Source organism: Leucopleurus acutus, assembly GCF_964270905.1.
Source record: "Leucopleurus acutus genome assembly, chromosome: 4".
Taxonomy (NCBI): Eukaryota; Metazoa; Chordata; class Mammalia; order Artiodactyla; family Delphinidae; genus Leucopleurus; species Leucopleurus acutus.
The window spans coordinates 5,662,401-5,806,579 of record NC_139146.1 but is presented as its reverse complement, the minus strand read 5'-3'; the positions used below and the strand labels follow the sequence as shown (position 1 = coordinate 5,806,579).

Sequence of the window (144,179 nt, the reverse complement as noted above, 5' to 3'; positions counted from 1 at the left end):
ATGGTACAGACGTCTAAGTATTCTGATTTTCATTACTACTGCACCAGCAGAGTTGGATCTTACATTGTAAAATTTTAGGGTAAATTTTGGTTTAGAATGTGTTCCCATTTTCAAGGATGTCGTTTTCTTAGGCCAAAAACATAGTCTGCAATAACTGTAAGGTTTTTTTGCCCTATATTTTTGTATCTTTGACAATAATACTCTATTTAACCCCTTTTCTCACCCTGTATATTTTCTACCTACCAGAACAAATTTGAGGTGAATGAATAAGCTATCCAATTTAGCAAGCATTTTCTTTTATTTTTTAAGATTTATTATTTACTTATTTTTATTTATTTTTTTTGGCTGTGTCGGGTCTTAGTTGCGGCACACAGGCTGTTCGTTGTGGCGTGCAGGCTTCCCTCTAGCGGGCCTCTCTCTAGTTGTGGTGTGCGGGTTTTCTCTTCCCTAGTTGTGGCGTGCAGGCTCCAGGGCACGTGGGCTCTGTAGTTTGCAGCACAAGGGCTCTCTAGTGGAGGCGCAAAAGCTCAGTAGTTGCGGCACGCGGGCTTAGTTGCCCTGTAGCATGTGGGATCTTAGTTCCCTGACCAGGGATCAAACCCGCGTCCCCTGCATTAGAAGGTGGATTCTTTACCACTGGACCACCAGGGAAGTCTCTGGCAAACATTTTCTTTTTTAAGTTTATTTATGGCTGCATTGGGGCTTCGCTGCTGCATGCAGGCTTTCTCTCATTGTGGCAAGCAAGGGCTACTCTTCGTTGCAGTGCACGGGCTTCTCATTGTGGTGGCTTCTCTCATTGTGAAGCACGGGCTCTAGGCACACAGGCTTCAGTAGTTGTAGCACGCAGGCTCTAGAGTGCAGCCTCAGTAGCTGTGGCACATGGGCTTAGCTGCTCTGCAGCGTGTGGGATCTTCCCAGACCAGGGCTCAAACCTGCAACCCCTGCATTGGCAGGTGGATTCTTAACCACCGCGCCACCAGGGAAGCCCCATTAGCAAGCATTTTCAATCGTTAAAAAGCTGATGTAAAGGTAGCTGAATATAACCCAAGAAAATAGAATGGATCAGTGTAGGATTACCTGAACCGTACATCATCCTAAAGCAGAGGGGTCATCTCTAATCGTTCTTGCACCTCTTCTTCTTGCCTAATACAGGACATGGCATAGAATAGGTTCTCAGAATCGCTGGGTGAAAATGGTTAGAGATGAATATTCTTATCTTGTAAGAATACAGTAAATTTTGTTACCCACCTCTTTCAAATGGCCTCTATGGAAGCAGGAGACCATCCTGCCTCTTGGCACTAAGGCTTGAAAAGTGGATTTGCCAAGGTCAATGTCAATAAGGCCAGTTACAGGATCATCCTTAGTAATCAGATCTGTGCTGAAAATTTAGTTCTATATGTGTGAATTAGAAGTGATCTTATTAGAGTTTTATTTATTTATTTATTTATTATTGTTTTATTTATTTATTTATTTTTGGCTGCATCGGGTCTTACTGCTGCGAGCAGGCTTTCTCTAGTTACGGTGCGCGGGCTTCTCATTGCGGTGGCTTCTCTTGTTGCAGAGCATGGGCTCTAGGCGTGCAGGTTTCAGTAGTTGTGGCTCACGGGCTCTAGAGTGCAGGCTCAGTAGTTGTGGCGCACGGGCTTAGTTGCTCCACGGCATGTAGGATCTTCCCGGACCAGGGCTTGAACCCGTGTCCCCTGCCTTGGCAGGTGGATTCTTAACCACTGCACCACCAGGGAAGTCCCAGAAGTGATCTTATTAGGTTTTTAAAGTGTGAGACCTGACCGCAGTTTAAATCAAAATATCTCTTCAAGGAGGAGTCATGTATACAGGAAGAGCACTGAGGTAGGAGTTGGCTGACAGAACTCTATCTTGACTGGGTCATTCTGAATGAATCTCTTTTAACTCTCTAGGTCTCAGCATGCTCACCTATAAAATGAAACAAGTTGAACCCCCAAATCTTCTATGTGTGTCAGGGTGAAACTTTTTAAGTAGCCTGTTGCCTTTCACCTAGTAAACCAACAATTGTGAGAAATGACCAGAACGGAGGTCTTTAAAATTTACCTTTAATAATTATTTAATAATAACAACAACTGAAATAAAAATGTGATGAAAGGGCGCCTCTTACTTGATTCCTTGCCCACGGCCTTGGCTTTCCTCATCATTTTTTCCTCCTCTGTCTGATGCTGTTAGAACCTGTGGGAGAGTGTGTGAGTGTACTTCTGGTCCCACTTGCACTACCGCGAGGGCTTAGTTTCTTGGATTTCCCCACAAGATTCTATTTGTCTGCCTGTGCTAGCATTTCTGTGATTTTTTTAGTAACTGCTTCTCTAATCCTCCAACATCACCCTTCCAGAACATCACTTCCTCAGCAAGCTCCCACATTTGTCTATAGTCTAATTTCTTCCACAAAACCTAATAAATCTTTTATTCCCATGGAACTTAGAGTGGCTCTGTTCTCCTAACTGAAAGCTGATGGGTACAGTGGCATGACATACCATGGGGACCACCAATTATAGTCTCTGACTTGTTGGCATATGTTCAGTCTCTACCTTCAAATCTCTTTGTCCTCAAGAAGGTACCCCCAAGAGAAAAGGACAGTGAACTTCCCTGAGAACGTGATACATGCAGAATCACTGCATACCTATGTACCTCTTCTTTACCAGGTGGAACACAAGGTCTTAAAGATGCTTCCTGCTAAAAGGAGATCCTCGCCTATTCTGCGAGTATGAGAAGAGAATTCGTATGAAAGAGAAGTGCTTCCGGGCAGTTCTCTGTTTCAGCACCACTCCTAAAACTGTTCCTGAAGGGAAGAAGGTGTCAGGAAAATGGTTATCACGTGAAACTCTTGCCCGTGTCCCCAAGATCTTCACACATTTTAAAATCCATTCATTCTCTCCTCAGAAGACTTAGGGTAAAATGCAGAAAATAATGAGAAACTGAAAAATAGATATGAAGGAAGCATTGAGTTAATGAAAGTCAGTATCAATAGACGTAAAACATACTAAAGAATAAAAGTAAAATCCTATTTTATTGACAAATAGATTTCACATTGTTCAGTGACGCAGAAACCTAATCACTAGTGGAAGTGAGGGAAGGTAAGACCTTCATTACTTTGAAAGTCACTCCGTCTTCTTTGTCCTATTGGTTTTCTAGTCCATTTCTAAGTGCCAATGCCCTATCAGATGCTCAAATGCGAAAACTTGAGTTCAGGTAATTGGCAACACTCAGCTGGACTCCTTTTCATTCCATCTTACATTTCTAAATCATGTTTATTTCATAACTTTAAACTCAAGCCAGATGAAATCCCTTGACAAAAGAACTGAACAAGTCCTGATTGATCTCTTAACCGGATCAATAGAAACTTAACTGAAATGGATTGGGGATTTTATCAAACTTGATATAGTAGAACACTAATGAGATCACTTGCAACTCACACATACAGAACTAAATTTTCAGCACAAATTGATCTGATTATTAAGGATGAATGGTCACCTTTAATAATGGATTAAGGTGGTAAAGAATTATCTTCTTATACAAAAATCCTTTTTTTTCTTTTAAACTACTGGAGATTGCTTTAACTTTTCTTCTTATATTGAACTTTACTTGCTTCTTACACGGTCAGGTTTGAGTTTGGGATTGTTTTAATTTTCAGAATTTGACCTGAAGTTTTCAATTCAGAAATATCTTCTGAGGTATTCTCAAAAAGGAATTTTGTAACAGCCAGAAAAGTCACGGTGATACAAATGTACTGCTCCAGTAAACCACAACATCCCTAAAAGCTGTTTGTAAAATAATGCAAATAGTAGTTAATAAAGCCGTGAGTATGACAGAGGATTGTACATTTGAAGTGTTAGCTTTGTCCATTTTGTGACTATTAATATGATAATCCGGATATACATTTCTTAGAAGATCTGTTACACATTAGAATTTTTAAATATTATTCATAAAACAAATGCATGAAAATTTGATGATCAATCTTCCAGTTGGTTGGGGTAAAGACTTAATATAGTGATGAATAAAGGCCAAAAATTGTCTCTCTCTCCAATCCATTTGAAACATTAGAAGATTCATCCATCCAACATCCATCTCTTCATTTCTACATTCAGTGACTAGCTCCTGCAATGGTGTCAAGTGTTGGCTCAGAACGCTCCCAGCAAGCTTCACTTTTCTTCACCAAAGACAAAGAGTGGTACTATGAAATGCTCAGATCCTAGGAGACTCTGTTGGACACTTTGTTAGTGAATGCATGTGAATGTACCTTTTCCAGATCTTTTCTTCCTGGGATCATAGAATAATGTTCCATGACCTAAACCCCTTGAGAAAATCAGTCAGTCAATCTCTGCCTCTCTCTGTCTGTCTCTCTACTTTTCCTCTATCCCTCCCTTTCTCTTTGGTCTCTCTTCAGGTCTTTAACTCTACTGACTCAAAATCCCTCCATCTTACGTTAGGTAAATAGATCCAAAGGCAGAGAGCTTCTCTATACCTAAGAAAATGTTCAAACACTCAACCAAGGCTTTGTATCTTGTTCCTGCATTCTCCTTTGCTTACTGGTGGGTGTGTTCTAAATTAGAAATTCTTAAACATATTTGTGCTTCAGCAAGGAAAGAACAAGATAGAACATGTGGTCTACTTTTTGCTTCTAGGTTCTTAGAACATAGATGGTTTAGATGGAGAAAATCCATCTAAAACGTTCTCTGTCTTTCTGGTTCAGGAAAACTCACAAGAGTTTTATATTGGAGTAGGGGTCTAAAGCCCTAGAACTTCTGCAGTATCTTTGTCCCTCGGGATGCCTTCTCTGTTCATCTTTGTGCCCAGAAGTGCACACACACACAAAGGTTGATTTGTCTAGTGTAGATCTGGATATAAATCTGTTCCTAAAACTAATACCACCATAAGGGTCACACACATCTTTCAACACTGGGAACTATAAGAAATATAAAAATGAACAAGATATTACAAATGTTCTCAAGTGACATGGAATTATCCCTGATTTCCCTGAAGTCACTCTCCTCATGCAGGACTCTTAATTTTTATGTTGTTTTTGAAAATAAGTTTATTGTATTTTTTTCTAAATGTAAAAGTAATGATGTGCTTATTGTAAAGTAAATATTTGGAAAATATAGAAAACAAAAAACTAAAAGAAATAGAAACTCATATATAGTCCCACAACCCAGAGAAAATCATTAGGCTTTAGAGAGGAACTACTCTGTGTTTAAGTTGAAAAGTTCTGGAGCTGAAGCGCTCAATTGAAAATTTCTTTCTGTTTCTAGACCAAAGCCCAAATAATGGCCACATATCTTGGATATTCAATGCAAGTAAAGGTCACCATTTCAGAAAGAAGAGTGGTCAAGATATCCAAGAGACATAGAATAGTTACCTCAATTTTTATTGAGTTATTAATTGATCCCATCCCCATTCCACTCACCCATCCTACCTGATTATGTTGGAAGGAATTCAAAAGAGAGAGATGGCAAATATAAATGGTCTAAATGAGAAAGAGGATGCTCCCAGCTACCGACAGTACCAGACCACTCCGGCCCTGCACAGAGAAAGCCCCTACCCATTTTCAAGTGGATGATAAGGCCTCTTTGGCTTTGAGCAACACATCTCCTAAAAGCACATTAAGTGGACTATTCCTACCTCTTCTGCAATAAGGAGTCAAGAGGTTCTGTGGGGAGATAGGGTTTGAGCTCCTTTGAGAGACCAAAACCATAGTCTAGGATGTGACATGAGTATGGGTAAGTAAAGTGGAGTAGTGGCAAAAGTTAATTAATGTGAGATAGTGGACAAAATGAGAGCTGAGGGTCATTGCTTGCTGTTAGATCAAATGGTACTACTTCCCTTCTTTGAGTGACCCTCTTGGAGGGATGCTTCGACATCCCCACTCTGCTGAACCTAGACTTGCTTTGGCCAAATAAATGTGTGTGAAGTGGTGTGAGTTAAAGAGATGTAGAGGTTTTAAGAGCCTATTTGTGGTTTGCCATGCCTCTTTTCTCCTTCCAGCTAGAGATGGTTCCATTACCCTAAGTTCTAAAGGAAATACAAGGAACAGAGTCACCGTGAACCGGTGAAGGATATTAACATGAGAAAAATAAACATTTATGGTTATAAGTTAATAGGACTTGTGTGTCGTTGATTACTGTAGTGCACAATAGCCTACTCTGATGAATACATGCCACGCGCCAAAGATTTCACAAACTGATGAGAGATAGATAATAATAGATGCTACCAACAAGAAGGGGTAGAGCAAACACAACTGTAAGAACTGAGCTGCAAAAGAGATTTGTTTTTTTACGTAAGAGTGAAAGGTGAACTCTGGCCGCTGCATAGGCTCAACTTTTTCACTGTGTATTTGAGTCATAGATTAATGTTACTCAACGTAATACTGTGAGCGTTTCTCCTGTTTTAAACATTTTTGGAAAGCAACATTTTTAATGCTTATGTTCTATCCCACTTATTTACTTATTGTGCCATTGCCATTTGTCTCCTATTATATACCATTTCAATGATACTCTAAAAAATATCATCATCTTGATACTCAAGTTTTGAATATGTAATTTTATAACCTCAGTTGACTATGAATTTTACTTATTTAAAATCTTTTTGTACTGTCCCTTGCATTAGACTGTAGCTCCTCATATGCACATATTATGTTTATTATTTTCTCTTAATTTCCCTTGACATTTATTTCAGTAAATGGCACAGAGCTAATACATATAGTAATTATAACTGGCCAACTAACCCAATAGTGCTACGAACATACTTTTCTCTGACTCTTATAGAGATAACTGACAAGATGGTGGAGTGTTTTCTTAACAATAGCTGCTGTATGGGTGATGTAACTGCATAAACATTTATACTTACTTATAGGAAGGCTAACTCTGAGTTTTATTCTACATTTGATACAGATAGCCAGGCTCTCATCAAAGTTCTTTAGAAGACAAATTAAGAAAACTGGCAGAAGCCAGTATTTTAATACATCCAAATCCCTATTTCCCTTCTTATTCAATAACTAAAAGCTATTAAACACAGTAAGATTTTACAAAGTCGAGATCATGACTGATTCAAGTGTGAAATAGAAAAGTCTGTGACTGAAAGAGAAACTAAAGTCTATACAATTAATCATCCGTAGATGACACGTATTCACGCAGAAAATCTAGATAATTCCAGCAGGGAGTGAAGGCAAAGAACTAAGCTTCACCCCAATTATCATGTATGCTATACAATTAGATTCTAAATGCACCAAATGTAATGTGTGTAGATAAGATAGAGTGGGGTGATAGTTGAGAATGATAGCCAAATTTCTGACTTGAGCTATGAGGTAAATGGTGATACCATTCTCTAAGAGAGGGAAATCCAGGTTGAGGGGCTGGGTTGAAGGGGAAATGAAATGTCTCACATCGTCATGAACATGTGGAAAAAATGTGAGGCCAGGGTGTCTGACGTGTCTATATGCATTTATCCATTTGTCAGTTTCGTGGTAATTTCTCATGTTTAGCAACCTGGTTGGCGCAGGTTGGTAAGTATCTACCTGGTATCTAATCCTATTCATTAGCTAGTTACATACAGTTATTTAAACTTACAAGAGAATAGAAAAGCAGTGGAGAAACAGGAAAATGTTTTACCAAGGCAGAAAAGTCGGGAAAAATAAATGCTTACACAATAATATGCTTTAACTCATTTGGAGTAAGTGCTGGCCATTAAATATAGTCAAAACAGTTACCATGCTGAGAATTACAGGGTCTTAAACATGCCTTTAACTGACACTTGACATGTTAGAGTGTAATGGTGGGTGGAGAGAGGAGTATCACAATAAATAATTGAAGATAAATTCTAGGCCTCTCAGCAATGATTTCTTCTGTGTTATTTTCACTTCAACACTGAAAGAAATGACAAAGGCATAAATAGAATGAAAGCCGACTTAATGAAGTCTTTTTTTATACAGTTCAGTAATACTGAATCTAAACCAGTTTCCAGACAAGGCAATTTTGGCACTAGAGCCACATCTCAGGACTGGTTTGCTGGGATCGAAACCGAGCTGCACTTCTAGAATTGTCTTTATTAGAATGAGTCAAAAAGGTTAATATCTTCGTATCATCTACTTTTTGTGTTTTTTCAACTTGATGGTGTCTGCAAAACCCTTTTCAATTCACAAGATTTATTCTCTAGGTAGAAATGTGCTGCAGATTGGTGTCTACTTAGTTACTTCGGAGTTTTGAGTGTAGCAATAAATCTAAATAAACACTATAGACTTTCAAAAGTTAAGGGGCCTCCAGCCCAACCTAGTCTACTTTTAGCTTCTAAGAGCATACTTCTATCTGAACTGCCAGTGATCCAAATTCACATCGTCATTGCAAAAGCAAAGCAAGTCAAAGATTATGCTGTACTGACCTTCCATACCCCAAGAGTTGTCTACGAACAAAAGTTGCTTCAAGAAAGGCAGTTGGCACTGGATATTAATTCATTCGTTCAACCATTTTATTGAGGATCTATTTATTGTCAGACATCATGTTGTACTGATATAATCAAAATACTAACTGCATCTTCCCTCTCTCTCTTTGGGACCTAGATATATGGCTTGAATTGCAAATTTTAAAATACTGGGAAAGTCAAAGCCTTTCTCACAATTGATATGATTCCAGAGCCCTACTTTATCTTGAAATCATCTTTTTCCATACCCATCCATATCTTAAACTTAGCTCCTTTAACAGAAGATACACACACACACACACACACACACACACACACACACACACACACACACATATCTGCCTATTCTCAAGTTTAGTAATGCTATTAAAAATACTGTATACTCCCAAGTATAGAATTATATGGCAGAATGTACAGCCTTCTCCCGTCTCTCTAGCTCCCTGTCTCGCCCCATTAAAACTCTCTCCTCTTCTCCACTCTCCTTCACCTCTCAAGACCTAAGTGGCAGTGCACTCGATGGTCCTACAGATCTGTCTCTTGCTTCAACAGTGTTTAGATGCACCAGACCCAGGGACGCCCCTTGCTTCAGTCTCTGCCCACCCTCCAACCTTTTCTCCAGTCTCAACCTTTAGAATCAGCCACTCATCTACCCTCGGCCACCAGGGCCTGCCAACACCATTTTTTGATCTTAACTCCTGATTACCGATCAACCATGAGCTCCCATATTCATCAGAATTATTTCACTGAGGTGGAGGCTGTCGTCAACCACTTGGTCAACAGGCATCTGCGGGCCCCCTACACCTACCTCTCTCTGGGCTTCTATTTCGACCACGACCATGTGGCTCTTGCCGGCGTGGACCGCTTTTTTTTTCCGCGAAATGGCCGAGGAGTAGCCAGAGGGCGTCCAGCGACTCTTGAAAATGCAAAACCAGCGCGGCGGCTGCGCCCTCTTCCAGGATGTGCAGAAGCAGTCCCAAGATGAGTGGGGCGAAACACAGGGTGCTGTGGAGGTCACCATGCTCATGGCAAAGAACCCGAGCTTGGCCCTTTCGGAGCTGCACGCTGTGGGTTCCGCCTGCAGACCCCGCCTGTGACTTCCGGGAGAGCCGCTTCCTGGAGGAGCAGGTGAAACGTATCAAGAAGATGGCAACCACCTGACCGACCTCCGCAGGCCGGCTGGTCCCCAGGCTGGGCTGGGCGAGCATCACTTGGAAAGACAGCCTCAGGGACAGCTAGGAGCCTCCAAAGCCCAACAGCCTTTGAGGAGCCCCTCTGGTGTCAGGGTTTCTGCCCGAAGCCCCTCTCTGCAGCCACTAGGCAGCTTTCTAACTACCCTGGAGCCCTCTCCCAAGCCTTGGACCAAATGGAAACAATAAAGCTTTTAACAGGAAAAAAAAAAAAAGACCTAAGCAAATTCTTTTCCTAGTTGCATGCCTGACATGTCTGTCTTATTTTATTGAAATGTTCTGACTCAAACCCAAGTCTCTCTCTAGTCTGCGACGTTCTATTGCCCAATAAAATCTCTAATGTTGTTCAGTAGAAGTTTCTGCAGTGAAGGAAATGTTCAATATTCATCTGGTCCATAGAATAGCTACTAGCCATATGTGACTACTGAACATTTTAAGTGTAGCTAATCCAAGTAAGGATCTGAACTTTTATTTAATTTTAATTAATTAAAGTGTAAATAGTCACATATGGCTGGGGGCTACCATCTAGAACCACTCTAGATCACGTAATCTTTGCTAAGCATTCGAGTACCTGCTCAATTATCAGGGCTATATTGGCAACCAGATCATTAACTGTATCTTTACAGACCTCATTTTCTTCACGTTAAATATTCCAATCTCTTAACGAAAAAATGCCAAGGACTGAATTATCAAACCAGACTCACTTGAACCAGAGTTTCAAACTTTAGTAATGATTTTGAGTTTAAACTTAATCCATGGAACAGGCAAAGCAAAGAGAAATCTAGAATCCCTTGTGCAGGTCCCCTGATGCTTTCTTATCACATCAATACCTTCCAGCCCTGATGAATGTATGAGGTCACTAATAATGTATGTGACTACGGTACCTACACAGAGGGGATCTATTTTAATCCTGAAATTCCTTCACTTTATACCAAATAGCTTTCATGACATTTCCTAGAAGGCCATGGCCACATATCCATAGGTTTCATTCCCCGCCCCCCCCCCCCCCCCCCCCGCAATCCACAGACCATCATAAGCGATCATGGACAGACCAGGTGCATCAGCTCAAAGTATTCCATAGATAAAAGACTCTCCCACTACTGAATGCATCAGTGCTTTCCCCAGGAGTTCTGTAATTAGAATGTCTATAAGAAGATTGACTGGGTCAGCTTCGTTCTCTCTTGGAGGCATTTTCCAGGTAAAGGAAGAGAATGCATTGAAGACCTGACGCTTAACCATTTTCTTCCTACTCAAGAAACTGTGTTCACTGATACTCTGTTGAGTCCTAACTTATACGCATCCGACAGTTAGGCGGCTATGGGGAGAATGTATTACTGGTTAAGCATTATCCAAGATTTAGTTCCATATTTGGTCCAAGTTCCACAATCCCAGGGGAGCACTGAAAAATGAAATCTTACTATCAGCTGCAGGTTACCTGGACTATGGAAATCTACAGTTTTGATGTCCAGTATAGAAGCCACTGGCCACATATGGAGTCCTTGAACGTGGCTGGTTCAAATTCAAATGTAAATACAAAATGTGCACCAATTTTTGAAGACTTAGTATCAAAAAAGGAATGTGACACAGAACATTGATAATTTTTATGTTAATTACGTGCTTATATGAAAATATGTTGGATATATTTTGTCAAATAAAACATATTATTAAAATTAAGTCTACTACTTACTTTTACTTTTTTAATGTGACTACAAGAACATTGAAAATTACCTGTGTGGCTTGTCTTTTGTGATTCACATTATGTTTCTATTGGGCAGCACTGTTCTAAAATATTCTATTTCAAAAACCCTTTGCTGGGCTTCCCTGGTGGCGCAGTGGTTGAGAGTCCGCCTGCCGATGCAGGGGACACGGGTTCGTGCCCCGGTCTGGGAGGATCCCACATGCCGCGGAGCGGCTGAGCCCGTGAGCCATGGCCGCTGAGCCTGCGCGTCCGGAGCCTGTGCTCCGCAATGGGAGAGGCCACAACAGTGAGAGGCCCGCGTACTGCAAAAAAAAAAAAAAAAAATCCCTTTGCTAGTTAAAGCTCAAAGCTTCTTCGTGATCTCTTCAAACTCCCAGATATTACATTTCCATGGCACTTTTGCCAAATACCTCCTCTATCCACACTGTCTCTGTTTTGCTCTATGTTAGCTCAGCCCCAAATTCATAACCTTTATCAGTTATTAATTTAAAGGATAGGATTTATAAGTGTAGAAACATGATTGACAATTTATGGACCGGAGTTGCATCTTAAGATCTCCTGCCTTCTCTTTGCTGCCTTTCTTTTTATTCTTCATTCATTCTTCCTTTTCCTCTCCTTTCTTCTCAGGAACAAAACAATCTCTCTCTCTTCCTCCCACAAAGCATCATATTTTATTTAAGCATGGTTTTGAGGTCTCTCTCTTTACCTAAATCCAGGCCAAATTTCTCCTTATGACGAAGTCTAGGGAATACATTTTTCTGCATTTTTTTACACTTGCAATACAAAGATGAAAGCCACTGGGGAGATCCTTAGTGTATTCATAATCTAGAGGGGGATACAGAGAAGTTAAAACAAAAATGAAAATGGAATATGGAAAGAGCCATGATCAAGCTATGTACAAGATGCTGTGAGAACATAGGGAACCGACAACACGAGTTGTTAGTTACACAGATGGATAAACGCAATCACAGCTGTATGGTTTTGGCTACATTCACCCTATGCTCTACCAAGCGACCATGTGACGTCCATCATTCACTCTACCCCAACTTCTCTACTCTAGAGATTTTCATATTTTAAGTACAATTTTATTAAAAAGCCCCTTATTTAAATAAAACCCTATGGAAAAAATGTGAACCTATGACTCAAATAAAAGCACAGTCACTCTGATTTTGGTGAGCAGTGCGGAGTCCTAGTCATTCACTCCTCTCTGCTACTGTGAAATGCAGTAATCCCTAGCGGGACTTTGAGGGGCACAGTCTGCTCTGTTGCCTTGGTTCTTGAAATATTCCCTTTACCAATTTTCTGACAAATCCTCCTTGGTCAACGTTGAGGGCTGCTCTTCCAAACAACCCTAACGGCGGCTCCCTGTGGTTCTCCCCACTCTCAATTTCTCCCCATGTGTTTTCGTCCAACACGGCTTCAACTCTGCTCCCTAAAGGCTGGAAACATCCAAATCTAAACTTCCAACACGGTTTCCATCCATGCTTCAGGTTCACATAGCAACATACCTGCTGGATAGCTAGACGTCTCCTGTTGGCTTGAAGTTCCACAGGCACCCCCATCTCTACGTGCCCCTCACCTCACACCTGAATGATACCCCTCACACCTGAACGGTTTCTCCTCCAGCATACTTCATCACAGTTGATGACACCTCTTTTCTTAAAGTCAGCCTGGTAAACAGCCGGGCATGTTTTACTTTCTCTTTCACTCATCCCACAGCATCTTCGTAAACTACCGAGTCCTCCTAAATATTTTTTCAACATGTCCTGTGTGTGGTAGGCAGAATAACGACCCGTCAAAGATGCTTCCATCCTTATCCCTCAAACCGGTGGATATATCACCTTACGTGGCAAAAGGGACTTTGTAGATGTGATTCAGTTAAGGGTTTGGGGATGAGGCTAATGACACAGGATGGTATTATCTCGGTGAGCCAACCCCAACGTGATCACAGTCATTATAAGAGGGAGACAGGAGAGTCACAGTCAGAGATGTGACGACAAAAACTAGGAAACCAATACATCCCTTATCTCAGTCTCTATGTCCATAGCCCTGGTTTGGTTCTTGTCACGTCTTGTCTAGAACACTGTCACCACCTTTTTATTATGACCCTTCTTACACACTGGTCTAGAATCTAGTCTCTATGCACTATAGGGTTTTGTGAAGGCTGCCCCTTGCTTACCCCCCAAGGAATCATATAAAGATTGCTCACCAAGGCCTATGTGATCCCAAATGACCTGGCCTTTGCCTCCTTCTCTGGCTTTATGCCTTTATACCTGCCACGAACACCACCTGAGGTCCTGTAACAGAGAAGAACAAACCTGACTCCATATTGGACCTGTTCCTTTAGCCCCATCCCTTACACTTGTGCTCTGTAGCCTATGCTTAGTCACGCTGGCTCTGCACGTTTTGTAAAAGAATGTTGCCTAAAGCCTGAAATATACAGGATAGCCCATTCTCAAGGCTCTGATCTTTAAAGGAATAACACTTTTCCATTCATATAGAGATACAAAGCTGCAGAACAGAGAACAACATTTGTCTTGCTGGAGTTTTATAGGAAGCTTGTGACAGGCCCCACATGGATGGCTGCAAGAACAAAGGATTCCTGCAGCAAGAGGTGTGTCACAACCTGCAACGCTCCCTCCCCTTTTACTATAAAAGAAGCCTGCCTGCCAACTCGGGTGAGATGATTCTTTGGGACATTAGTCCACCACCTTCTCGGTCTGCTGGCTTTCCAGATAAAAAGATGGAGAATCCATCTAAGATAGCAAATGTTGTGTAGAACAGACCAGGGTTCTGTTCATGGTATATTTCCAGTTTAAAAGTATAAATTACCTTTGCATTGGTATGTTGCGGATAAGACTCATACTTGGTCAATGAAGGAAAAAGAGTTTATAGGATAAGCAGTGATTTAAAATCCATATTCATATTGGAACTCAAATGAAAGTCTCTGGAATGATCTCCCATTGCCATATTTATCTTACATAGCTGAAAGGTTAATAAGCCCAGCTCAAGGCTTCTTTTCATGCTTCATTTACTATAGAGTTAAATGTAAATTGTGGAGACTATCTCATGATTCCTGTGATATTGGTATTTGAAAATTATACTACCTGGAAACTTCCGATTATTAGGTCAAAAGTTCTGCCAGGCAAGGTGAGAAGTGAGAAAGTTTGTTCTCTGAAATCTAGAAAACAGGACTGAACTCCCTGGAATGAAGCGGAGGATTGCAGTAATCCATGGGTGAGAGGGACTTCTCTTGCTAACATGGTAAACTAACCATCCTTATTCTTCTTTACTTTTTACTCTCTCTTTTACGGATCTCAGACGCATAAATAACTAAGAAATTTGCGGTAACTTACAACACGCATTGACAATTATTTCATTGGTACAAGCATTTCTATCACAGTTCTTCCTCAATATCAATTTAATTTCCTGTAAAATAACCCCCCTTCCATTCTAAAAACCGATTTGAAGGGAACACATTCTTATTGCATGATCGCAGTTAATTTATTCAAAACTATCGTCGCTTAAAAATACTAGTAAGCGGTTTCTCAGTTCAGTCTCTGTCCTGGTTTTGTTGCTGTTGTGCTGTTATTATTGTTACTATTTTCCCCTTACATCTGCATCTCCATGCTTCTTGCCTTCCAAATTTCCCTCTTAGAATGCTTTACCTGTCACCTAAAACTCCTGGCTTGTTTTTGCTCTTCATTACCATGTAGTTCAAAGTATTCTGTAAAATATTTTTACTTAAGAGTTTCTTACAGTCTCTTTTTAATATTACAGATATACAGACTTTTTAAAGCTATCTTTTTATTATTAGATAATAAAAAAATTATTAGATTTATTAAAATAAATCTAATAATAAAATAAAAATAATTTTAAAATTATTAGATTTATTAAAATTTTCTAATTTTATTACATTATTCTCATAATCTCCAAGATATCGGTTCCTTGAGATTTGGTGGGTTTTCACTGAGTCCCAGTAGAAACTCAGTTTTGGTGGATGGTCCATGGATGCGCAAAAATAATATTTGCTTATTAAATATATACATATGTAATTTTATATATAAACATAATTTATATATAATTAAATATAATTATGATTTTCAAACATTCTAAACTTCATGTCTTGTGTCTGTTAAAATTTTCAATTAAAATTCGTAATCCATCCAAATTTCCCTGTCATTCTGTCCACTGCTCACCCCTTCACCCCTACTAAAAACAAGTCCTGAAAGCAAGAAACCAAAAGGAACGTAGAATTGTCAATTAGAAGTAAAATCGTGTTTCACTAGCTACGGCCTTAGGGCAGGATTGTGGAAGTGAGGACTGTAATTTGAGGTGAATTGCCTTACTATTGGCAGGATGTTCCAGTGGTGAGAGAACCTGAACCTGGCGAATTACACTTCCATCCTTAACATCTCCCCACAGCTGGATAAGCCATCGTCAAAGTGAACATCATTATCCCACGGGTACTCCAAAGAACCAGTAATACCCATCATCAGTCCTCCTACCAGTGGAGGTTTCTTCTGCTTTTGCCCAGTAAGCAAAGAAAATTCAATACTTAGGAACAAACTGAAAAGAAAACATTTAGTGGTTGGAGAATAGGAATAATTTTTAAATGCTTTTATGTAAAGATATCTGAAATGTTCCAGGCACTTACCATGTGACTTTTGAACTTTTGATGCTCTGGACTTAATTCCAACTTGCCTCTGTTTCTTCCTAATTTGAGGACCTCCTAAAGTCGCCATGAGGATTAAATGAGATAGTATATAGTTAGTGCTTAGAACAGTGCTAAAGGCCCGTAATATGTATTTGTGAAACATTAGTTATTTTTATCTTATTCCCGCCTACATTTCACTCTTTCTATTCTTTCCAACTTCTTGAATGATTCATGCTTTATAGAACGTGTGTGTGTGTGTGCGCGTGCGCACGCGCGCGTGTGTATCTAGAAGCCTTTTATCGTTATTAAAATCTCCAGGAATTCTGCTTCCTCAAAACCATTCACCCATTCAGTTATGCAGGAACCTGAAAGCCATGACTGGATTCTGCTTGGGGTTAAAATTTGTCACCTGGAATTGTGACTAAAAGATTTGATTCTTCGTCTGAGTTTTTCTCTTGATTGGAAGAGATGTATAAACTCAGGCATTGTGTAACGAAGGCCAGTACAGGGAAGAATAGAAGTATAATAGAGTCACACAGAGACAGAGATAAGAAGTGGAGAGAATGTGGCCTAGCTTCCTGTAGCTTTCCAGTTCCAGACATGTGTTCCTATCTAAGGCCAGATTGCATTCCTGACAAATGGTTCTTCAAGGCATGGCTATATCCACATCCTAGTCCCTCTTGTGCTTCGATTACTTGAACTGGTTTCTGTTACGTGCATCTAAAAGAGTCCTAAATAATATAATACAACACATCACAACCACCTTGTTAAGGCTGAAAATTGTCTTTGATGGCTTCTGGGATCAGAAGGTAAAACAGTAATCATTGTTCAACATCTTTTCATTTACCACATACCTGAAACCACAAATCCCAGAATGGCTGTCAACCTGACCGAAATATGAGAAATAGAGAATGACATCATTGGAAGTGTTCTGAAACTACAATACATCATGCCGTCGTCCAAAACAGACATTCCCCCTAGATCCAGAGTCTTAGTAGGTTTTCCTGTTTAGTTCCCCTGCCTTTTTCCATTTCCTACCTAGCTCATGCAAGCTTACTCCAGGGGGTTACACGCTTCTCCTCTTACACTCTCTCCAGTGGAAATCCATCAAGTTACGTCATCTTCCACTGCCAACTTTATATTTACCCATTTAATCAAAAACTATTTGTCGGGTAATAGACATTTTCCAAGTTCCATGCTTGAGTCAGATTGTGGATAAAAAATAGAAAAGACATGTTTTCTGAACCCATGACGGTGCGTTTCTATGCAGAGTACTCTTTTTTTTTCCCTTAATAAATTTGTTTATTTATTTATTTATCTATTTATTTATTTATTTTGGGGTCTTCGTTGCTGTGTGCAGGCTCTCTCTAGTTGCGGTGAGCAGGGGCTACTCTTTGTTGTGGTGTGCAGGCTTCTCATCGCTTCTTCCGTTGCAGAGCACAGGCTCTAGGCACACGGGCTCCAGTAGTTGTGGCACGCGGGCTCGGTAGTTGTGGCTCGCAGGCTCTAGAGCGCAGGCTCAGTAGTTGTGACGCACGGGCTTAGTGGCTCCGCGGCATGTGGGGTCTTCCCGGACCAGGGCTCGAACCCGTGTCCCCTGCATTGGCAGGTGGATTCTTAACCACTGTGCCACAAGGGAAGCCCCAGAGTTCTCTTAAATGTGATGGGCTGGGCAGAAGGAGCGATGGTTCTTTCCCATAGCTGATATTTACTTCCATGTAGAAGGCACCATGTTAGGGAAACACTCTTAGCCTCATTCTAGAAGAGTAGTGTCTTAATCTTATTGGTGAGTTCGGAAAGAAAAAAAAAACCAACTGTATGTCTTTTCTCTCTTGGGAGCCATCCTGACCTCAGAGGACATTAATTCTGCTGTGCTGCTCCACGTCTTAAGTTTTACAGGGGCAGAGACCCATGCGAAGAGGCCTGAAATGGTACAAGACTGCCTGCGGTGGGGTGAGTAAATCTCTCTAACCCCAGAGGTCAATGTTAGAAAGCCTACTCGCCCATAGCTATGAATCACATTCTCCTATATGAGCTGTATCAGAAATAAAGGCGATATTTTGTTCTCCTATCTGCCTTCCAGTTTCGACTTCTATCTTAATTGATTCATAACTCAAGCAGGGAAGAGAGGTGCTATTTATAAACCTCCACAAGAACATTAACGATGTGTATCTAAATTCTCTCCTCTCACCTGAGCTCTTGACCTATAATCTGATGATCAGGGGATGTGTACAGATGGAATTTTCACGACCTCAACTTTAGCACTTCGCAAATGAAAATGTGCTGTAATCTCCGATCACCTCATAAAAGGAAATCAGATGTTTACCACCAAAAACCTCTGGTCGGTCACATGCCCCTTTATTTATCAGCTCATTCAGGCCTGACACCACAGAGTCACCTATGACTTCTCTTCCTCTTAATCCTCCAGAGTGAGTCAGGCACGATGTCCTGCTGCTTTTTTCCTCCAGAATTTCTCATTCATCTGCCCTTTTATTTCCCGTCCCAATCTAGACTTCTTCACACCTGTTTACTGCACAAGCTTGTCAGCTAGATTTTGCTGAACCCAGATCTTTCCTCATCAACTCTAGCAGAGTTGACAACCTTGCTCAGTTGCCACTTTGACCATATGATTCCCTTCAGAAATGTGTTCAGTGGCTTCTATCTTCAGGTCAAACTCATTTTCCTGATATAAAGGCACTGGCATAAGTGGACATGATACAATCAACTTCTCTGTATCTACCCTCCTCAACTCCACTCAGAATTAGCTCTGTTATGAACCAAAAGCATAGTATGCTTTTAATACATGCCTTCCACCAAATTGCAGACCACACACACTTCATCCAAAATCAACATCTACCGACCCGACCCCCTCCTCCAAATAGTTAAGAACTAATGCGAAGCCCAACACACATTGTCACGGTTAATCACACACTGTATTCAATGATGTGTTCCTGAGGTTAATTATTAGATCATAGATTCTTCTTTATCCAAGCTGAATTACTGTGAGTTCCTTGCACTGAAGAATCAGGGTACACTTCCCATACCATAAAGTTCATTGTTAATCATATAGCAGATACGAAATAAATATTTAATGACTGATGGATGTATAGATATAACAAAGTAATTGTCTTTACCTGAGAGATGGTTTGATCCAAGAGTCAGGAATTTAAGAGTGATCTGATCATCAGAATTTCTACTCTGACCTTTTTGACTTTCTCTGTTGCTTGAGGCAAGGCATTTTAGCTATCTTGAACTCATTTTCTTAATCCAAAAATGGAAGTAAGGCTTGTCACCTCTCTTATTCATAGAGAGTGGTGACGAGTATCCCAGGCAATGCAAAGCACGTGGCTGATACAAGGTTTAATAAAAATGATAAATAACAGCTATTACAAAATTGAACCGTTGTTCAATTCCTTCTGCCCTTTCAGTCCTTTGATTCAATATTCTCTCACTGAAATCTGAGCGCTTTAATTTGAGAAAGCGTTTTACTAAGAATCATAGACTTTCTACATTAACCTTTTGTTATCATTAGGCACGCCTGGATGGTATCAAATTATTCTCTTAAGGAAATCAATATGTCACTATAAGTGCATAGAGAAACACCTGGTAATGGAACTTCAGATTAGAGAGACCTGGGTATGAAAATCTGCTTCAGAGCAAAATGGCAAAATGGATGGTTCCTGATTTCACTCCCCCTCACAGAAAGAGCAAACAGCACTGCCCATAGACAAGACGCCCTTGTGAAGATCCCAGGACGTAGGGGTGAGGTTGAAGCACCCTCCTGGACCGCAGAAATCAAGAAAAGACACATTAGAAGGGTGACCGAGTCTCCCCTCCCTCAGGTCAGTATGCCATCACACCCAGCAGTTCTCCCCTGGCCTACAGTTTCTCCAGGGGGAAAAGGAGAGCCCAGGGCAGACACCCAGCTTCCCCAGCATCCAGGAAGCTTCCCAGGAAACCCACTTAGGTATCTCCTCATGGGAATAACTGGGGGAACAGCTAGAGCTGGAGGAGAGAAGCAGGCTCACAGAAACGAGCGTCTGGATCTCGGCAGACAAATTTCTGCTGGCAGTGATTTTAGCCTGATCTTAGATCTCAGCCAGCAGCTCTGCCCATCTGCAGACCCAAGCCGGTGGCCTGTCTAGCCAGAGAGCTTAGTAGACGTTCTGCCCAGTTTGGGTGCACAGCCAGCGGGCTGTCCCAGTGGCGGAGCCCCTCCTCTAAACCCACCAAGAGAGTGAAAGCTTGCGAGCAGCTCCGTTCAACGGCTAGACATAGCCTCCAGCCCTGCCTGACCCGCAAGCCCAGCCAGAGACGCTGGGCAGCTGTGACGCTCATCCTGGAGCCCAGCTGAGGCAGAGAACCAGGCTGGCAGCCCCAGCTGCAGAGCATAGCTTCCAGCCCCGTCTGCAAGGGAGCCCAAACCAAGACCCCAGGCAGCGTCCAGCCGAGCCCGCAGTACTTGGGGCTGAGCACGGCAAGCTTCCTCCTGCAGGCAGGGGGCCCAGCCCGCAACCCTGCCCAGTCATGGAACACAGTCTGTGGCCTCACCTGGACTGCAGCCCCACCCACCGCCAGGTAAAGCTGGAGACCCTGCTCCACCAGGGATCCCAGACAGAGACGTCGCCTAAGGGTGGAGCTCAACCAGTGGACCGCGCGATCCCAGGCGGCAGCCCAGCCTCAGCGGAGTCCAGCCAGTGGCACCATCCGACTGGGGAGCACAGCCTGATGAACACAGATTCGAAAATTCTCCACAAAATCCTAGCAAACCAAATTCAACGTTTAAAGGATTTACACAATGACCAAGTGGGATTTATTTTGGGGATGTAAAGATGGCACGGTATCTGCGAATCAGTAAGTGCGATTCATCACATGAATAGAATCAAAGATTAAGATCGTATGATCTTCTCAACAGACGCAGCAAAAGCATCTGACAAAACAGAATATCCTTTCATGATCGAAACTCTCAGCAGATTGGGTATAGAAGGAATATACCTCAGCATAATAAAGGTCATACACAGCAAACCCACAGCTGACATCATACGGTGAAAGGTTGGACGCTCTTCCTTCAAGACGAGGAAAAAGACAAGGATGCCCACTCTTACCACTCCTATTCAACATAATACTGGAAGTCCCAGCCAGAGCAGTTAGGCAAGAAAGAGAAATAAAAGGAGTCCAAATCAGAAAGGCAGAAGCAAAATTGTCTTCGTTTACTGATGACATGATCACATATTTAGCAAACTCTAAATTTGCCACCAAAAAACTATTAGACAAATACTCTTTGATCTCACATATGTATTATCTAAAAAGTTGAACTCATAGGAAGGAGATTGGTGGCTACGAGGGGCTAATGGGTGGGGGTACTGGGCAGATGGTCAAAGGGTACACATTTTCTGTTAGAAAATGAATACATTCTGCACATGTAATGTACGACACGGTGACTGTAGTTAACAATACTGTACTGCATACTTGAAATTTGGTAAGAGAATAGATCCTAATGTTGTCACTACAGAAAAAAGTAGTCACTGTGTGAGGTGATGGATGTGTTAACTAACCTTAATGTGGTAATCATGTCACAATACGTACATGTATCAAATCATCCCATTGTACTAAACTTAAACAATATTACTCGTCAGTTACATCTTAAGAAAGCTGGGGGGAAAACTGTATCAAAGAATTCCCCGTTTTCCATGGAAGTGTTCTTTAAATAATCTCAAATAATTTTTCTTACTGTATTTCCTTATTTCCTTAAATGAAATTCTTGTTCTCTTGCTAGAAAAGTCACTTTTCATCCACCGTGAATTATGAAGAGTGGAAAAAAAAAAAAAAAACCACTAAAAGTTCTTCTCTGTGTTTCTACAGAACCAGAAAAAATTTCAAACATCTATATAGTATTGACATTTTTCACATTGACCCACTAGAGTCAGATGAATGATACCCTTATTCATAAGACAATAACTCTGTTAATAATAGGTCATGCAAGGTAGATTTTTGTTTAATGTTTTCATTTGGGCAAAAAATAAATTTAGAAGTTAAGAACAGATTTAAAAATTATAGCACCAGAGGAATATCTCTCTCAAAAAAAAAAAATTACAAACCACCCTAGAGATAGTTGATGAATGTTCAACACTGTAGATCAGATGTTAATCTAACTTGGAAGAGAGAGGGGAAAACATGCTAAGGAGAGACAACAATAAAATTCCCAGAAAAAAGATTTCCCTCGTATGTTGATTACATATTCCTGTAATTACTTCCTCTTTCAATATTAGACACTGAGCCTGTTGCAGTTTACAGATACCTTTGGCAGTGTGAACTAATTAGATAAAATATAGGAATAATATGAAAGTGGTAAAACAAATTATCTTTTACTACTGAAAAATTCTATTTCGAATTTTAGGAGAGGGTAAGATTTGAAATTTTGATAAAGTTCAATGTTCATGTTGTGTGTGAATTTCTTTTTGTCTGTGACATCTCCATTATACTGGGTAAAGACCAAAACTTTGAACATTGCCTAATAAGTCCTCTACAATTGCTCCTCTTTTAAAGTGCATTATAAACTTTGTTCTGTGCTCTAGTTGCACCGGTCTTGCATTTATTTCCTTTAACAAGCCTTGCTTTCTGTGGTTCAGGGTCTTTATCACACAGTCTGCTTCGCCTGTAACACTCCTCATCCCACCTTCCCTTTACCTGGTTAATGAGCACTCATCCTTCAATATCAGTTCATATCACATCCTTAGGAAAGCCTTCCCCAACCTCCTAGACCCGATCACATTGGGGTATACTGCCTTCTAGCACTTGAGATCTACGCTAATTCTTAACAATACAATTGAGCGATCAAGAAAAAGTATCTCTGTCTTCAACTTCGTAAGCACAGGCAATACCAACTGTTCAGTATTGTATTTCTAGCACCCATCTCTTTGCTTGGCATGGGGAGGTTCTTGTGGAATTTTTCTTGAATCAGTAAACAAATAAACTTAGACTTTAATGCCTTGAGTAACAAATTCTTAAAGGAACATGGCAATGTGGGAGTGAGAAGTAAACCTAAGTTTAAGGTGGAATTCAGAACATGAGAAAAATTTTATGGCATATTTAGATTTTAGGAAATGGGATACATAAAAATAATGACGCACTGTTATATAATTACAATGTTAATTACTATGACAAAAGTAAGATTAGTTTCTCTTATTTTTAAGAGAAGTTAGAATAAGAGGAAAATAACTGGTTTGCTCATACCTTTCTTAGGGTTATACTCATTTATACTTATTAATTTAGTTTATTACAGCTAGAGGGGATCTCAATTTTTATAGTAATTTAAGCTGAATTAACACCTTTGAAATCCTGTTTCATATCTCTTTTCAGAGATTAATAAATCTTCAAAGCTAAAAACTTAAAGGGTATGGAATCCTAATTATATTTTTATTTCTAAATTCTTTCAAACATCAAACATTTTAAGATCAGAGTTTTTAGTCAACGTCTGCTGGTGACCAGGTGTTCTTAGGCTTAATACTATAAAAACAATAAAATCGCTATGAAGACCTGACCTTCTAAGTCAGATTCCTAGAAAGTCTGCACATATAATTTTTAGGGCATGTGGAAGCAAAAGCAACAGTACAGTTATCCATGACCTGCCCACCCATCCCAGGATACATCATCATCTCAAATTTTTATAAATTAGACACAGCCTAAAAATTACAGTAGAAAATTATTAGATGTAGTTCAGCTGCAAAAGTCATTGTGAAGCTAAACCAGCATGTTTAAGAGCCTAATGAAAGTTTTAAAAAATTATTAGCCATTACGTATTATCTAATTTTTCCTACACATTTTCGTTACACTTCCAGTCATATTCATTAATTTTAAAATAAGTATATCTACATATCACATGGTTTGTATTTCTTTTCAAAAGTGTTTACATTTAACAGGTGCAAAAGTTACGTTTCCTTTTTTATTGTTCTCCCAAAGTATGTCATCAGGAAAAAGTGCTACTTAATCTCCTGTGTCTACTTCAAAGAGAAGTTTGGTCATCAGAAATATAGATTTTCTTCTGCTCTCCATTTCAGACCATTATTTGTTTTCAAGTTAGTATTATGAAAAAAGATACCTTATCAATAACATAGGAGCCCAAATGCATTTTCATGGGAAGAGATCATAGTAGGTCATTTGCTCATTTCCTCTATTCAAGACCCACCTACCAACATGAACTGGGGATGTAGGAGTGGGGAGAAAGAGGGAACGAACAGGAGAGGAGAGAGTCTGAAACTCTCCAGTTTCCTTATATTCTGAAGGTAAGACATTTCACAGAATTTCACAGAAGCTAACAGATTGCTTAAATTTAAAGGTACTGTAAACTACCTCGGAAAAAAGTTTATCATGAAACCTAATGAATAAAAGTCATTTGTTCATTTACTGAATGTATGAATCTAAAGCACTGAGCGCCTACTATACTTTAGTCAGTAAAAGACAACTAAACATTGGCAAATCCAGGCAGAGAAAGGAATCGAGCATATCGATTACAATGGTGTACAGCGAGTTCTACAAAAGAAGTGCACCCCAGAAGATGGAGATGGTCAGGGCTCAGGTCCTGAACCAGCTTGGGGAAAGTTTTTGGAAGAAGTGACTTTTGAATCTCAAACTTGAATGTTGGGTAGAAGTATGCTACGCTGGGTATAGGAGATAGGAATGGTAGAAGAAAATATAATTCCTGTAGGAATCTGCACTATGTCAAATGAAATGATGGCATATTTTCCTCGTTAGACTACTAAAAAGACATTTACTATTGTGGCAGAGAATATGGAAGTGGTCACTTGTACCTGGAGAAAGAAACGTGGCAGATTATGGAAAGCCCAGTGTGCTATACAGAAGGATGGATTTTATCCACCCAGAAAAAAATATTAATAATTACTAGATGTGAAATCATAGAGGGTTTTTTTTAAACATGTACAAATCTTTTTCTTAAAATAAATTTATTTTATTTATTTAGTTTACTTACTTATTTTTGGCTGCGTTGGGTCTTCGTTGCTGCGCGCGCTTTCTCTAGTTGCGGCGAGCAGGGGCTGCTGCTCTTCATTGCAGTGCAGGGGCTTCTCATTGCGGTGGCTTCTCTTGTTGTGGAGCACGGGCTCTAGGGTGCGCGGGCTCAGTAGTTGTGGTGCACGGGCTTAGGTGCTCCACGGCATGTGGGATCTTCCCGGACCAGGGCTCGAACCCATGTCCCCTGCATTGGCAGGCGGATTCTTAACCACTGCGCCACCAGGGAAGTCCCCATAGAGGGTTTTTACTATATTTGTGTTTCAGAAAGAACATTCTGGGGAAACATGTGAAGGCTGAATTATAGAGAGACAAGAAACGAGACTTTTGTTAAGAGGTGGGAAATAAGAAGACCGAATTAGGACAGGTGAAAAAAGAAAAGAGAAGTTGCTAGATATTTCAGAGCAGAGGACAGATGGATGTAGGCCATGAGGAAGAAGAATGTCTACAGTGTTTGCTAAATCCGCCACCACTTTCAGTTTTTAGTACAGGAAATCGTTGTGAAGTGGGATACTCCAACAAATTCACATAATGAGTGACAGATAAATCCAATCATTAAAACCAAAGCCTTCAATTTAATGGAATGGACACTGCTAAAAAAAAGAACACAAAACAAACAAAAAACAACCAAAAACACAACACGGTTTTTATTAGGTAAACTATCAAATGTTTATTTAACTTCCATGTCAAATGTTTTCTACTAAAAATATGTACAAAAACATATATACAAAGGTTGAAGCAACTAGAAGCATGACAGGTATACATATACATAAATACAACTGAAATTAAATTCAATGCAACATTGAGTGACGTCATATTGCACCAAAATCTATTCCATACAAAAACACGTGCATCAAGAGTTTCCATCAGATGAAATCACACTTATTTCATAGCATCTTACCACTTACACAAATAGCCCGTAAACACCATCTGGCAGTGTGATGGCTGTACCAGAACCCTCCCTGGAGGGAAATCATTAAGCTGTAGAAAAATCCATTTTATGTCACATATCACATGCTGGTATAGGCATCAGTGCCACAGAACCCTAAGAAACAGCACAGTCCACAGATGAAAGTCCCTTTGCACCATTTATATTTTCATAGTTAATTATCTTAGTACTTCTAAGATGGTTGGAATGTAGATACAGAAAAGAAATGTTGCTCTTTAAGAATTTATCGATAGAAGATATTGTGCAAAATTTGTATAAAATAGCACAATCCCATTTACTGAGTTGCATTATCACGATGCTAAGATGAAGAAACCCCACCACGGATGAGGACCGTGTGGGATGTCAGGCCTCCCTCTCCCTCAGCTGAACTTCTTGTTCCTGTATTTTAGAGCAGCCCCGCAAACGCACCCGCCCCTACTCACAATGAATGGTCCAAGGTCATGAGGAACCCATTCCAGATCCAAGTTAATGGATATAGCTGGTCTATAAATGACAATCTAAGCACAGATCAAAGAGACAGCTGCCAGAACAGCCCTTCAGGGGTTAAATTGATTGCATTGGCACATATTATTGAAGCTTATCATAGACTGTGAAAAGCACTGAAATACATTCATATATAGTACCTAGTAATATGTTAATGAACATTACAATACATATGGATTTTTCTGCCCCTTGATAGTTGAAAAAGAAATTATTGCTACCAGGTCAAATTTTAGCACAGAGCTCGCTAAACCCATGTTAATAAAGTCAATACAGATATACAGACAATAAAACAACGTGAATGATTCATCCTGAGATGAATTCTGAGTCAATAACTGAAAACCATGTCTACCAGTACATCACTACCATCTAATTTTCTCTCTGATAAGTAAAAACCAAGCTCTCTGAAACCCAGAGTCAAATCTTTGTCAGAAAATTAGGACAAATTAAGTTCTCGAAGCATTCAGTACAAGAAGCCATTTGTCTTGCCTCTCTGTGACTTGCACTTATTATAAAACTGCAGGTAGTCAACATTTAGCATCAGTGAAACAATTCTATCAATACACGTTTGTTCACCAGTTTGGCGTAAAGAGAAGACACTGCATTACATGGTAATAAGCAATTTTTGTTTGTTTTTTTTTTAAAAACACATCTGATGCTTATGTTCGCAAAGTTCCCCAAATGCTGAAAGGTACCACTGAAAATTCATTACTATTGTGCTGCAATCCATCTACAAAAAGACAGAAATTTGGGGCAAATGTCTGTGTCCACAGTAAGCAAGAGTAAGGTGATATGCCACTCTCTGAACACAGATGGATACTGTCAAAAGATGAACCCTGTTTTCAAGATAAGTATCAATAGTTAAGTTCTAGATTTAAAGCAGTAGTAACAACATTCACAAGGAAAAACCATAAAGTAAAAAATTTCTCCAAAAAGAGGATCAAAATAATCCCAGACTTAAAAAAAAGAAAAAAAAAAAAAAAAAAAAAGAATCCCAGACTACTTAAAATCTTTGCAGGGGTCTTGTGTGCTAACCATAGTTATATATACTGTTTTTGCTCCCAGAGCAATTTAAAAGTGCCCTGTGGTAGTGTCTGAAGTAATTAGCATACACAGTAGTTTAACGTAGATCATTTCTATTCTGTTATAAGCGTACGCTCATTTGAAATAATCTGTGTTTTACTTCTCCAAAGTATTTTTACTTTATATTCCATTAGTCAGTAAGTGGAAATTTGGAATGAAGGAGAAATGCTAGGGAAAAAAAGAATTCAGACATGCTTTAAAATAAGACAGCTCAAACCTCAAACCAGGGAACCACATTGCATCGCCTCCTGGTGCGCTATGAATGTGCTTCAGAGCGTGCGCAGAAGAATATTAATCAGTAGGAATAAGTGGGCTCTAACTTCACAATCCTCAGTTCAGTCAGGCCAATCACAACCCAACCGGTTATACAGCTGTAACAACCAAAGGCCTAATCTGTCTTCCCACAAGACGCTGTACAAAATACCCTGCTGCACAAAGTACTCAAAATACAGTCACTGCTGCAAAAGAGATAACTGTGCATGTCTTTTTTTTTTTTTTTTTTTCCCTCTCCAGTTTTCAACATGGCCTTTAGAGGCTTCAACAAGAGGTAATAAGGATTCGGGAGGCAAGTCTTCTAACCAAGAAATTAATTCATTTGAAAGACATACTTTTAAAAATAAAATCAGTAGTGTATATGTTGAGGGAAAAAAGTATGCTCACTTTCAAAACAGTGCGTCCATCTGTACGGCTGCTAGACACCTAAATGCTCCACAGTTTCTTGAGAGATTATCTATAAAACTGTTAAGGCACTTATTGATACTATAAATGTACCCTTGATCCAAGTAGCCAAAATGCACACGTGTAACAGATAACTGTCTGGAGACTGTAACCATCTTCCACTGACATTTTAAAGCCAAGGGTAACAGAGAGAAGGGGGCAGGGACACACACAAGGGCATAACCGAAGTGGTAGTTTCAGGCTAAGAATATCAAGTAACTGTATAAAATGAAGACTCACTCCTATCTTGAAAATATCATGTCAAAAAAATAAAACATACAGGGAACCATGTGATTAACTCAAAGGAAACAGAGAACCGGTTCAGAAAGATCAAGTTATTATCCTGACGAGATTGTAGGGAAGGGCAATTATCTCACAACATATGGAAAACTGGTGAACTTTCTGTGAGACCATGATGTATGCCTCTGTGAATTTGTTATCAGACCTAAAAATAGACCAAGCATTTCTTTTGAGACTCCAACTAATTTGAAAAATGCGACAAAAAGAAGGATTAACTCCCAAAATTGGCTATTAAAATATCTTTTTAAGTACAGTACTAATAATACCTAGAGGTTACACTTTTAGGTATTATATATATTGAGATAAATTAAAAATACTGTTTATGGGAAAATTAACCTAAAATACATTTATAGGTAATAATTCTTTTACCTATATATATAAATAATGTAAACAGAAGCTGCTAAGATGACTCTATCTACTCTAATTTATATCCACCATGAGCTTCTTGTCAGTCACACAACGCCATGCTTTAATTCATGACTTTGAATGGTTACGAATGTAGCTCTGTAAACATTATCAGCACCAACATACAGCATATCACGTAGGGTGAAATGAAACAAGGTTTTATTTAACTAAAATCAAATTTCTTGACTCCTCTGCATTCAATTTCAAATCTCTATTTCTTTCCAAACTAAGAAAAAGAGATACAATTAAAATCCCATTCATTGTTCTTCTATCATTCAGAATTGACACATAAAATATGTCCAAAGTGAAACTCTCTCCTTATATACCACATATAATATGTACTATGAGAAAGCCACTTAGTTATATAGAGATATTTCAATTAACTCACAACTTTACTACTTAAAAATATATCCTACAAATACCCCAAGCTTATTTCTAATAGATAAAGTAATGGGAGTACTTTGACCTTTCTCACAGGGACAGATGCCGATTTTTTTTAGGGCCAGAAGTATATATAATTTTGCTAACCTTCAAGAAACGTAATACAAAATTCCTAATGAAAAATTAGGTACAGGACCTAGGAAAGGGCATGTCTAAGTAAGGGGCACTGAAGCTTACATTTCATTAGCTTTTAGGGGATTCACAAGGGCATAATCAAAGTCCCTGTGTACAGCAGACAGTTAATTTTTAATATTTCTCTGATTATATTGCATAATAAGTTAGATCAAAATATCGTTCCCTCCAATCACATACTACCTTTCATTTCCTGCTACTCTGACCTTTAGTTTTCCATCTTTTCATAACCCACTCCTCAATTATAAGAAATCAGCTATAGGTCAAAGATGCTCCCTTTCTCAGTTAGCATTACATTCATCTCAAATAGAGATAATAAGTTTCCTGAAGACTGATTCAGTTCAACATAGAATTCTATTGAGTTATGTAATTATACTCATGTTAACCATCTGATGATATATCAAACAGCAACTGGGGAAACAACTGTACCAGACACATAAAACAATGTAGAAACTTGTTTCAACTTGCATATCTTAGTGTTAGAGAAACTGCCGTGAATTGGAAATGTAATTTAATAATCTGTCCTATTTTTGTGCCAGCAGAGGCAGGGGAGATACGGCATAAGCACGTATGCAAATGTGTGCATACACACATCTAACGTTTATGTTTGGCACTGGAGTCAGCCATCTTTTCTAGGGCAAACCTTTAATCTCCTAAAGAAAGATAAGAAGAGGGTCTACTCCTAGCTGACCAAGACACCAGTTATAATAGTCAGTTTTCTTCATTCAATCTTAGAAAAATCTCAGAAAACTAGTCTACTATTTTTTAAAAGGGGTCAAAAACGTTTACTGAAATATTCATAATTATTAAGGAGAATCACTCCATTTCTCCTAGCAAATTGTTTTGGCTTTGGAGGTCTTTACTAGATCTACTAAATTCATATTTAAATACTTGAGAATCTATGTACCAAAAGAGCGGAACATTTGAAAATAGTGTATTAGCCGTCGTAAACTATATTGGCTACTTTTACTTTTTTGTGTTACAATAAACTGATAAAATGTATTTAAACATTTGAATATGCACACTGGTACAAATGTATCACATCTAACAGTTCGATATATGAGAAAAATATATATGAGAAAAAATTTTCCTAAATATATGAGAAAAAACTACTTAGCATAAAAAAATATATACATATAAAAGTGTGTAAGAGAGTTTTCAAACTAGAATCTGCTTGACATAATACCATTCCAAATAAATGTTACGACTATTGAATGGATGATTACAGAAGCCCTGTATCTTGTCATGATGTATCCTAAGGATAAGCAGAAATACAACTTAATCCTCATCGCTTTAAAAAAAAATTACTGGGCTTCCCTGGTGGCGCAGTGGTTGAGAGTCCGCCTGCCGACGTAGGGGACACGGGTTCGCGCCCCGGTCTGGGAAGATCCCACATGCCGCGGAGCGGCTGGGCCCGTGAGCCATGGCCGCTGAGCCTGCGCGTCCGGAGCCTGTGCTCCGCGACGGAAGAGGCCACAGCAGTGAGAGGCCCACGTACCGCAAAAAAAAAAAAAAAATTACTGACTTTCCATCTGGTTAAAATGGTATTACAATGGCATTAGAAATTTAACAATGCAAAAATCATTTTTTAAAATGATGAAAATAATAATGAATATGTAATCTAGTTAGCTTGTATAATGACATATTTAAAGAGAAATTAGAACTAAAACTAAAATAACTAAAATCAGGAGACCTATCTCCCACATTAACCTCAGGAATTAATCAGTAACTATACAAACTTCTCCATGAGACTTTACCATTTTTTTTTTCATTAGGGGAAAAAAACAATTCCAGGAGAGTTTGCTGGTTTAGATTACATGGGCCTAGACTGTAAACAAGAATATAAGGCAAATCTGTTTTCACCGATAGCAACAATTTAGTGGGGACAGATGTAGACAAATGGATATAAGCTGTACAGACTACAGATCAAATTCTGAAAATCCATGGTAAGAGAAAAAGGAAGGAATTTTTATAAATTCACTTAAAGACCCAAACACTATGTTTGGCTGACAAAATTTCAATCTCAGATAGATATTAAATTGAAATTTAATTGAATGAAATTTAATTAACTGAATTAAATTTTGAAATTGAAATTAACGAATTGAAAATTAATTAATTGAAATTGCCTCAAATTATCATCATTTCTACTTTGATCAACTGTCTATGAACTCTATATATCTGCTCTTAATGATCTGAATCAGTGTAATTCTTCCAAAAATTCTTCTTTTCCAATGGACAAAAATTACAGAATGAAAAAATTCTGGCCATGACTATTTACTCTGAGACTTAAGTAAATAATGGTTAACAAATTTCATCATTATATTATTCTTATTTGAAAATTCCACAGTATTTTCTAAACCCAGCATAGTAAATACCTGTCTGAATATATACATTTCATGTACAGTTTCTTTCAGTGAATTTATCAGTTATCTCTTTTACTTTGTCTGGAAATTACTGATAAAGCCTAGAGAGAGAAATGGAAACATTCTTAGAAACAGCAGTTGTAAATCTTATTTAGCAGTGACATTTCTTCCTTAATTTTTATGTAAATATATGTCTTTTCCTAATTGATCTGGACAGTTTTGTCCAAAGAGATATTTTAACAATATAAAATGTATAAAGAAAACGTAAAACTGTCAAAATTCATCATCATGTAAAAACAGCTATGAGATTTTTAAAAAATGTTCAGAAACACTAACAATGTATGTAGAACTGTAGAGTTGGGCATAGTATTTTGGGCATTTTCTTTCTTGGTGATTTCCGTCTCCTGTTGATATTGTAACTTGAAGATTTAAAAATGCACGTATTTAGATGTATTTATCAAAGAGTAAATTATTAGTGAAACACATGATCATGCTTAAGAGGATTTAATACCAAACTGACTTTTGTTCTGCTCTAAGACAGGCGTTACATCCTTTCCTGATCAATTAGGCTGCCATGAAAACAAATGGCACGCAACTACGGAGCTTCCTGATAATGAGTGAAAAAAATCCTAACATAATAAATTCTCAAGCATTTTTTTTACTTAAACATAATTCCTGGATTTGCCTCCTAAACAATAGCCCCTAGAAACTCTTCTTTAATGTATTCATCACAATTAGGCATACCCCTAAGCTTTTTTTCTTTTTCAAAATGCTCTGGGTATAATCCATTAAAACATGTATGATATCTAAGTTGATATCTGTGGGAAGCAATGCAATGCCAATGTAAAATAAATTTCTTTCTTGCCTCTGTCCATAATGATGACATACACTTTTTTTTTTCCCCAGAAGAGTAAAAAACAATTTTCACAGTACAGTTATCTATAGTATATAAAAATTGTTTTTACAAAACCCATATTAAAGAAAACATCTCAGTTTTCAGTCTGAAGGTTCTTAGCCATAAGATATGTTATAGAGAAAGACCACTAAAGTAATTTCCATTCTGTAGTCGTTTTTCCTAACCTCAACAGGTAGGTATCAGGGACTCAATGATCATGTGAACTTATGGTATAATTGCGTATCAGCGTTCTATAACCACATGGAGTAATAACTAAATTTCTTAGAAGATCCATTTTTTGTTTCAGCCCTTTGGGCAGAAACAAAGCCAAGGATGAATTGCCAAGACTTCAAATGCATTAATTTATAATTTATGACAATCTTCTTCTGGTACGACTTCCAGTATTATTTGTAATGTTCTGGTTGTAATGTCTACAAAGAAATAAAGAAGAGAAATTTAAAATGCACAGAAATCAGAAATGCATAAAAACAGCAAAATGCAAATTATTTGGGATTGAATATTGAAAACTCACAACCGCCTATCTCTTTCAAGAATTACTTATTTCATTAGAATCCTATCATGCTCAATTAATTTATTAGTCACCTCTGTAACGTCCCATGATGGCTTCTCAGCAAGAATACATTAATACCGGGGCTTGCCTGGTGGTGCAGTGGTTAAGAATCCGCCTGCCAATGCAGGGGACACGCGTTCGAGCCCTGGTCCGAGAAGATCCCACATGCTGCGAAGCAACTAAGCCTGTGTGCCACAACTACTGAGCCTGCCCTCTAGAGCCCACGAGCCACAGCTACTGAGCCCACGTACTGCAACTACTAAAGCCTGCGTGCCTAGAGCCCGCGCTCTGCAACAAGAGAAGCCACAGCAATGAGAAGCCCGCGCACCGCAACGAAGAGCAGCCCCCGCTCGCCACAACTAGAGAAAGCCTGCATGCAACAACGAAGACTCAATGCAGCCGAAAATAAAAATAAAAAAATAAAATTTATCAAAAAAAAATACATTAGTATTTTGCGTTCAAATAAGGACTTTTATTCCCAAACCAGGAGGCTGAAAATATTTTGAGACGATAGGACCAAGATATAAATAAATGTTCAAAAATATGCTTCATATCGAGTCTAAATTGGTTTGTTGTTTTTGCACCTATGAGAGTACATCCAACTCCTCAGCAAAATCAGAAGAATCAGAATATAATTTCCAGTCTCAAACTTGCAGTGTATTATTGAGCAAAACATTTTATCTCCTAGGGCCTCATTTGCCTCCTCTGTAGAATGGGGGGCACTTGGGAGTGATGTCAGCAAGACGGAGGGCCGGGAGGTCCCCCACCCCCCAAAACAAGCAAACAGAAAAGAAAACCAAGAACAATAAACAGTTACAGATGGAAGAAAACAGCTCAGGGGAAGCTCTAGACAACAAAGAAGCAGCAGCAAAACACCTGGCAGAGCTCAAAAATCAAGGATGGCCACAGACAAAAGCAAAGGAAGCATTTTGTCCCCATCACCCCATCCCCCCGTCGGGAGCTGCTGGGCACCAGGAGGAATCCTCTCAGGAAGGTCACCACATGGGGAGAAGGAGAGCAGAGGGACCACAGCAGGCCTCGCCCACTGTGGATGTCTGCAGCTTTGGGTACAAGAGTCTCTCGGTCTTCAGTGACGCTGACCCTAGCTGGTGGAGCAGCCTGTAGTACCCCCCTCTTCTGGATCTGCTCCCAGAGGCTGGAGGTGTTGCTGAGGTGAGACCTGCCCTCAGGGGTCCCAGTTGTTGCTGTGCCCGCCTCTCACACATCGGGTACCACAGCACATCTCCACAGAGGACACCAGAGCTGCCATGGCTCTTTGCCCACCCCAGTCCCAGGTTGGGGCCTTGCTCCACCATTACCAAGGCAATCTCCCTGACCTGAGCCGTGCCTCCTGGGTCCCAAGTCATGCTTTGGCTGCCCGAATTGGCTGTTGCCCTGTGCCTCACCCCCCTGCCCCATCCCAGGTCAAGACTTTGAAGTGTCATTGCTGAGATGAGTTCTTACTGCCTCCCAGGTCCCAGGTCCTGGCTCTGACTCATCATTGCTAAGGGCAAAGCCACTATCCTGAGTCCCACTCCCACGGCAGGTCTGGTCAAGGCTGAGACCCTCCATTGCTGGGACTGGGCTGCCTCTACCCTGAGCTCCGCCTCCATCCCAGATGGAGGCTCTTGAGCCATCTTTGGCCAGCGGTGTTACCACTGCCCTGAGCCCCGCCCCTCAGATTTCAGGTCAGGACTCTGACCTACGGAGGCTGGGACCAGGCCACCACTGCCCTGAACTTCACCCCCCATCCCAGGTGGCGGCTCTGAACTGTCATTGCCAAGGGCTTGCTGCCACTACCCTGTGCCCAGTTCCCTGAGTCCCAACACACAGCTTTAACAACTACCGGAGTCGTACTATTGCTATCCTGTGAGCGCTCCCAGCGGGCGGTGGGAGGGGTGGGGGCAGAGGTCAGACTTTGACCTACCATTCCCAGGCTGTGCTACCACTGCACTCTGCCTTTTCTGCCCAAGCCACCACTGCACCTTGTCATCCCAGGGCCCTCGCCACTGCCATATTCCCTTTCACCAGCACAAGTCACAGCAGTGAGCCCTTGAGACCCCAGTACCAGTTCCACAGGATATCTGCACATGTCCGTGCCCTAGACACAGTGTGGCTGTGCTCCAGGACCTTGGCACTGTGGTAGTTCCATGTGCGCCTGATCCCCGGACCTCAGTTCCAATGCTGCTCTGAGAACTCTGGGTGTCAGCACATCAGACCAGGCACCAGGAGGGGTGTCCTCAAACAGAGGCTCCTTCCAAGAGCAAAAAAGTAGAGGAGCGCGGGAAGATGTCAGCAGCCTTAGCCTCTGAGGATACCAATAGCCCTACCTGCCACCTATAGGTCCTCTGCAGCCTTAGCCATATAAGAACCCCACAGTCTGGCCAATTTCAGCCTCAACCAGTGGAGTGGCACAGAGACTACATCGCTGTGCCTTCTCGGAAACCAAAGACACTGCATCCCAGTCAGCAGGTGCGCTAACAGCCACCTCCAGGTGAAAGTCTTTCCCTCCTGAAGCCAGTCTGAAAAGACTGGAAGAGGTGACATCATTCTCAAATGCACAGATATCAACACAAACCCATCAGAAACATGAAAAAGCGAGGAAACATGACATCACCAAAGGAATGCAATACCCCTCCATTAACTGCCCCTAAGGAAATAAAGATCTGTGACTGATCTGAGAAAGAATTCAAAATAATGATTGGAAGGGAGCTGAGTGACATGTGAGAGAACACAGACAGATCAATGAACTCTGGAATAGTATATGAACAAAATGAGAAATTCTACAAAGAAATAGGACCCGTTAAAAAAAATCAGAAAATTTGGAGAAGAATACAATGAATGAAATGAAAAATGTAATAGCTTTGACGCGTAGGCTCAATCAGGCACAAGAAAGAATCCTGGAGCTTCAAGACAGACCTCTTGATATTTTCCACTCAGAGGAGAATAAAGAAATTAGAATAAAAAAGAAGAAAGCCTGCACGAACTGTGGAACATGATCAAAAGAAAAATTATCCACATTATGGGAGTCCCAGAAGGAGAAGAGAAGGAGAAAGAGACATACAACTTATTTAAAAATATAATGGCCGAAAACTTTCAAATCTGGGGAGAGATACAGCCATCAAGGTACAAGGAGCTCAAAGATCTCCAAACCGATTCAACCCAAAGAGGTCTTCACTGAGACATTCACTTCACTGAGACATTATAGTCAAGCTCTCAAAAATCAAAGACAAAAAGGGAATCTTGAAAGCAGCAAGACATAAAAGAATCATCACATATGAGGGAATCTTGATAAGGCTATCGGCAAACGTCTCAGCAGAAATCTTACAGACCAGGAGAGAATGGGATGATATATTCAAAACGCTCAGAGGAAAAAAACTACCACCAAGAATACTTCACCCAGAAAAGCTGTCCTATAGAAATGAAGGAGAGAGAAAGACTTTCCCAGGTCGACAACAGCTAAAGGAATTTGTAGTCATTAGACCTGCCCTGCAAGAAATGCTAAAAGGAGTTCTTTAAGCTGAAACAAAAATATGCTAATCAGTAGCATGAAAAGATATGAAAGTATGAAGAAGAGGGAACACTTCCAAACTCATTTTATGAGGCCAGCATTACCCTGATACTAAGTCCAGACAAAGACACTCTAAGAAAAGAATATTACTGACCAATATCCCTGATGAATACAGATGCAAAAATTCTCAACAAAATTTTAGCCACCCAAATTCAACAACACATTAAACGGATCACTCACCATGATCAAGTGGGTTTTATCTCTGGAACGCAAGGATGCATTCAACATAGTACTAAGCCAGAGCAATTAGGCAGAAAAATAAGTGAAATGTATCCATATCAAAAAGGAAGGGCTTCCCTGGTGGCGCAGTGGTAGAGAGTCCGCCTGCCGATGCAGGGGACGCGGGTTCGCGCCCCGGTCCGGGAAGATCCCACATGCCGCAGAGCGGCTGGGCCCGTGAGCCATGGCCGCTGAGCCTGCGCGTCCGGAGCCTGTGCTCCGCAACAGGAGAGGCCACAGCAGTGAGAGGCCCGCGTACCGAAAAAAAAGAAAAAAAAAAGGAAGAAGTAAAACGATCTCTGTTCACAGATGACATGATCTTATATAGAAAATCCCAAAGACCCCTAAAAAACTGTTAGAAATAATAAATAAATTCAGTAAAATTGCAGGATACAAAATCGACACACAGAAATCAGTTGTATTACTATATATTGACAATGAATTATCTGAAAAAGAAATTAGAAAGCAATCTCATTGACAATAGCATCAAACAAATTAAAATACCTAGGAATAAATTTAACCAAGGAGGTGAAAGACCTGTATACTAAAAGCTATAAGACTTTAAGGAAAGAAACTGAAGAAGACACAAACCAATGGAAAGATACCCCATGTTCCTAGACTGAAAGAAGTAATATTGTGAAAATGTTCATATGACCCAAAGTGATCTACAGATTCAATGCAATCCTGATCACAATTCCACTGACATTTTTCACAGAAATAGAAACAAACGATTCTAAAATTTATTTAGAGCCACAGAGTAACCCTAAGAGAGAAGGACAGAGCTGGAGGTACTGTAATACCTGATTTCAAGCTATATTATAAAGTTATAGCAATCAAAACATTATGGGGACTTCCCTGGTGGTCCAGTGGTAAAGAATCCACCTTGCGATGCAGGGGACGTGGGTTCGATCTCTGGTCAGGGAACTAAGATCCCCCATGCAGTGGGGCAACTAAGCCCACACGCCCCCAACTACTGAGCTCGCGCGCCTCAAGGAGAGAGCCCGAGTGCTGCAAACTACAGAGCCCACGCGCTCTGGAGTCTGCGTGCCACAACTAGAGAAGAGAAAACCTGTACGCCACAACTAGAGAGAAGCCTGTGCACAACAATGAAGAGACTGCGTGCCGCAACTAAGACCCAGTGCAGCCAAAAATAAATAAATAAATCTTAAAAAAAAAACCCAGTATGGTATTATCATAAAAACAGGCATACAGATCAGCGGAACAGAATGGAGAGCACAGAGGTAAACTCCCACATATATGGTCAACTAATTTTTGACAAGGGTGCCAAGTACACACCATAGAGAAAGGACAGTTTCCTCCATGAATGGTATTTGGGACAACTAGATATCCATATGCAAAAGAATGAAACTGAACCCCTACCTCATGCCAATCACAAAAATTAACTTGAAACGGATCAAAGATTTCAATGCAAGATCTGAAACTATAAAACTCCTAGAAGAAAACATAGGGGAAAAGATCCTTGATATTGGTCTAGGCAATGATTTCTTGGATAAGCCACCAGAAGCACAGGCAACAAAAAACTAAAATAAATAAGTGTAATTGCATTAAACTAAGGAGCTTCTGCATAGCAAAGGTAACAATCAATAAAATGAAAAGACAGACCTACAGAATGGGAGAAAACATTTGCAAACTATACATCTGACAAGGGACTACTCTCCAAAATATAAAAAGAACTTACAACTCGGTAGCAAAAAAGAAAATAATCCAATTTAAAAATTGGCAAAGGACCTGAATAGATATTTTTCCAAAGAAGGTATACAAATGGCCAAGAGGTATTATGCAAAGGTGTTCAACATCACTAATTATCATGGAAATGAAAATCAAAATCACAATATCACCTTCACCTTAGCAAAAGGATGGCTTTTATCAAAAAGACAAGAGATAACAAATGGTGAGGTGTAGAGGAAAAGGAACCCTTATACACTGTTAACGGGAATGTAAATCAGTATAGCCAGTGTGCAAAACAGTATGGCGGTTCCTCAAAAAATTGAACTACGGTATGATCCAGCAATTCCGCTCCTGGGTATGTACTCAAAGGAATTCAAATCGGTATCTCAAAGGGATGTCTGTACACCCATGTTCACTGCAGCATTATTCACAGTAGCCAAGATAAGGAAATAACTTAAGTGTCCATCAACAGATGAATGGATAAAGAAGATGTGGTATATATATCACAACTGGAATATTATTCAGCCATGAGAAAAAAGGAAATCCTGCATTTGCAACAACATGGGTGGACTTGTAAGACATATGCTAAGTGACATAAGTTAGACAGATAAAGACAATACTGTATGATATCACTTATATGTGGAATCTAAAAAAACTGAACTTGTGAAAGCAGAGAGTGCTTACCATGGGCTGGAGGGTGGGGAAATTAAAGAGATGTTGTTTAAGGGTACAAACGTACAACTAGTAAATATATAAGTTCTGGAGATTATTGTCAACAATACTGTATTATAAAAGTTGTCAAGAGACTATAACTTAACTGTTCTCAACAACAACAAATGATAAAAGATGTTTACCATGATAAAGACATTGTAAAGGTGCTAGCTAATGCTACTGTGTTTTATCTAATGCAATATATAAATATATCAAAATCAACACTTCCTACACCTTAAACTTACACGATGTTATAGGTCCGTTTTTTCTTAATTTAAAAATTAATTAATAAATAAAGAAGAATGAGGGTCTTGGACTAGATCAGTGGTTCTCAAAGTATAATCCCCAGGCCAGCAACATTAGAATCATCTGAGATATCAGAAATACAACTTTGAAGCCTCATCCTAGACCTACTGAATCAGAAACTGAAGGCAGGGCCCATAAATCTGTGATTCTGATAGACGCTAAAGTGCAGGGGTCACTGGGCTAGCTGATTTCTACAGTCATTTTATCTCGACAGTCTTAGAACCCTGTGACTCCACTTTCCTGAGATATTAGCTCTTGTCCACCTCTTATCTCTGTAACTGGTCTCCACAAAACCTCTTCAAACTGTTACTGGTCCTGAAGCCCCTGGTGCCTATTGTCTTGATGGTTTTCAGAGCCACATCATCTCTCATCCAGACAGGCCATCTTTCTCCTCTTTTATGACTTGTCACCTGTAAGAGTCCCTTCCCAGCAATATTTAATGCCACTAAAAAAGGCACGTTTTTTCATCCTTTATTTTCTAACAGTGTTCCCAAGTTGTTTTCCTCAGCACACTGATTTTTATAATATACATTCACTACAAAGGGTCCAGCATCATTCTGGCAAATGATAAACTCTATGTAAACGTTTCTCGAATGAATTCTATTCTGTCCCAGCCCACTCTTGACGTTGAGATGTACATGGAGCACAAGGGAGTGCTCAACAGCAATTGAAGTTCATGTTTACAGAAAAGGGAAATGATAGAATTATCCTAGAAAAATAGACTGTGGAAAAGTAGCTATCAGTCAATAGTAAGGGCGACGTGTCTTTTGCAGGCAGAGATGGAGCTAGGACTAACTGATAGTTTTAAATAACAAGAATTCTACCATGGTCAAATGCAAAGCGGTGGGGTTAAGGTGACATGCTCTGCAGCCCTTCCTCTCCGGAGAAGTCCTGCAGTCGCTACTCGAACTAGTCTCCATAACGACGGCCGTTCTTGAGTGTGTGCGCGCGCACACGCGTGTATGTGACTATTTATGCAGTTGTCTACGGAGATTTTTTTTTTTTTAATGCAGCACCTACTCCTCCATGTCCCAAATGAAAGCCTTTTCCAAAAGTGTGCCTCTGTAATTCTGCAGCCCTCAGCTTTCTTAGACATCTTACTGACCCATGTCACAACACTGCATGGGTTCCAGACAAAGGGAGAACAACTTAAGAGATCCTGTTGCTTCGCTCGTGTGGCATTCTCCTTCCTGAAAGCTCCATTTGGATCTCCTATTCAGTAGCACTTTTGGGGCCAAAGAACCTCTCTCCTCGTTCTGCACACCCAGTAATACCTCCACGCTCAGTCAGCCCTGTGGACAGTCCCTCGTGTGGCTTTCTTATGCCCTCTCTTGGGATCTCGAGATTTAAATAATTTTCATCATGATGGAGGTTTGAGCAGAGTGACTGATTTGGGCTCTGAGTGGCTTTTGGAGTCCTACCAACTTTTCCCACCAGGTCATCTACAGCCATGGGGGTCACAGAGCGGTGCTAAGTGGACCCAAGTAAGCCTCTGAGGAAGCTTCCTGCTTGCCCCCAGAAGCTGCAGAGCATGTGGTCTCCAACTACATCCCTACCCATGTAGGGCCTTTGGCTTTGGGAATAATCAGCCCCCTGACAATATTTCTTTAAATAAAGTCGAGACATTGAGTCTGCATTTGGTGCTTTTAGTTATGTAAGCTATAAGACCAAATAGCAATGGAAATATTTTTAGCTTTGTCTTCCATGTTCAGTCGTTGTTTTGGAAATCCACTGAAACAACTACTGCCCTTGCAAAATGTGATTTACCCAATCATACCTGGTACAAGCGTGGGAACTACAGCCAAAATGGAATAAGCCTATGAAACATTAGCACAAAACCAAGCTTCCCCAGAAATCATAACCACAGTGTCTACGTTTTTCTTTTTTTTTTTTTTTGGAAGAGCCTTCAAAACCTTTTCACGTGCATGGCCCCGTTTGACCCTTACAGTGAAGATGGTTTGGTAAGAAATGCAGGCAAGCTTAACTCACGTAAAACATCGCACCTCAGTCTTCGTGAAGAGTCTGTCAAATGCCTGCGGCAGCTTCCAGTGGAGCATCATACACAAACTGATCGCAACACACCGTATGCAGAACATGCTTTTAGAATTCTGGTTTTGCAAAATCTGTCCACGATGGACAACAGTCATTCTGTGGTGCTGCCCAGTATGATTCTTTATAACTAAAGATTTTGTTTAAATACAGCTGTCCTCCCCAACTCGCCCGGAGCCAGAGGGACCAACTTCCAGTCACCCCACGCACTCCCAGCTGTGACGGGGTTGGACGGATAAACAGAGGCAGCGGAGGAAAACGGCTGCGGGGAGCCCTGGCTGGGGTTTGCCGGCTCCAGCCTCCCCATGAATTAGAGTATGTCAGTGGGGTATCTGTCCCCTCTTCCCTGGGTGAGAAGCTTGTGTTTCTATAAATAAATCGATCCAGATGAATTAAGCACTCCATCACAGATGGGGGAAAAAAGCTCTCTGCACATCCGAGTACTCCCTTAAGAGCACATTTTCTTTTCATCCCAGGAATGCTATCAAATGAAGCGTGGTTCAATGCTGGCATCCTGTGGCCAGAGAAATTCATCAAGTCTCTGAAACTCTCAGCTTCTCGGGTTCCGAACGTTCTCTGGCTATCTCAACTCAGCAGCCTGTCTCCGTTTTCTGAACGCTGTTCGGTGACCCTGTGTTTTTTTAAGGGATGCCCCCCTGGTAAGATGTATTTTGATAAACTATCACTTCACAGGGAGGATCTGTTCAGGTATACTCGGATGAAAATAAGTGACCAGACCAAGGCTAAAGAATGTTCCCCAGCAGAACAATTTGGTGTTAACTCTACACACTGCTCCAAGCAGAGGCTCTCTGGCTCCAAGTTTACACTGAGTTTCTCCCTGACAACAAGGAGGCAATTGGGAGAAGAGGCGAGGTGATGGCTCAGGACTCTGCTGTGTTGCGTGTCTGTGTGTGAGTGTTTTGTTTTGGCCAAAGGCTAGGAAAATACTTGCTATGGCCGCGATAAATATTATGAATTTTCTTTATTTTACTTTAAGAATGCTGCCTAAGTGGAAAATCAAACAAAATTACAGAGGATTGTTGCTTTTCGCAAACTCACTCAAAAGGCAGCTATAAAGATAAAGGGTTACAATGATCGCAGTGTCAAGGCAGAATTGCCACGCTCCCTGGTAAGACTCAATGGCGTTGCTGAGAACCAAATAACCATTATGGGGCTGCTACTTGCTGCTACTTTCACGAATGGCTAACGCTACATTTAGAGTCCTTGGAGATGTGCAAAACGCCACTGGAGACAGAAAACTTCACAACTACATGAGCATGGAAAAACATCAAAGAAGGAGCAGGCATGAAAACCAGTAGTTGATACGTACCGGCAAAGAAATGGAAGAAAATATGCACGTGTTAGCAGAAGGAAAGCATTTTTAGAGTTGGCTGACTGCAAACAGGAAGGACAAAATGCCTACTAAGTGCGCAAGAACAGGAATTTGTTCTTTCATCATGGTCTCTCACACTGTAGTCCAACTCTAGGGCTACCCACTCTTTCTTCCTAAATTCTCATGGTTTTCCATGCATTCAGGGGTTTTAATTGTCTCTAGCCAGGATCTGAGATGGACACAGACCCCCCCCCCCCACAGTGGTGAGTACTAATCTACCCTGAACATTGGTAACGAGCAATCCTAATGGTAAATACTGTTTAACAAGACTTGGATTTGTTTTTCAGCAAAGGCTGTCTATGTATTGCCTACAACAGATAAAACGTAACTAAAAATACTCTACCGAAAACCAGCGTGATCTAACAAGACACAGAGATTAAATACCCTGCTAGGCAATCTGTGTGCCTGTGTAAACCTTGAAGAACCTAACTTTTATAGTAACACTTCCTCTGGGAATAATGTTGCCAGCTAGGAAACAAAATGCAGGTATAAATAATAGTATAAGGTCTAAAGATATCAAACACCCATTAAAAGCTAATAGAGAGTACTAGCAGAAGTCTATTTTACACTTGACCTTAGCCAAAAGGCCGAGAAGCGATACAGAAGTCTATTTTAAATGACCAGCTTCTAAATGAGTTTGTGCAGCACACTAGAGATGCAATATGTACACAGAGTTGTTTGTTTTTTATTTTTAGTAACACTGACATTATTTATTAATAATTTGACCAGAAATCTCCCTGAACTTTTTTACTGGGCTTTAAAAAATTAATGATGGTAAAGTAAGTAAATTAAAATGAATGAAAAGAAAAAAAGTGGATTTTTAAACTCACCAACCTCACCGGCAAGAACCTATCTGCTCCTCTGGATAAAGTTCTCCCTCTCTCTCTTCCCACAGGTACCCAAGCTAAAAAGAGCATGAATTTGAAGTCCAGCATACGTGGGTTCAAATCCCAGCTCAATGGTTTAAAATCTATACACTTAAACTCTCCATCTCCCCGCACCCTGGTTTTCCCATCTGGGTATAGAAATCAACCAGTTCACACGTGGATCTTGTGGAGGATTGAATGAGACGATGATGTGAGGAAAACAGCGTCACTGGCAGAGCCCCTGACAGAGGGCGAGGCTTTTGACAGAGGCTGTTCCTAAGCACCCTTCCTACCTACTGATTTTTTTTTTTTTTTTTTTTTTGGTGGTACGTGGGCCTCTCACCGTTGCGGCCTCTCCCGCTGCGGAACACAGGCTCTGGACGCGCAGGCTCAGCAGCCATGGCTCACGGGCCCAGCCGCTCCGCGGCATGTGGGATCCTCCCGGACCGGGGCACGAACCCGTGTCCCCTGCATCGGCAGGCGGACTCTCAACCACTGCGCCACCAGGGAAGCCCGGAACGCGGAGTCTTAACCACTGGACCACCGGGTGAGGCCCCTCATGATCATTCTTGCTGTTCTTATGACCCTCCATGATTCACCAATAGGGTGGTGTTATAATAATGATATTTAAGCCCTTTGCAGGCTCTACCTAACCCCCCACCAAATCTCATATCACTCATTAAGTAGTATGTTATCATACAGAATCAATAAACTACGATCAAACCCAGGATAGAAACAATTAAGTTAGTAAGGGATTCGGAAGAACAACTAGGTCGTTTACAGAACTGCTGATAAAATTCTCTCTAAAAATTTGTTCTCCTAAGAAGTGATTAAAGCAACTGGAACTCAATAGCCTGAAAGGATTCAGTGGCTCTGCCCTCAACATCCTTCCTGCCTTTTCTTCTACCAGTTCTCATTAGAATACGGTAATGTGTTCAAACTAGCAATTTCCCCACTTATATTTTCACACTTTAATGCATGCATGTTATATAGGTACACATAGATGGGTTTTCTACAACACGGTCTCTCAAAAGGTCCCGAAACTGCTTAAAAGTCTTACCTGACATTCTTCTAAACCACCTGGGTTTCTTGTCCCATATAATAAAGAGATAGTAGGCAGGGACCCCGGTCAGAGTGATGACGAAGCCAATCCCTGTACTAAATGGGTCTGAATAAAGGGAAAGGGCGACCATGAAGAGACACGTGAAGGAAAACAAAGCCGGGATGAATAGCGGCACCTGGAACACAGCACAGAAGAAAATCACTTCAAGAGACAGAAGGTGGATTCAAGATGAGCACATCAGTCATGGGATCAGGTGATACACCTTGATCACGTGACCAAGTGACAGGCACCATCCTACCACACCTTTGCACCAAAATCTCTTGCATGGGGCACAGAGACTATATTAAACACACTCCTTTAAATTAAAAAAAAAACACAAAAAACTTTGGATAGAACAAAATCTAAGGATAAATAAGTGCGTTTCATTAGAGATGTTCTGTTTGAACTATTTTACTAGTTAAGCACTATGTTTTACGAGTTATGTTTTTGATTGTAAAAGATTGGTTCTCTGATAATTATGATTAGAATCCACTTTAATGTACAGCCAAGAGCACGGGCTGCTTGTTACATGTTAAAGCCTTTTCAGTGCATATCGATTTTCTGTTGGAGATTCACAATAAGAACTGACAGGGATAAAACAGGCCAACTCCTATTCAACCACTAATAAAGATGTTGCCGGCATTAGGCAATGAATATAATTAGAAACAAATTCTGACAACATGACGGACAACATGATCGGTGTTATTTCTTAAAAGCAAATACATAGTAAAGACAAATCAGTCCATGAACTTTCAAGGCTAGAGGCATATGCGCCAGCCCTCCCAAAAGGAAACACTTAGCTATGGTAAATGGACATTCTATTAAGTGGTATATTCACACATCTTCACTTTCCCTATGTATTTCACATTTCTACTCCTTCTGGAGTGTACAATGCAGAAAAGGGGCAATAAAACAAGTCATAACATTTAAGAACTCTTAAAATGCCTTTTTGTAAAGCAGCATCCTTTTTGAAGTTTGAATTAGTGATGATTTCATACATATCGGCCTCACCCTGAGTATGGTTGTCCACAACTATTCAGCATAAAAAAAAGAGAAGCAGTCTATATTTTGAACATATCAGGTCATTAGACACATTCATGAAAAATCAATATAACAAACATTGTATATTAATATCCCCACTTTTCAACAATGTGACCTACAAAGTTCGGTACATCACAAACAAGCCGATGAACTATTTTTTCAAGGTAAAATAAATCCCGTATGAAGGCATGACCTGCAAGGGTTAAACATTTTATTCCAGAGGATTCTGCCCCTCTGCCCAAGCTCTTCATCATCAACTTATGACAAAGGGAGGACCGGGCATTAGGAGGAAGATTTATGTAAACCCATCAAGATTGCTGAGGTTACCTTGAAAGGACGATGCATATCTGGGCGTTTGTATCGAAGATAAATCAGCCCGGCAACCGCCAGCCCAATAAAAAGCCACCTGGCAAAACTGAGGAAATTCAAAAGACTGTAGAGGTCCCCAGAGAAGAGCATTACCATCGTCAAAGGGTGCTGGGGGGGTGGGGGAGGGAGAGAAAAAATGCACAGTGAGTTAAAAGAGAACACACGTGATAAGAAGCAATATCATCACTGCACGTTATTATTATCTTTTCCAAACGATTCTTTCTACGGATACACGACCATTGCGCTTAACACCTATAGTCAACTAACCTCCTAGCTATATAGCCAGCTTTTCTACTCTCTCTTTACACACACACGGATGCATTATTTTTAGCTGTTTTTCATTTGAGTTAAGAGAACGTGCTTTCAAAGAGCAAAACACAGGACACTCAATGACTCAAAATTTAAAGACCCAGAGACTGAGATGGTCGGTAAATAACTAACAATAAAAGTCAAAAGCGCATCCAATACACACATTTGCAGAAAGCTCTGCAAATGGTGTCTGATGAGCCCCTGGCTATGCATACACAGGAAAGACAGCCACCTCTGGAGACTGTGTCCTCTCCTGAGTGCAGAACGTTGACCTTTCCCTCCTCCACACTTCCTCTCCCTGGGTGCTTGCCACATGTGACCCTCAAGACCGCAGAAAAGAATGGAGCGCAGAGTTCAGCATAGCAAGTCTCCACAGCTGCACAGACCAAGGACAGCATGACCGATAACGCAGGCTTAAAATGAAAGCCCTCTTCACCAATAATATATTCTGTTCCCACAAAATAATACATTCTGTTCCCCCAAGTGAAGTAAACTTCCAGAATCCACACAGAGTACCCCACCCGCCCACCGGCCTTTACAAAGAAATTTCAAGGAAACATTTTGAAACAAATGAAACCCATGGGGGGTGGAGATGGGGGCACAAAAGTGTTCAGTGCATTCTGTGGTGCGCCTGACAGCAGGAGATTGGGAACAAATGTTACTGGGAAACATTTCTGGGAAATGTTTTTGGGTTTTGGAAACGTTATTGGGAAAAAATAGTAGGTAAAAAGGAATATAACATTGCCAGTGGGGATCCGAGGACTCCTACACCTTACACAGTCTTTCATATCCCGTGTTTCACAGATACTTTTCTCTGCATAAAGAATCGTACAGCTCAAATTTAAGTTTAGGTGCTTCTATTTCCCCCATTTAGGGTTGCTCTCAAAAGTCTCACTTTCAAGCACAGAATCCCTGCACCGTCTAGGATTCTGTCCACTTTTTCTATAACTTTGTATGCATTTCAGGATAAGGGGCCTCGAGACATCTGGGCGTTCTGGGACTGTAGCTTTTAGCCCCACTTTCAATAAGTAGAATTGGGACTTATCACTCGACCTCCTTTTCTGCGAGGCTCTCTGTCGGTGACAGGAGCCCAGGCAATCATTTCCCTTTGATCTCACAGATTTCTACAAAGATGAAAAAGAAGTGACGTGTTATTGCTCCAAAGCATCAAATATGCATCAGATATACTGGATGAAGGGAAGCGATGGAAAATATTCTGCCTCTGCAAATCCACCAGGATACACATAGAGCCACTTTAGCGATGAATGAGAACAGAAAGCACGAGCTGAAGCCAAGTTTGAAATCCTCTTTGCTAAGCTGTTCTTTGAGGTTACATCTAGAGACACACGTTACTATGCATTACCAAAACAATAACAGCTGGCAGAGGAGTGTGCTTGCGGATGTGAATCATGGAGAGAATTTCCGGAAGGTGACCCTCCCGAGATGCAACATAGAATAACCTGACAGGAGAAAAATGTATAATTAATCATCTCCAAGGGAAAAAAATCCAGAAATCGAAGAGAAAACTTGCATCTTCTTCACACCAAATGGTTTGACATTTCTTAGGTGATTACTTCGAATTTTATAAAATCTGCCAAAATGTTACGTTCCTTTGAGGAGAAACGGTAGCAACATCTGACTCAGCATAACTCACCCCACATATAAATAGCTGGTGGTGAATTTCGTTCTACATTTCTAATACTGCCCGTGTGTTAGCAATCCAGTCCAACTCAACACACACACACACACACACACACACACACACACACACACACACACACACACACACACACCATTCACATTTATCTGATTGGGTGTTCATCAAATTAAAACAAAAGGGACTTCTGCATCAAACAAAAGGGATACAGATGGTGGTATGGTGATGCCTGGTGTCTCTTACTTTACTTTTTTGCCTGTCACCTTTAGAGAAACAAAAGATCTTATTGCCAGAAATAAAATGTTGTTGTTAAACTCTGTAGACATAACGTTAAAACAACAACAAAAAACCCCTTCATCCCTGGCTTCAGAGTAGGCTATGAGTAGACAAACAGTGCCCTCTAATGGACAGAATAGAACACGCTGTTGATACTTGGAGAAAGATTTCAATCTTGCGTTTCCCTTTAAAAACAGCAGGTTTAGAGGCACTATTTCTTTTCTTTTTAAACTTATCCTCATCACATCCCATCTCAGACACAGAAACGCATTTCTAGAAATGCTTGAACTCACTCACCTGGAGACAGCAAACACACCACCATTCATGGAACCAAAGCAGGAGAGGGCAACAAAGATTGGAACTGCTACTGAGAAATTTCCCAGGAGCCGCTCAGAAAAAGTCTAGTGAAAGACAGAAGGAAGCAAATTAATGCTCTGGCAGAAAGCGGAATAAAATGAAACAATTTAGGCCAAACTCGCTCTATGACTTTCTGTTTACCTGGTGATCTGTGTGTGTTTTATAACCCTTTTTTGGGGTGAGGGTCAGACTAACCTCTTAGAATAATAATCAAAGGCAGGCGCCATGCCCCTGCTTGTTGCAGAATTATGGGCAATCGTCTAAACAAGCACCTTCCCTCTACTTCCAAAGAGCAAATGATCCATTGATCAAATCTTTATCAACTATGATATCTATTGTCTCTGACTCTGGTAAATAAAAGAAACTCAGTACAGAAGTTCTCCTTTTAGAGCCAGAAATCCTTCTGTATAATACCTTCTCTCTCATCTGGAAAGCCACATTTTTATAGCGAAGTACAAAGGTACACTGAGAAGTGTTGCAGATACCTGTTTCATATACCAATCCCACTGTTATGACTTAAAGGCGTGGCCAAAAATAATTGAGGACTTAATCGTGTATATCATGGATATGAACAGTTCTGAAAATCTTTTGCCCAGAATAATCACATCCGCTGAATCTCTGTTTATGAAGTCCATCCCGCCCTCTCAGTTATCTGCCAATTCCTTCTGTAGTTTCCTATTAAAAGGCTAGAACACCAACACAAGTCCAAGGAAACCAAGCTACAGAAAATATAAAAGTTAAACAAAACTTCTGACCTTTCCTTTTGTTGCATGGCATGTGCAACATTGCAAATGTTCATGAAGGATGTATTTTCCAAAAAAGAAAAAAAATGTGGGATTCTTTACTTGTCCTTGATGCAGTCGGTGCTATGTAATTAATGGACCACATTACGCTCAAAGACTTAAGTGCTGCCCTTTGTCTAGTAAGATGAGATGACGACCTGACATCAGGAAGCTCTGTGCATTTGGTTGTCTGGTAGAAGTTACAGCAGTGGACAGAGTCTTTTTTAATACAGTGAACTCGTACATAGGTTCACATGAAATGAGATAATTTGTTCCCCGTGGATGTTTCTGATATGACCTAATGGTGACTATTTTAAAAGGAACTGACATCTAGTGATGGGAAGTTCTTTTTTTTTTTCACCCTTCATTGTTATAAGGTCATGAATGAGCGCCCTCTTACTAGCTAAGTTTCTATACCAAAAAGTCTGTGTCACAGAATAGCAGTCCCATAACATGACCTTTGAAAGCAAAAGATGCCCCTGAAGTCAAATAAATTTTGGAAAATGCTGTAAAATTATGAGTATCCGCATCTCAGGGAGTTAAAATGCACTTTAGCTTCTCTAATATTCTGAGAAGTACTATAGCAATGACATCTGTTTAACTTTGAATAACTCAGCATTTCCTCAAATTAATAATATCCTAGAACTTGTATTCAAAATGATATATATACTAGAAAAAAAATGTTATGTGGTCCGTTTGGAAATTCTAAAGCGGTACTTTGGGAAAAAGATTTTAAGTTAGCACTTGAAAAGCGTCTAAACGGGGAGGAGTACAGAATCAACTGCAATTTGCATACCCCCAAATGCATTCATTTAAACTCAGTAACTGCCCACCTGTCTTTAAAGACATGTTGGAAGAATAATGACTTCTATTCAACATGTATGTGTGGAAATATGTTTTCAAGCAGGCATATGTGGAAATGTTTTACATGAAATTAACAGTACAGAGAAATCACATACGAGTGTAGCTGTATCAGTTAAATGGAATATGCTAAGGTATGTTCTAAATTTTTAAAATATTCATTATCATTCAGTTAAAAAAGAATTACTGGATTTCAAAACACTTTCTGCTGGAGGGAACTACAATAAAATTGCATCATTTCATTAACCTAAATTCAAACTGGCATTTTCCCAACTTAGACTTACCACTGCCACTGCCTCTGAAAGCAACAGCTCCTCGGCACTAATGGTCGTAAAGTAGGCCACATTTGTTAGCACATAGCCAATGGTGACGACGGCCATGGATATACATATCGCAAGGGGGATGGTTCTGAAATGCACAAAGGAATCACTGATCAGTCATCTTTTGTTAGTCATTTGTCTGCAAGCAAAGAAGATAACAGGCTCATTCAAACAAAGAACAAAATGGTATATGGCTAACTACAGGCTCTGTTGGGTATGCATAAACATTTCATCAGGGTGAAGTACCACATATTCCTTTGTAATTTAATAAAGTCCATAAGGGGAGGTACTACATTTGTCTTGTCTACTGCTCTACCCCAAAACATGTGGGTCTGTCCGATTCTTGTGCTCCATAAATCCTACGGCAGGGTTTCACACACTTGAGCACGTATCACCCGGAAGGCTTGTTAAAACAGAGATTGACTGCTGAGCCCACCTCAGGAGTTTCTGATTCAGGCGGATTTGCATCTTTCACAAGTTCCTGGGTAATTCTGATGCTGCTGGCCAGGGGACCACGCTTTGAGATCCACTGTCCTATATATATGCCTTTCAAATCCTGATTCACTTGCCTTGACACCTTTCTAATACCAGTTTCCCAAAAGATCTCTCGCATTCAGTGTCTTCCCCTTCAGTGATTCCCCTTGCCATCAAATACGTGTACACTTTTGGAAGCATGCCAGCAACATATATCTACCTTTCTAAATGACAGTAATAATAATTTTGTACATAACACAAAAAGCCCAGAAGTGTTCCCAATAACGCCTTGGCACTGCCCTGCTGTGAGTTCGAAGGGAGCTCAAGATCATGGGTATCTATTAAAGCAAGAGCGCAGATAATCCCATGAAGTTAGAGGTGACATGCTGTGAAGTACATATGACCGGACGGTGCTGACACTACGCGGCATCAGGAAGCAGCCGGCGCAAACACAACGTTCTGTCTTCATTTAATGCACTGGGAAAGCCAGGAAGTTACTGACCCTCATAATTTGACTCCATGTTACCGATACACATTACTTGCTTAACATAATCACCTCTTCAGACTGTTTCCAGTTCAAGCAACTTAAACCTTCGGCTCCCTGCACAAAGGCGGATGGGTTCTGTGGGTTTTTTTTTTTTTTTTTTTTAGCCATAGAGCTTATCAGCCTTCATGGAGCCTTAACCCTGCTGGGTACCACTAATGAAGACCTCCCTATAATTTCTTCCAAGATGAAAATACAGGTCCGAACCAGGAACAAAAAAGGCACAGCCTGCCTCACTCCCCAAGCTGGGTGTGTTGAGCACACTAAGTCCCAGTTCATTACGCTGAATTCTCTGTCCCCTGTTGAGAACAGGCAAACCCAGCCAGCCAGCAAATGCCATTCATTATGCTGCTTGGAGCTCGACACTTCCCCTGGTCCCCAAAGCCTTAAGCCTTGATGGGGAAACACATTGACCTCTAAAATCCTGGCATCCTGCTAGAAAAGGAGCAGATGTTCCCCTTCCCCAGTGTGAAGAGGGTCCCGTGGAACTTTCTGTTCATGCCGTACCACGCACTGCTGCTTGTGATTGATAAACGCTAAATGTAAGCAAAGGAGATCACTGGGCCAATTAAATACAGAGGGGTAAGTGGCATAAGGCATATTAAAGATAAAGGCAGCTTCTCAGCCACTCACTGTATTATCAATATTTGAAACTCGAATCCTTCAGCTCTTATAACACGCCAAATGGGGTTTTGAGTTCTTTCTATGGAGGAGAGAAGCAGAGAGAAAGACACTCTCCAGAGATCTCCTCGCAAGAGTAGGATTAAGAAATGCAAAGGCTCTGCTAAGAAAAAGTGAGGTGATTTACTGTTCAGTGCGGTGAAGTCACCTAACCTGTCCGGGACAGGTAGTACTGTCATGTCACATGATGCTGTCAGAGAGCACAGAGGAGTCACTCTGAAATTTGACTGTGGCCCTGCCGGCATAGAATCTAGCCTCCCAGCCCAGCTCTTTCAAGGCAGCCTGTGTCTCCTGCCCGGAGATTGCGGTCTTTCTGAGGGAGGATTTCTAAACTGACTTTGGCAGAAGGGACCTTTAAAACATTTGAAACTTCCAGGTTAGTTTTCCTTTTGTTCTTCCTCAGCTTGTCAATAACAAAAAACAGCAGATGCTGCTACCACCCACCCTTTTATTAGCCACTTTACATATTTGCCTCATTTTGTCCTTGGAAAATCCTGTGAGTTAGGAGCACAATTACCATTTTATATATGAGGAAATGAAGTCTTAGAGAGTTTAAAGAACTGTTCAAGGATACACAGCTGGTAAGTGGAAACCCAGAATTCAGCTGCAGATCCAGCTACCCTGAAGTCAAAGCATTTAAACCACTGAAGTGTATTCTCTCTCGTGCATGTGGGTCCTCAAACTCTTAACTATTACTTTTCAGAGAAATTATAATTATTGAATATAATGTTTATTGGAAAGCTCTTATCCAGGCTGTATTCCTCATGTATTCACTGAAAATACAGTTTTGTGTAGTATGAAGGAGGGCGAAAGACTTATTCCATGATTTTCATAATTTTTCTGTGTGATACGAACTATAATGTCAAGTGAACGTTTTCAAAAGTTTCAATATTTTGGAAATACTAGTTTATTTTGAATTTAAAAAACCACAGAGGCACACTGAATAAACTTCCCTAGACAACTGTTATAGAAAAGGAGGAAAAGGAAGCATACTTATCAGACAAAATGAAACAGATTATTAACAGTTTTACTATCAGCCAAGTATAGATAGCCTATAGATATAGCCTATAGATAGCCTATAGCTAGATCAGCCTAGTATATAGATACTAGAGGAAAAAAAAAATCAAAGGAGCTTAAAATATAGGATAAAAGAGAAAAGGGGTCTAACCTTGCAGCAATTCACAGCAAACCCAGTAATTCCACCCTAGGTAAAATTAAGCCATGGGAACTGGAGGATGTGGCCAGACAGCCCGTAGCTTCTGTCCTTAAGGTTCCATTTCACCTTAACAAAGGGAAGGAGAAGGGTTTGTGGCTGCCTTGGCATAAATAGCAATCATTTACACCGAGGAAATCAGTTGACTTGTTCAGAAGGGCTTGGCACTGTGTGGGTAACTCCTGGATTTCAAGCAGCAAAGCTTAAGGGCCACTGGGTGAGCTGATAAGAGCTATTAGGGCAAGCCAGGGCCATCTTTCTGGAGGCTTTAGATGCAGAGGGCAGATAAACACAGTTAGTAATCCAAGATTAAGGCAAATGGCACATGATAATAAAAGGAATCACAGGAACTGGTAGGCCACTGACATTTCAAAGCCCCTGTGTAATTGCGAGGTGTCCACCAATTCTAAGTGCAACAAAAGCATTGTCTTTAAGCTGAATAAAAACGACTCACACCTATGAGTTGTAATCTTTCTCAAATGTTGTGTATATATTTTTTTATGATTAACAAGATACGAATGTATTGGGAAAAGTTACTTAATCCTTAAGAGCTTTTTGTCATTATAGTCTTTTCAATTATGTATTCATGAGAAATAAGCACTAAGTAAGTGAGAATCTGGTATTTTTATTAATTGCAAATGGTTTTCAATCAAAAGGTCTTGGACGGTCTTCTTTCCTTGCAGGTTTATTTTAAATCGGCATCTGTAACCCGTCTATGTAACACATAGATAAATATTTGTTTATTGGAAATTATTAAATGGAAGTCTCTGGAACATCTGCTTAGAAGCACTCTCATTCTAAGGATAGAGCTCCCCAGGAATTTAAATGGCCCCAATAGTAATGGCAGGTAGCTTATATTTGTATAATCTACAAAGCACTGGCAAACGCATTTTATCTCCAAATATACACATTTCATTTCAAATCCTTTGTGGAATAACACAGGATATGAACAAATGACAAAATCCACAACAACCCACTGAAATAGGAGGTAATACCACCACCTTCAAACAATGGAACCAAGGCTCAGAGAGGTTAAGTGACTGGCCAAGGTCACAAAAGTAGTAAGTGAGAAAGCTGGGTCTTGAATTCAGATCCTCCATCGCTAAGTCCCACATTCCTGAAATACCTTGTCCGTGACATCATGGCTGTTTTGTGCCTACTTTAACTCTAGGTACAAAATTCCTAGGATCCTCACATGCTGACAAACATGTCCTCTATTTTATATGCATGATACAAATGTCAGAAGGCTGATTGTTACAATGTGACACATTTGAAGCCAAGTACATTTTACTATGCACTTAATAGTCATCACAAATAATCTTGCAAATGATGGAGCATGGGATGCATTTTTAATATACTCTGCAACTCCATGGTAGAGCATCAGCAATGATCATTGTTTCCAGTGCTTTATGTTGGCTAAAAAGACTCCTGCCATGAAAACAGAATGAGTAGACCTAGCTTCAGAGAGTTGAGGACACATGAAGGTCACAAGGATTTCTGATATTCAGGCCATCCGAGTAATTCTGTAGTCACTTGTATTTAGGACATTCCTAAAATTGTTTTATAACTGGCGCAAAATCTTCTGAGGTTTATGTGAATCAAAATAAGTTTCATACATTCCCCGGTGTGGATACATCCACTGGAGACCACAGAAACCATTGATCCCGGGGCATCTAAAATTGTCTTTGAGCCATGGGACTGGGCATGATGCCAGTTCTGCTAAAACCTTCTCTTGTGTGTTCTGGAATCTTCTAAGAGAAGTGCCTGATGCTTCACATTTTCTATTTAAAAATCATTAATGTTTTAACACATGTATTTTGCATTCAGGAAAAAAGAGGGAGGGGAGAAAAGAGGAATTAAGAAGGGCAAGAAAATGACGAACTTCTTAATATGTGAGATGCAAATAAAAAAGAAAACAGGGTCTTTCAAAGAACTTTAAAATTTTTTAGTAAACTGTTTATATATAATTGAAACAAAGCCATGATTCATCTCAACATAAAGTATTTAAAATTATAAATGAGTGTGTCTTGATTCTGAGTATTTATTTTAGGATCATACCTATTTCACATTGTCTCTTTGTGTGTGTGGGTGCTTTGTGACCGCCTGGAGGGGTGGGATAGGGAGGGTGGGAGGGAGGGAGATGCAAGAGGGAAGAGATATGGGAACATATGTATATGTATAACTGATTCACTTTGTTATAAAGCAGAAACTAACACACCATTGTAAAGCAATTATACTCCAATAAAGATGTTAAAAAACAACCAAAACATTTTCTTTATAATGACCCTGTAGAGACCTTGAAAGCTTTTCTCTAGATCTGACCCAGAAGTGACTCAAGTACCTCTTACTTCTCTCTTTTTGATCTACCAATTTATTTTTACAGGATTATTCCGTTTACTTTATTACCACTGCTGTTCATTTTACTGTACTCCTCAAACTTCAGTCATGTGTTACAATCCAAAAGATCAATACTAGTATATCTCAAAGAAAATCTATCTATATTCTTCACTCACGTGTTTTTTTCTTCCATACATTTTTACATAATTTCCCTGATTCTTGCTTGTCTCAAACTTTCCAGAGACACCCCCCTGCCCCCCGGCAAGCATGAAACTGTACTATCGGGCTATGTGACTTCTGACATTTCTAGCAGGGACTGAATTACAAATAAGGGTCCTTGATTGTTTTCCAGACTTGAAACAATTAGATTACAGATGACTGGAACCCTATGAAGTGTCTTGTATGTTATCGGTGATATTGCCCCCTTGTCATTTAGTGCTATCACTGTATCTCTAGTTGCACATTGTGAGTGGGAACTGGACTGTGAATAACAGTATAAGAGAAATGCACTTGAGGAGACATGGCAAGTTGGGGGGGAAGGTGTGGGTTGTCACTGAAAGAAGAAAATGTAGCAAGAGGAAGAGTACATTCAATAAACCTATTTAGAAACATTCTTAAAGGCCCATGCTTCATGTTCTAACTTAATGACAACTTCTGGGCCAAGGCTGAACACAGTGATGTGACGAGCAGATTGTCACATAAAGGTACACAGTGATCCCACTGATTTCAAGCACTAAACACCTGCCCTCGGCTTCTTATTGTACCACGGCAAGACTACAGGTGTTTTCACTGAGACGCTTTAAATTTCAATACCACTGATGTCTAATCTAAATCTCACCATTCTCCATTGTCCACAGATGAAGAACTCCATAAACAAAAAGAGAAGACAGAGGGACCTGTAGGGAGATGTAAGAAATGAACAGACACAGATTAAAAGACTGCAGCCTGGAGGAGGCTCATGGAAAAAACATACACAGATGCATGAAGGAGACAGAAAAGTGCAGCAAAACCACGCAGAAAAATGAACTGAAATGGAAACTTATAATTCAGAAACATAGGGTCATAAGCAATCAGAAGCATGAGTCTAAGTGTTTTTAGCCCTAATAATACTTTATTTTTTTATCCAACTAGCAGAATAAATTCCTGCCTAAATAAAATTATTCAGCAAAATGGAGCATGGGGGTAAATTTTCATTTGCTTGAATTTCATACCAATAAAAAATCTGCATTGTCTGCATCTAATTTGTTCTCATTTCCTCAAGATTTAGAGTGTGTCGTCTGGATATATTACAGTTGTCCATATTTATCATGGATGAACGTAAAGAAATTAGTAGGCAAGTTTGAGTGCACAAACATAGAAACAAAATTGGTTTTTGATAAAATGTTAGCAAGTAAATAACTAAGAAAACAAAATATTTTAATAACAATAAATTACATTTCATACTAATGTTCAGCTCTTATTTTTTTTTTTTTTTTTTTTTTTTTTTTTTTTTTTAGTACGCAGGCCTCTCACTGTTGTGGCCTCTCCCGTTGCGGAGCACAGGCTCCAGACTTGCGGGCTCAGTGGCCATGGCTCACGGGCCCAGCCGCTCCGCGGCATGTGGGATCTTCCCGCACCGGGACACGAACCCGTGTCCCCTGCATTGGCAGGCGGACTCGGAACCACTGCGCCATCAGGGAAGCCCCAGCTCTTATTTTTGTTATATTGTTTTTATAGTATATTTTTAAAATGTTATTTCCCTCAGGATTTTGTCTAAAGTACTCTAAGGTGACGCAACGTCTCAGTGAACCTTTTTCTTTTTTTTTTATAACTGAGTTCCTGAGATTCAGATATGCATGGCTGAGAGAATGAAGTACTCACCACAGTTTTGTGCTCCTCTTTCCAAAGTATCAGTCATTCCTGAGAAGAAGCTACCCAGATAGACCACATTTTCCAGACTCTCTGGTATCTAGGTGGGAGTGTGACTCATCCTTATGTGTCAACTGATGTGGCAGTTTTAGGCCAAGGTTGTTAAGAAGTGGGTTGCCTTGTCTGCCCCCAACCCTTTCTCTAGTTGTATAGAGGATCTATAGAGAGGCAAAGCCACAATGTGGAAGGAATCTGGGCCACGGAATCGACATGAGGAAGAAAGTCTACCGCTCAGCCAGGGACACCAACAGTGGACTGTAACATGATCTAAAAACTAAACTTTCGATTGTTTAAAGCCATTGAAAATTTGTGGTTTGCTTGTTGGAGCAGCTGGCACTACCCTAACTAATAAAAGAATGAAGGGCCTCATTATATCAAGACCTTTTGTAGATCTCAGTGAATTAGTTTTTATGAGACTAAATGGGTCCTCATTAATTTTTATCTCATATTTTTTTGTTTCGTAAGAGACCAGTATATGATATAAAGTCTTTAAAATAACGTCCCAAATGAGATCAGATTGAAACACTTACATTGGCTAAAGTTAAAACAGTGAAAATTCTATTATTCCAACTTCCCAGAAACAGAGCAAACATAGACCCCATTGTTCACTATTTTGAAATATAAAATCTCCTGCACATTTGACAACTGCCTCCGATCCAACAAAGATCAAAGTATAATCGCCTCTTGTTTTGGCCAACGATACATAATAAAACAATGCAATGTTAAATAAATATACTCTTATGCTAAGTACAAGGCAAGGTAAAATAAACATACCCACTTTGGTATAATAAGTGGGAATTAGAGTCAAAATTCCCTCTGGTCATAAACACGTGTCTTAGAAGGAACTGATAACACTTCTCCTACTATAAACCCATAAATCAAATCCAGTCACATTTCTGACCAGCTGCACGATAAGAAATGGAACAGGTACATATGGAGACATTCAACCCTGACAAATGAACTACTGAAAACTGCCTTCAATATTTGTGACCAACAATGACAAGTCTAATTATTAGAAATCATTTTACTTTGACATCTGGTAGTCAAGGAGACACCAGGGTAATATGGGAATCAGAATAGAAGATGGACAATTGATAAGATTAGAGGCTAACCTGTCCTCACTCACTTCAACCAGAGCAGTCCTCTCTTCCTTGTTTTATGTATTGATATACAACTGAAGGGATCCAGCGCTTTCAAACAGTTTTAACATCACTCCACTAGATGCTACAAGTCAAATTATGTCTTTAAATACTTTTTTGGGACTCAATGCTGGCTTCCTAAACTACGGTTTTCAAACTCTATGAATTGGTTTCATAACATGCCTATCTACGAATGATTATAGAGGTATGTATGTATGTATATATATATTTGATCCTACAAAGTTGAAAATAATTTTTCACTGCAACAAATCCTATTCATAGGTAATTGAGGGAAACATTTATAGTAGGAAAGGTATAAGGTTGATAGGGGAGCCAACAGCTATGGCCTGGCTTTAATCAAAGTGGTAAATCCGTATGGCTGGGCCCCAGAGAACATGACACAGCAGCTAATGGAGCTTCAGAGAAAGGTGAAGATGAGAAGAAATTGAATGGATGGGTTAAATACCTTTCCAGTCGAGAGAGATGATAGGTCATTGTCAAGAAAGTGATGATTTTGACTCCTGCTTGGAACAGTTGACAGCTCCCTGCAAAGGTCACAGAGGCCCCCAGAATGGCAGAACCTCCTGTAAGTTCCCCTCTCCTCTCCTTGGGCTGTCCATTTACAAAGATTCATATTCCCAGCAGAAACGGAAATTTCATTATCTTTCATCTTTCAGCTCAAAAGTTAAACTTTTCAAAAACTAAGCTTTGTGCTTTATTTTATGTTTGCTAATGCCTTTTCTTAGACTACAAGGATTCGTAGGCAAATTTCTCCCCAAGGATACTTTAGCAAAGTCAAACACAGCATGCAACGGTTGAGGGACTACCTGCCCCAGAAAGAGAAGTGGTCCCCGCATTCACCCACCCTGTAATTTCCCTTCTCTTTCATATTTTCCCTCAGCCCCATCCCCAAATTCCTATAACCAAGAAAAAAATGTGTATGTACCATCCCAAGTGTAAGTTTTCTTTATGCAACATTTTGTCTCTGATGTTTGCCTTCAGTGTTTGTTTTGATTTCATAGAATTATGAACATTCTCTGGACTCCAATCTGAAAGCTGGGTCCAGTCATCTTCCAGTCACTGGCAGGAACCCAGGAGATCACTGGACCTCTCTAGGCATAAACTTCCTCCTTAGTTAAAGACGGTGCTGAATTAATGAAATCTAACGTCCATTTCTCTTGGAAGTTCATTATTCAATCACTTTAACAAATAAAGCTGCTTTTTAAAGATTGTTTAACAATACCTTGAAAACTTAGTTCAGTCCTTGCTCGTGTAACAGAGCATCCTACGGAAGTGCCTGAGTCTGTCCTGTTCTGTCGCTCAGAGGAAAAAAACAGGACACAGATTTCACCAACTCTTCTCCTGGGTCTTGAGGTTATGATCCTATCCTCAATCACGAATACCAGTACATCACAGTACCTTCATAGTATCAGTCTGGCTGATAGCAGTGATCATTACAGAAGAGCATATAAAGGAAGAGTGCTGAGGGACCTTCAAAACGGCAGAGGAGTAAGACATGCAGATCAGCTTCCTCCCCACAGATACAGCAGAAATACATCTACGTGTGGAACAACTCCTGCAGAACACCTACTGAACGCTGGCAGAAGACTTCAGACTTCCCGAAAGCTTCCCAAGAAACTCCCCACATACCTGGCCGTGTGGCTGACAGGGTCGTGGTGCTCCGGCCAGGTGTCAGGCCTGTGCCTCGGAGGTGGGAGAGCTGAGTTGAGGACATTGGTCCACCAGAGACCTCCTGGCTCCACGTAATATCGAACGGTGAAAGCTCTCCCAGAGACCTCCATCTCAACGCTAAGACCCAGCTCCACTCAACGACTAGCAAGCTACAGTGCTGGACACCCTATGCCAAACAACTAGCAAGACAGGAACATAGCCCCAACCATTAGCAGAGAGGCTGCCTAAAATCATAATAAGGTCACAGGCGCCCAAAAACACACCACGGGACGCAGTCCTGCCCACCAGAAAGATGAGATCCAGCCTCACCCACCAGAACACAGGCACTATTCCCCTCCACCAGGAAGCCTACACAACCCACTGAACCAACCTTAGCCACTGGGGGCAGATACCAAAAACAACAGGAACTACGAACCTGCAGCCTGTGAAAAGGAGACCCCAAACACAGTAAGTTAAGCAAAAGGAGAAGACAGAAAAACATACAGCAGATGAAAGAGCAAGGTAAAAACCCACCAGACCAAACAAATGAAGAGGAAATAGGCAGTCTACCTGAAAAAGAATTCAGAGTAATGATAGTAAAGATGATCCAAAATCTTGGAAATAGAATGGAGAAAACACAAGAAACATTTAACAAGGACCTAGAAGAACTAAAGAGCAAACAAACAATGATGAAAAACACAATAGATGAAATTAAAAATTCTCTAGAAGGAATCAATAGCAGAATAACTGAGATAGAAGAACGGATAAGTGACCTGGAAGATAAAATGGTGGAAATAACTGTCGGGGAGCAGAATAAAGAAAAAAGAATGAAAAGAATTGAGGACAGTCTCAGAGACCTCCGGGACAACATTAAACACACCAACATTCAAATTATAGGGGTCCCAGAAGAAGAAGAGAAAAAGAAAGAGACTGAGAAAATATTTGAAGAGATTATAGTTGAAAACTTCCCTAATATGGAGAAGGAAATAGTTAATCAAGTCCAGGAAGCACAGAGAGTCCCATACAGGATAAATCCAAGGAGAAATACGCCAAGACACATATTAATCAAACTATCAAAAATTAAACACAAAGAAAAAATATTAAAAGCAGCAAGGGACAAACAACAAATAACACATAAGGGAATCCCCATAAGGTTAACAGCTGATCTTTTAGCAGAAACTCTACAAGTTAGAAGAGAATGGCAGGACATATTTAAAGTAATGAAAGGGGAAAACCTACAACAAAGATTACTCTACCCAGAAAGGATCTCATTCATATTCAATGGAGAAATTAAAACCTTTACAGATAAGCAAAACCTAAGAGAATTCAACACCACCAAACCAGCTTTACAACAAACGCTAAAGGAACTTCTCTAGGCAGGAAACACAAGAGAAGGAAAAGACTTACAATAACAAAAACTAAACAATTATGAAAATGGTAATAGGAACATACATATCGATAATTATCTTAAATGTAAATGGATTAAATGTTCCAACCAAAAGACACAGACTGGCTGAATGGATACAAAAACAAGACCTGTATATATGCTGTCTACAAGAGACCCACTTCAGACTTAGGGACACATACAGACTGAAAAGGAGGGGATGGAAAAAGATATTCCATGCAAATGGAAATCAAAAGAAAGCTAAAGGAATAATTCTCATATCAGACAAAATAGACTTTAAAATAAAGACTACTACAAGAGACAAAGAAGGACACTACATAATGATCAAGGGATCCATCCAAGAAGATATAATAATTGCAACTATTTAGGCACCCAACATAGGAGCACCTCAATACATAAGACAAATGCTAACAGCCATAGGAAGGGGAAATCGACAGTAACACAATCATAGTAGGGGACTTTAACACCCCACTTTCACCAATGGACAGATCACCCGAAATGAAAAGTAAATAAGGAAAGACAAGCTTTAAATGATACATTAAACAAGATGGACTTAATTGATATTTATAGGACATTCCATCCAAACACAACAGAATACATTTCTTCTCAAGCACTCATGGAACATTCTCCAGGATAGATCATATCTTGTGTCACATTTCAAGCCTTGGTAAATTTAAGAAAATTGACATCATATAAAGTATCTTTTCTGAACACAATGTTATGAGACTAGATATCAATTACAGGAAAAAATGTGTAAAAAACAGAAACACATGGAGGCTAAACAATACACGACTTAATAACCAAGAGATCACTGAAGAAATCAAAGAGGAAATCAAAAAATACCTAGAAACAAATGACAAGGAAAACAAAGCGACCCAAAACCTATGGGATGTAGCAAAAGCAGTTCTAAGAGGGAAGTTTATAGCAATACAATCCTACCTCAAGAAACAAGAAACATCTCAAATAAACAACCTAACCTTACACCTAAAGCAATTAGAGAAAGAAGAACAAAAGAATCCCAAAGTTAGGAGAAGGAAAAAAATCATAAAGATCAGATCAGAAATAAATGAAAAAGAAATGAAGGAAACAATAACAAAGATCAATAAAACTAAAAGCTGGTTCTTTGAGAAGACAAACTAAATTGATAAACCATTAGCCACACTCATCAAGAAGGAAAGGGAGAGGACTCAAATCAACAGACTTAGAAATGAAAAAGGAGAAGTAACAACTGACACTACAGAAATACAAAGGACACTGAGAGACTACTACAAGCAACTATATGCCAATAAAATGGACAAACTGTAAGAAATGCAAAAGTTCTTAAAAAGCATAACCTTCCAAGACTGAACCAGGAAGAAATAGAAAATATAAACAGACCAATCACATGCACTGAAATTGAGACTGTGATTAAAAATCTTCCAACAAACAAAAGCTGAGGACCAGATGGCTTCACAGGCAAAATCTGTCAAACATTTAGAGAACAGCTAACACCTATCCTTCTCAAACTCTTCCAAAATATAGCAGAGGGAGGAACACTCTCAAACTCATTCTATGAGGCCACCATCATACTGATACCAAAACCAGACAAAGATGTCACAAAGAAAGAGAACTACAGGCCAATATCACTGCTGAACATAGATGCAAATATCCTCAGCAAAATACTAGCAAACAGAATCCAACAGCATATTAAAGGGATCATACACCATGATCAAGTGGGGTTTATCCCAGGAAGGCAAAGATTCTTCAATATATGCAAATTAATCAATGTGATAAGCCATATTAACAAACTGAAGGAGAAAAACCATATGATCACCTTAATAGATGCGGAGAAAGCTTTCGACAAAATTCAACACCCGTTTATGATAAAAACCCTCCATAAAGTAGGCACAGAGGGAACTTACCTCAACACAATAAAGGCCATATATGACAAACCCACAGCAACATCGTTCTCAATGGTGAAAAACTGAAACCATTTCCTCTAGGATCAGGAACAAGACAAGGTTGTCTACTCTCACCACTATTATTCAACATAGTTTTGGAAGTTTTAGCCACAGCAATCAGAGAAGAAAAAGAAATAAAAGGAATCTAAACTAAAAAAGAAGAAGTAAAACTGTCACTGTTTGCAGGTGACACGATACTATACATAGAGAATGTTAAAGATGCTACCAGAAAACTACTAGAGCTAATCAATGAATCCGGTAAAGTAGCAGGATACAAAATTAATGCACAGAAATCTCTGGCATTCCTATACACTAACGATGAAAAATATGAAAGAGTAATTAAGGAAACACCCCCATTTACCATTGCAACAAAAAGAATAAAATACCTAGGAATAAACCTACCTAAGGAGACAAAAGACCTGTATGCAGAAAATTATAAGACACTGATGAAAGAAATTAAAGATGATACAAACAGATGGAGAGATATACCATGTTCTTGGATTGGAAGAATCAACACTGTGAAAATGACTATACTACCCAAAGCAGTCTACAGATTCAATGCCATCCTTATCAAACTATCAATGGCATTTTTCACAGAACTAGAACAAAAAATTTCACAATTTGTATGGAAACACAAAAGACACCAAATAGCCAGTTTTGAGAAAGAAAAACGGAGCTGGAAGAATCAGGCTCCTGGACTTCAGACTATACTACAAAGCTACAGTAATCAAGACAGTATGGTACTGGCACAAAAACAGAAATATAGATCAATGGAACAGGATAAAAAGCCCAGAAATAAACCCATGCACATATGGTCACCTTATTTTTGATAAAAGAGACAAGGATATACAATGGAGAAAAGGCAGCCTCCTCAATAAGCGGTGCTGGGAAAACTGGACAGGTACCTGTAAAAGTATGAGATTAGAACACTCCCTAACACCATACACAAAAATAAACTCAAAAGGGATTAAAGACGTAAACGTAAGGCCAGACACTATCAAACTCTTATAGGAAAACATAGGCAGAACACTCTGACATAAATCACAGCAAGATCCTTTTTGACCCACCTCCTAGAGAAATGGAAGTAAAAACAAAAATAAACAAATGGGACCTAATGAAACTTAAAAGCTTTTACACAGCAAAGGAAACCATAAATAAGACGAAAAGACAACCTTCAGAATGGGAGAAAATATTTGTAAATGAAGCAACTGACAAAGGATTAATCTCCAAAATATACAAGCAGCTCATGCAGCTTAATAACAAAAAAACAAACAACCCAATCCAAAAATGGGCAGAAGACCTAAATAGACATGTCTCCAAAGAAGATATACAGACTGCCAACAAACACATGAAAGAATGCTCAACATCACTAATCATTAGAGAAATGCAAATCAAAACCACAATGAGGTATCAGCTCACTCTGGTCCAAATGGCCATCATCAAAAAATCTACAAACAATAAATGCTGGAGAGGGTGCGGAGAAAAGGGAACCCTCATGCACTGTTGGTGGGAATGTAAGTTGATACAGCCACTATGGAGAACAGTATGGAGGTTCCTTAAAAAACTAAAAACAGAACTACCATACAACCCAGCAATCCCACTACTGGGCATATACCCTGAGAAAACCATAATTCAAAAAGAGTCATGTACCACAATGTTCATTGCAGCTCTATTTACAATAGCCAGGACATGGAAGCAACCTAAGTGTCCATCGACAGATGAATGGATGAAGAAGATGTGGCACATATATACAATGGAATATTATTCAGCCATAAAAAGAAATGAAACAAAATTGAGTTATTTGTAGTGAGGTGGATGGACCTAGAGTCTGTCATACAGTGAAGTAAGTCAGAAAGGGAAAAACAAATACCGTATGCTAACACATATATATGAAATCTAAGGGAAAAAATGGTTATGAAGAACCTAGGGGCAGGACAGGAATGAAGATGCCGACGTAGAGAATGGACTTGAGGACATGGGGGGGTGGGAAAGGTAAGTTGGTACGAAGTGAGAGAGTGGCATGGACATATACACACTACCAAATGTAAAATAGATAGCTAGTGGGAAGCAGCCACATAGCACAGGGAGATCAGTTCGGTGCTCTGTGACCACCTAGAGGGGTGGGATAGAGAGGGTGGGAGGGAGACGCAGTGGGAGGAGATATGGCGATATATGTATACATAAAGCTGATTCACTTTGTTATAAAGCAGAAACTAACACACCATTGTAAAGCAATTATATTCCAATAAAGATGCTTAAAAAAAAATTTAAAAATAAAGGACAAGTGGTCTGTCCATCCTTCCAGATTCTAAAACAGTGTCTGTAGATCAGATCAGACCGCTGGATGCCACATTACATGGACCACATTATCACAGACACTCATATTTTCTGCCTTTATTTTTTATCAAAACTGTATTGCAAATATATTTTTAGAAATCATATGAATTTTAGGAGGACATCTGTAGTAATATTATTAAGGATATTGTCCTTTATCAGAATCCTTTATAAAAATTTCATTTCACCTCCGTTTATCAAATATCTTCTTTATGCTAGACATTATTGTAAGTAAAGTGATAAAGACATCAACTACAAACGAAAACTCACTTGCTCGTGGAATCTAAAATTCAAACAGGATAAGACATGGAGCTCCCTGCTCTGATTCTTCACGTGATCATCTCATTCCTTTCACTTAGGCTTAAATCAAAAGTCTCCTCCTCAGAGAAATCTCCCCTCCTTTTCTAAGTATGCCCACGACCCCTGTACTCCTCATTCTCTACTATTTTTAATGTGAGGAAAACAAAACCAAACATTTTCTAACTTCAACAGTCTTCTCAAATATCTTTACATATTAATACTCACCAAATTCTATGGAGAAATTAAGGATATTCAACTGAGCACGTAATGTGGCCTGAAAATATAGCCTCTAAATCTCTAGGGCAAATTTTTTTTTTTTTTTTTTTGCGGTACGCGGGCCTCTCACTCTTGTGGCCTCTCCCGTTGCGGAGCACAGGCTCCGGACGCGCAGGCTCAGCGGCCATGGCTCACGGGCCCAGCCGCTCCGTGGCATGTGGGATCTTCCCGGACCGGGGCACGAACCCGTGTCCCCTGCATCGGCAGGCGGACTCTCAACCACTGCGCCACCAGGGAAGCCCTAGGGCAAATATTTTTGAGAGGAGTTGTCAGAACTGTTTGCCACCCTTAAGGATAATTTCTGCTTTTTATTAGCTTGTAATCACACATGAAAAGAGTTCCTGACCTCTTTGGCCTCTGTTATTTATTTATCTATTTTTTTTTTTTTTTTGCTTTTTTATCAAACCTTTTATTTGTAAGACATGTTTTATTTTATTTGTAGGACATGTTCTAAAAGAAATAGCTCATTAAAATAGGGAGAGAAGATAACTACTTTGGAAAATATAACTTGGGATTAAAATAATTAAAACAGAAGTGCGTTTATAATAGTGGTGAAAAGACTCACAAAACTTACCAAATTTAAATCACTTCAACCAAACTAAGCTATCGTTTTGACTCTTCCTTTTACATTATTTTCATAGCTTTGAGGTAAATCTGTACAAACCTCCCAAAAGAAGACTTTAAAAAAATAAATAAATGGAAGCAGCGAAGAGGAAAAAGGAAATAAAAGGTTAAGAGGCAGCTTTAACAGAGAAAAGGAATGTTTATTCCATCAAAACCTCATGTGAATTCTAAATTATTAAATCTCTGAGAACACCTGACTTATGAACAGGATAACATGGCCCCTAGCCAAAATCATTTTTAATAAAAATCAGGAAACCTCCTGAAGTTCATCTCAGATTTAATATCAAATGCAGCAGCCGCACATGAACATCTCCCCATAAAACACGAACAAACACAGCACGGCACAGTCAGCTGGCCGCCATAGGCAGGGAATCAACAGTACAAACAAACAGGGTGTCCGAACCATGGAAGGGATCAGGCCTCACAACCTGGGGGGAGAAGCCAATGGAAATGGAACACAGACTAAAATGACGTCATTGAGGAAGGAAAAGGGCACAAGGGAGACTCATTTCTAAATACACAACAGCAGCTGACTCACTCTTGGTCAAAGCACTGAGGTTCTCGATTGACTATTCGATCGAGAGAGCAACACAATTGTGTCTTGAGTTGATTTCTGTGCATACATTTGGAATATACCAGATGAATTGGAACCAGCATGAGAAAACAAATGCTAGAAATGACATAATCCAATATTGCCATTCTCATTTTGTAAGAAAAGTAGCAAATGTCTAAGAGACGCATAAAACATGATTCAAATATTTTCCAGCAGATGTTTGGTTCAATCATAAGAAGGATATCAAGGAAAAAACTTATTCTGTCTAATGTATGTTGCTTAGGAATTGTGTTTATTACCATGTTAATAATCTATGTAGCAAAGGATTATTTCTCAGGAATATAAACTCAACTATTTGGATACCTACATAATAATTAAATTCATTCATATTTAATCCCTTACAGGGCAGTTTCACCAATTACAAGGACCATAAAGAAATAATTGTTTTGCATGTTTCCATTGATATTTCCACTAACATTTTGGCATTTGGTATTTTGTTTAAATATATTCTGGAAAATAGAAAATCATTATAAAAGGTGCTTCATTAGTAGAGCTCAGAGGTTAAAAAAGAAAGGCTGAAAGGGGAAAAAAGTAAGACTAATATTATCAGAAGATATCTTGTAGGTTACTTTAATTAGTTAGTATTTTTAAAATCTGATAGAAGTAAAAGAAGAAGCCAATTAACCATAATATAACCAATATACAGAAGTCAACAATTAACCATAGTACACAGCAAAAGAAATTTCTGGAGTACAAAGGATTTAGTCATATATGAAGAATATCTCTTTATACGATACAGATTATGAGATAATACTACCAAGATAATCTGAAAAACTATGAGCTTTAAATTTCAAAGCACTGTATAGATTCTCTTCCTATGCATGAAAAGCTGAGAGTAAAAACTGCCTTCATACAAATGAGTTATACTCAACGTTGATTTATTTAGAGAAAAAGAATAATACTTAAGGCTACCTTTCCCTCCAGATTAAAGAGTATTAAAACTTTTAATAATAAAATTTGTATAGTAATTGGCTGATATATCAATAGAAAGATAAGTGGAGCAGAATAGATTACCTTGAAATAAAATCTAGTATATGACATAAAAACTTACTACATCATATGATGTATAGTAAGTATTATAAATTAAGTAAATACCATAAGCTAAGTGGTATTATGACTGTTCAATAAATGATGGGCTATTGGGAAATTTGGGGGAAATCAAGAGCTTACACTGGATGGAGCACACTCAAAGAAATCCATTCCAGATAAGATTAAAAGTTTAATGGGAGGGCTTCCCTGGTGGTGCAGTGGTTGAGAGTCCGCCTGCCGATGCAGGGGACACGGGTTCGTGCCCCGGTCCGGGAAGATCCCACATGCCGCGGAGCAGCTGGGCCCGTGAAGTTTAATGGGAAAAGAAATCAGGGAAAAACAAACAAATAAAATATGAGTGAGATTTAAATGATCTAGGGATGTAGAAAGATTTATGGTATAAAAGCAATATATGGAAAAATTTTTAAATGGTTACAGTTAAATGTAGTAGTTAAATTTAAATATCTAACTTATTAATTACTATATTTAAATTTAAAGTTCTATAAGCTGAATCATAAAGAAAAATTTAGTTACATGAAAAACTGATGAAATGTTTACAAAAAATATAGGATATAAAGAATAAGAGCTTCCCTGGTGGCACAGTGGTTGAGAGTCCGCCTGCCGATGCAGGGGACGCGGGTTCGTGCCCCGGTCCGGGAAGATCCCACATGCCGCGGAGCGGCTGGGCCCGTGAGCCATGGCCGCTGAGCCTGCGCGTCCAGAGCCTGTGCTCCGCAACGGGAGAGGCCACAACAGTGAGAGGCCCGCGTACCGCAAAAAAAAAAAAAAAAAAAGAGAGACTTTTTAAAAGTTCATTGCCTTTGACATAGTAATTCTCTTTCATCAATCTTCTCAGAAAATCATTGAATATGTACAAAGATTTATATATTAAATGAGTAACACAGCATTATGAGACTAAGAAAAATTGGAAACATTTTCAATGCCTAACAGGAAAACAAGTAAATAATGGTACACCTACCCAATGAAATATTATACCATTAAAAATGGTGTTTACTTAGATTTTAAAGATCTAGGAAAATCTAATGAAATGACACGAAATGAAAAAAGAATAGATCTAGATGAACAGGAAGAGCTAGAGCTAAGCTCGAGATACAGCACATCTAGATGGCAGAGCAGATTTTAGGGTACCTTCAAACTGCTAGGGATGCAGCAATGAATGACACAGGAGAAACTGACAATAAATAAGCAAACAAGTAAATACATACTAAATATAATGCCAAGGTTATGAAGAAAAATGCACATGTACATTCATCTCAAGTAATATAATGCAATACACACATGCATGGCACAAATACACACACATATATACACAAATGTGAAAAAAATCAACAATAACAATGAGTACTTTCATTTGATCTGATTATGAGAAGATAGGTGACTTTAATTTTCTTCTACTTTTTTTTTTTTTTTTTTTTTTTTTGCGGTACGCGGGCCCCTCACTGCTGTGGCCTCTCCCATTGCGGAGCACAGGCTCCAGACGCGCAGGCTCAGCGGCCATGGCTCACGGGCCCAGCCACTCCGCAGCATATGGGATCTTCCTGGACCGGGGCACGAACCCGTGTCCCCTGCATCGGCAGGCGGACTCTCAACCACTGCGCCACCAGGGAAGCCCTCTTCTACATATTTTTGAATATTCTAAACTTTGATCATCTAGTATTATTAAGAAAAAGGGGGAAAGGCTACATATTGCTATTGAAAAATACTGAAAATCATAAAGTTTGACTTTGACTTTTCCTGGTAGGGTACAGAAGCCATAGAAAGTAATTTTCCTTTCTTTCTCTCGACTAAATCATTTGACTACAACTAGAGATGGAGAATTGTGTCCTAGCCATTTAAAAACTGGAATAAGCAAGGTGTGTCCGTTAGGAGAAATATGAGAATGAAATAACCAGGATATCTTGTGCTCCTAGGTGCCCCTCGATCAGCCATGTGGAGCTGTGAGGCCAGGCTGAGAGGTGAGGGACTTTTGGGAGGAGTTGCGGTAGAAATGGCAACAGCAGGAACAGAATTAACGCTATCTTCTAGAGAACAGGAAACTGCCGCTCTGTTCAGTTCCTGACGTGCATCATAAACTTGACGGTTTGAAAGCACCTACGTATCCAAGCAGAAGCTCTCTCGCTCGCTGCCGTTCAGAGTTCAGGCTGTGGCTGGGCAGCAAGACAAATAGCTTCGTGGCCCAGACAGAGACGGCACTGAGCTCAATTTGCAGCTGCGTTGCCCCCACCTTTGCTACTCACTCCACCCTCCATCCTCGGCAAGAGTACACGGCATTATGGGGATCAAATAGCCAAACGCTTACATACATTTAAGACACATTTAACCTTTCCTCCATCAGACCCTGAGCAGCTACAAAACAGCCTTTTAGAATCATGACCTCCTCTTGCTATCTATCTCATTCATTTCTTTTGTCATTTTCTGGCTAAAAAAAAAAATTAATTGCATCTTCTATCTCAATTTCTCTTTGGCCTGCCTCAGGCCAGAATACAGGAAGGGAGGTTTTGATTCTTTGACAATATCAAGACAGGGAAATGAAATATTGTCCCCTCCCCCAGAGACAGCAGAACTATTTTAAGAAGCAGTCTCTCTGTAAAGATGTTAGAGAAAATAAAAAGCAACTATTTCCTGAGAAGAGCCTAACCTTTTAGCATTTCCTAATCATCAAATTTCTGTTTTAATCTTGTAACTAAAAGACCTTCAATAAACGACCTGGAATAGAATACTTAATTCAAGTTAGCCTGGGACCTCTTTCATTATGTGTGTGAACAACAGTTGTAGAAAGTCGAATGCAGGCAAATGTTAATGCTTTTACACATTTTTAAAAGCAGTTTTGTGGTCTTCTCAAATGACGTACAGGTCACGCCTAATGATTACATTCTCCTCCCAGCTAATTTCAAGGCTACGATCTCGCCCTAGCCATCTCTCTTAGATGTGTGTTCAAACAACATTAAGTATTTAGAAAGAGGACTGGAAAGGGTTCAGGATTTTAACTCGTAAATATAGACAAATTAATCTATCTCTATGACTTTGATTCTTTTATCTTTACAAAGAAAGGGTTGTGAAATTTGATGGCCACTTCCCTTCCAATTCTAACACCCCAGGCCTTTGTGATTTATTTTCCCAAGGTCAAGTTCGTTGTGTTGTTAACTGTGACAGTGAGTTAGTCTAATAAACTAGGCCACCCCAATGCCAATGTGTGAATGGAAGAAGGTAAATGGGTGGAGAAGTATCTGTACACAGAGGTAACATGAAAATTGAAACAGTTTAGACCTTTAGAGACATTATTACATCCTTTGCGATCTATCCATGAGAGAATGACCACGATGGTAGACTGTTGGGGAGGAACAAAAAATGGCATCATGAAAGGCCAACAGGTGAGACACTTTGGATGAGGTGGGACATGAGATGCCTATAAAAAGCACTGTGTGATGGGTAACCTACCAGGTTCTAGAAATGACTGTTTATAAAGCCATGAATTATAATCTTTAGTCTCTTTCTCATTTTATGATATATGACTATATATTATAAGCCTTCCTTTTCCACATATTATGAAATATTTGAGTGCTATACTATAGACTTAATTTCATAAACTATCTTCCATATAATATTGTATATCTCACCATGTAAAACAGTGGCCTCTGTATTTCATCACTGCATTCTCAACTAATTTGCATTGGTATTGATTACTGTTAAGCTTTGGGCAGTTCTATTTGTTCCATATGTAAAATTTTAAGAAAGAGAGAGAATACAAGGAAAGAGGAAACTTAGAATATGGCGCAGGAGTGAACAGTCAGTTGGGGAAATCATTTGATTTTTAAAGCTATGAGCTGGTCTCCTTAGAAAATGAATGAAATACTATATGTTTTTGGAAAACAACCTCCAAATTCAAAGATGAGAAATGCCTAACTCTGAGACTGAGATAATTTCTGCCTCCCCTGGCAAAGTGTTTCAGAAAGTGTGTCTTTTACCTTGTCATAATGGATCGCAAACCCACCACTTAAGCAGGACAGAAGAGAAATACTTTGCCCAAGTTTACAAATCCTGATCTGATAATCCCTATTGGTTTACAAACGAGCTAATGACATGATGTTTGATGACAACAATGAAAAGTAAGTTGACTCCCATTAAATAAGCATCTATTGTGAGCAAAATAATGTCAGACACGTCAGTATATTATTTCTAATTCTCATCAAAACTCTGCAAGATAAGCATTAGAATACCCACTTAATAGTTGGGTAAAGGAATGTATATACACTCTTGAAAGTTATTATCAAAATCTCTCTCTCTTTCTTTCTAACTCTCTCTCCCTCTCCTTCTCTCTCTCTTTCTCTCTCTCTCTCTCATTCTTTAGGTAGGCAGTATAAAATTATAAATAAATCAATAATTCTAATTGGATTATTGGAAATGTCTTATGCTTAAAGTAGTAGACCTATCAGAGAAGATACCTCCCTGCATAAGTAATTCCCTCATAATATATGCTTAGACTCTTGAGAAAAATAAACACAGTAAAAGGTTACTAGGAACATCCTGTACCACTTTATAGACCATTTTATACCTTCTGTAGGCATATATGATAAAAATAGTGAACAGGATCTAGGATTCATCACCAGAAATTACTGATCATCCTAACAAGTGTATTAGCATCTATATTCCTCCTGGAACACGCCACATATCATAAGATCCTGTACTTAAGGTCACCCCACTGCATCAGATTCCACAACTTGGACTAACCCTAGATCTTCAGATCTAATAATTAAGTTTCCACATAGAGAGGTGCCAATCTGGCTTTATCCTCACCCCCCCCCCCCATTTGTCCATCCAAACTTCTTACCATTTTCTGAAATAACTCGAAAAACTTTAGTCCTGTCTGATCTCCAAATCATCATGAAATCTAGAAACTGGTCACAGAATCCCTTTCTCTGTGTCTGTGTACTTGACACTTTTTCTTCCTGAGATAGATCTTGTAAGTTTCATCCCTTCGCCATGCTTCTACTTGTCAAACTGGGTACTTGTGTGTCACCTACAAGAATCATAGAACATACTAGAGTTGACGGAAAACTCAGAATTTGCTACTCTACCATTCCTTTTCTGCAGATGAACAATCAGCAGCTCAGAGGGGATAAAGGATGTAGCTAACGTCACAAAATTAAATATTTTCAGAAGCGGAACTAGAACCTTACTCACTCACTCCAAGCTCAGAGCTCTTTCTACAACACCAGTGTGAATCTCACTGTGGCTGGCAGTGCCAATTACCTCCCAGCACAACTCTTGTCCTGTACTGGCATAGCTATTTTCCTCACCTCCTTATGCCCCCTTCCCCTGGAATATCAAATGTTTGAATGTCAGCTTTTTTAACACATCTTATTTAAAATATTTCAAAACTCTTTGACCTTAAAAATCTAACTAAGGATTTTTGGATTTCCTTTATCTTCCTCGTATGTGATGCCCTCCCCAATAATATAGACCTGTGATGTAGTATATGCTTCCCCACATTGATTCCTATATATTTACTAACCTGAAAAGGGAAACTTTATATTACAGAGCTAGAAGCAAGCTTAGGCAACGGTCTCTCCCTTTTCAACCTGAATAAAGAACTGTGGCTAAATTATAACCCCTTCTATCTCTATTTTGAGAATTCCAATGCTTAACCAAATTCTCTAACGTCAACACATTTGCATATAAATTTTATTCTAAAATGAGCTCTCTTCTCATTTAGTCTCACTTGCTCTCCTACTGGCACGGAGAATAAATGATACCACCTTCTTCATTCATTCATTCAAAAAAAGACAACTCTGTGTATTTTCGGAGAGTTATGTGAAGGCTACGTTGACTCACTCCTTTTCTCTGAGCAGTCTGTTTAGTCCGTATCTTTAAGCTAGGACAGTGTAGAGATTATGGTGCTATTTCCTAGAATTTTCTGCCACGTAATTTGTCACCGTGTCTGACTCCAGCAATGGTTCAAGTACAGGAAACAATTACGTTTTCTGAGATACTTGCTTTAATTAAAAATAAACTTAAATAAAAGATTGAAATGTGACTTCTTGGACGGTAACTCTCTTTAAACTGTATATATGTCACAAAAAGAAAATCCACTGGTTGTGCCATTGGGGTCATCTTCCCCAAGCACTGCTTCACATATACCAAAAACATACAACATACCTGCACCCGTCCCATCCCACGGGCTCCTGGATCAGTTCCTAAACTCCTGTAATGGAAGCTAAGGCTCACCCCATGCCAGCACCCACGTCTCAATTACCCCCGTGTCTCCTATTCCTCTTCACAATCTTTTGCTTTAGCTACAGCAGTCTACAGAGTCTTCCCTGAAACCACTGAACAGCTCCACGGCTTTGTGCGTGCCCATCCCCTATCTGAGATGCCTTTACTTCTCTAGTCTACCTTTCTAGGTTCTGCCCTTCTCCCAACTTCCTCTTCCCCAGCCAAGTTACTTCCTTAGTCAGCCATTACACCACCTTGCATACCCATGGATCATTTCTGCTCTGCCTCCCAAAGAGAACAACTGGCATTTGGAAAGAGCTCTGATGGATGGATCTAGAGGTGATCGTATCAAGCAAAGTAAGTCCGAAAGAGAAAAGTACCATATGATATCGCTTATACTTGGAATCTAAAGTATGACACAAATGAACTTCTCTACGAAACAGAAACAGATTCACAGATTTAGAGAACAGACGTTTGGTTGCCAGGGCAGTGCGGGTGGGTGGCGATTGGAGGGATGGAGTGGGAGTTTGGGATTAGCAGATGCAGACTGTGATATACAGAATGGATAAACATCAAGGTCCTACTGTAGAGCACAGGGAACTACATTCAATATCCTATAATAAACCATAATGGAAAAGAATATGAAAAAGAATAGATATATACACACACACACATACATATATACACATACATATGTATAAGTGAATCACTTTGCTGTATACCAGAAACTAACACAACATTGTAAATTGATTATACTTTAATAAAAAAAAGAAAAAGAAAAGAAAATCTCTGGAGCCAGACAAACAGTCCATGCGTTATGTCTAATATGAATTATAATCCTAATTTCCTCACATACTAATTACATGGCCGTGAGGAGTGAATTCACCTCTATGCACCTTCTCAACTGAAGAATGGAAATAAAACACATCATATTTTCAAAAATAATGAAGTGCTACCCTGTCATCCATCTCTTACTCAGATAACAAGTATCATTTATATTTTTAATAATGCATTTTTAAATTAGACAGAAATTCATTAAAAAAATCATTTGGGGCTAAACTAACACTTGTATTCTCCTGTTGTGTACCAATTCTATAGCTTCTTTCCTAGAAATAAAAATAACAATTTCAATACATGATACCAGCCACTCAGATCAAGACCTTGTTTGTCAGATTTCATAAAGGAGTTTCTTGGTAAGACAGTGAGCCTAAAAATAGGTGACTGAAGCGGAAGTACAAATAGTCCATCCATTATAGCAGCACCACTGGCCAACAGTGTGACGTGGGCAGTATGGGTGTGGCTATGCAAATATTGGTTCAGAAGGAAAAAAAAAACCTGCCAAGAAATCCATTCTGATTATGATGCGTGAGCATATTACCACCTGAGGGAGGTTAGAGACTATTAAATGAAAAGCAGTTCTCATCATCTTCTGAACCTTTTAACTACCGATAATTGGGTACTTTGCTGATGGTGCAGAACAACTTTTCAAATTGATTAATAAGTCATGTGTGTTGAAAAGGCAGCCCCGTTCATAAAACAATTATGCTAATCCTCTCATTTTTTCCAAAGATTATGAAATATTCTAATCTTTGAAGAACATAGGTTTGGGTTGCAGATGGGTTTGTATATTACTTGTCAGGCTCATTAACATTTTTGATTCTCACATATTTTATCCTCACAACCCCATGAGAACTGCAATATAGGGATTATTACCCTCTATTTAAAAGGGGTAAACAAAGATTCAGAAGCAATTTAGAGGTCTGCCCAAGGTCAAACATCTAGTTAAGAGGAGACAGCATTAGAATGTTTATTTTCTGAACAAGTGCTATTTTCAAAGACTCAGTAAGTATTTTTATAGTTCACAAAAGCGAAGGAAAATGTCGCTTTACTGGAAAGTCTCAACTTCACTGGGTTCATTTTAGATGTTTACATTATTGGTAATACAGCTTTAGCTTGCACCTACACGAATTCCAAAGTAGCTCATTTTCCCGAGTTGGTCGGTAAGCTGAGTCAGTGTTTGAATATGACTAGAACTAAATTACCAAAATTACTTCAGTGCATGGCGAGCACACAGATAACGGCCTAGACGCATCTTGTCTCTGCCCATAAGGAACAATGTGGGATATTATTCTATTTTTGTGAGACTCTTAAACAACACTGTTTCATGAATGAATGAATACCACGCAGCAGTCCACAAACTAGATATTAGGGGGTCTAAGAAGTTTTTCACCAATTGTAACCCAGAATGTAAAATTTAGTTATGAGCCGCCTGTTGGGTACAAGCATTAACTTTCCAATTCAGGAATAGAGAAGGGTAGCTTATTTGCATAAAGCAGAATATAGATGAGGGGACCTACTAAAGTGTGAACTCAAAAGCGGGAGACAATCTAATGACTGACTTACCACTTCTAATTGCAGGAGGTGCTTCCTTTCAGATAAGAGGATTCTAACTCTGCGACCTCTGGTGTATGAGAAATTCAATGACATTTGGGTTGTACCTATTTAGTGGAGACATCTGGCTCACCCTATGTATGCCAGCCAGCCAACAATTTATCAGAGTTCGAAATGGTTACAGAAATTAGCAGGTTGGGGGGTGGAGTCAAGATGGTGTACTAGGAGGACACGGAATTCGCATCTCTGCGAATCACCTCGCAGCACAACTAGGGCACTCACCAGGCACCGGTGGAGAACCACAGACACCTAAGGGGACGGGAGGAACCCCCAGCGACTGGGTAGGACGTGGGGCATACGGGGAGTGAAGGGGGAGGAGAAGTGGAGGTGGGACGGGACTGGTGCCCCTGAGGGGCGGCTGGGGGAGGGGTAGGGATCCCACGCCTGAAGGGGGAAATTGGGGAACCACTGGGAGGTCAGAGGGTCCAAAGGGAGTGTGGCCAGGTTTCCCCTGCCCACTTGGGCCCCCAGGAATCTGCTGAGATCCCAGGCCTGATCCTCTGCCCACCAAGGCCCCTCCAGCCCTGCAGGTCCTGAGGGAGCGGGAGGGAGGGAAGGGGGAACAAGAGTAAAGGCCGGACCTCTGGGACCGGCACCCCTCAGGGGCGGCTGGGGGAGGGGAGGGGTTCCTACACTCAGCAGGACCCACCCACAGTTAGGGTTCCAGCGGGGACTGGGGAGACCCTGGGGGAGAACTGGGGGTGAGGGGGCATGGAGGAACGGAGGGGAACACAGCCAGCGCTTTCCCCGTCCACTTAGGCACGGGGGAGACTGTTGGGGTCCACGGCGTAATCCTCTGCCCTCGGAGCCTCCCTCCTACCGAGAACTCAAGCCCCGCCCCTACACCCCAACCCAGGGCCCTCTACACTCGCAGACACGCCCCCCCCACCCAGACCCCCTCCAAGGCACTGGGCCTAAACCCCACCCACACAGCCTCACCCAGGGCCTTACCTCCACACTCTGGAACTCCACACTCCAGAGGCCCCCCTTTGGACGTGCTGCCTCTCCGCTTCCGGGCAGGTCTTAAGCAGGGGTCCCCTCCTAGGCCCTAACCCCCAGGGCCTTTTCCGGCTACGTGGGTCCTGAGACTACAACCCCGCCCCCACCCCCGCCTAGATCCTGTCCCACCCGAAACCCCGCCCCTGCTTAACTTCCACCCCTGCCTAAACTCCACCCCCCACAGCCAAAGATCTTTGTTTTTCTTTTTTCCTCTTTTAGATCGGGATTCTGTTTTACCTTGTTATTGATTCATTGTTGTTGATTCATTTATATTTTTATTTTTTCTAATAAATCTTTTATTTTTCTAATTTTATTTTATTCTTCATACTTGGTTATTGTTCTGCTCCTTTTGGCTTGTTCCCCATTTTCTTTTTTTCTTTTTTCTGTGTGGTTTTGTTTTACCTTGTTGCAGTTGTTTCAATTATATTTTTATTTTTCCTAATATATTTTTTATCTTTCTAATTTTCTTTTCTTTTTTATTCTTTGTTATTGTACTGCTCTTTTTTTTCTTTTCCTTTTTTCCACGTCATTTGGCTTGCGGGATCTTGGTTCCCGGGCTGCAGGTCGGGCCCGAGCTCCTGTGGTAGGAGCTCCGAGTCCAAACCACTGGACTAACAGAGAACCTCAGGTCCCTGGGAATAGTAATCGGACTGAGGCCTCCCGGAGGTCCTCATCTCGGCACCAAGAACTGGCTCTATCCAACTACCTGCAAACTCCAGTGCTGGACGCCTCAGGCCAAACAACCAGTAACACAGGAATACAACCCTACCCATCAAAAAAAAGAAAGAAAGAAAAGAAATGACAAAAAAATATGTTACAGACTAAAGATCAAGGTAAAAACCTACAAGAACAAATAAATGAAGACGAAATAGGCCATCTACCTGAAAATGAATTCAGAGTAAAGATGATCCAAAATCTTGGAAACAGAATGGAGAAAATATAAGAAACATTTAACAAGGATCTAGAAGAACTAAAGAGCAAACAAACAATGATGAACAACACAGTAACTGAAATTAAAAATACTCTAGAAGGAATCAGTAGCAGAATAACTGAGGCAGAAGAACGGATAAGTGAGACGGAAGATAAAATGGTGGAAATAACTGCTGGGGAGCAGAATAAAGAGAAAAGAATGAAAAGAACTGAGGACAGTCTCAGAGACCTCCGGGACAACAGTAAACACACCAACATTCGAATTACAAGGGTCCCAGAAGAAGAGAAAAAGAAAGGGTCTGAGAAAATATTTGAAGAGATTATAGTGGAAAACTTCCCTAACATGGGGAAGGAACTAGTCAATCAAGTCCAGGAAGCACAGAGGGTCCCATACATGATAAACCCAAAGAGGAACATGCTGAGACACAGATTAGTCAAACTATCAAAATGTAAATACAAAGAAAAAAATATTAAAAGCAGCAAGGGAAAAGCAATAAATAACATACAAGGGAATCCCCATAAGGTTAACAGCTGATCTTTCAGCAGAAACTCTACAAGTCAGAAGGGAGGGGCAGGACATATTTAAAGTGATGAAAGGGAAAAACCTACAACCAAGATTACTCTACTCGACAAGGATCTCATTCAGATTCAATGGAGAAATCAAAAGCTTTACAGACAAGCAGAAGCTATGAGAATTCAGCACCACCAAACCAGCTTTACAACAAATGCTAAAGGAACTTCTCAAAGCCGGAAACACAAGGGAAGAAAAAGACCCACAAAAACAAACCCAAATCAATTAAGAAAACGGTAATAGAAACATACATATCAATACTCACCTTGAATGTAAATGGATTAAATGCTCCAACCAAAAGACACAGACTGGCTGAATGGATAAAAAACAAGACCCTTATATATGCTGTCTACAAGAGACCCACTTCAGACCTAGGGACACCTACAGACTGAAAGTGAGGTGATGGAAAAAGATATTCCATGCAAATGGAAGTCACAAGAAAGTTGGAGTAGCAATACTCATATCAGATAAAATAGACTTTAAAATAAAAAGATAAGGAAGGACATTACATAATGATCAAGGAACAAATACAAGAAGAAACCATAACAATTATATATATTTATGCACCCAACAGTAGGAGCAACCTCAATACATAAGGCAAATGCTAACAGCCATAAAAGGAGAAATTGACTGTAACATGATAATAGTGGGGGATTTTAATACCCCACTAACACCAAGAAACAGATCATCCAGACAGAAAATAAATAAAGAAACACAAGATTTAAATGACACAATAGACCGGATAGACTTAATTGATATTTTCAGGACATTTCACACTAAAGTGAAGAATACACTTTCTTCTCAGGTGCACACAGAACGTTCTCCAGGACAGATCACATCTGGGTCACAAATCAAGCCTTGGAAAATTTAAGAAAACTGAACTCTTATCAAGCATCTTTTCCAACCTCAACACTGTGAGATTAGAAATCAACTACAGGAAGAAAAAGAGTAAAAAACACAAATACATGGAGGCTAAACAGTGCACTGCTAAATAACCAAGAGATCACTGAGGAAATCAAAATATACCTAGAAACAAATGACAACAAAAACATGATGATCCAAAAGCTATAGGATGCAGCAAAAGTAGTTTTAAGAGGGAAGTTCATAGCAATTGAAGCTCACCTCAAGAAACAAGAAATATCTCAAATAAACAACCTAACCTTACACCTAAAGCAACTAAAAAAAAAAAGAACAAAGAAAACCCTAAGTTAGTAGATGGAAAGAAATCATAAAGATCAGAGCAGAAATAAATGAAATAAAAACAAAGAAGACAATAGCAAAGATCAATAAAACTAAAAGCTGGTTCTTTGAGAAGATAAACAAAATTGATAAACCTTTAGCCACAGTCATCAAGAGAAAAGGAACAGGACTCAAATCAATAAAATTAGAAATGAAAAAGGAGAGATTACAACTGACACTGCAGAAATACAAAAGATGATAAGAGACTACTTCAAGCAACTATATGCCAATAAAATGCACAACCTGGAAGCAAAGAACAAATTCTTGGAAGAGTACAAGCTTCCAAGATCGAACCAGGAGGAATTAGAAAATATAAACAGACCAATCACAGGTGATGAAATTGAAACTGTAATTAAAAATCTTCCAACAAACAAAAGTCTAGGACCACATGACTTCACAGGAGAATTCTGTCCAACATTCAGAGAAGAGCTAACACTTATCCTTCTCAAAAGCTTCCAAAACATTGCAGAGGGAGGAACACTCCCAAACTCATTCTATGAGGCCACCATCACCCTGATACCAAAATCAGACAAAGATATCACAAAAAACGAAAATTACAGACTAATATCACTGATGAACATAGACGCAAAAGTCCACAACAAAATACTAACAAACAGAATCCAACAACACATTAAAAGGATCATACACCATGATCAGGTGGGATTTACCCCAGGAATGCAAGGATTCTTCAATATATGCAAAACAATGTGATACACCATATTAACAAATTAAAGAATAAAAACCATATGATCATCTCAATAGGTGCAGAAAAAGCTTTTGATGAAATTCAATACCCATTTATGATAAAAACTCTCCAGAAAGCGGGCATAGAGGGAACCTACCTCAACATAATAAAAGCCATATATGACAAACCCACAGCAAACATCATTCACAATGGTGAAAAACCGAAAGCACTTCCTCTAAGATCAGGAACAGCACAAGGATGTCCACTCTCGCCACTCTTATTCAACATAGTTTTGGAAGTCCTAGCCACGGCAATCAGAGAGGAAAGAGAAATTAAAGGAATACAAATTGGAAAAAAAGAAGTAAAACTGTCATGGTTTGCTGATGACATGATACTATACATAGAGAATCCTAAAGATGCCAGCAGAAAACTACTAGAACTAATCAGTTTGGTAAGGTTGCAGGATACAAAATTAATGCACAGACATCTCTTGCATTCCTATACACTAACAACGAAAGATCAGAAAGAAAAATTAAGGAAACAATCCCACTTACCATCACAACAAAAAGAATAAAATACCTAGGAATAACTCTACCTAAGGAGGCAAAAGACCTGTACTCAGAGAACTATAAAACACTGATGAAAGAAATCATAGATAACATAAACAGATGGAGAGATATACCATGCTCCTGGATTGGAAAAATCAATATTGTGAAAATGACTATACTAGCCAAAGCGATCTACAGGTTCAATGCAATCCCTATCAAATTACCAATGGCATTTTTCACAGAACTAGAACAAGAAATTTTACAATTTGTATGGAAACACAAAAGACGCCGAATAGCCAAAGCAATCTTGAGAAAGAGAAACGGAGCTGGAGGAATCAGGCTCCCGGACTTCAGACTATACTGCAAAGCTACAGTAATCAAAACAGTATGGTACTGGCACAAAAACAGAAATATAGATCAATAGAACAGGATAGAAAGCCCAGAGATAAACCCACACACGTATGGTCACCTTATCTTTGAAAAAGGAGGCAAGAATATACAATGGAGAAAAGACAGCCTCTTCAATAACTGGTAATGGGACACCCACATGTAAAAGAATGAAATTAGAACACTCCCTAACACCATACACAAAAATAAACTCAAAATAGATTAAAGACCTAAATGTAAGGCCAGACACTATCAAACTCTTAGAGGAAAACATAGGCAGAACACCCTATGACATAAATCACAGCAAGATCCTTTTTGACCCACCTCCTAGAGAAATGGAAGTAAAAACAAAAATAAACAAATGGGACCTAATGAAACTGAAAAGCTTTTGCACAGCAAAGGAAACCACAAACAAGATGAAAAGACAACCCTCAGGATGGGAGAAAATATTTGCAAATGAAGTAACTGACAAAGGATTAATCTCCAAAATTTACAAGCAGCTCAATATCACAAAAACAAACAACCCAGTCCAAAAAATGGGCAGAAGACCTAAATAGACATTTCTCCAAAGAAGATATACAGATTGCCCACACACACATGAAAGGACGTTCAACATCACTAATCATTAGAGAAACGCAAATCAAAACTACAATGATGTTTCACCTCACCAGTCAGAATGGCCATCATCAAAAAATCTACAAACAATAAATGCTGGAGAGGGTGTGGAGAAAAGGGAACCCTCTTGCACTGTTGATGGGAATGTAAATTGACACAGCCACTATGGAGAACAGTATGGAGGTCCCTTAAAAAACTATAAATAGAATTATCATATGATCCAGCAATCCCACTACTGGGCATATACCCAGAGAAAACCATAATTCAAAAAGACACATGCACCCCAGTGTTCATTGCAGCACTATTTACAATAGCCAGGACATGGAAGAAACCTAAATGTCCATCGACAGATGAATGGATAAAGAAGATGTGGTACATGTATACAATGGAATATTACTCAGCCATAAAAAGGAATGAAATTGTGTTATTTGTAGTGAGGTGGATGGTCCTAGTATGTGTCATACAGAGTGAAGTACATTAGGAAGAGAAAAACAAACACTGTATGCTGATACATATATATGGAATTTTAAAAAGTGGCACTGATGAACCTAGTGGCAGGGTAGGAACAAAGATGTAGACGTAGAGAACGGACTTGAGAGCATGCAAGGGAAGGGGAAGCTGGGATGAAGTGAGAGCGTAGCATTGACATATACACACTACCAAATATAAAATGGATGGCTAGTGGGAAGCAGCCGCATAGCACAGGGAGATCAGCTCGAAGCTTTGCGATGACCTAGAGGGATGGAATAGGGAGGGTGGGAGGGAGGCTCAAGAGGGAGGGGATATGGGGATATATGTATACGTATAACTGATTCACTTTGTTATACAGCAGAAACTAACAGAACATTGTAAAGCATTTACACTCCAATAAAGATGTGGAAAAAAAGAAATTAGCAGGTTGATACTCAACATATGCAGGTAAAAAATATTGGTAGCCCAGTCGAAGAGGTTATAGTAAGTTTCTCATTGTATTTTACATGAATTATATCTGTTTAAAGATATTGTGGAGGAGATTCGTGCATTTGGTGAAAAGCTGGATTATACAGTGTCCAAGGTCCTCCTCTAGTTCTGAAGTTCTTTGATTCTATTCACTTGTGGTCTCATATTTTATGGATAATTAATGGGATCAGAAACACAGGGTAGCATTAAATCAGCCACTATTACTGCTCCTAAAACACGAGTTTATGATTCTAGACTCAAAACATAAACTTCAATAAAGCTAAAATTCAAATTTAGAAACAACTAATGTGAAAGGACGTAAAGCAGTCAAGAGCACTGACCTTCAAATGTTTGCCTCATAATGGGGTTAGAATCCTTAAAATTTTTTAAAAACTATCTAAATGTCTTCCACAAAGCACTTGAAGGATTAATATCTGTCTTCTTTGATTACTGCCTGATAAAATACTATAACATAATCCTGTAATTTCTGCACCACTTATTTGACATTTCAGCCTTACAGGAACAAACTGTGTTTGAGCCAGACGTATTTTTTATGCATATGTGAAGCTGAGAAATGCAAGAATTTTGATCCCAGGGTACATCAACCTCATGTTCCATCAGTGAGAACGTTTCAAACTGCACAAAGGCAGAGTAACTTGGTGACCTTGTTGTCTGAACATAGAATCATTTCTTCTCCGTGTCATCTGGACAAATTCTGATCTTTTGTCTGCCTCAGTGGCTCAACCACTATATTTAAAAATGGATTTACCAAATTTTTCATATATATATATATATATATATATTTCCAGAAGAAATGCATAAAATAGAGTGATTTTAATTTAGGTTTCAATTATTTCAACAACTGAAGAGAAACACTGTCACGTATTAAGATAATCCTAACAATGTCTTGTTGTCATTAATAAAGAGATGCCTCATTTTGCCAAAGAAATCTTTGTAAATTTTGGTATAAATTCAATTTTACAAATTATCCTGGTTAGGAGATGTCATTTCTAAGAAGTTCATTTGGCAAATTCTTTTTGCAAATTAATTCTGCTTAATAATCCCTACTTTTTTCTATCTACATTTATCTATAGTGAGGTAACTAAGAAAATCAGTTTGCATGCCTTAAGAACACATAACCCTTGAGTATTTGTAAAAGACACTTTGAAAATATTCTAAGAATGTAGTAGATAACGTTACTTTTTAATAAAAAGGTCACAAAACATAGTATTACTGTAATCTGCACATGTATACATTATATGCTATTTTCTAGCAACTGTTGCATTAGAAAGCTGGAAAGCATAGAAAGCAGAAGATTTGCCTCTCACAGAAAACTGCATCCTTAAAATGCCAATATGCAAGGTAAAAGACTTCAAGTCAACTTTTCATATTCTGTCATGCAACTGTGCTACGGCACATTTGGGCAAGATTTTTAAATTGCTTTGTTTTGCTGTGTTTTTAATCATGTTAACAGTTGTATATGTCCTATAAGTAATAGGCCTTATAAAACAGTAAAATATTATTAATAAATGCCTTTACTCTGGCTTAATATAAGTCAGTGAGGATTAGAACATATATGCTATGAATTTAAGACTGCACCATCTGAACGGAATGCAAGCAATGTGATAGTGGACCATTTATGAGCCCCTGTGATCGACCACAGACCTTAAAGGTTTTGGGGCATTTTTCCCAAATCAAATTTCTCTTCTTCTAAGTTATCACTGGTGCAAGGTGTGATGACTTTCAGGCATCAATTAATATAAATTGAAAGCAGGCAAAGTATTAATTAAACATGACACCCTGATTATTTAAACCTTCTATTAAAGTTGATTATTCACAGAGAGTTGATAGCCTGCTCTTCAACAATGACGGATATTATCAAGGTTTACTGACTTCCTTCAAGTCTAGCGTTTCCAACTATTCAGAACAGAAGGAATAAATGAAGTGAGAAGAACGCTGGAACGAGTCTGATAGACAGACTGACTAATCTCAGACCCCCAAGGTCAAAGTAAAGCAATTCATTTCTTGGCTTTCATGAACATGAGCCATGATTTATCCATCTGAGAGCAGAATTACAAACATTATACATCTCAATGATAGGTTCTTCACACCGTGTAACTTTTTGAACAGTGATCGATTGCACAGTTGCCACAAAATGAATGTCATAAAGCAAAACTCATTATATTTGCAAATAAAAACACTGATTTTTAAGAACAAAGGTACACGTTAGCAATTATTACCACTACATACTTCATTTGGGGGGAAAATAACATTTTAAAATTCATATTTTCCTTGGGATTCTATCACCTTCATGGTCCAAACTTCGGATATATGTGCTCCTCAAAATACTATTCTTACTCTAATATTTATTGTTTGTGGAGCCAGTTAGCATGCTATAAATAATTATTCAATGAAATACTTTTACATTTCTATAAAACTTCAATGATAATCACTGTGTTTGCAAATAAAAATGTTAAATACCTCATAAAGGGTAACTACTCCCTTAGATCCAAAGCTACTCTTAGAGAAGAAAACACAAATTATACGACAGACCATGGGAACATTTTTTAACATTACGAATGTAATCACAGAACAGGAATTTTGCCCAATTTTTTAGGATTAGTGCTTTACAAGCTTTAAAGAATAGATGAAACTTAAGAATAGAAAAAGCCACGAGCTAGTTATGTGGATTGCATTAATCTCCCAGTTTATCTCCCACTTGTTACGATATTAAGGAACTGTTCTGTAACAGTTCAGAATAGCAGTTCCGAAATTATTCCATAAAGTAATGTTAGCTAATTTGAAAGATTTCCACTGAAATTAAATTATATGTAAAGGGTAGCCAATTGTGATCATGAAACCTTATTGCACATCCTATATATTTTAACTCACATTGCTGTTTTCACTGATCTAAATTAATGATCCCTTTTTCTATCAGGTCACAATTTTAGGGAAATTTTATTGCCTAGGTGGAGAAGTACAGTAAAAAGGGTTGTATCCTCAGCTGATGATTCATTTCACCAGCTGCTGAATGCTGCCCATTACAACACACCTGGACACATGCACCCGTGACTGATGGGCAAACACATTTATCTCGGCACGTCACAAAGGACATGGAATTATAATTACTCTCCCTTGTATCTAAAGGTATTTTGGAGCCGGTCTCCCTACAAAATAATACAAATTACACATCTGGACGAGGTCCACATAATTTTACCATCTATTCTCAATATTCGATCATCAATATTTCCCAAACCATTCTCTGTGTTTAAAAAATAAGATTTAGTTTTACAAGACCTGGAAAAATTGTCAACATTTCAGGGAAATGCTATTTTTAAAATTAAGACATTGAATAAATTGCTCAAAACCCTGAATTTCTTTGGTTGGTAAATACATAGTACAAATTTAACCTTTACTTTCCATTAAGGGGATTTTGGAGAGTTCTCATATTCTGATTTTGAGAAAATAAATGTGTTGTCTGAGTTTTACACAGACTCCTCCATGCAAACATCGAATATCTGAGTACCTAGCCTAAAAGAACCAAAAGGTATCAGAGGTTTCTTTCTTCAAGTTGTCTTGGCGGTTACTCATTATCTTGACCTAAAAATCTAGAGATTTGTACTCTCTCCTGAAAAGTTCCTAAGCTTAAGAGCTTAAAATATAATTTTAAAATTAAAAGTATTCTAGGAATATTTAATGAAATTTGCAGAATCATGATTTCCAGAAAATGACAATATTTCATCCACTGTAACCCGTGATAACAATCTTAGTCTTATACAACAGGCTTCAATATGGTGTGAAAATGTTTTTGCATTTCTTTCAAAAACACTGAAGAAAGAGAATTGCTTAGGATACTGAAACCTAGGAAACACTCTGACGGGAGTAACATTTTACCTTGCTCCTAAAATAAGGATATGATAACAGTAGCAACAACCAATTATGTAGAGATTAAAAAGTAACAGTCACTAATCTACGTACTCACTAGCACCGCCCAATGAAGTAGGCGCTATTATTCTTCTCACTTTTTGAGATGAGGAAATTTCTTTGCCACAGCGGACAACAAACCCTGAATCAACACATCCCTGTTCTTTAGTATTTGTATATCTTGATCATGAACATTATCAATGTGTGAAACTAAGCCTCTTAAATTAAAAAGAAGAAAGAGGGAGAGAGAGAATCCTAAACTGGCATACCTCTCTGGCAGAATGCATCAGAAATTCAGATCAAGCTAATAATGGCATAGTTTGAATATGCTTAATATGCACAACAGTATAATTGTACATATTGAAAACAAAATCTATGCTTAAATTATTAAATAACATTAAATGAGAATATGAACTATCTCCATGCCGCTGGTGTACCATGTAATAACTGTTCCATTATAGGTCACGTCCACAGACCTACAGTTTGCCATTCTTTTCATAAGAAATATTCTCTGATATTGGATTTTAGTAATTGGTCTCTTTAAAATGTTTGTAGACTTTAAAAAGACGGTCATAGGGCTTCCCTGGTGGCGCAGTGGTTGAGAGTCCGCCTGCCGATGCAGGGGACGCGGGTTCGTGCCCCGGTCCGGGAAGATCCCACGTGCCGCGGAGCGGCTGGGCCCGTGAGCCATGGCCGCTGGGCCTGCGCGTCCGGAGGCTGTGCTCCGCAACGGGAGAGGCCACGACAGTGAGAGGCCCGAAAACAAAGATAGTCATAAACCATAGTAATCTCTTTCACACAATGGAGACTCAATAAATAGTTTACATAAAATCTAGTAAGAGGAGTCTTTCCTCCTCATTGCCACTTACACACTAATTATTTGCAAAAAATTAAAAGGCAGGGCAACCCATTTATCTCTGTAATCAGCGGATTTAGAGGCATAACGTAGTTTACCACTTCAGAGCCATGCTAGAAAGAACTAGTTCCCGGTAAATGTATGTTCTCTACCACAATTCCAGGTACAAATACGAAAACATTGCTAGAAGTTTATCATATTTCTCAATAAAATAACCATTTCACATGTTTAAATTACATAGTGATTTGCATAATGGTTAAATCAGATAGTATGAAACACTATTTGAACCTCAATTACTGGTCTGCATATTCAAGATTCTGACAACTCTGGTACTTGGCCAGATCTAATTGGCTACCAATACACTTGCTGCCCGAATTTTAGTCTACCTTAATTTGAATTGTCAACCCTTAAGCATGTTCTCTGAAGTCCAGGCTACTTCATACTGACTCACCTTTGTACTTGTTTCCCTTTCTTGGAAGTTTGTCCCTTCCTCTCCCTTCTCTCTCTCTCTCTCTCTCTCTCTCTCTCTCTCTCTCTCTGTCTCTCTCTCTCTCTCTCCTATAATTACCTAAGGAACACCTACTTACCATTTGAGTCTCTATATAATCAACATCTCCCTAGACAAATATTTTCTCCTTTCGTCTCTGTCAAATGGGGAAAATAATCTACCATGGTACCAATCACACCATGTTAGTTATTTGTTTACACGTTTGACTCAATGACTAGACAATGGAATCTTGAATACGTCTTATTCATCATGTCAGATGGTGCACCATAGTTGGAACATGGTATAGATATTTCATAAAAGTCAGATGAATTAAATAACTCTAAAATTCTGTCTTTATCTTACACTGTACTACTTAAAATTTCCCTTTTCTGGCTGTAGATTATGTGATTTTCCTGTAAAAAGTCAAGTTTTTAGACAAATCATCAAAATAATTCAGTTTCCAAAGTTCTAAGTTAAAAATAGTTCATTCTGAAACATTATATAAATCATCATCAAATCACCTAATCATCAAAAGGATGATTTTTACCAATAACAAAAAGGAAAAGCAGTCATCCAGCTCCCCAAATTTACAAGTTCCTAGAATATTCTGCACTTATTTATAGGTTTTCATAACTACTTGTTCATTAATTACATTATTCCCTTCAATTGGATAGCTCTGAAAAAGCTCACATGAATTACTAGAAATAATCAACATTCGGAGTTCACGTTTCATAGCACGTTTGTGAACATCCAAGAGTCCGTTTTAAGTTGTACGTATGTTTTTATGAAATGAGTTACCTAAAATATAACTCTATTCTTTTATGCTTTCAGGTTACCAGACAATTTTATATTGGATGTAGAATATACAATAAAGTTATTTACATCTAATTTATGATAAAATCAAGTAAGTTTTACTGCCCAAGAGAATGCTGATAGTGAGAAAGCTAATTAGCCCTCACTGAATTCCTTCTTTAGGTCCACTTTTTTAACCATACAACCTTACATTTCATTCCTTATAAATATTTCAGAGTAGTTATGGCTACTTACTTTTCAGGATTTTCCACTTCCTCAGTAACAAAGTTGAGATAAAACCTAAAAAGACACCCATGAATTATAAACCATTAATATATTTTATGATCATCACCCAAAGTTTGAAATTTTAAATATTTAAAATCAAACTCAGAATCGTAAAAACTTTATAAACAAATAACCTAAGATGAATATCTCCAGCACCCAAAGCTCCCACAATTCATTTTTCTATTAAGCAGTATTCATGGAGCTCTTTTTTATTTCTTAACTTTTTCATAGAGGTATGTATAGCACACAAACAGTAAAGTGAACAGATCTTAGTATACAATGATAAATTTTTACATATGTATACACCTATGTAACTGACAAAAGGATCGAAGGATACAACATTTCTAGCACCCTGGAAGGTCCCCTCAAGGCCCTTTGCAATCATTAGCATCTCCTCCACCCTCCTGTAAAGGCAACCACTATTCTGATTTCTACCACTACAGATTAGCTTTGTTCGTTTCATTACAATAGACTGATAATATTTGCTTGTATAACTATTATACAATATTTATTCTATTGTGTCTGGCTTTTTTGCTGGACTTTATGTCTGTGGGTCTCATCCATGTTGTTTGTAGTAATTCATCATTCTTTAGTGCTGCTTTTCATTGTATGAATGTAACACTATACACTCTACCACTGATGGATATTTGAATCATTTCCAATTTATAGCTATTATGAATATAGATACCATAAATATGCTTGTATATGTTCTTTTGGGGACCATGCAATCATTTCTCTTGGGCATATACTCAGAATAGGGTCACTGGGTCAGAGTAGATACATGTTTATAGTCAAACTATTTTCCACCATTTTTGCATTCCTACCAGCAATGTATGAGATTATCACATGTCAGTCACTGGGGAAATAGAAGTAGAAAATCTATACTCTTTCTTGTCAAGGAGCTCATAGTTCATAGAATGGTCCATAGAGTGGTGTGATACAGCACAGAAGGCAATGTTAGAGCATGCCCAGGTTACCATGGAAGCCAGGGGTGAGGTCTAAACCAGACTGGCAGGTCTTGGAAGGTTTCTGAGAGAAGGCATCACCCAAGCTGAGTCTTCAAAAATGCTTGAAGTTTAGCCCTGGTCAAGTGGCGTGAGGACATTCCAGGCAGAGTACGGCACATGAGCACGGCGGTGTGGGAAAGCGCTATATGCACAGGGGTGTGAGCAACAGCGTAGTACTCTGCAGCACAAAGCGTGCCCTGGGAGTGAGAACAGGATGTAGGTACAAGATGGCCTTTGGCTTCTGGGAATCCAGCTTTTAGTAGGCGTGATAAAAACTTGCAGGACAATAGAAGCATGATAATAGCATTTCTTAGTTTTAGGGGATTGGCTTCTGGATATGAACACAGAAGGCACATAGGAAATAAAAATGGGATAAAGGATAAAAAATTCTCAATTTGCACTTTTTTTTCTTTTTTTTGGCGGTACACGGGCCTCACTGATGCGGCCTCTCCCGTTGCAGAGCACAGGCTCCGGACGCGCAGGCTCAGCGGCCATGGCTCACGGGCCCAGCCGCTCCGCGGCATGTGGGATCTTCCCGGACCGGGGCACGAACCCGTGTCCCCTGCATCGGCAGGCGGACTCCCAACCACTGCACCACCAGGGAAGCCCGCAATTTGCACTTTTTCCTTTCAACTCACTGTTTTCCACCCAAATAACCTCAAGTCGTAAGGCAACTATGCCTTATGCATAATAGCAACGGTGAAGTTGCTTTGCGTGCGTGTGTGTGTGTGTGTGTGTGCGCGCGTGTGTATTTAGGCAGCTAATTTTAGGCCCACTGTTAGTCATTACACTGTAAGTTGATAACTAAAGGGCAGAACACTTTGAGCATTTCCCCCAGATCCTGGACACTTTTGTCATCTCTTACATGACAAGAAGCATTGGAGGCACACAGTATTTCACTTTCAAGTGCCATAGGATTACACATATTACCCTAAATTTATGGCCCTAGAGAAATTCAGATTCCTTTCCCTCACTGTATGACATTACTTATCCCATCCAGGCATGTCAACTGCCTTGCATCCTTGACTTCTTTTTCTAACCTAAAGTGACTTCTCGAGACCATTTAAAGCCCTTAAAGTTCTCTTTCAAGGTTCCAAGATGTAAAATGGAGGCAGACTCCTCAAATAAGCACACAGAGATAACTGGATCATGAAGATGGGAGAACTAAGGGATCGTAACGAAGAGAACTAGACATACAAAGACCTTTCTACTTCTCCATTTCAGAGGCTTAGAAACTGTCCGCAAAGTAAAAAAGTCATATTTCCATTGTATTCCTCTATACTCTTATTATTCCTTAGAAGATAAAATAGCTATTATATAGGTCCACAGAAGCATGGTTCTACAGGGACAAATTCTCTATCATCTAAAACCAAGAGGCTGGAATATTAACCCATCAGCCTTTAATATAATTAAGGTATCTCACACCTTAAAGCAAAGATGAGAAAACCTGTCTTATTCCACCTTTATTCACAAATAGGCAGTTGATGTTCATGGTTGTAAAACAAAACAAAACAAAACAAAACACAAGACAACAGGCCCAAAATGGAGTCGCTTATGCTAAGCCTCGTGTCACCAAACCAAACTGTAATTCACTTAAAGTTTCAGATCTCCCAGAAATGGAATCTGAAACCAGTCGATTAGGAATTGCATTATCTAAGCATTCTGCCTGACAGGCCCCTGCCATCCCCTAAATGAAAATAACTTTGTAATAACCAAGCTGTTTTATGGCTTAGTATAACTTCCTTGTTCTCACCGCCTTCTGCCTATAAAAGCCTTCTCTTCTGTACAGCTCCCTGGAGCTCCTTTCTGTCTGCAAGACGGGATGCTGTCAATTCATATCGATTTTTGCTCGAACTCTTAACATTTTAATATGCCTCAGTTTATCTTTTAATGAAGTTCAGGTGTCTAATACTGTAAGGACCATGTTCTAAGTAGAAATATTTGAATACCTGAGAGAAAACAGTAGCACCAAAGGTGATCTAAAAAGTCAGCAGAGCAGCCAAGTATATTTTTTAATGACTAGAAAGTAAGTTTCTAAAATTAGAGGTTGTAGTTACACCAGGAATGCAGGCAACAATCAATACTTATATCTGGGATATGCACTCTGAGGGATCTGATGTGTTTGCTATAAGCCCAAGGCAGTGGGAAGTACAGGAAGAAAATGAACAAAACAAAAGACCTAAAAAAAAAACCCACGCAAAAACCACACACACACTTAGAAATATTTCCAGGCTTCTCACTTCAAAAATAACCAGTTCCTTCTAAACAGTTGTTTCAGAACTGGTCTTTTTCCAACAATGTTAAGGCGAGAAAGGAAATATGAAAAAAGAACTCAATTGCAAATATTTTGCCATAGAGAAAAGGAAAGGGCTTGGGACAGGGTGGGAGGTGGGAAGGAGAAAGCTTCTTATTTTGGTCCAAACATTCACTCCTGTGGGAAATACACCTTTACGCTCTCTAAATCTCCAGCCATGCGTCCATAGCCCATCTCCTCAAGTTCTCTAGAGAATGTTCATAAGATCCATTGTTCCAGCTTTTCCGTGATCGTGTATAAAAGGCACTGCAAAGCTGGCAATGCATTCTGATACCCAACCATGTGAATTATTTTGAAACGAAGCTTATTCTTTAGATTCGATTTGACACAATGCTACAAAATAATCCCAGCGGGTGCTTTAGAAAGACTAAATCCACTGAGGATAGGATTTAAAAGGGAGAAAAAAGACAGACCAAAAAACTATTTTCTATCACACAATTCAAAAAAAAAAAAAAAAATCCCACCAAGCAATATTTAGCTTTGGATCAGGATATGGGACTGAAATTGATTGAGTTCCCCTGGGTCACCAGGGAGACTGGAGGACATATTTCTCTGAATGCAGACGTTGGCAATCATACAAAAGTTGTTCTGACCCAACTCTGTGGCCTGGCTGGGTTAATGATTTCTTTCCCCCTAATCATGTTTCCGTGAAGGAGTTTTCATCATTCTACAAAGGTCCAGCACTCCTCGTAAACCAACAGCCTGCTCTATTCAGGTCCGAGGTCTGGCTGCGTCCTGTCCCTATTCGACGCACAGGGGGTGACTTACTAACGGAGCAGGGCCTCCCAGACAACAGGGGTCTTGCTGCGTTTACTTACACCCTGGGTGGTTAACTTCTGAGGACGACAGCTGCTTCTGTCTCCTTATTTGCAATGCGCCCTACACCCTCTTTTTTTTTTTTCTTTTTTTGCATCAAAGATTGTCAGGGCAGCAGCACAGGGAGTGGAGGCTCATTTCTGGCGCCCAATTTACAAGTCCACAACCCAGTCTTGTAATTCCATCGTGAAAGACAAAAAAAGGTCAGAGAGGCAGGATCACACTTGGAAAGTGCCTAAACACCCCCTGCTTTGGGAACTCTTTTAGTCTCCATCTTGTTCCATTTATATCCAGATATTAACTTTTTCCTCCGGCACTCCAAACCAACAGACTAGTTCTTCTACCCACAGCTCCCTTTTTCTAAGACTGGTGGCCACAGATTAACAAGCAGATGATTTCTACCTATCCACGAAGCAGCATGCAGGTAGCAGAACAGCCTGTTGGAGACATACGGTTACTTATCTGCCCCCTGACATTAACCATTGGTAACGCGTAACAGTCCATTGAAGATCCCGGCCTTAATTTCCTGCACTATGATTGAACCCTCTAGAATACAAGAAAAGCAACAGTTTCCTGTTCTTTAACCTAGGATGTGGACATGAGGATTCGACGGGTAAAAGTATGACCAAAGGTTCATGTAAACCCCATTTACACCGTAAACAGAGCATTGAAATATATTTCTAGGCCCAAGATGGCTCCACTCAACCTCCAAACGCCAAGCCACCTCTGGGGTCTATAATTATTTCCTTGTTTCCTACTCATTTTCTATTTTTCTTTTCTTTGCTCCTTCCTCTTCATCCTGTAAAAGCTTCCTGTCCTCCACCCCATTTTGCAGTTCTTTGGACTCGTTTACTATCACCTAAATTGTCATTTTTAATCATTTTGACAAAAGTAACATTTGGGGTTCAGCATCAACAAGACTAAAGATTAAGATAATAAGATCATTCAAAATGAAAAGAGTCTTTATACTTGGAGAAATCTACCAGCCCTCAAAAGCTTACAGAAGTGGAGAAGATTTGCTCTCCATAAAGCAGGTAACCTGAATATTCAGCACTTATAGTAGGGGAGTGAGTTGGATAGAAGAATACTGTTAAGATTCCGTGGGAACAGATGCATGGTACTCACAGGCTAAAGAAACTTCATTCAATAGAATTAATCAAATCTCCCTCGTGATGATCTCCACATTCCGCATTCCTGATTGAATACCGCCAAGCCCCCAACACTTGGCTCTAGCTGAAAGCTTTTCTCACCTCCCCCACTTGCTCTAGTGTCTCTTGGTGACCCTCCCAGGGCTTGGCTGGGGCCCCGGGGTGCCAGAGCTGTGATCAGGCTGAATAGCCATAGAATAGATGATTCTGCTGCTAACCCTGGGAGCACAATTCTGTTCTATTTTTTGTTCAGCACCACGTTGTGCTTTGGACAAAAATAAAAAGACTTCAAAAATACTAAGAGTAATGCTTACACGCAATGGCTATCAAAATATTTCGAGAATACACAAACATTTTACACTAGACGTTTTAGAGCTACAATCTTCTAAGAACTTCAAACATTTTACTTCAAATACCATATTAAAAGTTTTAGTTCCTGTACTCTCCTAATTCTCCTCTATAATTCAGTGAGATTAACAGGGTAAAAATATCTTTATATTCCATGCATTAGCTGGAAGGTAAGATCCTAAAAGCAAAAGAAACAAAAGGAAATTGTATTTGTATTTGAAATGAATTTACATAATTTTTGAGCTAGTGTAGTTCATTATTTTTAGACTCATAGAACATTCTCACAGCAACTGTACAACTATTAGCTCTATAAATAATAAAAAAGAAATATTGCTAGTAATTATTCCAAAACAATGAAATTTAATTGCATTACAATTATTTTGATGTTTAAGTAGTATTTTTCTACCTAATGGGATTTCTTGCAGTAGTCGCTTCAACTAAATCTTATTAGATCAGTAAAATTTAATTAGGAAAAAAATCCCACTCCTGGCCATGATTATTGTTATTCAAGTTCCTGAACAAAGCAAGACATAAATACAAAGCTTTAATGCTTCAACCAGAATGGCATCACAGTTGGACAGGGATTTAAAGAAATGTACTTGTGGCACAGTGATTTTATTCATCCTTCCTGCATTTTTTTTTGTTTTCAAGTGTTGAGGAAATTTTAAGGACTTTGTAAGGTCCTTTAAAATGTAACAGATTATCTAGTACACCTGATTTCACTATCCCTTTTCTCCTCCCTGCCTTTAGAGTACCATTTTACCTCCTGGGAACATCTTATTTCTGTAACTGAATTATTTCCTTCTCATGGGAAGGTGGAGTAAATCAATTAATCACTATTGGGTACACCTCCGTAGCTTCTGCTGGGAGGCTTTCTGACAAAGTACCAATACTAATCTTTAATTTCTTGTGGCGCTCTTATGCCCTTACTGATCCATACTTATAAGTGATTTGTACTGGTTCTCAAGACCCAGCATTTGTTTCTTTTTTACATTATCAGGTTAAATCTGGTAGTTGCCTTGACTGGAAACCTCAGTGATGTTTGTGTTAAGTTGTGTGCACGGTAATTGGCCTGGTGAAGGGAGCCACATCATCTTTCTCACTTCAAGTAAAGCATGTCACACTGGATTATCCCTGTTCACATTTGCCTAGCGCCTTGCTTGGCACTTAAAGTACTTGAAGGAATTAATGGACCGCCCAAATCACCTGTTGATAGCGCTATCAACTTACCAGCCAGCGTATGCATACATTCCATAATAAAAGGCCAGTGGCAATCCCATAATACTTGCATCTCTTCCTGAAAAGGCATCTTTAAAGTGTTGTGTTTGCCCTACAATAAGAATAGAAAGATTTAGGACTTTTCAAAGAATTGGTTATTATTCATTCTTTAACCATAAACATGAATGCGGGGGTGGGGAGGGGGATTGGGAATGAACTATACAGTTTCAGGCCTAGATTTCTTACTCTCTGCTCATTCCCAAGTTTATTAATGCTGTATCCATTCTACAGAAGGAGTCCCAAAAGTATACTGATTGCCACTAACACTACCTCACATTTATTTTAATAAAATCATGGCAAAGAGGAAAATGGCATTTCAAAAACAATCTCTTTTTTAAGCATGCCTCTACTCGTAACAGAGTTTGACCAGGAAGGAAGACTAAAGGATAGTCTGTAAACTATAGTTTTTGGGAGTGTGATATAATTCTTAAAAATGATGGTAATATAATGTTTGGGAAGAAATATTCAAGGGTCTATCTTCAATGAGGAGGCATGAAACCCAAGAACCACCTTCTCAGATCATTTAACTTACTTTCTGCTTTCTCCCTATAGTTCATTAGATACCAACAGGGGTTGGAAAACCCTGTGGAACCAATCTGTTCCGCACCCCCAAGCTTCTTTTGTAAAGAAAGATTTATTGGAGCACACTTAGGTCCACTTATTTACCTATGACTGATACTATCAGTCTATGGCTAATTTCACTCTCCAGCAGAGCTGATAGTTGTGGCAGAGACCAAATGGTGCACGAAGTTGAAAACATTTACAATCCGCCCATTTACGGAGAAAGTCTGCAGGCCCTTTCCTAGAGAATGGCATGCTTTCCTTCTAGAAACAGAAAAGAAACTATACTGAACTCTAAAATAAATAGGTTTAAACAAATTTTTGCAGCAACATGTGAACTGAGCACTTTTATTTTTATTTTTTATAAATTTATTTATTTATTTTTGGCTGCGTTGGGTCTTCACTGCTACGCGCGGGCCTTCTCTAGCTGTGGCCAGCGGGGGCTACTCTTCATTGCGGTGCATGGGCTTCTCATTGTGGTGGCTTCTCTTGTTGTGGAGCATGGACTCTAGGTGCACGGTCTTCAGTAGCTGTGGCACGCGGGCTCAGTAGTTGTGGCGCACGGGCTTAGGTGCTCCACAGCATATGGGATCTTCCCAGAGCAGGGCTCGACCCCATGTCCCCTGCATTGGCAGGCGGATTCTTAACCACTGCACCACCAGGGAAGCCCTGGACTGAGCACTTTTATGCATAACAGTTTTCTCTACTTTGTAGAGACTTTTCCTGTATATCTTTTGGATAATTAAAAAATAGAAATTCAGATTTACTTTAGTCAATCAGTATTCAAAGTTAGGCATGAAAAGTCTCTATTTCCCAAAGAAAACAGCAAATGAGATGATCTAAATGGGAAATGTGACTTGTTTCAAAACTGGCCTTCCCATAAGAAAATAAAAGGCGGATGGGAGGTAGATGATATACATAAGACCCTTTTTCTCTTCACTCAAATCTCAGTTTTTGCCTGCATTGTACAGACAACAACACATGTATCAATATAACGTGCAAGTTTTGAGACCCCAAATGGAGAATATTGAGTTATCCACTAAATGACTTTCCCCTCAAAGCATCCAATTCCTAAATATAGTTCATTTTTTAAAATGATACTGTCAATTCAGAAATACCTATTTTACAAAAACATCTCTTATCCTCATAGAAGGAGAATATAAATACTGGAAACCCTGTAAAAACATCTGTTGCATACTGCTTTACCATGATCTGTAGTCTACTTGGCCTTAAGGGACAATATTCCTAAGAGTGCAGCACTGAATAATCAATAAAAGATATCAAATTTTTTTTTTTTTGCCGTACGCGGGCCTCTCACTGTTGTGGCCTCTCTCATTGCGGAGCACAGGCTCCGGACGCGCAGGCTCAGCAGCCACGGCTCACGGGTACAGCCGCTCCACGGCATGTGGGATCTTCCCGGACCGGGGCAGGAACCCGTGTCCCCTGCTTTGGCAGGTGGACTCTCAACCACTGCGCCACCAGGGAAGCCCAAAAGATATCATACTTTGCAAAGACTGAATCCCAAGCACAGACCCTGAAAAGGGCCATTTTGAGAGTATTACGAAAGAGAGGTGCTTCTAAGTTTCAGGAATATTTCGGCTGCATAACAGAGGTCTCAGGAAGATGAAAGTTATTATATTCAAAGGAAAGTTTAACAAATCCTCATAAGAGAATACAGAACATACAGCTAGTTTCTGGATCTCATTAGATTAGAATAAATGCACAATCTGTATAAGTAGAATTTCTCTCTTCTTGAAGTTTCACATTAATGTGAGAAATATGTGATAAGTTAGAGACAAAGAGAATCACTGTTTTATAATAATAGAGTAAATAAACCTGCTAAGAATACTCTCCAAAATATTTAATTTACTTTAAATGTAGTAAAATTCTCAGGTCACTTCTCTGTTAAGTGAGATATAAGGAAACATGGTCACATTAAGCACTGATATTGAAACTGAGCAGGACCCCGTGGGGCCTTCCCCATGTCCCCTGCCTCTGGTTTGTAGAAAACCTTTAACCTTCTAGGCCTTCCCTGAGTTCCAAAGAGCAATTTTAATCAGAGAAGTGAGAAAATGCAGAAACAAAGGAAAGCAGTCAAACAAGACAAAACAAAATAGTAATAGTTTAGCCGTAAAACGAACTCAAGGTCTTTTAGTTACTCCTTAAGGGCTATAGATAACATCCTGAGTCACACCCTTGAGTTGTTTTCCAGATACTAAAATCCCCACCAGGTGGAAGAAGCTAACTGCATGATCACCACAGTCTTGTGGCCCCAAACTGGCCGCAACCTGAGGATCGATAATGCTGACCTCTGTGACCTTACCTGTTACCTCCTCATCAACCAATCAGAGAATGGTGCGTGAGCTGATCATGCACCCTGTGACCCTCTCCCCCACACTGTCTTTAAAAGGCCTTTCCTGAAAGCCATCCAGAGGTTCAGGTCTTTTGAGTATGAGCTGCCCATTCTCCTTGCTTGGCCCTGCGATAAACACTGTACTTTCCTTCACCACAACTTGGTGTCAGTAGATTGGCTTTGCTGTGCATCGGGCAAGCAGCCCTAAGTTTGGTTCAGTAACAATACCATAAGTATTAAAGGATCATTCTGTTGTAATGCCAAAAAACAAATCTAAACAATCTATCATGACTTTTGCTCTCAAGGAATTTGCAATACACTACCACTTGGGCAACCTCACCTCACCTCACACACATATATAAATAAGTGGTAAAAACTGACTACAGTCTTACATTACATCAAAAAGAAAAAAGAAATGAAAAAAAGTCTTTGTTTTAAAGGATAGTATATCATCTTTTGGAACCTAAACTAGAACAAAAGAAGGGTCCATGACCCAGAGTTTCTGCACTTTCCAAAAATGGAAGAAATTCCTTACAGAAGTCTACAGAGTTAGCCCAGAAAAGGAGAGCGGCAGCAAAACAGATTATTTTCCCTACATTTCTGACGGGTCAGATAAAATTTGGGCAGGCCAGCTCTGTGGAGGCCAAGGTGAATTAGAAGCGTGAGCCCACGTCTTCCCTTCAGTGTAAGCTATAGTGTTAAACATCTTCATTGTGTTTACGTTGGCTGATGTTGCTGGATTTGATGCAAACATTCAGCCAGGAGAGCTCTAAGCTCTCCCACAAGGCTTATTAAATGGACAGCAGCAGCTCCCTTTCCCCAGCTACAGAATGACGAACCGTTCCACTTTTATTACTGTTTAATGCCTCTACCATCAGCAATGATTTTTTTGCTTAATGTTGGCATTTCCTTTTGTCTTGTGTAATTCTTCTCTTGCCACTTCATTAAATTTCTCTATAAATTCCGTTTCTTGGAACAGACAATATCAATGTAAACATTAAATACTTAACATGCCCAAGTTATATGTCAGTCCTTTACAAGTTCATCTCACTTTCTTACTTATTTCCTACCATTGTGCCCATTGTTAGTTAAATAACTCACCTGGACCTCCTCCTCATCCAACAACTTCCCCTGAATCCAAGCAACTGCCTGTGCCTTCTTACCTAGAACAACTGAAACTCTAAATGACATCACCCTCAACCATCTCATCTTTGCTTGTTTAATAGTCAAGTCTATAAGGCAAATACTCCCAGAAAATGGTGTTACATCTCCACAGAAATGCAGATTTTACATAAAAACTAATGTAACAATAAAACTTACATTTTTACAGCTATCTTTATTGTCAGATAATATTTGTCTTTTTGCGAACGCTATTCCCATATCTGACTCTCCTTCTGTCAAGAATCTATTCTCAAGGTAAAAGGAATAATAACCGTAAAAGAATTATTCATTATTTTTCATTATTTTCCAGGTATCTTTTTCTCTCTAATCTTTAACACTGTGGTTGAACTACTTTAAAGTAAAAATAAGAAGACATATTTATCTGTAGTTAAAACTAATGGCTTATTTTTCTTTCCCCCTTTGTGTTTTCGCTACAAATAGTTTAGACCAAGAGAAAATTCACTGATGCCTTATTTCGTTGCTTGGCCCAGTCTTAATCCTCTTGTTGCCATTCAGCTGTAAATACCAACTCAGCCCCCAATGTTGCAGGCTTTCAAATCAATTAGATGACGGTACAGAGCCTAAGTTCCATGAGCAGAGAGTCTAATTAAGGGATTCTGCTAGCACAAGCGAAAGTTAGTGTTAGAAGAGACCAAAAGCAGAAACGTATTTTAAAAAGCGTTTACTTTTCAGTCCCTACCTTTAATTAGCTGCATCACTCCAGGGACTATAATTATCAGAATTGCTGTGAGCTTGCAAAAGGTTAGGAAAATCTGGATCCGGGCGCTCCAGCTGACACTCATGCTATTTAGGACCATCACCACAGCTGCAAACAAATAGATGAAGTTAGAAAAGGTGAATCATCATTGGTATGAAGACGTCTTAGGTTGTGGCTCTTCAAAGTGCCATCCATGAACCAGCAGTGTTGCCATTACCTGGAAGCAGTTGAGAAATGCTTAATCTCAGGTACCACACCAGACCTAAGGGCTACAAATCTGTATCTCAGCAAGATCTCTAGGTGATTTTTAGGCACACCGAAGTTTCAGAGGCTTGGATGAAACCTGTGAACAGTAAGAAGTTCTCTCTTGTTCTTTGTATATGTCAATAAGAGTGGACAAAGACTGTAGCGCCCTAATAATCATATAAAAATACCTTCTAAGCAAATCCCGAAGTCATCACATGCAGTGAGATTGTTGAAGTCATCGCATGCAATGAGATTGTTGAATGCAATGAGATTGTTGAAGTCATCACATGCAATGAGTCATCACATGCAATGAGATCTTCAGCTTGATACAGCGGGCAACTCTTTCCTCGTTCAATGATTGACCTTGTGCATAGTCACCCGCCAGCGGGGCATCACACTCAAGAAGGGGCAATGTGTGAGCTGGGACGTGACTCTTCACCGTCAGGACTAGCTGTAGACAGCACTTTTTGCATTTCCTTTCCACTTGCCAATCAGCACAGTCAGGAGTGACTTTCAACCTACCCTAAATGTATAGGCTTCCCAGACACGTTTTGGAACTTGAAAAAATGTTACAAGGGATGAATCCAAAAGAGTTCCCAGATGCACAGTGGGTCTGAAGCCAGCAGAATTTCCCTTTCTTCGTGATACTGTCCCCAGTGTCCCGAGTAGTATTCAACTATTCACTCTCCCCGCACTGTGGACCATGAGAACCTTGAGGGCAGAAGAAGCATTATTCATCTCTGTCTTGCTAGTATCCAGCTTCATCCCTGGCCCAGGAAGATCGTCAACATGGTTTTGTTGAATCAATGAATGAGCTGGATCCTCAGTTTTAAAAAACCAACTTCAGCCAAAGAGGAATGAAATGAATGGCGATATTCTCAAACCGTGCCTCCTATACTCTGCCGGAGTGACTTATGCTGGACAGTGGATTCCAACTTTACGCTCTTTCTAAAACCCTATGCTTAGTGTTAACTTGCTCCCTCCCCCACTGCCCCAAAAGCTACTTCATACCTGATATTTGTAGTTATTATCTATAAGCTTTATTTTTAAAAAGGTGTGTTCTCCCTAAACAAATAACAAAAATGTATGAAAATACTTCTTGGAGGATAAAACCAAACACAGAATTCTTACAGCTCAGGTTGCAATAGGAAGCTTTCCATATGTACAATAATGAGTCATCTTCATAGTTCCAATTGCCTGATACAATCATTAGCTCATTTCAGAATTTAAGAATTGGAGCAAATGTATCAACACAATGTATAATAGCAAATTTTTTAAAATAACCTAGCCCCCAAAGGAAGGCTAATTAAGGTATACCTTTTTAAGGGTTTACTATGCAGCCATGTAAAATCATGATGCAGTTAAATATTTATTCCACGAAAGATTGTTCATGACGTTTTACTGACCAATACAGCAAATTACAGAGAGATGGGTAGATGATAAATTGTTAGGTAGATAGAAAGATAGATAAAGACACAGAGAGAAAGGAACGGAAAAATTCTGAATGAGTGTTTACTGAAACATTAACAGAAGGTATCTACAGATGACAGAATATTGAATAATTTTCAAGTTTAAAAATTTATTTTGCTACATGATTTAAAATAATTTTTATAATGAACATGAAGTATTAAGTAAAAACTCAATAAAAGCAATTTTCATTTTTGAAAACAACTCAAAGATGGGAAGAATAAGGGACCATGAAAAGTTAGATAGGAGGTTACTAATGAAGAAATGTTTCAAAGGAATAATGATGAGAATGATTAGAAAGGCTGGAGCCCTGAATAAGCTACAGGGGAAGCTAAGAGAAATATTTTATCTGTGTTTGAAGCTGGAAACATGAAGAAATAGACAGGTCTATTGTTAATCACCAAGTGCATTATTTTATCAGTGAAAAGATAAAAAATAATTACTTTTCTCTCCCCTATACAAAGCACTTATATACTGAAAATAATTTAATGCAACTCTGTGTTCATCTTCATCATCCAGTGATTCTTTTCCTTTTTCTATGTAAATTACTCTGTGATAAATGAGTCATGATAAGAAAGGGATTATTTTTTTAGTTAAGGAGATTCAGCACTGATCTGAAGATAATTGGGTGCATGTTCCCACCAACAACAAAAGAGCACTGTTTTCTTTTAACTAGAGCTCCTAAAACCCCAAGGTATTTTTGAGAGTATTTTTGAGAGTACTCCACAATAGAAAAGAGCTGTTGTAAGGAGAGGAGGGGAGAAAAACGAGGAAGGAGAAAAAGGAATAGAGGGCGGGAGGGCAGGAAGGAAGAAAAAGAAGAAAGGGAGGGAGGGAGGAAGGGGGAGGGAAAAGAGAGAGGGGCATCCCCGTATTTAGAACCTCTATATATTTGCAAAGAGGAAAGAAGGTTTGTTACGTTCATAAACAGCGTAGGCATTACATTCAATGCCTACTGAAATAGAAAAAAAATGAGTTTTGGGAATTTTATATTTTGTAAAGTTTTCTTAGAAAACTGGAAGACAAAATCAAACAAATACTATGAATGGATAATCTCACCTTGCTTTCCTCTCAGACAGCTGAAATAAAAATTCTGGTTAAGCCTGATACCTCTCAAAGGTTTCTCAAAACCCTGCTTTATCTGAGCATCCAGACATTGCCCTCATTATTCCAAACGCCAAATTCCAGCTGAGATGTTCCTCTATGACCCTGAAGGGATACAGCTCAACAAGTAACAAGGTAGCCAGTACAGAGGCACTGTGAAGGTCCTCACGTGGCTAGAACTGCTGTTTCATCATGTGTCTTTCCAGAGAAATTTAAGTCTATGTATATCGCTTATCCAACAATACTGAAAAGGGATTTGGGATTCACTAAATGCAAGTTTTCAGAGCTTCTGGAACAACATCTACAAGACTTTGGTTTTTATACACTATCTATCCACATTGTAATCATCAAAGAAAAGTGGGCAAGCTTTCAGCCTAGCTTTACTTCCTTTGAGTAACGATGGCTAACTTCATGCATTAAGAATTACCTGTATCAATTTGGGCTTATTATTATTGCTTACCTTAAATGTTACCAAAAGGAAAACGGAGGGACATACAGTTTTTATTTACTTATTAATGATGCCGTTTCCTAAGAACTGAAATGCAGCAACAAGGAGTGTTGAAAACTGGTACCATGATTTAAGGACTGGTAAGTATTTCTTTCTGCACTTCCGTCATTCAAGTCTGTCTTTTATTTTGCAGAGTGAGATGACCGAGCCTGGATATATTGGGTTATCTCCCAGGTTCAGGTTCTCCCTGGCTTCTGGCTTCTGACTGCTCTGTGCTAAACTGGTAAAATATATGGACGGTATATGGATGTGACGTGGTGAGCTAAGGTGAATTGCTCCACTGTTCTTTGTAGCAGCTGCCTGGGTCGCCTCTGTCTCTTTGCATTCATTTCCTGGATACATTAATTTCAGCAATAAACAACCTTTATAAAGCAGAGAGACTATATCTAGGATCTCACTATCGGGAATAAAAATGGTAAGCCTTAAATAAATATGTACTATTGTTATATGACAGACATTGTGCAAGGACCTTACGTGGATAATGTTATTTAATCTTATCTCTATGACGCGGTTACCATCACTGGTGTTATTTTTCTGATGAGCAGGTGAGAATCCAGATATTACTTAACTTGCCCGTGTTCACGAAGGTAAGGCGCAAAGATAGGATTGAAGCCAAGTAAGCTGACCCCAGAGTCCACACTTTCACCAGTCGTTCACAGGTAACAATGCGGAAGTAGCTCAGAAGACACGTACGATCTCACTACTATACCTAGTTCTTCCAGACTCCCGGTGACGCTTCCTCTCTGCTAAGGTTCATGTTTATCTTGGCTGGGATTTCAGGACACTTTGATTCCACATTTTATTTCTCACCCTCCTGAAGGGTACGGCTGCTGTTCTGCGGCCCTTGTATATTTCAACACAACATGTATTTCCCTAAGAATTGCTTGCCATGGTATCTAGTTATGGTAGAAAAGGAGTAGGGATAGTCCAATTTCAGATTTATAGAGAGTCACTCCATGTACAATGTCTGAGAAGCCAGCACAGAACTGGGCCTAGAGTTTCTTTCATGTAATTTAATGATGCCAGGAAAGGACAGTTTTAGAAAAGAAAGTACAGTACTGCATTTGTAGAAATGGCTATTCGTTTTTCCCACATCGCCATCATTACTGTTACTTTGTTTCCTTCCCCCAATTATTCCCACAGGTTATGGGAAGAAGGTAGGGCTCTTTACTCACCGACGTAAACTAAACTAGTAAGAAAATTGAGATGGAGAGAGAGGCTGTTAGGGATGCATCTGAGACTAGATCCCACATTTTATTTTATTTTATTTTATTATTTTGCGGTACGCGGGCCTCTCACTGTTGTGGCCTCTCCCGTTGCGGAGCACAGGCTCCGGATGCGCAGGCTCAGCGGCCATGGCTCACGGGCCCGGCCGCTCCGCGGCACGTGGGATCTTCCCGGACCGGGGCACGAACCCGTGTCCCCTGCATCGGCAGGCGGACTCTCAACCACTGCGCCACCAGGGAAGCCCTAGATCCCACATTTTAAGGAAAGTATTTTTATTATAATATTCTGCCATTCGAGTGTATACTTAAACAGGGTCTAGTTTCAGGAGTGCAGAACCAAAAAACTAAATATCATTTCAAGTATTGAACATACTTCAATGTTTATTGAAGCTACAAGGAGAGTGAAAATTCATGGAGTTCCATAAAAGTTAAAGGGAGTAATGTCAGTATTGGGCTAGAGGAGAGAAGACAAACGTGAATATACAAGATTTCCCCGTTCAACTTCCATGTGCCTGATACGTTTACCAGAACGGACAAGATTTGGGGTAAGCAAAAACTTCTCATTTTTATTAATTTGACAGAAACGAGGTAGAGTACTTTTAAAAGGGTAGGGGGCGAATTAGTATTCAGTAATGCCCCCCTAACACACCACTCTCATTTCTCAAGTGGTCGGTTAAGGCACTCTGCTAAGTCTTAAAAATCTGACTAACTTCACCCTTCCACAGCCATTCAGGATAAATGATCTTTTCACAGGTATTTTACCAATAAATAAAAACAATGCTTAAAGAGGTTTAATATTTAGCCCTAAATCACATAACTAAGAAATTATGACACTGACTTCCAATTCCAGGTAGTTTGCCTCCAGAGCCTGAGTTATCACCACTATGCTAAGATGGTTCAAAAATTCAAAAATTCAAAAATTCATGGTGTTAGATCGGAGCAAACTATTTACCTCCATCTGCCTGCTGCCTGAGAGACCTGAAGATGTGTAATCCTCCGAGTTTAACACACAGGCATTCCATTGGCTTCTCTACTAGAGAAAAATTCTTAGACCTCTTCTCATAAAAATCAGTTGTCAATAAATATTTACTGAGCGCAAACGACATGCTAGGTGCTATGGGAAGGGCTGGAAACACAGCAGTGAGTAAGCCCCTGGTCTCATGGAATTTGATGAGATGTTTTCCCACAAGAGTATAAAGAGCTACCATTTGTAACTTCATTCTTAAAAAATTTCTGGCATTCTCCAAAACACTTTATATACATTGTCTCTTTTACTATCGTTTCATCTTCACAAGACACCTGATGAGACTGGGCACGATTTAAAGGTAAGAACACTGAGGTGCAGAAAGTTGAAGTGATGTGTCCCCAAGTCTCACATCGGTAGTATGTTATCAAGGGCAAGGTGAATCAGGAACACCATTACCTTTCCAGAACTCAGAAATGTCTAATTCGAGTATTTTTCTTTGCCTCCCTTCAAAGATTTCACCGAACAATTATTTGTGTAGGTTCCGTGAATGAAGGGGGAGAATCCAGGATGAACCTACTTAAGTTCAGAAATACATGTACCCAGCACTAGGGATATTTTAAGTGCAATTCCTAACTCTTTCCTGCTAACTGACCACTCACCCCTCTACTGTCAAATGTTCATGTCTCTCTTCGTTGTTCTATTGAAATACTTCAGTCATGTACAGCTACAAATTCTTTCATGGGTATGCAGTTCAATTATTCCTGGGGAGCTCTCTATCTCCAAGTAGGTCAAACTTCATCAAGTGGGATCATATTGATTCTGAAAACAGTGATTCAGTTAGTATCTACAAGTAAGTGATCATCTCCCATTATATTTAAGAGTTTGGAATGTCGACTCTTATAACAGGAAGTTAGAGTCATATTGGGCTTCATATCACTTATATCATTTTGGTCATGTTCCTCTTTTTTAATTTCCTCTTTTAAAGAGAGTTCTAATATCTGTGCCCACTGGTGAAAATGAACAACTTCCTAATTTAGAGACAATAAAGAAGACTCCTAGTTGAGGAACATTACTAATAATCAAATACTGGAGGAAGACTCTTGTGACCATCGATGGACAGCTAAAATCCTAACACTGAGAGTGACAGCTGCTAACACTAGAAAATTCATGAACACCACACACACCCAACACACAAACACCATTCCATGAGGCTAAGTGCGTTCTGATTCAACACGTTATCGGTGAGGAAGGATATTTTCCAATACAGAATCCATTTAAAAATTGGGTTTTCATTTGTAAACGTCTCTTTTTATGTACAATCCGGTTACTATTTTACTAACAAAGTGGTTTTGTTTGCCTATTTTAAAAGCTTAGCCGTCAGAGCTACTGACCCGGTGCAAAACGGGCATGTAATGTCATATCAGGTATCACTCCACCTCCTTATTCTTTTCTTTGTTTTCCAAACACAAACTTGGCAGTGAACTGTAAGCAAAAAGAACACCATGTGGGAAGCAGTCCCACCACACAAAAAGTCTTAAGAAACTTTGTCTCCAATCCCTGTTGTAGGGATTTTTTTTTTCTCTTTCATATGTACACCTATGATACTCACTTATGCCCACAGCTGTAATGAGCTTGACTGCAAGTTCAGGAATTTCACACTGAATGAAAAATGGTTCCAGAATGTACCGTCCAAAGGCCAGAGATATCACAGCAGTGGCTGCAGGGCTAGAAGAAAAAAAAAATACATATTTAGGTTAACTACAGAAAAAGAAAAGAGCATCTTCACTCAACTCGTTCTACACTGAGGTGCTATTATTCAGCATGTGGAACATATTAAATACGGAAGTCTGTGATTTTCAGAAGTCCATATTTGATTAGGTTGTCATAGACATTCCGAATGAAATACTGTCTACAACTTTGGGGGCTCCTTTTTAAACTTCACATCTCCTTGGGTACAAGGCTGGGTACTGTCAGTTTTGCCCCTGCCTTCCCGTATTCGAATTTTTCTTAAAAATTGAGTTTATTACTTGAGATCCTGACAGAAGTGGGTTTCACAAGAAGCAATCTTCTTTCTCAGTAAGTCAACAATTAAACTCCAGCACGGTATGAATGCATTAACAGTGCAGGTCTAATGGGTTGGGTCATGGTCAGAAAAGGAACACAAAACTCACCTTAAAAAAACTAGTACTAATAAGTGTTCATTGCAAATATATGCTTATGTGCTTGATATCGTATCAGTCTTGGTTTTCCATACAGACCAAAACTTGAAGAGCCAAGTGATTATTCTTAATTCCACAGAAATATTTAGATGCAAAGTATACATTGAAAAATAAAAGTATTCTTGTAATTTTACAAATGGAGAAAACACGCATGAAATAAGAAAATGCAGTAACTTCAGGTATATAGTGAAATAGGTAACAGACCATTCTATCTTAATTTTTCAACTATTTCTATGCAAAGATTACAGATGCCTTTAGTTTAAATATATCTATATATGAATGCATATTTGTTAGATACACAGGTAAGTCCATGATATTATCTACTTTGTCCTGCCTGTCTTCCCTTTCAGCTTATCTTCCTTCTCATGGTTATACAACACCCATGTCCAACTCCTAACTGTCAGAAAACCAACCACCATTATGTGTTCCAACCTTGACCTGCCAGTACTAGCATGACAGATTTCTTGATTTTTTTTTTTTTTCTTTTCCAAGAGAGCCTCTTCCTCACCCCAACAAGATTATTTTTCTCGGTCACCATCGTTTATAAATTTTTGACGTATAAATTAAAATCTGGTCATGACATCGTAGTGCTTTCAAAACATGCTCAGGATATGCAAAAACTCTTCAATTCAAGGCTCTATCTGCTCTGAGCTTTTCCTTCCTCTTCAGTGTGCTTCTTCCCACACAAGGATATGAATGCCCTTTGCCTGAGGGCCCTGCAACTCACTGACGTTTCTCATACCTCAGGTCTTAGTTCAGTCTTTTGCCCAAGGAAGCTTCTCCAGTCCCCTGATCGGGTTAGATCTCCCAGAGTGTACTCTCTTCCGGAACCTCATGGCTTCTCTTTCACAGTGTGTATCACAGTAGTAACTTTATATCCTCTTATGTGATGTCTTGATTCATAACTGTTTCCCTCATTTGACCCTGAGATCCATGAGTACAAGGCTGTGTCCAACTTAATCATTATTTCATCTTCAGTGTATAGTAATAGTGTCTGTCATACAGTAGAAACCCAATGAATATTGAATATATAGTCAATGTGTGAATTCAATCAAATGACCCCTGATGTGTGATTTTTTTTCCCTTAAGATTTGTTTTTACAGACTAATTCTGACAAGAGTGTCTTAACCTGATGTACAATTTTAATAGTAAGTATTTAGGTACCATGGGTGTTTTCAATGGAAGAGAAATGTTAAAGTACCTAGGTATCTTGTCACCCCTCAAGCCATTCATGACTCTGCCTATCTGAGAAACCAGTTGAGTCCATTATTACAAAGAAATATATGAACCCATTAAAAAAGCTTCTAGAATATATCTAGGTAATTTCTTCTGTAAACACACACACACACACACACACACACACACACACACACACACACACCACGAAGTAGCTCTTCTGTGATTAAAGTAACATTTGATCATGAGCTGCTTGAGAATAGGAACCATTGGCTCACTCCACTTCAGGTCTCTTTAACGTGCCATTCACCATTCAGTAGCCGTTTGTGGAATGAATAAGTGAACGCAAAAGCACCGTATCGGTGCTACTGCTGCAAATGGAATGACCATGCTCATCACACCGTCAATACAATCAGCCAATACAGGACTAAAGCAGGACTCAAGTCCAGCTACATCAGGTTCCAAAAGCCTACTGGCCTGACAGGCCAGCACTCTAAATAAGCAGTGTAGCCATCTGAATGCTGAGTATGTTGTATTCAAAATATTATAACCTTAATCTTTCAGTTACTTGTTCAAAAAGAATTTAATATCTGATCATCAGGGCACTGAATTAAGTGGTATAAGGGTTACAAAAAGTGTGAGACTTGGTCTTATATGCTTGAAATGCTTGCAGTTTTAACAGGGAAACAGAGCGCGGATTCCTAAAATATTACGTAAGGTTATATGACATCATGTTCAATGTCAAATGAGAAGATGAGACTGCATTTTTCTCAGAAGAATTAGGAGAGGAAAGACATACTATAAACTAGGGTGAACAGGAACTTAACTGTGGAAATGACAGAATTTAAGTTGACCTTTGAAGAGTAATATTCAGATGATCAGAAAAGAGTGGAAGGCACATCCCGGGCCAATCCCAGAGTTTAGAAAAGGAACAAAATACCTCTTTATCATTATTTCATTATAACAAACTTTAAATAATGCAGAATTGTCTAAAAGGAGAACAGATTTCACAAAGAAGTAAATACTACTCTAAGCTCTTTGATAAAAAAGAGACTCCTAGAACTATAAAAACCAAGATTAGTGTTAAGTCAATACTTACTAGCTCTGCATTTGCCACTTAGGCCCACATGACAGGATAAAAGCTCACAGGAGCTCTCAGCTGTGTAAGTTTGATAAGTTTACAGTAAGAGCAAGTTTCTCTACTTATTCATGTTAAACTCTGCAATCAGAATGTGTTAGTCACATTTCACGGACGCCATCTGCCTTCAAGATACTTTTAAACTTCTCAGGTGACATCATAAGTTTCCCACAAAGTTGGAGGAAATTTGCCGCTCAGGGTGACTTAGCATTATTTGGTTTGATTTTAAACCAGGGCTATCAGGAAGAGGAACGTATTCTTACAAAGATAAACTCAAAAAAGCTTTTCGCAACAGTAGTTCACTGATTTGTTTAAGATGAGGATATGAGTCATCTGTGACAAGTGAAGTTTTGTTCTTTTATAGAGTATAAAACTTGGTAACGGGCTTCCCTGGTGGTGCAGTGGTTAAGAATCCGCCTGTCAATGCAGGGGACATGGGTTCAAACCCTGGTCCAGGAAGATCCTACATGCCGCGAAGCAACTAAGCCCATGCGCCATAACTACTGAGCCTGCGCTCTAGAGCCCGCATGCCACAACTACTGGGCCCACGTGCCACAACTACTGAAGCCCGCACGCCTGGAGCTTGTGCTCCACAATGAGAAGCCACCGCAATGAGGAGCCCACGCACCGCAATGATGAGTAACCCCTGCCTGCCACAACTAGAGAAAGCCCACATGCAGCAATGAAGACCCAATACAGCCAAGAAAAACAAAAACAAAAACAAAAGCAACAACAACTTGGCGACATACTAAATTGTTAGGAACAGAAGCTTCCTAGTCACGAAAACTGAGTAAACTAAGATGGCTTAATGGTGTAATCTACAAGAAGAAAAACTCCAGTTCCTATAACGTAACATTTAATTTTGTCTAATTATGATTTACAATCAAACAAAAGGTCTGATTTATCAAGGTAGATTTTGATGCTTCTTATCCTTTTCAAGTCAGCATCTGTCCTGAAAATGTCATGGAAAATAACTGAATATTAACAAAAAGCAGATGCTTTAAAAGTTTGGCAGGGTTGGCAAACTACCGCCAGTGGCAAAATTGTATTAAACACACTCATTGAGAAAGGTATTCCATCCCAGATTTTATGTCCTGAAGTAGACATGTTTACCATATAATCACATGACATGTATATTTCTAACTACTTAAAAATAATCAAGGTGATTAAAAAATGGTATAATGAAGGGCTTCCCTGGTGGCGCAGTGGTTGAGAGTCCGCCTGCCGATGCAGGGGACACGGGTTCGTGCCCCGGTCCGGGAAGATCCCACATGCCGCCGAGCGGCTGGGCCCGTGAGCCATGGCCGCTGAGCCTGCGCGTCCGGAGCCTGTGCTCCGCAACGGGAGAGGCCACAACAGTGAGAGACCCGCGTACCGCAAAAAAAAAAAAAAAAAAAAAAAAAAAGGTATAATGAATAGGTTTATTTTTCCTTAATTTTTTTGTATGTAGGCTCTTACCGTATAATGAGCAGTTCTACCCAGACTCGCACAAAAGCTGGTAACGGGCCAAAGACTTCCAGAATGTATGTGTAATGACCACCAGATTTCTTTATAGTTGTTCCCAGTTCAGCATAGGACAAGGCTCCTGTGAAATATTTATAATAAAAAGGTGAAAAGTTAAAATATTACCGAGTCATCCAGCAGTAGAATGGATACAACAATGTTTCTGTTGTGTGAGATGTTACTACCTCCTTTGATCTGAATGACATCCTTTTTCAAAATTAATAACAGTCATCGAATTCCTAAGAGCCTCCAGACTCCTCTTGTAACCTCCTCACATTTGAGATCTAGTTCATTCTATTCAAACAATGTAATCTGACTTGAAATAGTAAGGACACAACTTCTAAAACAATATCATATTATTAAGAAGTTTGAATCTCAAACCTGACAAGAGAAAAGGAGTAGATGGATGCCAGTATTACTCACCTATTTTTCAAGGAACTTCACATCAAAACAAGGAATTATCACAAATTGACCTCATTACATTGAGAAGCCTTTTAATAAATGATATTTCTGTGGCATGTCAAAATAAATAAGATTCATCTGTTCTCCAGAGACGTATGGACCCAAGGCTTTGGAAGCCTTCATTTAATTTGTAGGATATGTTTTGCTTGTCAACAAAATGAATTTTGACGCAGCTATTCTGTTTTTAGGAAAGTTTTTCTTGCATGTCTTCGAAGTACACACTCTGTATGGAGTTTGTGTGTTTAAATTTGAAAAGGATGCCAAGGACAGGGCTGAGCCTGCCACGCAGAGAGCACCTCGTGAAATACAGCTGTATCTACTAACGTGAGCAATGAATTTCCAAGAAAATGAAAAATATATTTTGACATTATGTGAAGAGTTCTCTCCATACTGCCAAGTACTCGAACGTAAGACGTAATTTCTGCCTGGCCTGCTCTGGGGACTCAAAGTGTGGGAAGTTATTACTCATCAGTAAAGCTTCAGGTAGAACTGTCCAACATGAATGTAATTCGGATATTCAGCAAAATCTTAGTGTCAGTTACTGTATTCCTGTATCACTTCTTGTATTCCTGAACCTAGTACTGGATCAGAGTCACCCGGGGAGAATTTTTTATTTAAAAACAAACAAAAAAATAAAAAATAAAAAAATAAAAAATTAAATTAAATTAAAAAAAACAAACGCTAAGGCTATACCCCAGACCTACTCTCTAACCAAGAGAGGCCAGACTGTCCAACAGAGGCATCCAAGAAAATCTATTAGTTTAAAATTCGCACAGGTTAATTTTAAAGTAACTAGTCTACAGATTGATATTTGGGGATCACTGATATAGCTTGTCTATTTATAACGAATTGGAACTAGTTGCAATTCACTCTCTGTTGGAAACCAGTCACCATGTTGGCAGGCTGTACAAAGAAGCAGCCGATATAAAATGTTATTGGAAAGTGTCTTAAGTACCTCAGAATTTATCCCCCAAGAATCAATACCTAGACCTTTGTATGCTTTGCTGAAACTCCAGGATAGTTGCCCCAGGTTTAAATTGAGTTCTGGAGAAATGAAATTTTCATTTAAAGGTCTCAAGCTCTATAACCATTTTACCCAGATGAAAAAAGTTCAGAATAGGTTGTAAGAATCCATGTATTGACCCTGGCTTAAAAAACACCTGTAAATCCAATATACAAATTCTTTACTTTTAGTCCCAGAGTTCTAGAGTTCTAAGACAAAGGATTTTTTCCCTTATATTTTGCTCTGCTTCCTGTTAAGAAGGTACTCCTATCAAAAGTTCCTAGTAACTTAAGTAATAAATGCAATGCAAATATAGATAAGTAGGTTAGTACAGGAGCACACTCACTGCAGTTAGTAATCAAAGAATACCAACTCAAGTATAAACTTAGCTAGTCCCTTTAGCTTTTTTTTTTTCCTGAACTTCTTGAGATGATATACTTATGCAGAAGCATATTTTCTTAGTACAGGTCAACATCACTTTAACTAGTTAACGCTCAGAGCCATCCATTTTATTATATCTGAATAACCTTTTATTGTTTACGAAAATGGAATCTCATAGTGGGAGCTGCAGGCACACAGTATGCAAAATCCAGGAAACTGGTTATGGTCTCTCCCATCAGACACTGATTTGTTCTGAATATACCACGTGTTGGAGAAGATTAAAGGCTGAGGAGGCATAGTCATTTAGAAAGATCAACAGTTAAGTTTCTCTTTGTTCATCTATAAACGTACATGCCACACCATATGAATACCACGAACCCTTTGTAAGCTAAAATAACCCCAAAATAATTCCTCTGTAGATCTTTCTATGCAGCTTTTTTTTAAACAAGTTTTATTTAAAATACCTTCTTCCTAATAACGGAAGTTGGAGTTCTCTTGATGAATGCTCAAACCAACGCTGAAAACACTGCAAGGCCTTAAGAATAAATGGATTGGTCCTTGTAGGACCAAGAGTTAGTACTTGGTCCTAGAGTTTGGACAAAGAGTTAGTACCTTTAAAGAACAGTATCTTTTGAAATCAGAATACACTGTTTGCCAGAGAAGAGCAAATATGTCTTAGACATGTTTCCCATAACATAAATAAAATTTAATTTTCTTGACCATTCACCAGTTTTTGTCACCTTCACAACTAACCCAGGTAGCTTTCTAGTAATGTGCCCACCTCATGAGGGGACATTTATTACCTCTTTACTATTAATGATCAAGTCAATAAAAGAGATCTAGATTTTGAAGAAAAATTAATAATCATACTTCTTCTACCAGTTCTGTTTAGACTAACTCAGCAGACAGGTGGGCCAATGACCTGTGTCTCTGAAGACCAAGTGAACTAGAAATGAAGAAAACAGAGCTGGGCAGACACAGCAAACTAACACCCAATTCCAATTTTACAATTTATATTGCAAAGGTTTATGGGTACTGGGGAGAGATGAAAAGTTGAAAACACTGTGAACTATGCCCAGACCCTTGCAATATTCTCATTTACAAAAGGAATTGAATTGTATGCCATCACACTTCTTTCCACAATAAGGACTTCTGAAAGAATACTGGGAACTGACAGCGCCTGAAGTTAAAAAATTAAAAAGGAAAAGACTGCCACCCATCTGTTTAGCCAATAAAAAGTCAGTAAAACTTCTGCTGAACACTCAGTTCTGTGTCTAAACAGGCCACACCGGGTTTCACTTCACAGGTGTTTCATTCAGTGCGCCAGCTGCCAAGATGCCCCAAACACAGGTAACTGAGCACAAATGCCTGGTACAGAAAGCTTGCCTGTATTTTACTGGGTCATCAAAGCTAGCCTTGACGTTCATTGCCACAGGGAAAAATCAGAAAATAATCTACCTGAGTCAGGAAAAGCGAGCACAGCCTACAGGTCGCAATTTCAGGGAATTCAGGATTCTGCCAACAGTGGAGAGTGTGCGTGGACAGTTCGCATGCCTCCCCCCAGATCAGAAAATCTGGGGGAGCCTGGCCATTCATTCCCTCCTTAGAAATCACCCTCTGTTCTCCCAGAGAGCACGGCACCCAGCCCCACAGACACACCCCCAGAGAAGCGGCAACACTCACCAAACAGTGACAGGACCCCGCAGACCGTCCAGACAACCAGGGACAAGCCCACGCTGCCGGTGTTCTGGAGCACGCCCTTAGGAGAGATGAAGATTCCTGCTCCGATGATGGTGCCGATGATGATGGAGATCCCTCTCAACAGGCTGATCTTCCTCTTCAGCACAACTTTCTCCTGCCCAGGTGGCTCCTTGCCACCCAGGGAAGACAGCCTCGTGTTAACACTGCCCTGCAGGTAACCCCCATTGGAGATGGTGGATGCCACAGCCTTTCTGACCATGGTAGTGACCCGCAGGGTAAAAAGGAAACAGAGCAAAAGAAAGAAAGAAAAAAAAAAAAAATTAAAAGAATAAAACCTCCAAACTTTCAACTTTGGTGTCTCTTGGGGGGACTGACCGATTTGATCTCTTCCTCTTTGCCTTCGGATTCCTTCTCAGCGCTAGTGTGCTCCCAGGTAAAAACTCTAAGGTGTATGTTCACCTTCCGCAATCTAACTGCTCACAGGAACACCTGTGTGCTCGTTCATGGTGTTCTGGCTTCTCCACTCCCCGACTACCTCTGCTGCTGAGGCTGCGGCTGCCGCCCTATCATTACAGCCCAGCTCAACTTCCTCATGGGCTGGTATTTAAGCTGCTGCCTGTCTCACCAACTTACTCCAGCTAGATGATGATGCAAATTCTCCAGGTTTGCATCAGCCACATGAGAAGGCTCCAGCATTACTCAGCTCTTTTTTTTTTTTTTTTTTTTACCACGAGCCACAAGTTGCTCAACTGACCAAAGCTTTCAGAGAACAAAGCACACTCTTAACGGGGATCTTAACCAATCCAGAAGTAGTAAATTCGGAACAGACCTTCCGAGCGATTTCAAGCAACTCCTAGTGAGGGACAAAAGCTCTTCACTCGAAAAGAAAATGAAAAATGAAACAGGAAATGATCACTGTGTTGCAAGGAGTTTCTTTTCTTTAACGTACAAATAAAATCGTTTATACCAACCTTTTGATCACAGAACACAACTCAAAGCTGCATTGTTTATAACAACAAAATTTAGATTTCGTGATGTTTCCTGCTTATTTAAATTTCTTTTTATTTTTGGGTTTCCTAGCAACACGGTCAAATCTAATATTCACAAACCTAGAATGATTCTGTATAGCTGCTGTCACGCACATAACAACTGTGAGTTTTACTTAACATTAGAAGATAAAAATTATTTCTTACTACCCATAATAACACCGGTACTTAAAATTGTCATCTGAGTGTGACTACTTCAAAAATTACAGTGACTCCAGAAAAGAGTCATTTTCTGATTCTCATAAGTGCTAGGTGATCTCCTAAACTAAGTAAAAGACTCTTCATTTGCCTGTTGTTCCAAAAAATTACACACACACACAAATCTAATTTCAATATTAAGCAAAATTTACAATGATATAAAAACATGCATATAACAAAGGCTTGAGAAGGGATACACAGAATAAAATCGAGGAAAGTGTTAAGATTATGTAGGAATTTTTTCTGAAGTATAGCAACTATTGTTATATTATGATTATAAACTTAGAATGAATTAGAAATACAAGCTAAGATTAAAATGTTTAGTTTGCTAATAAGGACCTACTGTATAGCACAGGGAACTCTACTCAATACTCTGTAATGGTCTATATGGGAAAAGAATATAAAAAAAGTGGATATATGTATATGTATAACTGAATTACTTTGCTGTACACCTGAAACTAACACAACATTGTAAATCCCCTATAGTCCAATAAAAATTTTTTTAAAATGTTTAGTTTGGAACAGTAAGAAAGGCAAACATTTTAAAACCCTATTAACTTTCTTAACCAAGTGTCCATAAAACAAATACTGAAAGAAAAGAAATCCTAGGTATCACTTTTGGCTGTGGTCATAGGTGGTTTTGGATTCAGTGAGAAGAATTAGATGCTATCATTACCCTGAAGCTACATTTGCAAACGCGATTAAATATGCTTCTGAACAGCTAAGCAAAGACAACAGGCAGAAAACGTGTGTGCAAGGTGGAGGTGGGGATGGAGAGCGGGTCAGGATGACACAAGAAAGAAACAGCCACTAGAAAGGAGCATGGAGAAGGTCAGACTGGTTTCTGTTATGTTGGCACCTGAGGAAATGATACCACGTCAGTGCTCCATCATCCAGATAACTGAGGCTACATAATTTCTTATTGGTATTATGTAGCTAAACCCTACGTAATTTGCTTTGAGTATACCAAGTTAGGGTTTTTATCAAGCCAAAATAAATACTTTTCCCAGCTGCATGTCTTTCAAAAAATAAAGATGGGTAGTTTTCTTCATTCAACCTTGTTGAAATGCCAAAAAAAAGAAAAGAAAAAGAAAAAGCTATAGGGAGAAAAAGGAAGCTAAAGGAAGATTCTGTTTCTCTTTCTCCTCCTACGAGTCCTTCAATCACACAATTCTCTTGATTAATTCACATAATGAAGAGAGGAGAGGCCTTTGTTTCCCCAAAAGGGGAACAGATTAGCCCTGAAGAAATAGGAGTTAAAAGTAGAACGCAAACTAACGCAGAGCCACAGTTCAATTTTAAATTTTGTGCTAAATGACTAAACTCATAAATTGAGAGTAAGAGTGCATTCAGACAGAAGTTAGATACATTCTAAAGGAGGAAAAATATTCTTTTAATATCAAATGACATTCTCCTCCTTTGGAGTTTTTTTTTTTTTTTTTTTTTTGCGGTACACGGGCCTTTCGCTGTTGTGGCCTCTCCCGTTGCGGAGCACAGGTTCTGGACGCGCAGGGTCAAGCGGCCACGGCTCACGGGCGCAGCCGCTCCGCGGCATGTGGGATCTTCCCGGACTGGGGCATGAACCTGCGTCCCCTGCATCGGCAGGCGGACTCTCAACCACTGCGCCATCAGGGAAGCCCCCTTTGGAGTATTTTTAAAAATTATTTACAAAGAAAAGTTACTGAAGTTAGAACAATGGCCAAAAGGATTGTACTATCTATATAAAACACAGTCACATTCAAAACCTCTGCATAGCTGCAAAACAGTTACCGAAGACACCAGTATATCTCATCCAGTCACCCAGAAATTTACCGAAAGTGTAGTTTGTAAAGAAAATATGGAGTTACCTTCTGGGTTACTTTATAAATCAACAGTCCTAAACTTATAAATTAAAAAATTGTATGGTCTTCAAATATGTGTGTATCGTGAAAATTAGTTCCAAGCAGATGCATTTATATCCTCCGTCCTGTTTAGGCCTTATTTTAAGCATTCCTGTCAAATTGGGAAACTATTCGAGTGCTATTTACAAATATTAATTTAGTGCACAAGAAATAGCCCCCGTTCCCTAAAAGCATTTCATGGAAGAAAAAGATGTGATATATCGTGGTAGCTTCCCTTTTCTGGTAATAATTTCTGTTCCATGATTATAACTATGGGCATATAATGAATGACCGGGCCAAAGATAATCATCTCCCCAGCTGCAGGGTATAGGAATGTGGCCTGAGCTGGGATATTTCTAAACAGAATTAGATTTATTATTTTTTTCATCTGTCAGAAGTTGTAAAGATGTGACCCTAGAACAACTGGAGGCCATGTCCCCTGCCATGTTGAGAAAATCCTTGCAGAATAAAAGAGAATAAGCAGAGAAGAGAGATACTTAGTCCCAACATCATCAAGCCCTGTTTTCATTCCTAAGGAACTCAGATTGGCTCTGAATCCTGAAGGTCTTCCTTCAATTCTATAAGCTACCTAGTTTCCTGGTTAAGTATGCTACTTCACGCTACACACGAGAAAACAATTACATTTGCGTGGTAGAGTTAAATGTAAATGGCATATCATTAAAACCTCTAAACTAGGTTAATATGGCGTATGGATAGCCACATATGATAGCCCTTAGACACATATGGGTATCAGCACTTGAAATGTGCCTAGTCCAAATGGGGATGTGCTATAAGTGTGAAATATCCACTAGAATTTGAAATCTTTTTTTTTTAAAGAACAAAAAATATCTCCTTAATAATTTTGTTATCCCTATTCATTTCTCCAGCTTCATTATATTTTTAATGTGGCCACTTAAAAATTTAAATCATATGTGTGGTCCAAATTTGTGGTTCACATTGTTTCTGATGAACAGTGCTGATCTACAAGAAAACATAGACTGTATTTCCCAACTTGGTATAAGTGGGGATTTCTTAAAAGGGACACACGAAGTACTAACCATAAAAGAAAGGTACATTGTAATATATTAATATTAAGAATTTCAGTTCATCGAAATATACGATCAAGAGATTCATGATACAGGGTTTCCCTGGTGGCGCAGTGGTTGAGAGTCTGCCTGCCGATGCAGGGGACATGGGTTCGTGCCCCGGTCCGGGAAGATCCCACATGCTGCAGAGCAGCTGGGCCCATGAGCCATGGCCGCTGAGCCTGCACTCCGCAAAGGGAGAGGCCACAACAGTGAGAGGCCCGTGTACCGCAAAAAGAGGAAAAAAAAAAAAAAAAGAGATTCATGATACAAAATACATTATCAAAATATATAATCAAAAGTGAACCATAAGGTGGAAGAAGGTATTAACACCTGGCAAAGATCCCATATCCAGAATAAATAATACATTTCTACAAATCAATAGGAAAAAGACAGATAACCCGGTAGAAAATGGGCAAGAAATTTGAACATACACTTGATAAATACATTTGATGTGAAAATCTACAGTAAATGGACATCTTTTTGGAAAACAAATAGATACTGAAATGGCCCTGAAAAATAGAAAAATTAAGCAAATAGAAAAAATTGAATAACCATTTAAGGTGGTAATCAAGGATATCCTTGACTCAAAAAACAAAACAAAACTAAGCTTCATTTGATTTACAGATAAGGCCTACCAAATTTTTATGAACTAAATAATCTTTCTTAGAATAGTTATTTAAGAGAATGGAGAAAGAAGAAACATTATCCAACTCATTTTTGTGAGTCCAGTGTAGGAGTTGGCAAACTTTTCTGTAAAAGGCCAGGTAGTAAATATCTAGGCTTTAAGGCCACACGTAGTCTCTGTCCGGTGTTCTTTGTGTGTGTGTGTGTGAGTGCATGTGAATGCATCTGTGGTTTACAACACTTTAAAAATGTAAAACTGATTCCTAGCTCTTGTGTAGTTTGCCAACCCTTGGTCTAGTAATACCCTGACTGCAAATAGGATAAGGTCATGCAGTCACTGCACTAGCTATGACAGATGACTTTGTAAATAATTTTTTATTAAAGCATAGACATGCCCACTTATTTGTATATTGTGTTTGGCTACTTTCACACTACAACGGCCGACATGAGTAATTGCAACAGAGACTGAATGGACCACAAATTGGAAAACGCATACCATCAGCTCTTTACAGAAAGTGTGCTGACCCTGGCCTAAGAGAACATGCAGGAACTGCCAACCCATTTTTTAATTTTATTTTGTCTCTTCCTAGTAACTGTTCTTGAGTATTCAGAGCTTGCTAGTCCTACAAGATAGACATGCTGCAGCCTTAGGGCGCTTGCAATTGCTATTCCCTCTGCCTGAAATTTGATTCCCTTAATATCTACATGTTTCATTCTCCCCTGCTGTACTAACTTCTATCACAAATAATCATTCTTTTTCAGTTAGTTTTATTAATTTTCTCTGTACGTCGTTAGATTGTGAGCACTGTCATCTTGGACTGAATTTTTATTTCTGCATCTTGAGATGCCTACCCTGCAATGTGTTACAGACTAGTAAGTACTGGATATGTATTTGATAATTATTAACTCCCAGAAACATAAACAATATTATTCTATAGCTCTACTGGGGGAAAAAAGGGGTGGATTAAGGGGAGAGAGGAAGAGCCAAAGAGACAAGTCATCATCTTTCATAGCAGAAAGTTGATATATAACATACAAAACAATAACTGTAACCTAACAGGACACACATATTATTTAGAGCTATGGACACAAAGAATAGGAGAAAAATCAGGTTCTGGGGGAACGTGTTGTGTCTGGGGAGCACCAAGAAGGGTAGGGGAAGGATGGAAAGGGATATAAAAACAGGAACACCAATCGTGTTATAAGCCTTATAGAATAACTTGAATTTTCAAACTGTCTTCTTATCTTTGATAAAAATAAGACCAAAAAATAAAATAAAATTTAACAAAATATAGCTAGATTTGGATAAAATAACATAAAAATGGGAAGTGGTTAAAGTAAGATTACTAAGGCCTTTTTACTTGAGCATAGGAAGGTAGAGGTATTAATCAATTAGATTATATAAAGTTGTGTATTCGTGTGACTAATTTAACAGTAATTATAAAAAGGGAAGAAAGGAAGGAAGGAAGGAATAAATGAGGGAAGGAAAAAAAAGAGAAAAGAAAAAAAAAGAAGTGATTCATGACTCCCAAATCCAAAGAAAGGAAAAAGGAAATAGAAAAACCTCAGTTATTCCAGACTGCAATCAGGAAAGAGAGAAAAAAGAGCCAAGTAAGGGCAAGCTAAACAAAACACACAAAATTAGATGATAAAATATATCCAAATATATGAATAATATCTATAAACTTAAATGGAGTAAAAGCACCAGTTAAAAGACAAAGATTTAGATTGAATTATAAAAAATTCCACATTCAGTTAGGTTCTACTTACAAAGAACACATGAAGTTAAAACAAAATAACTTTAAGATAAAAAATTATTATGGATGAAGCCACTGTGCAAATACAACATATTTATGCACCTGAAATATAAACACAACATAAGTGAAGCAAATTTGATTGAATTACAAAGAAAATCTGATACACAATTGTTGGCAACATCAACGCTCTTATTTTATTTTAATTTTATTTATTTATTTATGTATGGCTGTATTGGGTCTTCATTGCTGCACGCAGGCCCTCTCCAGTTGCAGCAAGCGGGGGCCGCTCCCCACTGCAGCGGCCTCTCCCGCTGCGGAGCACAGACTCCAGGCATGCGGGCTTCAGCAGCTGTGGCACGCGGGCTCAGTAGCTGTGGCTCGCGGGCTCTAGAGCACAGCCTCAGTAGTTGTAGTGCATGGGCTTAGCTGCTCCGCGGCATGTGGGATCTTCCCAGACCAGGGCTTGAACCCATGTCCCCTGCATTGGGAGGTGGATTCTCAACCACTGCACCACCAGGGAAGCCCAACACTCTTATTTTAATGTTTGTTGAATGAATAAGAAAAAGTTTTATCCATTGTAGCCAATTATTGATGTTCTATCCAAATTTTCTCATGTCACTATTTTTGTTTCTGTGTACCTACTTCCTGGCTTGTGATTTTGCTTTATAAAGCCATAGCTGTGACTCTTCTCAGAGGACTGCCCATGGACTACCCAAATGGAGTCATTTCCCAGGTTCAGAGAACAGGAAGTACCTGGGAGTTTACATCCCTTATGAGATGTCAGCCAATGACCCACTGATCTGATTATATGAAAGTCCAATATCCTTGCCTTGAGTTGAGAAAAACTCTAAGGTATAGTTTACCCTCAAGAAGTTCTTCCTGCAGAATCAGGCTGGAATGTTACCTGAAAAGTTGTATAACGAAAGTTGTATAACGAAAAGTTGTATATTTGCTTGTCTTCTTCCCCCTCCTTGCCCTGTTTTCTGTATTCCCTTACAAGTTTTCACGAAAGCACTTCTTTAGAAAATCACTTGCATATGATTCCTCATCTCATGATCTTTATAGAGAATCTGAACTAAGATGGTTGATATTGAATATAGTCTAGAATGTAAACTCTAAGAAAGTGATAGTGTAGTTTACTCACTCATCTGTCAAATGGCAGTAAGGACCCCATAACTAACAGCAAGTAGAGCAGTCACAGCCCCTTTTAGGCTGTTGTATTGCAATTACTAAGGCTTTCACCTGAGGTGAACTGGAAAAAAACACAGCTGGAAAGGGATGCACTGCCTTGTGCAAGTTCTTTGGTATCTGAGAACACAAAAAGCATTCCTCTTAATGTCAAGAATAACTCAAAGAAAATTTTTGTTACCATTATTTAATATTATCTCTGAGGTACTAGCCGCTGCAATTAGAGAAGAAAAAGAACTTAAGTATTTAAAAATAAAAAGGAAGAGGCAAAAATGTTCACTATTTTATGATTAATTACATGTAAAAAACAGAACATTCAACAATAACAATAAAAAATTCCTACCAGAATCAAAGAATTTATAAGGTAATTAATAAAAACAAATAAATATAGAAAATCAGTAGATAATAAATATATATATCTACAAACAAGTTAAATGAAATAATGAAATCAGTTATGTCATTTATACTAACAATGATAAATTTAAAATCAAAGAATGAACTTAATAAGAGACTTGTAAAACTTATATTTTAAAAAGATCAGCTTCACCACATGGAAAGGTATGTCATGTTCTTGGACAGGAAGACTAATATCATAAAGCTGTCAATTTCTTAAATTAATTTATAAATAGAACATGATCCAGAGGAAAATGCCAAGAGTTTGTTGGTTTTTAAGTGATTCTGCACTTATACAGAATACTGTTTTTAATTCTGAAAAATAAGAGCATTAAGGGAATACTAGGTTATCAAAATATACTACAGTTATTCATTAGTTAAAATTTGTGGCATCAATACATTAAAAACCAAGTAATAGAAGAAAATACAAATCCCAGTATTGACCTAAATACATTCAGTACTTTATGATAAAAGTGTCATCTCAAACTACAGAGGAAAATATGGACTATTCAATAATGATGTGGGGGAAGCCGGATAACCATTTAGAAAAACATAAACTTTTATGTTTTACACACCAGTTCTACACACCATATAAGAGGAATAAAATCCTAATAGGTCAAAGGTATAAGTGTAAAAATAAAATCATAGAAGTCCTATAACAAAACATGTTATAGAATTCCTTTAGAATCTAGGAGTGCAGAAGGTTTATCTAACTGACACAAACTCCAGAAGTCATAAAAAAATGATAATGTTAAGAGGATACAAATTTTAAAATCCATATAGCAATAACCTCCCCCCCCCAAAACTCAATAAAATGGGAATGATATATTTAATATTACAACCAAAGATCTAGCCTCTTTAAATTTAATAGTTTCATACAAGTAAATAAGAAAAAAAGACAATCCAACAGAAAATGAGCAAAGCATACGAATAAATTCTTCACAGAAAAGGAAACACAAATGACTTTCATAAATATGACCAGATTTTCAACCTTACTCGTGTTGAGAGAAATGCAATTCCATAAATCAAGAGTGTGCTCAATAATGAATAGAGCTGGTTGAAAGAGACTCTTTCTTGAAGCAGCTCTTATAGTCCAAATTTGGTAATTTGAGCATCAGGAAAGATAATGATTGCAATGGATTATAGCATACTTCTGTAATGGTGTGTATAGTTTACTTAGGAAAGGCGGGGAGAAGGAAAAGAAGAAGAAAAGGAAAGTTCTCTAAAGAATCACCACTAACACATGTAAAATGATTCATGGATAAACAGAAATTTTGAATGCTTCAATAGTTAGAAATTAATCAGCAGTTTAAAAATCATGTATAACAAATGGACAAAAAGCATACTGGTAGTTTTATAGGAAAGATCCGTAAATAATCAAAGAACACATAATTCATGTCTTAAGCAAACTGTCACCCAAAGTAGTAAAAGAGAACAAAATCCCAACTCTTTAATTACACTCCCAGTGTATTTAATAATTCATAATTATCATCAGGCTATCTCAGTAATATAAAGTAGCTACCCTGTTTTATTTTTCATCATAACAATTTATTTTTCATCACTGCTGAGATAGGGAATTTCCCAAGACCTAGTACCTAGCACATGGAATTCCCTTGATAACATATTTAGAATTATAAAAATACCAAAAGAATTTAAGTATTTATAAATTTATCACATTAAGTTGACATTTTTCTGTACATTAAGTTGACATTTTTCTGTACATTAAAAATCACCGTAAACATAGAAATAGGCCATATCTGAAAGTTAATATTTATATTTCCAATAAGAGAAATACTTAAAGTCTAGAATATATAAATTTGCAAATCTATGAGAAAAGATAATCCAAGACAGAAAGGATTTAATCAAACTATTCCAGAGAAGAAAACCCATTTGGCAGAAAACATAAAAATGTGTGTACTTCACTAGGTGCACAATCACTTTATTGACAAATGGTAGTAATAAATTTGACTGGAAGACCAGCAGCACTTAGGAAAATCAAATGAGGTTTATGTACCTAAAGCAAAGAGAAGGAAGCAAATGAACTCAAGGTATACCTCAAAGTTCTCAGCTACATTCTTCAGCACAGACAGAAGTTCAAGTTCACCAGGTGTAGACCATAAGATATCAATGAGATGAGTGAGGTCCCCCTGGCTTTCTGTTAGCATGACATCTACTCTCCAGATCTAGCCTTACATAATCCTGGAGCAATTGTGCATGTAAACCAGTCTGAGTAAGTGCCAAGATCACCTGATCTGGGCCAGGTTTACCTCATCAATCTCAGAAGTGTACAATCTACAATTTGATTACAACTTACCCTATGTTTTACTCCTAGACATGAACAAACCTTCTCATCCAGCCTCCTAAGCCTTCCTGGGGTCAACATAGTCTCATCCAAGACAGAATCAGAAGAAAAAAACACATTCTTCTCAAATACACATGGAAGAGTTATCACAGTTGACCATACGCTAGGCCATAATACAAATCTCACAACTTTTCTGAGAAAAGATATCATACAGATTATGTTTTCTGACCACAACACAATCAAGTTAGAAGGTGGAAATAAGACAATTAAAATCCACATGAAAAAAAAATCATTGGTCAAAAAATAAATGGTAAGCAATTTAAAAATCCTTAGAGATTAATAAAAATGAAAGTACTATACCTAGATTTGTGGAGAATACTTAAGGCCTTTCGAAGAGAGGAATGTATAGCCTTAACTACTCACATTAGAAGAGAAGAAAGATTAAAAATTAAAGAGTAAATGTCCAACATAAGAAATTAGAAACAAACAATAAGCCCAAAGAAAGTAAAGAAGGAAATAATTAAAAGTATGAAATGGAAGTAAAGAAAGGAAATAATTAAACGTATAAAATGGAAGATGAAGATGAAATAAAGAAGTCAATAAACTCTAAGTTGGATCTTTGACAAGTGACAAAATAAAAGCTAGCCTCTGGTAACACAGATGGATGAAAAGAGAGAGAGTGCACACATAATTTTATGAGTGATAAAGGAGACATAATGCTAATGATGTAAGTGAACTTTAAAAAGATAGTAAGTAAACATTATCAGCAACTTTATTCAAGTTTCATTGAAAACCTAGGTGAAATGGAAAAATTTTTAATAGAAAGGTAACCTAACAAAATTAACCCGTGAAGACAGAGAACACCTGAACGGCAATATAATTCTTATTAAAGAAATTGAAGAGTTGTAATATGTTAACAGAGCAACACAGATGGTTTTACAGGTGAATCTTACCAAAACTTCCAAGATGCGTACAGTTGGAAATTTGCTCACCCTACAACCCACCGATTCCCCCCATAGCAATTTAACTGAGAGAAAGGCTGACACACACACTGTGAGAGGTCCTCAAGAACAGCTAGAAAGCAAAAATTACAAACAACCCAAATTCTCTTCAACTACAGAATTGTTAAATTATGTTTTATCCACACAATGGAGTGTGAAAAAAAAAAACTATAGCTGCATATAACAACATGGCTGAATCTTACATAATGTTAAGTAAAATGAAGTGCCCAAACCCTTCAATAGGATACTCTTTTCATGAAGTTTAAAAACAAGCAAAAGCAAACACACACACACACACACACACACACACAATTCCTAAATGGCAAGGAAATGATAAACACTTTAAAATTCAGGGTTATGCGATGCAAAGGGAGAGGATTTGAGAGTTCCTATGTGTCCATGACATTATTTATAAACAAACAGGTAAATAACAATACGGCCATGCATGGTCTGACATGGTTTTGCATCTTGAACCTAGGAACATAATGAATGTAATGTTTGAGATCCTAAAGGAAATAAAAGAAGTAATTGTACCTTCTGGTCTCCTAGTAACAAACCTTAACCAGCAATTTACACAGGGCAATGAAAGAAAAACTAACATTTTACCCCTCTCAGGTTGACAAATATTTACGATGGATAACATCCACGTTTGGTGAGGTTATGGGGAAAAAGAAACCTCAATATTCATCTGAGAGTGTAAATTTATACAACTTTAGAGAGCAATTTAGAAATATCCAGAAAATGTAAAGTTGCACTTGCCCTATGAGTTATGAATTTCACTTCCAGAAATCTACCGTAAAGAAATTCCGATACAAGTGTTCAAAGGAGACAAGCACAGGATCTCTCACTGCAGCAATGTTTATCACATCAAAAGTGTGGAAACGACCTAACTATTCGCCATAGAGCAATGGATTAACTCGCTTATTCCTATAAAATGCGATAAAACTGGTAAAATGTACGAACCAAATGTGCATGTATCAACATCTCAGTGAAAAAAAAGCAAGTCGCAGCAGGATACACACAGTGTGATTCCACTTATGTGAAGTTTAAAAGCACACAATACGATTTTGCATAGCGTTTATGAATCCATTCCACATGTAGGAAAAGAACAAAAAACACAAACGGATATAAGCAACTCCAGAAGAGTGGTTACCCTTGAAGAGGAAAGAGAGGGAAGAGTTACAGGAATGAAGCTATGTTGGGCTCTTTAATGTTGTATTTCTTTCAAATAAACTGTGATCTCCAGGAAACACCACATCTGTTAACTAACGTCTGTTAAGTCCAAATTGTGCACCCTGTGTTTGTTACATTATTTTCTAATTTTTCTGTATGTTTGAATGATTTCATCGATAAAATTTGATTGAATTATATGACAAAATAATCTATTTCAAACTTTACCTGAAGTCCCAGTGAGCACCGTCATGTCCAGGAAGGGTTCGTAGCACACACCAGTAAGGGAATCGTTGGAATCTGTGGAATGGTAAGATGTGTCTGGTCTTGCTTGTAATTATTTTACTTAACTAAGCCTAAATTGTGACTTGAAAGAGATTTGGGGAAGAGTACTTAGCCTCCCGTAACATACATTTTTATCAGTCATCAGGGAATGCCTGAAAGCACTCTTTTGTAACAGATGGTTGAGGTTATATTAAACCTAAACAAACTAAAATCATTCATAAATGAGCAATTTCAAAACACCTAGAGTAATTAAGAGCTTTAATTTTTTGTACTGTGATTTTTTTGGAAAAGGTGTGAACTCCAGAGGAAGTATTCAGAAGCAATGAAGGAAAATTATAAATATAAGTTATAAATACGTGCAACTGAAATACCATGATTCTTATGGTATTTCCATTTCAAAAACTCAAGCTATAAATGACTCTTGTGCTTTAATTTCAATCATAACATTGAGTCATCACAATATAAGTACAGGCAAGTCTCAACTTGGATTTCTACTCTTCGTTCTTTTAAGAAGCAGGAAATCTTATAATCTCTGAAAAGGATACACCCATCACCACTACTGACAGCACACCTACAATACGATTTATGTCAACATTCAGTGGTATAATTTGTCAGAGGTCCCGTACTTCATACTTTGTACCAGGAACGAGCTTATTAAAGGAATTTTCCAAAAGATAGTTACAAACAAAATCGTTGCTGAATGGAAGGGAGGGTGGAATCTTTGTCTCTAACATAGACCAATTCACACATTTTATCTATTAAACAAAGTAAGTTAAAAACTGTGAATTGAACCCTAGTTAATCCAGTCATGGGTTATATGAAAATCTCACTGTGAAATTCAGGCCAGAATTCACCAAAATAATTTCTATAAAATGGCTAACTCACTCTCACAACTGCCACAAAGAATGATAAATAAATTGTAAACTCAAAAACTAATAATATAAAATTATTTTGCTGAAATTGGATTCTTTTCAAATCTGTTTGTTAAGTATTTGAATTAATTTTGCCAAGCAAATTCTCTTTCCGCTTGAACATGCTGTGAAGGTATAAAGATGAGATATGAAGTCACATACCTGACTGTATGTAGCCCTTAGATGAGAACATCCACTTTGGAAGAACCGAGCCAATTCATTGACCTCTTTAATCTATGCTTTTCCCCTGGGCATCTCAAACATTTAATGAATATTTACCAGGGGCCAGGCATTATATTATACAAGGTGGGAATATTTAGTGGTTAATAATAATAATAGTAATAATAATGTGTGTTATGTACTCGGGACTGAACAACCACTTTACAATCCCTTCCTTCACGAAGTTTACGGTCTAGTAGGGAAGAGGCAGCTAATGAGTGTAGTTCAATTATAATAAACAATTAGAAGGAATCCTATGGGAATCTAAACGACAGGGAGATGGTCTGAAAGTCAGGGATGATGTTGGTGAGAAACCACAGGAACAGAAAGTCCACCACACCTCCTTGTCTTGCCCCACTTGTCCGACACTGCTTTTCTCTGAACACCAGTGCCGTACCCCGTGGACTTCACTCAGCCTCTTCCTACCGCTTCCCCTTTCTCTCCCGTGTCCTGACTTGCCCTTAATAATAAGCTCATACTTGGCCTCCATCTCCACATTTAGGCAAATATCCTGCATCCCACTGAATATGCAAAGACTCACATGAGCACACATGTGCAGTTATTTCCCTGCATCAAATAAGCAAACCCAAAGAGCATGCAGGAATTGCTGATTCAAAGCTACCTTTTCCCCAAATTCTTACATCGCTCCTAATTCACAATCCATTCTCTTTCCTTGCAAGGAAGAAAATGAGAACAAGAGGGCAGGAAGGAGGAAGGAATAAAAGAAGAGAAAAAAAAAGAACAGAAAGAAAAACTGGAAGAGAAGGAAAGGAGGAGGAGAGAAGGGCACCAGCAGAACGTTGGTGATCAATTTTGAAAGCATAGGAGAACTCTAACGTGCCTTTTTCCTCCCTCTCCCTTTTCCCTTCTTCCTCTTCTTTCTTTCACCTTTCTCCTTACGTTCCTTTTTATCTCCTTTGGCCATCGATACACACAAATGCACAAATTACATAACCTACATCATGCGATTAATATAGCCAGAGTTCCTTCCTACGTGCAGATGACATTGCAATGCAAAAGTCAGTCCCTGGATAGGAGGGCTGCATAGTATCGAGGTCACCTTTCTGACACTGGAGAGTCTTGCCTGGTCATCTTCCTTCCAGAGAGAATGCCAACCGTTGGGAAGTTACCCAGTGGCTAGTTATCCCTTAGCTCTTTCATCTTCTCTCTCATTCTCAGGCTGCCTAGAGCACCTCAAACTTCTTATCTGGCCACCAGAGCAATTGGTTTGCCTTTGCCTCACGCCTAGCCCAGCCTGTTCTTACACCAAGAGACATCATTCCACAAACCAAATGGCCCATCATAACACTTGTCTCAAGAAGGTGTTTGCTTCACCAAAGAGGAATTGTTTCCTATTTTTTCAACTAACAGGTTCTTTTCTCTTCCTGTCTATAATTTTGAAAGTGCAATTGTGAATTAAAATAAAAAAGAAAGCAAAAGCAAAGAGAACAAGCCAGTCTCAAAGGAATAATATTGAGAGGTGAAATACACTGTCATAAGTATGTTTAAAAATTCTGGCTAGTACCTTATAGAAACAGTACTTCACGGAAGCAATTACAATAGAATTCTCTCCAACAAATACAAGTTTTGTTCAGTTAGACGTGCGTGTGTGTCTTTGTATCCAAAAGTCTCTAAGATAGTAAGAAACAGTCTAATATGTGGCATACCACGCTGTGAGGACAAAGAAAAAAAGAATTAAGACTTCAGGGAACAGTCAAGCAGTAGCAGAAACCTCAGAAATATAGGCACAGTTATTGGTACCGAGTCCAAGCTTGCACTATTTGCTGCAAGACAGGCCAATCAATTGAGAGACGAGTTTTGGGGGCAAGAAATAGTGAATTCATTCAGAAAGCCAGCAGACTGAGAAGACGGTGGACAAATGTTCCAAAGAACCATCTTGCCAGGATTGGATGCTAGTTTCTTTTATAGAACAAAGAAGAAGGGGTGAGGAAGTAAAGTAAAAAGGTGATAAGTTATTGTAAATATTTCCTGGTTCCAGCGAGAGTGCAGAGGGAATCTGTTAATATCTTCTTTCCTACAGCTATTCACAAGTCAGCCTGGTCAGGATGTTTCCTGTGAGCTAAACAAAAGGTATTTTAGCTTAGCACTCAGGCATGGGGGGCAGGGTCCCCAGAGATGGGCTATTATGTACACACACTTTAAACTATAAGCAGCATCTCTTTAGTGATTAACTTGTAGCCAAAGCAATAGAATACAAAGGTTAAAGTGAAAGAAACAGATTCAATATGGTATCATATTTGTTCTTCCCTATTACCTTAGGACTCCGAAAGTCAAATAGGTTGTGCAAATCAGTGTGTGTATGTACGGTGTTGGTTGAAAAGGTGGGATGGGAAACGTGAGAACTGCTAAAGCAGCCACTCAAATGACAACCCTACACCACATATCCAGGTGGTCTATTTGTTCTGCCTTCCCATGAAACTCTGAGTTGGTCAATCTGCCAAGTTAATGAGCAAACTGCAGCCTAGCAGTCTGTCCCATCCGAGCCTGTGATGATCAAACACCACACTTGCGAAAGAACCAAAGAGGAAACCCAGGCTAGAGCTAACCAAAAACATATATCACATCCTGGGAAAGTGTCAATGAATCTGGAATGAACACTTTAAAGAAAACACTAAAGGAAGGAAGCATCGAGACTTGACAGGTGTTCATGACAAAGCTGAAAACGATGGGGTAGATGATAAGTGAAGCTGATGCAAACTGTGTTGAATATTTTGAAGTAATGCAGGTAGTTATGCTTTGCTTGGGGATTACAGGCTCCAATACAGCATGATTGACAATAACTTACATTTGCAAAGCTCTAAGTTGGAAGTGAGCTTTAATTTGACAAAGCAGCCTTTTCCTTCCATGAACGTCAAGTCAGGACGCAGCCATTTCAGTGAAATAGCCCGTTGCAACATTCAGTGCCCTTGTCACAATAACTAGGTATTTGGCCACATTATTGTGGCTTCGATTTCTTGATAGGAATGGTAGGAAACTGGACCATTATAGCTTTGAAGTTTGGGTATTCAATATGCCAATGAAGTAAGGGTTCGAACTGTACCTATTAGTGTCAGGTATCATTTCCTAGCCAACTGAGTCAACACTGGTTTGCATTTTAAGAAAAGGAAGGAAAAAGGAAGGAAGGGGGGAGGGACGAGGGAGAGAGGAGGTCATCTTGTAAGTATATATGTACGTGGCTAGGTGTTTTATGGTCATCTTAATTGAGAATGCCATATGAGAAAAGCGTCCAATTACAATAACTCATGTTTCTCTGACACATTTTAAATATGAGAGAAAGAAATTGAAGCCAGCCATTTTTATGGGTTGGAGAGAATCAAAATATTTTTGCTGTTTTAAAAGATGAAGGTCAGGCAATCTATGGCGTGCAAAGTGTTTTAAGGAGAACATGTTCAGCAGCACACTTAGGAAAATGGTAAATCAGGATAAATTTATTGCTGCCCTCCTTCAATCATCCTTTACCCTCCTTTCAGCTGAATATATTTGTTGTGCGTTTGGTCTACTGAAATCCTCCAACTAAATCCACTTTTCACTAAAGTGCCCCATAACACAAGATAATCCTTTCTTCAATGAAAATGCCTTTTCTTATACATATAACCACAAAAAAAGCAAGTCTATTGGAGAAATCCATACTAAGTGTGAACGGCCGATCTAAGCCCAATCCTCAAAGGGGAATTTTCTAATTAAAATCAATCGATGGTACAGATGGGAAGGTTTGTTTGTTTGTTTTGGTGTTTTTGTTTATTTGTGTGGCATGGAAGCATTCAAAGCACTCATTCTGACAGAGTAGACTTTTATCCCATGTGTTTTCAAAATAATTACACAATAATTCAATAGATTTTTCCGTTGGTTGCTGGCCCTTGCAAAAAAAACTGGCAACCTATCCTTCTGTTTGTAGCATAGTGGCATCTTCCTGATTTCATGGTACTCCTCCCCTATTACTCAACCCAGGTGCTACTGAGGACGGGTACTGATACAGAGCAAAGCCTTCCTGTGTCCCCCATTTCTTTGATTACAGGAAATAGCTTTCATTCAGCCTCCACGACCTACCCTGAGTTCCAATGGGCAGATTCAATCAGTTGTTAATTAGGGGGGGAGGGGATGCCAGACCAGGGAGAAACAGTCAAGAGAAACAATAGTGCAGCCTCGGGGCAAGGTCCTGGTTCCCCATCAACAGATGCGCACAACACTATCTCTGAGCCGTTCAGCAGGTACTGAAACCCCCTCCAGGTGGGAGAAGTTAATAACGATGGTATGCTGCCCACAAGCACGTAGACCCCAGAGCAGTTGGAACCTGAAGGTTGATGATGCTGACCGCCAGCCCATCCGAATAATGTCCATGAGCTGATCACGCCCTCTTTGAACCATTACTATAAAACTCCTTACTATCTCCTCCAAGTTGGGACACATAGTTTTTCGAGGCAGAAGCCCGCTGTGTCCCCCTTTGCCTGGCAAAGTCATAAAGCTCTCGTTTTCCACTTCACCCAGACTCTGTCTCCGAGATTCGATTTGGCACGGGTGTACAGAGAGGCTGAGCTTTCGGCATCAGTAGTGAAATTTCAGCCTCAGTCACTGGGAGTTATGATGAGCAGGTCTTGCCACCATTTCCCCCACAGTCAAGAATGAGATCACCCCGGTCATCCACCTGCCCAGACTGCTCCTGCTGTCCCAGACCCACAACATGCGGGCCCAGATCGTGTGAATGATTTTCTGCCTCAGTTTCTCCACATATGCTCTTCAGCTGTAACTAGACCCCGACCCTGACTGCATCTCTCTGTGAGCCCTTGACTTTCCATCTCTCTCAGGAGCCAGAGCTCCATAAACATCCCACCTACCACCTCCAGCAAACCAAACACACTCAGCCCGAGCTGTTACCTGTCACATGGAGCTAACATACCCTCATAAGGCCATGAGGAACACGTGACCTTCTGAACACAAAGGACTCAGCACAGTGCCTCACAGATTATGTAAAATGCCTTTGACTTCCATTCTAAAGACAAAAAGTCATAGGAAAACACTAAGTCTACATTTGTACCGGGCCCCATGGTTCACTTAGTAAGTGTCAATTAAACATTTTGATTTTAAATCCCTGAATAAGGTAGTCTTGTCCTTTGGGGGCTCCTCCAAAATCTCCTGAAGAAAACAAAAACAGAGAAGAAAAAGCTCCGTTCCGAGAGCTGTGAATATTTACATATGATATTAAAGGATTCTGGGAAGATATGACAGTGAAGGGATCTCCCTGAAGCCCCCATGTAAGCAGCACTGAAAGACCTAAAAGCCACAGATAATATCTACAACAAAATTAAGTGACAGAATCTCCTTACAAACCCCCGAATATAAGTCAGTGGCCACAAGCCATCCAAAGCAGAAAGAACCAGAGCGTCAGCAACTGCTAAGGAGAAAGTAATGGAAAGGTAAAGGGCCCTGACAGCTGGAGAAGCCAAACATTACCACGAGATACTCACTGAAAAGCCGAGTAGGGCCGGCTGTAAGCAGCATCGAAACTGCAGGTGGGGACTTCCCTGGTGGTCCAGGGGTTTACACTCCCCACTTCCACTGCAGAGGGCACGGGTTCAATCCCTGGTCGGGGAAGTTCTGCATGCCATGTGGCATGGCCAAAAAAAAAAAAAAAAAAAAAAGAACTGCAGGAGGTGGGCTTTGCTGCTCCAGTTCATAGGTGAGCGCAAAGGGACCACAGAAAGATGTGGCTGTGCTGGAGGATTCGGACCCACAGGACTCCTGAAATTAACCCAATGAAGCTGCCTTCCGGGATGAAGCACCCACTAAGGAGAGCCTCTTGAGAGCAGAACGTAAAATGAAGACGACAGGGACTAGAATAGAGGGGGCAGGTTGGGAGGAAGAGCACCATGGTTTTACATCAGGAGTTCAGGGACAGACCCACCCGTAACATGACACTGGAGCGGAAATCCGAGGGGAATAAGGAGTGTGTTAGTTTCCTATTGGGACCCTAGTAAATTACCACAGACTTAGCGGCTCAAAGCAGCAGAAATTTATTAGCTTGCACTTCCAGAGGTGAGAAGTTCAAGATGAGCCTCACTGGGCTAAAGTCGAGGTGGCAGCAGGGCTGGTTCCTCCCGGAGGCTCTAGGGGACAGCCCCTTTCCCTGCCTTATTCAGCTTCCAGAGGCGCCCTGCTTTCCTTGACTCAAGGCTCCGCCTCAGTCCAAGTTCTTTTCTCCTATTCTTCTCTCTGATCTCCTGCCCCTGTCAGAAGACCCTTGTGATTACACTGGGCTCACCTAGATAATCCAGTATAATCTTCCCATTTTAAGATCCCTAAACACATCTTCAAAATTTTTTTTTGCAATATAAGATGACGTCATCACAAGTTTCAGAGATTCGGATATGGATGTCTTTTTTTTTTTTTTTTTTGCAGTACGCGGGCCTCTCACTGCTGTGGCCTCTCCCGTTGCGGACCACAGGCTCCGGACGCGCAGGCTCGGCGGCCATGGCTCACGGGCCCAGCCGCTCCGCGGCACGTGGGATCCTCCCGGACTGGGGCACGGACCCGTGTCCCCTGCATCGGCAGGCGGACTCTCAACCACTGCGCCACCAGGGAAGCCCGATATGGATGTCTTTGAGGGGATATTATTCAGGAAGCAAGTTTAGCAAGACTAGCCTTTCTTATGAAATGCAAAGTAAGAAATACCTTCACTTAGGTAAAGCTGTGACGGGTCATTATGTTCACAATTCTACGAGTTCCTCGGGCCTCTCAATTGTTTTGAAAACAATCACTGCCTTCTGGGTTTTAACTGTGTCCCTGGAACCTGAACAGAAAACGTTTCAAAGATGAGAAAGAAGGTTTAGATTTAAGGCAAATATCTATTCATTTCAATCTATTTCAAAATCTGCTATTTCGCTAGAGAGACTTAGGAGGACACCAAATTGTACATCAAAGTGAAAAAAAAAGAGGAAGATATATACAGGACATCAACTTTTCACTGTGAAGTATGATGTTAGCTGTGTGTTTGTCATATACAGCCTTTATTATGTTGAGGTAGGTTCCCTCTGTGCCCACTTTCTGGAGACTTTTGATCATAAATGGATGTTGAATTTTATCAAAAGCTTTTTCTGCATCTACTGAGATGAACATATGGTTTTTATTCTTCAATTTGTTAATGTGGTGTATCGCACTGATTGATTTGAGGATACTGCAAAGTCCCTGCATCCCTGGGATAAATCCCACTTGATCGTGGTGTGTGATCCTTTTAATGGTGTTGTTGGATTCAGTTTGCTAGTATTTTGTTGAGGATTTTTGCGTCTATGTTCATCAGTGATACTGGCCTGTAATTTTCTTTTTCTGTGGTATCTTTGTCTGGTTTTGGTATCAGGGTGATGGCGGCCTCATTGAATGAGTCAAGATGTAAAGAGAACCCATTTATGAATCCATGTTTTAAATGGCCTGCCATTGCTGAGCATTGATATGTTAATTTAAGTAATTTCTGGTATGATTTACAGAAAACTGTTTGCTGCCCTTTGGCCCTGCTACAAAGTACAGTAGGTGGAAACGTGAAGAAATTTTCATTCACTCATGGTCATTAATACAAAAGGCAATGCATTTTATTAAAAACTAATAATTAGTCTTCATAGTATAAAAAAAGAAAGAAAAACATTTTAAACACATACACACATATAAAATGTTTAAATCTCACCTAATATCCTAGGAAGGAAGACATATTAGAATCTGGACTCTGGAATCAGCTCTTCTCAGTGAGACTCACTAGCCCTACAAGTTGCTTAAACTCTGTAAACGCATTTTCCTGCCTATAAAATGGGGATAAGTGATGGACTACCTCTTAGATTAGTTGTGACGATTAGATGAGGTTATGTAACGTTAACTCTACCCAGGGCTTATCCATTGGGTAAAGCTTTCAGTACATACGTGCTACTCCTCTTTTCATTTACTTTTCCATTTCACATTTTAAGATTTTAAAGAAAATCATGTTCTCTACCTCACAGATCCCTGAGAACGTGAAACACAGAGTGATCGATGCTCTAAAATGTCGAGTCCCATCCGGTCGCTGCCTTGGTTTCTAACTGATGGTCTGTGAAAGCAGTCGTCCTTCTGATGGCCTGGAAGTTCCCTCAGTCCTCTCTGACAGCATTTACTGCTCCTCCGCTCGGTTCATTCCTGTGTCGCCTTTCCTGCCAGTCTTGGGGAATGCCAGTTCCTCCCTGCCTCCGGGCGTTTACCCTTGCTCTCTACTCTGTCTGGAACATTTGAGCCCCATGAACCTGCCAGCTCCCTCCTTCTTTCCCGTCTTGGGCAGGGAGGCCATTCCTGACCGCGCTGGATCAAGAGCTCTCTTTCCCACTCAGAGCTCCCAATCATCTTCTGCTTGGTATTTCTCCAAAGCTCTTACTCCCTTTCTGTTAGATGTCATAAGTTGCCTATCCATCTCGCCCGTTATTTGTCTTTCCTGCCCACGTATAGACTCTAAGACATCAGGAAATTTTGTGCCATTTGTTCGTTGCCCCATTCCCTTTGCCTAGAACGATGCCACAGAGGTGTAAGGTACCCTGGTGCCCTTAATTAAACCGATGGCTTCACTTCTTTTTTCCATCAAGGCAGAGCCAGACCAGCGCCCTGTCATTCACTGCACACTTCTAACATCATCGGAACAGCATGTTCCCCTCTATTATCCTCAATTGTCAGGCAAAGTTTATGGGGCTTCTCTTACAATAATGTTCACGCATACCTACCTTATATACTTCTTAATTCTCACAGAGCAAAACCAAATAGGACTGAAGTATCTTCTATAAAGGGAAAAGCTCCAAACTTCGTATATAATTAATGAAATGTTTCTCTCCCTTGTAATAGTCACCTCCTGCTACTGATGCTTTACTCTGCTAATCACATATTATCCCACTTCATGCTCACAATAACTCTATGGGGTATATACTACGATCCCTATTTCAGAGATGAGGGAACAGAGCCTCAGAGAGCTTAAGAAACCTGACACAAGGTTAGTAGGTCTCACGAGGAGTGATTTCAACTTAGAGGCGTCTTTCTCCAAAGTCTCTGTTCTTGGCACTTTGCTATACTGCCTCTTCAACTGTGGAAGATCTGACATCATTTTCAAAGAGTCTTGAAGTCTAAAGCCACATTCTTTTCCTGTATCCTTAGAGACAAATTAGTATTTGAAGTGTATGCGCAAGTATTTCTACTCTGTACAATTTCCAATAAAGATAAATGCTTTCTTTTTACGTTTCTGATAATATTTGAAATGCCAAATATAGCTTTTCAGCAAAACCTCCTCTGTATCCTTGTGGAAGGCAGTCATCACTTCTGCTGATAAAGGGATGGCATAAGAATAATCAGGATATCCATTTAAGATTTAAGTTGGATCCAAGTAGAAACTCATTTATAAAGTTGACTAACCAATAGAGCAAACCACTGGAAGCGACCCACTTTCAAAAGAATCTAGACAAAACTAAAAACAAAAAAAGGAAAGGAAAAAAAAAAACACTTGGGTCAACACAGATTCTCTGTACTATGAAAGAAATTAAAATAAAGGTGGAGAAAACATCCCACACGTGTAAAAAATTCTTCTGCATGTGTAATATCAGATAGCACATAATGCTCACAGAGTTAGTTAACAGTGAATTGCCGTCAATGGATTCTAGAGGGGCTCATTTTCCCGACAAATCAATGTGCATATTGTATCTTCCTAAAGGAAAAATGCTCAATCTGAAAAAGGATTACTTGGAGTCCTACCAAGGAGATTACCAGTTTATTGGAGCACAGCCTATATTTTATTCCTGCGTTTTATTGAGACTGTTATTTTAGCCTCACAAATATTTTTCAAAATCTATTCCCACCTCTTTCTCTTTTGGCTTTCTGAAAAGTATCAGAGCTCAGCTTCTTCACTTTTAGGATACACTCTTCAGTTTAGCATAGTACCTTTAACAATTATGTCTAAAATGTTGCAACCTAATCATAACAGAAAACTACTATCATTTTGAGTTGAATGTCTTGCATAAATTACTTGCAACAATCTCCGAGGATAATTTTTAGCTGGAGAGTTGAATCATTCTCCTATTTAAAAAAATTACATCTAAAATATATCCCTAATATTTGTCCAATTATCATTTGCTTGATGAAAGTAATCTTGTGCCTAACTGGCAAATCACTTTATTGTGTATTTGATTACTGCACTTGTTGATTAATAACTGTTTTAATTGACTAAATTGCAATGTACAAATATAATATTTGAAAACTAGGAAAAGCTAGATATTTTAAGGTCACTTTATTCAAAACCACAAAATCTACTATGAAAGACAATTCTATTTCCTCATTATCTAGGGTTAATTTTCAAAGGCATTGACTTTTTGCTCTTTTCTTCATTTATGATTGATACAGGCACCAGTTTATGCTTGTTATAGAGAATCAGAATCCCAATCTTACTTATCTCCCATTGCTCCATGTCACAGATCAGGGAGATGTGAAAGCAAGTGTTAGCTTTAGCAAAAGTCATTAACTTCCAGACCCTTAGAAACAGTGCTTGTTCCAACTTGTTAGAGAACCTTGCTTCCAACTATTTCTGCAAAGTTCTGGTGTAAAAGATAAGATTTTTGGTGGCCCTTGGCGCAGTGAGAAAAGACATTCAAAACTACAGTGGAAGAGGGATGAAAATTCTTAGAGGATCAATTAAATTCAAACAGAATCTGAAATTTTACTACACCCAATGGATGTTCTTATATTTTGAGCAGAATCGGGTGGCCAAACACAAAAAAATGTCTTCATTAGGACCCCATTCTCAAGGCATGTCTGTGTGCAGTAAAAATAGGTACCTCCCGAAAGACAAGGAACAAATAAAAAATAGTTGACCTACAAATGTAGAGCATCACAACATTGGCAGGATGATTTATTCTGATCTTCAGATACCATAATGTGTCTCAGATTCACAAATAATTCCAGCTGCGACTGTTCATTTACTCTCTTGACATTGGTGACGTCACTACCAACAGTGACTTAACTAGATCTTTTTTTTTTTTTATCTTTTTTTTTTTTTTTTAACATCTTTATTGGAGTATAATTGCTTTACAATGGTATGTTAGTTTCAGCTTCACAACAAAATGAATCAGTTATATATATATACATATATTCCCATATCTCTTCCCGCTTGCGTCTCCCTCCCTCCCACCCTCCCTATCCCACCCCTCCAGGCGGTCACAAAGCACCGAGCTGATCTCCCTGTGCTATGCGGCTGCTTCCCACTAGCTATCTACCTTACGTTTGGTAGTGTATATATGTCCATGTCTCTTTATCGCTTTGTCACCGTTTACCCTTCCCCCTCCCCATAGCCTCAAGTCCATTCTCTAGTAAGTCTGTGTCTTTATTCCTGTTTCACCCCTAGGTTTTTCATGACATTTTTTTTTTTTAAATTCCATATATATGTGTTAGCATACGGTATTTGTCTCTCTCTTTCTGACTTACTTCACTCTGTATGACAGACTCTAGGTCTATCCCCCTCATTACAAATAGCTCAATTTCATCTCTTTTTATGGCTGAGTAATATTCCATTGTATATATGTGCCACATCTTCTTTATCCATTCATCCGATGATGGACACTTAGGTTGTTTCCATCTCTGGGCTATTGTAAATAGAGCTGCAATGAACATT

General features: G+C 39.3%; 1 protein-coding gene across 1 annotated transcript; it reads right to left on the bottom strand.

Annotated features, from left to right (window-relative positions):
* Window positions 1-33,131: 33,131 nt before the first annotated feature.
* On the bottom strand, window positions 33,132-119,317 carry SLC7A11 (solute carrier family 7 member 11; the record flags this gene model as incomplete). The annotated part of the gene is made up of 12 exons (XM_082837712.1): window positions 118,435-119,317; window positions 114,861-114,987; window positions 110,479-110,594; window positions 103,334-103,459; window positions 98,511-98,610; window positions 91,618-91,662; window positions 51,182-51,305; window positions 49,195-49,298; window positions 48,328-48,424; window positions 46,614-46,763; window positions 45,204-45,381; window positions 33,132-33,199 (listed from the first exon to the last, which is right to left on the bottom strand). Exons 1-12 carry the CDS (start codon window positions 118,709-118,711, stop codon window positions 33,132-33,134), a joined length of 1,512 nt encoding a protein of 503 aa, XP_082693838.1. The 5' UTR covers window positions 118,712-119,317.
* Window positions 119,318-144,179: the final 24,862 nt, after the last annotated feature.